Source organism: Phyllostomus hastatus, unplaced genomic scaffold, assembly GCF_019186645.2.
Source record: "Phyllostomus hastatus isolate PE091 unplaced genomic scaffold, TTU_PhHast_1.1 phas_scaffold_129, whole genome shotgun sequence".
NCBI classification, from domain to species: Eukaryota; Metazoa; Chordata; class Mammalia; order Chiroptera; family Phyllostomidae; genus Phyllostomus; species Phyllostomus hastatus.
This window is the reverse complement of record NW_025334009.1, coordinates 12,241,136-12,385,314: the sequence shown is the minus strand read 5'-3', so window position 1 is coordinate 12,385,314 and position 144,179 is coordinate 12,241,136. Positions and strand designations below refer to the sequence as shown.

Here is a 144,179-nt window from a genome sequence, read left to right as displayed (position 1 = left end):
TACATATGTTTTATGAAAGATCCTCAAACCTTATTTAATCAGACCCTTAACGTAACTAAAAGATCCCATAGGCCTCAGCTTCCCTCTCTAAGTGTTCCTGCACTCTGCAAATTTTCCCTGTCAAGCCTGGCCTTGACAACCTTAACTCATATTTCAGGTCTCAATGCAAGTGTTACCCCCACCAAGCTTCCTCTGACCTTAAACTAAATAATTCCCTGCATTAGTCTGGGAGAAGCCAGCTGCTGTAACAAGTAGGTGGCTCATACAAAAATGGCTCAGACAGAATAGAAGTGTGTGTCTCACTCGTGTAGCAGCCCAAGGCAGGATAATTCAAGGACAAAGACTGATGTGGCCTCCAGCACCTTCAGCACATTGCTTTTAAGATGACCCTGATTGTTTCCTTCTCGATCAGTATGATAAGGGAACAGCACCTATGGGAGATTTTATGGCCAAACCTGAAACTGGCACATATCACATCTCGTATTCCATTGTCTAGATATCAGTCATATGGCCCTGCCCACCTACCTGCAAGGGAGACACTGGGAAATATACCCCAGCTGCATTCCCAGGAGAAAGAGAATTTGGGTTTTGGCAAAAAAGTAGCAGATTCTGCCACAAGGCTTCCTTCTGTGCCACTCCATTATATATTTCCATAGCACCTGACATTTCTCCATCACAAAGCCCAATGCACATGTGATATGTGAGACATATAAAGTCTATAAAGGCAGGGGCAGAGTCTGTCTATGCCCCACTATATGCATTGCAAGCCTGGCATATAATAGATTCTCCATAAATATTATATTGAACTCTGAGGAACAGCTGTTTTATTTGTCATAAAATGTCTGATATCAGCAATGTAATAACGGCTTGTAAGGCACACCTTTGACGAATGAGTTGTTTTGCAGAGCATCTTTCACAGGTTGGTGACAAGCTATTACACAGAACTCAATGGTTTTGCGGCTTGCTTCTTTCCACTTGTTTTAAGCCTTGATATGTAATTAAACTCCTTGCCAGGGAAATATTTGCAGAACAAAGTGTTTTATGAACTAACTGCAAAGTCATACAGCCTGTGGAAATTGGGGGGGATGAGGAGGGTACTCACACACAGAGTTCCACTTACTCCTAAGAGAAAGCTTTGTCATGCAGTTTAATGAATGACAGACCTTAGGTTCTAGCCCAATTAAGCACACATTTGTTCAGCATCTACTGTGTGCCAGGCACTAGGTCCAGAGCCAAGGTCGCAAAGATGATTGCTTCCTTCGAGGAGCCTATAAACTTGCAAGGGACTCATGATCAGTTTGTTTTGGAAATATCCCCTGAGCAGTTTGGAGAAGAATAGAAAGAAAAACCATCTGGGAGTTGATTTTAATAGTCCAAGCAAGAGGTGGTGCCCTACATTATTTTCTTTTTCTTCCTTTCTTTCCTTTTGCGGGGAGAGAAGGTGGGAAGAGAGGTAGTAATTGGAAGGGTTAGCGGGTGGAGAAGCTCAGCAACTGAAAGAGGAAAGCAATTGTCCTTCACCTGCTGGAGAGGAAAGCAGGTAAGGCACAGGAGGGGGCAGCTGCTGTGCGGATAAATGCCAGGGGATGGAGGCACTGTGCTTAGAAGGCACATCTGCTAACAAGGTCCCCGCTCCTTTCCAATCCCTTAGACTAAAGGAGTCTGCCAGCAACACGAAGAAAAATGGGGATCACAAGCATGAAAGACATGAGGTTGTACAGTCTTTTCCTGGTGTCCTTTAGTCCTTAGGCTCCACCTTGCGAGCACAGCACTGGAGAAGAGGGAAGAGAAGCCCACTCCAGGGCGCGTGCATGCATGCATTCCATCATTTGTCAAGCAGGAGCAGTCTTTTTGCTGGGTCTTTGTTGCTCTCACGCTCTAAGCTAAAAATAGACTTTCCAAAGAAAGCTCCCTTTAGGTGGTCCCACCAAGGCAATTTATATTATCAGCTCCGAGCTTCAAGACTAATTTGGAACACTCCTGCATTTGATGTGCTCCAGTTTTGTTTTCAGGGGTGGCTGCTTTTTCGCAACAGATTGCAAGGAAGTGCTCACCACAGCCATCTCAAATCTTGGGCCAAGAATTAGGACAGAAGGTGGGGGGTGGGGCTCACATAGTTTAGGTACCATGTAAACTCCAGTTGGAATCTCTGCACCGGCCTATCAAATTCTTCTGTCCATTTTCCTCCTATTTGAAGGTTAAAAATATGTGCCCACATAATCATACTCCCCTAAGTCTTCTGTTAAACACCTTTTAATACGTATGGGGTAACAAGTCAGCTGGAGAGCATGCTGCAGTTGGCACTGTAGAGGCTGAAAGAGCATTTCCATCAGAGCACAAAGATCCGGGAGGCAGGTCTCCAATTGAGTGGCCCGCCTTATTCAGGTCATTCTGAGCAATGTCACAGAGCCCGGGCCTAACACCTGGCATCATGATTATCTCCTCAGCCATGGAACCTCAATACCATGCCCAAGAAGTGCCTGAGTCCCCATCGTTAAATAATAAGCTGTGAGTGTTGACTCTGCGCAAGCGATCCCTTTCAATAGCGTGACTCTGCTGACAGGTCTGACTGCTATTACCAAAGGGCTTGTGTATAACCTGTCCCATTATGAACACACCTTTCAAAGGCGATTTATTATTTAGCCATGTTGACTTGCATTCTAAAGAGGAAGAAGTGACAAATTCTAAAGGGGAGGAAATGAACACTCAGGAGAGTTAATTGACTCGTCCGAGTTCACACTGGCCCAAATCTTGAGCGAATGGAAATAAAATTGATAATTATCTTAGTGACACTCAACATCTATTTGGTAATGTGTCTTCCCATCCAGGAATAAGACACCTCTCACCATCTAATAAAATCTCAAGGGTGGCCCTCCACTCACTGGTTCAACAATTACAGACTAAGAGCCCAGTGTGTGCAACAGGCATGTTGTAGCCTTTGTTGTTATTATTTTTGTTTTAGTTCATTTATTGTATATATGTTCTGCATAATTTTAAAGATTTTATTTATTTATTTTTAGAGAGAGGAGAAGGGGAGGAGAAAGAGAGGGAGAGAAACATCAATGCACGAGAGATACATTGATCGGCTGCCTTGCCTCGTGCACATCCCCAACCAGGTACCTGACCCACAAGCCAGGCCTGTGTCCTGACCTGGAATCAAACAGCAACCTTTCGGTTTGCAGGCTGGCACTCAATCCACTGAGCCACACCAGCCGAGGCAGTTCTGCATAATTTTATAAAGCCTATTTCTTAAGATTTTTAAAAAGTATTCCTGTTGTTTGAATGAGGTCTTGTTTGCATTTTATTTCTCATTTATTATGAATGGAAAGGAAAGCTATTGCCATTTCCACTTTAATTTCCTAACCAACCACCCAATTGTACTCTCTAATGAGTTTTAATAGTCTTTAAGTTAGTTCCCTTGTGCTTTTTGGGTAGACAACTACACCATCTGAAAATAACGATACTATTAATTTTAAAATTTTCCTGTATCCCTGTCTCTTACACCCATCTCTTTTTCTCTGCTGTAACCACCTTCCTTAAATGAACTGACCCATATTGCTGGAAAGAAAATGTTCTCTTTATGTTGGAATGAGGGTAGTTGAGGTTAAGAGGAAAATCCAACATTTCCATATCTCAGTGGCTTTCCGGGGTGGAGGGAAGGCACAAAATCAGCTCTACCCATAATCTGAAAGATAAACTTAGAGGGTAAGTTCTTTCTGGCAGAGCTGGAGGCAGTGGCCTATTCTGTGCAAGGTTCTGATGGAAAGTGGGGACCTGGGCAGTCGCTGCTCCCTCCGGAACCAGAGAACATCCATCCCCTGTGCGGACAAACTCTCGGAACGCCCGTATGCCGGCTTGCCCAGCACCACACAGACCACTCCAGATGGCCACATCAGTTGGCTCATCTCATCTGGGTTGACACACAAGATCAAGAGCAGCACTCACCTGGGGCAAGACATGACCCTGTGGCATGATGGGCAGGCATGGGGGCTCTGGACTTCATCTGAATGGACTTGAACCCTAGCCCTACCACTTCCTATGAGGCCACTTGGGAAAATTACTCTTCTCTGTGCCTAATTTCAGTAGCTATAAAAGGATATTATGTGTACCTACCTCAGGGCTTTAGGGAGGAATAAATTAGTAAATATATGTAAAGTTCTGAGAACAATGCCTGGCTTATACGATAGTATGCGCTCAATAAATCTTGACTAGACTACTGCCCAGCAAGTGAGCCTCGTTAGGGTTAGGGTTCTGGTGTCCTCTGGTGGTGAGACTTTGGAGAAGATGCTTAGAATTTCCAGTTAACCTTTCTGAGCCTCACTTCCTTGTTCTGTGGCCATTAGAACACCTTCTTCATTGCATCACTAGGAGAATTATTTGAGTAAATGTATATAAAATGGCTAAAATAGTGATGAAATAAAGTCCGTTTCCTTTCCATTCAATGTCTATCTTAGATCATCAGTTCCATAAGTTCCTATGCCTAAACCCATCAGGGACTCAAATAGGTCCAAAGAGAAAGAAAGATATTGGACTAAATAAGAAATTGTGAGATTAAATTTCAATCCTCTTTGCCTTGGCACAGAGTCAATGTTTTGGAAGTACTTTGACTTTGGTCCTGTCAATGGTCCTTCAGCGGGATAATTTAAGGAGAGTTAATTTACAAAGAGACTATTTACAAAGCTGTAATGAGATTGGAGGTGATCACCAGGTAGTACCGTAACACAGAGCTGGTAACAACAGTAGAGCTGTTGTCACCCCTCAGCCTCTACACGGTCAAAGTCAAGGGGAAGGACTGGTACCAGGAACTTGGAAAGAGAGATTCATAAAAAAAAGTTTCTTTGCAAGGATTTGGTCAAGCAAAAAAGCCAGCCAGCCCGAGGTGCCCTCGCACAAAGGGAGGCAGGAAAGTAAATATTTTGAACTCCCTCCCCTATCTCCCATCAGATTCCCACTGGAGTTCCTGGTGGTAGATCTCAGCCAGAATCCAGATGGGACGAAAGTAGGTTGCCAGAGTAAGCAAATTAAAAATGTGAGACACATAGGTAAGTTCTAATTTCAGATAGTAAATGTTCAGTGTAAGTAAATCCCAAATATTTCATAGGACATATTTACACCATAAATGTATTCATTATTTTTTTGACATTCAAATTCTAACTCTGCACCCTGCATTTTGTCAGACAATCCTAGATGAGAGATCATTGGTGGATTCTATGCAGGTCAGCCTTTATAAGCAGATGGGGGCCCAAAAGAGAGGTGGGCAGTAGAGTTTGAGAGGCAAATGCAAAATAGTCTGACACAAACATTAGCTCTCCTCTTTTGCCCCAACACATACAGTGTTTTCTCTTATCTAGAAAAGTTTGAAATCCCAACACGGGGACTGCATGAGGTCACAAGAGCTATCACATCATCACTGAGTAATGTCGGTTAGGTCAGGGTCCTCCCTAAAACCACCTCCAGAACCATGCGAAGTGCATTTCTGTTGTTTTAAAGTGACTCAGTCTGAGGTATTTTTACAGCATCACAAATGGAGTAAGACACCATCATTTTTCTTCTCTGTTAATTGGTCCTGGGAAACTCCTGGTGAAGCCATTACTGTGCATTAAGGGGAAGACAGTGCATGTGTGGATGGTGTTCTATTTTTAACTGAAACATTTGTACAAGTGTGTAAAAAATGTTTATTTATGATATCAATTTGTTATATGTTTTATTTGTATTTATGCAAACAAGAAGGACAGAAGGAAGGAGGGAAGCAAGGAGACAGGGAGGGAGGGAGAGAGGAAGGGAGAGAGGAAAACATGAAAAATATACCCCCCAAAATAAAATACGACCAGTTAATTAAGCAAGTGGCTGTTTTCTGTGTACTAATTAGTAATGGAAAACAATTACTCTTTGATATCGACTCTGAGAACGATGTTTCAGTCACTCACTAAATCTCAACTTTCTAAACTCTAGGATGGAATTCCTAGTACCTGGATTGCAGAATTTGGGGTGAGTTTAGAGACCAGGAATATATAAAAACTAACACAATTTTGAAACATAAAAGAATTGCTTATTAGCAATATTAAGAGCATTCTTACCTAGAAATGTGCCATACCACATGTATTTTTTCAAATTCATAAGCTTAAAAAGTCTGATGAATTAAATCGTGCAATCATTCTTGATCTCCTGACCATACAAACAAAAGATAAATTCTAAAATTGCCAGTCTCCAAGGATCATAAATTAGGAATTACAAGGCCAATACTTGTCAGCATTTTGGTTTTTCAGTTTTAGAAGCTTTGTCTACTTTTTGCACTTATGCTATTTTATATATCTTCCTCTAGGCATTAGTCACTGTGTTTATAATTTTAGCAATGCTAATATTTATGTGTTCAGAGAATAACACAATTCAGGCACCCACACAGAAAAAGTTTTAAAAACTCCAATAGTACTTTAAGGTAGTTACATTAATTAGAAAATGGATCCATAGCATGTTCACATGGAAATACCTTGGTGATGATACTTACGGAATGTTTAAAATTGCAACTACACGATTAACAAAGTAGGTAGGTGTAGGTGGGTGAATTCATCAGGAAACAGGAAAAGAATCAGAGCAGAGAAAGGATGTAGGTAGAATAGTACAGAACATCTCAGCTGAAGTTCCTGATTTGACCAAAAAGGAAACAGACCTAACTAAGGCAGTGGAAAGATGCGCCCCATCCATCACATTGGCCATGCCATGCCAATTATCTTGAGCTTTATGGGAATAGCCAGCTCAACTCTACTCCCTATCTAGAACCTTTTCATCAAGAGTGACAAAATGCTCTGATTTGTGAGGTTTTAATCATGCCAGAGGAAACGACTGCCTGTGAAAACAAACATGTAACCTCGCAGTACTTGGACTTTGTATGCGCTAGGAAAAAGAAATATGTACTTAAAGAAATGGCACCCATAGATAAAGCATTCATCTGTAAAGTCAAGGGTAGAAGATTCCTCTTGGATTTCCTGCTGACATGCTTATTTTTCCTGGTGATTAAACCTCGAGGTTTAATCACCTGAGTCAAGCTTATATGGAAGATTCGAGACACTAAATGCCTACGATAAATGCCGATGGGTTATACCAGCTGATCCTGCCAACATGAAAGGTTGTGCCCAAGACATGTGGCCAAAGCAAGCTTTAAAGCATGCACGTGAGTCAATGAGTCAGAAAATTACATGGCAGCACACACGTGCCCAGTGAAAATGTACGCCACGAAGAGACCAGAACCCAATTGCGGTTTTCTGGAAGTGGGTAATAAAGTAGAAAATAGATGTGCAACAGCTGGAAGATCTGGATTTTTAGACTTCTTTCAGCATTTTACTGGATTTCTGAGATTGAGTAAGACACTTGGTTTCCATGAGAGTCAAATAGAGAAAATAATGGGGAGAACAAGTTTGACAACATAGTAAGAACTCAGAAGTATCACCTATAATAACTGGTATTTCATCATTATAATCTTCCAAGATTACTGTGTTAAACAAAAATTAATGTATGAAAAAATGTAAACCATTATGTAAACACAAGGAACTATGTAACTCACTGCAGATGATAACACTGGTATCCTACCTTCCTCTTGTTACTTGAAACTTTAAAATTTAGGATGACAGCCATTGGCGGTGTGGGGAGGGCAGGGGGTGGAGGGATCAAGCCAAAAGGAAAAAGGACTCACAGACATGGGCAACAGTGTGGTGATTGCAGGGGGGCAGGAGGGTATAAGGGAGTTAAATGGTAATGGAAAAAAAACAATAAAAAATTTTTAATAAATAAAATTCAGATAACTGAAATATTTTTCAAGGCGTAACACTAAGTAAAAACTTTCAAAATACGCACACAATGAGTTTTCTTGACAATGATTGCAACTAGGGAAGAAACTACTTATGTATATGGATAAGGACTGGAAGGGAACATGGAAAAACGAACATAATTGTATTTGCTGACAGTAGTAGAAATATGGGTTATTCTTTTTATTCCTCTGCATTTTAATCTGTTTTCCATATTAAAATAGCTTTAATTTAAAAATAATAAGGTACAGCATGTTAAGCTAAGCATTGGGATTCCCATCGGGGAAAATCAGTGTCCTGTAGAAGACTAATGATGGTAGTAACAGCAGTTCATTTCACTGAGCACTTGCCGCAGGCTAGGCACTGTGCTGAGTACTTTACATTCCTAGAGCTGGCTGATCTTCCCCACAATTCCGTGAGCCACAAGGTACAAATGAGGAAACCAGGTCTTCTAGCTGGTAAGTACAGAATTACACAAGTGCTTTGCACATAACAATTCAGCGTAAGTGTCATTTCATTTAATCTGGGAAAAATAGTTGGGTGAGCATCGCACCAGCTTTTTGGGTGGTATGGGAACATTAAAGAAAAAGTGAAGTCTATGATCTACAAATATTTTTACTTAGGTTTCACTCACTCTTGCACCTGTGTGAATGGCACCAACTTCCCATCCCTTCGTGCTTGCCGGTATCCTCAGCCAGTTGCCTGTACATGCATGTAGCGTGTGCAAGGACAATTCAAACAGTAACCCACCGATAAGGAGTAAAGCCTGGAGAGATGTGGAGGAGTTCACCACATTTGGGGTGGGGGAGAAAAGAACCAAAATGACCATGGAGGCATCCAGGAGCCTGCATCAGCTACCAAAGGAGGAGAACTCAGGTAAAGCAATGGTTCCAAATTCAGACATAGGGCCCCCCAGACAGGATTCACAGCAGCACTGCTGCGTGTCCAGGGAGGAAGGAGGAGGCTGCTGCTCCCCACAACCTGTTTCTCTGGGGGGTGCAGGAAGTTCCCTCCTTCCAAAGTATAGACAGTCTGGGGAACCCAGCTGCACCCCATCCTTGATGTTGTGAAACTGGATGCAAAGTTGGTTCTAAAGTCCTTACTTGTTCTGTGTGTCTATTTTAAATTTCTAAGCCCTGGCTGGCGTAACTCAGTGGATTGAGCGCGGGCTCCAAACCAAAGTGTCGCGGGCTCGATTCCCAGCCCGGGCACATGCCAGGGTTGCAGGCCACGGCCCCCAGCAACCACACATTCATGTTTCTCTCTCTCTTTTTCTCCCTCCCTTCCCTCTCTAAAAAAAATTAAATAAATAAATCTTTTTTAAAAAATAAAAAAAAAATTTCTTATTAATGCTGCTGATATTACAGGACCTACCTAAAATAACAAAAAAAATAGAGTACTTTTCTAGAATTTGGGAATCAAAAATAAAAGGCTTATTGTTGCTTTTTGCAAAGGATTTGATGATGTTTCAATGAAGGTGATGGTAAACATCCCTAACTATTCAATGGCATTGTCTGTATGACTGGAACAGTTTATTGCAAGTGGGTAAATTATCATGACTTTCTTCAGCAAGTCATTTTTGAGTGCAAACACTACACCAAAAACTGGGCCAATCATCAGGGCTATAGATAATAATTAGCCATAATCCTTGCCTAGTCTAGAGAGTGAACACTGTATTATGATAAATGCTTCACTATTAGGGGATAAATGTTTTGGCAGATGAATGCACACAACAGGAATGCACAGAGAGAACTAATTTTCATTGGGAGCTGGAGGACAGCAGGAGCTTAGAAAATAACAAGAAGCCAAGGATCCCTCCAAAAAAAATGGGACAGTAGTCTTGAAAACTCTAGGGATCCATTTTTGAGACTCACTGTAAAGTCAGGACTGGGGACACGGGCTTTGAAATCAGTGTTCCAAGCCTGGCTCTGGCCGTTACTCTCTGTGGCCTTCCAAAAGCAGCCCAGATCTTTCTAGCACCCTTCACTATGTGAATTGTAGCTTCTCCAATCAAGCTTATTTATTGCACCTGGCTTTACCACGTGACTTGCTTTGTGACACAAGCAGGAGCTTGTCAAGCACTTGAGCATTGTGCCTTGTCCTCTCTTTGGGTGCTGGGAACACGGTGACCACCATGCACACAGCCCAATATCCTGCTGTTGGGTAAGAGTCTACAAGAGCTGGCAGGTGACCTCGGTCATGTGAGTGAGGCGACCAAACACTCTCTGGCCCAGCTCACCCCAACTGCATACCTACCGACTTCAAAGAGGAAGAGCGATCACTGTCCTGAGCGCTGGGTGGGCGTGGTTTGTTACAGAACAAAATCTAACTGGTCCACTCGGCGGCTCTGGATAATTGACTTCACCTCTTTAAACTTGGGTCTCCTCGTCTATTACGTGGAAATATTGAGAGTAATTGCCTCCTGGGTTGCTGAGAGTATCAAATAAGATGATGCATGGAAGATACTTATAGTGCATAGCACTAGATAGAGACTAACAGCATAATTGCAGGCTTATGAGCAGAATTTAATTTTTCCAGAGATTCAGGAGTGGCCCTATGGGATGCTGTCTATTCTATAACTGTATGAGCCATTAAGTTCCTGGGACATGTTATAAAAGTAAACAATGGGGATTTTTGGGATGTTTCATATATTAGTTACTGGGTATTAAAATGCTATTTGGTGAAGTGCTACATTTTTGTGGGTTTTCTTTTTCCTAAATTCAACATGCTCTCTTTTTTTAACCATTGCCTCTGCACAGCAAAGTCAGAGCAGCTGAATTTTCTGTTTTCTGTGATTTCAGTGGAACATAATGTCTTCCTGATTCATCTCCCCCGGGGAAGCATGGGGAGGAAAATAATACTTGACTACATCACAGGAAGGATATGTGGGTTTGCTAATGGTCTTCTGAAAAAATTAAATGCTAAGTGTTTCGATTCTTTCCACTTCTCTGTCTTAACCATCAAAGCTAACAGAATTAATTTGCTAAAAATTAAAATTCTGTCCTAATGGAACACAATTAGGAAACTATGTGAACGCTCCCTTTTCAATAATGTAGATTTAGTTTCTTTTAAGTAACTTCAAGTAATATCGAATAGACAGGAATGTTGATGTTCCAACTGAAGTTAAACATTCGTGTCCATTTAAAGTAGATGCAAATTATTAATACTTACATTTTGAAATTTTTTTAAAAAATTAGTTACATACTAATATTTCATACCTTTGAACTGAGCTCCACCTGACCCTCAATTGTAGTAATCCCGACATGCAAAACCTTGCCCAAGATAACACATGTATCCTTCAAATAGAATTATTCAAGGAAACTTCAGTAATGCATTTACAAATAACAGTTTTCTGGTAGGCAATGGCACTACTACATCCTTAGTTTAAGTTCCACCTGAACTTAAACATGCACGTTTGTAAGAACACACATAAAGGCTATACAACCAGATGTCCGGTCACAAGACAAGGAGAGAGCTTTCAGTAAGAGTGTTGTTTATGTTCAGAGCATCTGCTCCTCCATTTGCTTAAACTGATTTATACCATAGGTTCTAATTAGATGTGCCTGTAAATAAAAGATATGGCACTTAAGTCACAAGAATACTTCTGAGTTGCCCACTTGCATTTTGAATCCTAGTAGGGTGCTCAATTTGGTGACAGTATAATATACAAAAGTATGATTCTCAAATCAAAATGCCTTCACTTAATAGCTCTATGCTCTTGGGCAAGAGGTGTCACCACTCTGGGCCACAGGTTCTCCTCTGCAAAGTATAGTATTACCTCCCAGACTTGAGAGAGGTAATGCACATAAAACTACTTAAAACAGTGTCTGGCACATAATCAGCACTCTATACATGCTTGTTGAAGTTGGGTAGTGCATTTGAACCTGGATGACTGTGTCCTGTGATTGAGATGGTATGGCTCAGACCACTGTTCATGGACAGGCAACGATAGTCAGGGTAGTAGGACCCTCACCTAAGACAGAGGTTGACATTACTGAGGGATCTCATGTCAACTTGCATGGAACCAAACACTATTATATGATATTACATATAGTCTGAGACTATGTGATGTAGAATCAGGGAAAATAAAAAAAAAAACAGTCCCAAAAAGAAAAGAGGAGCTAAGTGGAGATGCATCCTGGATTTGAGTACAATTACCAGGGAAATGTGATTGATTCATGTGCCTGGACACATCTGCAGAATGCAACAGGCAAGTATCATCTACCTAGAGTGATGTTCTTTGCATGGGTCAACCCCAGATCTGATGGCCAATGGAAAGTAAGAGTGACAGATGATGGAAGGAACATTGCAAATGTGGGAATTCAAGTGTGGCAGTGCCTACAGTGGGAACGACATGAGCTTATGAGTAGGGAAACCAGTGAGTCACAGACTGTCTAAATCACTGGATGTTTCTCTTCCCACCTAGCAGTCTGGACTGTTTGTAATGATCCTAATCAGAGTTTACTCATTACAGTCCAGAGCACATTGAATTGAAATGGAAATAAGACAATAAGCCATTCAACCCCTAAATAGGTTAAGAATCAATAAAATTTTTAATTAGAAGAAATGGCATAGCACTTTTAAACCATATTAGGAAGTTGTGGGGAAGTTACAATAACACTTAGAAGACTGGAACGAAGGAATTGGGTAAAAATATAGTGCATCCATTTTCTGCAATTAGGTCTGGTGTAGAGATAGTCACCTATAGAAAATAAGGCATGGCTAATCCATATTTTGTGTGGTTTAGGATGGGGAATTGTAATATGAGATATTGTTACTCTATCAGTGTTTTGTTGAAAGGGTTAAGTATTATTAGACATGTGTTTCTAATAGGCGAAAACCAATACTTTTGGAGGAAAAATAATTTAGAAAAATGCCTATAAAAGGTGGGAGAATATTGAATGGAAGCCATTCATCAGACAGAGTAGTATAAAAAAGGAAAGAAAGGCATTAAGGAGTTACATTAGAACATTCTGGAAAAACTATAGCAAGTCGCTGCCATTGTTGTTAATGGTCACGTGGATGTTTAAACAATGGAGGCATCTCTTAGTGTGTGTTAGTTTCATGTTACTAACCTATTATCATTTCCAATGAGTGAGGTTTATAAATCATCCCTCTTTTCTGAGGCACCTGCTTTTTCTTTACATAATCACATCTGTGGCTTTAGCCAAACATTCCTCATATATAAAATGCTTTTTTCACATTGCCCATCATTTTCCACAACTGTAATGTTCTTTGTATGAGAGTGCTTTTCTCTCATTGATTTTTCACAATGATCCTCTTCCTAAGGGTTTTCTTTCTAGAAAAGAGGAGTGGCCACTTGACTCTCCTTGTCACAATACCCCCAGGCAGCCTTCCTGGCAGTCCAGGTGCTGAGGAAGTGCAGGAGGTTTTAGTGTCCTTCCCTTAGATGCTGTGATAAAAATCAACTTTGATTTTCAAGGTTTGTCATTGTCCACGGTCAGTGATCCTATTATAATTAGCCCGATTTCCCAAATTTGGGAATTGTGACTTGGTCCACGTTAAAAGGATGCTCAACAAAAATAACTTTAACTTTAAATTTTCCTTTAAAAGTTTGTTTCTGTATCCTAATTTCTCTTTTAATTCCTTTGTTACATATCATAACAGTCATTTACATCTCCCCGCAAATGTAATGTGAGTGGCTGAGCACCCCCAGGAGGACATGCCACAAAGAATGTGTATGGACAACATGTAAGGAAATAACAATGTAGCCTCTAAGTGGAAATTTTATGAAGCAAGAAGCATATGTAGTTTTTTAAAAAAAAGTTCCCCCAAACCCCAAAAAAGCAGTCTTCCTTAATTCTTAATTTTCCATTTCTCAACAGGTGCTTGGTTCATGGTCCTTCTTTCCTTTATTTCCTGTGATAGAAGCCTAGGTGGGCCCTGGCTGGTGTGGCTCAGTGGACTGAGTGCCGGCCTGCAAACCGAAGAGTTGCTGGTTCGATTCCCAGTCAGGACACATGCCTGTGTTGTGGGCGAGGTCCCCAGTAGGGGGCGTGAGAGAGGCAACCACACATTGATGTTTCTCTCCCTCTCTTTCACCCTCCTTTACCGTCCATAAAATAAATAAACAAATAAAATCTTTAAGACAAAAAAAAGCAATGTTAAAAAAAGAAGAAGAAGCCGATGTGGTTGAGGAGTTCAAGGCTGGCTACTAAGAAGAGAATGTCTTTTAAAAAAGGCAGGACTGTCACTTAGTGAACAACTAGGGTTAGAGGGTTGGATGACCTTGGAGACAGATGAATCACCCACCTGGTCTTCTCATGGACTGACTACCTTTCTGAGATCACTTCTAACCCCAAACTTTTCGGACTATGTGATATGGAATCAGGGCAAAGTAAGTCCCAAGAAAAAAGAAGAAACCGTGGAAAATAGAAAAAAAAAAGTTTTTGCAAACAGAATAATGGCTTCTCCAGGTTCCTAATGATTTTTAGGAAAATACAGGAATCTCTGGAAGTTTTCAGTATCACAAAAAAAGCACATGTAGTGGAAATTGTTCATGTACTTAGAAATAGGTGACCCAATCAGATTATCTAAAAAATTAGATTTCTTTTTTTTTTTCTAGTAGGAGTGAAATCGCCTGGAGGTGCTCAACTTTGTTAGTCATCAGGGAAATGCAAATAAAGCCGGAGAGATAAAATTAGAAATAACGCCGTATCCACGATGGAGAAAACACGCGGCAGCCATAGCTCATGCTTAGGCATTAGCCTAACCCACCGTCACACTCGAGAACAGTCCAAGCAGCACTGGTCGTTATAAGCAAAAAATGGGAATGACCTCACAGTCCATCAACGCACAACGGATTCAGGAATCTCTGGCAGATTCATACAGTCCAACTCTGTTCAGCAAGGAAAGATAATACATTCAACAGCATGGGTCTTCATCCACTTTCAATGATCTTTGCATATTTTACTTTTAATGTAGCTTTAAAAACTCACACTGTTTTCCTAAAATAAGTTAGAAAGAGGAAATATGCTACAGCATAATGTTTTATGCAATGTAAAACATTTACACACACAAATGCACTCCACATATTTTCCATATATCCATACAAATATCCATACATATCTAAGAGACATATATATTTAAAACATTATAGTGGGTGTCATTGAGGAAAGGAAATTTTGAGGGAGAATTGGGTTACATTTGGGGCAATTAGTAAAATGAATTAAAATGATAAAAGGGGAATTGAAAGAAATAATGATGACATATTTAGGTCCCTTTACTACCCCAAAGTAACAATAATAAAATAAATAAACACAGATAATAAAAGCAGAGACATATATTTATCTTAAGATGCCCAGAATGACCTTTTTCTTTTCCTTCTGGAAAACCGCTACTTACCTGCTCATATGAAATCTCTTCCTTTGGTGAATCTTCCCCTAGCTCCTCGGTAAAATGAGCTCTTTCCTCCCCTGGTTACTACGGCCCTCTCTTCAAACTTATGGTCATTATTTTGTCCTCAGTTCTGCCTTCCTTGCTAACTTGAATTTGCCATTGGTTCAGAGAATCTGCAGGGAATCAGGTCTCTACTGCCTAGAACCAATGAAGTGTCTGCTACAGAGCAGGTGTCAGCAACTGTTGATGATCAGCAAATAAAATAAGGACTTTGTTCAGTTAGACATATCTACCTTATTTTACAATGTCCTTATGCTGAATAACAACTCCTCCCTCCCACCACCACACAAGGGGTAGAAGCAACGAGCCACGGCGACTCGGTAAATGGCTTCCTTAAAGCATTAGACCGTTGCTTGGTAGATTTGGGCATCGTGGCAGCTTGCATTTCGGGGGGCAAACGGGATGGAGATGCAGCCCACAACCACCTCTGGTCTGTCTGAACCACAACCCCGTGGATACTGTCGCCCACTGTACCCTGCATCTGATACCTTATCACTGTTAAGGGAAGAGGCAAAATCCCTATTTTCTGGCCAACTCTGCAATGATAAAGACAGATGAAGCAGGTAGGTCTCCTAAGTCCATGATTGATGGGTGAGTTTTTCTCAGCTATGGAGGGAAGACAATGGCATCTGAGGCTTAAGGCCTGAGTCATCTTTTCCAGGCCACTTGTCAAGGGCCTGACGGATGGCTCCGCGCTGCCAAGTAAGTTATTGGAGCAACACAGAGGGCCACAGAAGGCAGAAGGAGAAAGCAATGACATAACCCCTCCCTGGGAAACACCGTACAGAGAAGATTTGAGATGCGTTTGCCCCCAGCATAAATCTGCAAGGTTCTGGAACACATTTATTTCAAAGTAAGTGCAGAGATTTACAGACAGAGAGCGGAAACTCTTACCCATTTTGGCTCGAGTTCCTGTTCTCTGTTTTGAGAGTCAGTCCTACTACTCACTTCTAGGGATGCCACTTAAGATACATAACAATTAACAAGCGGAATGTTCATAATCCTTTAGAGACTGTAAATGTGCAAGTGACATGCGTGTTTGAATTTTAGGACCCTCTAAGCAGAAAGGGGTCCTGCGTCTTAGGAAACGGGAGTGCCCTGTATCTGCCTACCAGGTGTGACAATCCTGTGTGTCTGTCAGAACTCTCTGCACGCTGGCCCGTTCTTAACCTGTGACCCATTTAAACCTCCAGAAATCTGAATGACGCTTTTTATCCTTCCCTCTGTTACTAACTAAAACTGTCCCTCCCAGGCTGACAGAGATCCAGCTCTTCTGAATGATCACTTGTAGAAGTACTTAACACTACTACTCAAAGAATTTCTCTGGCTCCAGCCTTTCCCTTTTTTTTTGTAAGCATTGTCTGTGCATCAGTAAAAGTCACAAAGAAAAGAGACCGTGGTGCTGTAAGAATCAACCCTGAACATCTCCTGCACAACAAGCACACGTCTATGTCTGTGTTGACGCTGTATATTCTGCTCAAGACTCCTTCCACAGAAAATTGTAGTCGCCTTTCCAAGGCCACTGGAACCTCCTCCAACAACTTCTCTACTCAGTGGACCTCATCCTTCCCCTGCTCTCTGAGTTTTACTGTCTGCTTCCATTGTGAGGAGCCTGAGGCGTAGAGTCTGAGGGTGTGGGCTGCACCTTCCACTCTGCACTTACCATATCCCACTGGGGAAGTCATAACGCTTCTCGAGTTTCCGGTGACCTCATCTACAAAATGGGTCTAACAGGATGGTACCTTGCCAAGTTGATGTTTAGGAATAAAAGAGGTAATGAGTTCTTAATTGTTCTCTAACAGTTCCTAGCAAAAAGCATAAATAATAATACATAAATAAATTATGAAGCATCTATACAGTGGAAAACACACTCAAAGAAAGATCATGTATATTTTATTTATTTATTTATTTATTTATTTAATCCTCACCTGAGGATATGTTTATTGATGTCAAAGAGAGGAAGAGAGAGACAGAAACATCAATGTGAGAGAGAAATATCGATCAAGTTGTCCCTACCAGGGATCGAACTGGCAACTAGGTAAGTGTTTGACCGGGAATTGAACCCACTACCATTTGGTGTATGGGACGACACTCAACCAACTCAGCCACCTGGCCAGAGCAACACTTACATTTACTGATACAGAACTACCTCTATACATACTATTGAAGAAAAAGAAAGTTACAAAACACCTAGAGTCCTGAGATTATTTTTATGTAAATATATATCATTTAAAATATACTCATACACGCATGCACTTCTAAAAGAAGGCTCACCAAAAAGCTAATTGCTATTGCCTACAGGTCATGGAATTTGGGGAGGTTTTTAATTTCTTAGCATTCTCTTTGAATACTGCTTGCATAATGAGGAAGCACTTGTTTTTGGAAAAGAGTATCTAGAAATACTATGCATAATATCATAATAAATTTGAAAGCTCAGAAAAGAAACTTGGGCAGCTGGTAAGTTGGCCATGTATTCCAAAGCTGAATAAAGCAATGACCAATGGGATTGCTGAGCAGGTAAATCAACACGGTCCATTGGGCCATTTATCAATTGTCTTTGTGCAATTAGTTAAGCTGTGTGGGTTTCAATTTTACCTTCTACAAAATAGTTTTCTATTAGACCTGTAAGTTCCTCTCTGGTACTGACATCTTAACTTTCATTCATTTAATAAATAGCCACTGAGGACACCAGTTGTATGAGCACCTAAGCATCCAAGGTAGATGACGAAGAGGAAAGAGAAGGCCCTCAGCCTCATGGAGCTTGTAGTTGGAGAGACACCAAAGAAAAAGAGAAAGAAACTGGATGTTTTCAGATGGTAGGCACTGAGATCCCAAACCGAAGGAGAGCTGGCCACGGGGGATAACGGTGGGATTCTCAGATGCAGACACCAGCCGTGAGTGCCAAAGCCGGGAGAGGGGACAGACCAGGCATTTTTGAGGAGCCAGAGTGCCAGAGTGGGCTGCTCTTGCCCCTCTTGGACCGTTACCCTGAGCTCATAGAGGAGGGTGTGTAAAGTTAAATGCTAATTACTAGTCAAAGGTCCAAACTTTGTAAGAAATTTGGCATTTGCTGCTTCTGAACTCTCCAGAGTTAATAGGAGCTATTAACAGTTTTGGAAATGTAGATATTATATAGACATTTAGCTATAGTGAACAGGAAATCCAATTTAAACCAAATATGTTTGACCAAAATCATATGATTAATGACGATAACAATAATAATATCAGGCCTGGGCATTTCATTCTCTAATCCTTATAGAAGTTCTATGAAGTAGGAATTATTATCCCATTTTGGACTTGAAACTGAGGCTGAGAGAAAGCAGATCAATTGTCTAGCCCTGGCTGGTGTGGCTCAGTGGATTGAGTGCCAGCCTGCGAACCAAAGGGATGCCACTTCGATTCCCATTCAGGGTACATGCCTGGGTTGTAGGCCAGGTCCCCAGTGTGGGCCATGTGAGAGGCAACCACACATTGAGGTTTCTCTCCCTCTCTTTCTTCTTCCCTTCCTCTCTCTCTAAAAATAAATAAAAATAAAGCCTATAAAAAAAACTAAAAATAAATCAACTGTCTAATATCTTGTTACTTTTAAATGAACAGCTGGGATGTTTAGGGTTTAGGTTCACAGCCTTTTTACTAAATGCAGAATAAAGATTCAAGTCCCCTCTGTCTTGCAGCTAGAGCAAGTCCATGAATTTTCTCTTTAGAGGAGAGAGCCAGATCTTACCCAGAAAGCAGCTACTTGAGATTTGGGTCCTGCTCCCTTTTTCTAGGCATTTTCAGTGGGAGGTAATTGCATGCAGTGAAACAGGGCTGCTCAAATACGCTTTTCTATTATTCTTGACGTTATTACTATTGATTGGTACTTAGAAAAACAAGTTAAGGATGCTTACTCGGGATCTCACATCCTGACAATATCAGTCCCCAAATTAAAGTTAGCTTTGGGGCTGAGAAGAGGCCAGCCCTGAGTTGCTGTGAGGACTGTGGTCTGGCGCTAAGGGTTGCTGAAAGTAGAGCCTTTTGTTTTGTTGTCATTACTGCGTTATAGTTGTTGCTAGCTTAAGATTGTGGGCAGAGCACTTAGTTTGTCAGAGTCTGAAAGCAGGTCCACGAGGCAAGGTTGCCAGAGGGTGACGCTAATGCTGGAATGCACCCCCCGCCACCCTACTTCCCCTGTTTTTTACAGGCTGGATGGCATTGGCTGGTGCCTCCTGCTTAGTTTGTCTTGACTTCTTGGCAATCACCTTCAAAGTTGTATCTGGTTATTATTTACTCTTAAGATGAAAGAATGGAGCAGCTACTCCTTCATTCTTTGAGGACTGTCTCTGTGTCTTCTATGAGGACTCTAGCTCTTTCCTTTCAGGCCTGCCACCTCCTTGCCAGCTCTGGGTTCTGCCACTCTGCTCTACCATTCAGCAGAGCAGAGTGCCCAAAACTTGATCCCAAAACAGAACACATCTGGGTTCGAATCCCTGTTTCCGTGTTCATTGTGAAGGTTCTGATTATTTTCTTTACCTTGTTAAGATTTTGGAGAGATTCAATTAAATAGTATATAGAAAATATACTACAGCACAGCAGAAGCCCAATACATGTAAGCTATCATTATTATCAACAATGTCATTGCCAAACCCTATGCCCTTCTCATGTCCCATTACGAGGACGACTTTGACACATCTGACTTTGAGGACCACTCCTCTGCTGAGACCCTCTCTGTGTTAGCCTTGCCGATTCTCCATCCCCTGGATGTTCTCATGATTTTTTGCCTTCCCTTCCCTTGCTGGTCTTTTTGTACCCTTCATCAGTGAAGCAATCTTGATAATAATCTTTTTTACCAAATGGCTCTAGAAGAAGCCAAAGTCCATAGGATAAAAGTCTGGTCTCCTATCCAGATTTGGAACAAAATGATAAGAGGAGGGTGAAAGCATTATACACTGTTGTGCTGAGCAGTGTCACGGCAAAGGGCAGTTGTATGTGATCAGGAGAAGGGCTTTGCCCTTTTTACAAATAATTGAATGAGTAAATGAACCAGGAGCGGGAGCTTCCAGTTCAAGATTATAAAGATAAAATTTCACACTCCTCACACTTCTGCTGCCTTGATATTTAGCCAGCCACCAGAGTGGCATGGACCACAAAAGGAAGCTACAAAAATCACAGGGTCCTGATACCAACTCGAGACTTAGGATACTTATTTGCAACTTGAACTTTCCCCGGGTTTCACCAGCCTACAGTAGAAATGAAGTCACCGTGACCGCCACAGCTAAAATGTTACCGCAGCTGCTCATGCAGGACCTCCGGTCTTCTGTGAGGCCTCGCCCCCAGTTCAACTGGGGTCCCTGAGAGGATACCCCACATGGGGCCATGAAAAAGGGCACTTCTGCTCAGTGACATCCGTGCTTTATCACGAGCCCTCTGGGAATCACTTTGCTGTGCTACCATCCACTGACCTCTGATGTGAAAAACATCAGACCTCTTCACTGTTCTCTGGGCATCACTATCGATGCTTCAGTGGCCCTTTAGTACCAGGTCAGGGCTGGCTTTCAGGACGATGTGAGAGGACTCTCATCCCTCCAGGGCTTAGAATCAGCACGGTCACCTAGTCCCAAAGCAGCAGTGTGTGTGACCCAAGCCATACGACTCTAACGTAGTGCCATCCACCTCTGCCAGCAGCCCTCCCCGCACAGGCTCAGACAAAGCAGCATCCTGTCCACTTCCACTCCTATGACTCCCAGAGACGAGCTGTGAACCTTGTGCCCTCATCACAGACCTGTCGCCTTCATGCAAACCAATGAAGCCCACGTGCACACACCGCCATGACTCTCAGTTTAAGATCCTCTCAATTCAACAAAGACAAAATCCTTGTGTGATTGGAAATCCCACTGCTTTCTAGAAACATCCAGCGTCTTTCTCTAGTCAGTGGATGGAGGGCACCTGGAGTAACTAATATGCCGAGGCTACTTGAAGGCTCAGGGGGCTGCAGGGGCAGTCTCCTTTCCCCACCTGGGGAACAAGCATTGTGCCAGGGGCCAAGGGAACAAGGCGAACACAGCAGGGTCCCTGCCTCAGTGCAGCTCGTAGCCCAGCAGGAGGTCATGCAGCTGCATCATTGATCACTTAGGAGAGGTTGCCGTGAGAACAGGATTTGGGAATTTAAATCAGACTAATGGGATTAAGGAAGGAGACTTCAAGAGTAATAGATGTTTGGAGATCTGTCGTGAAGAATAAGACATGTTAGCTAGACAATAAAAAAGAAATGGGATGGAAAGGGATTTATGAGACAGAAACACAAGAGCAAAGTCTGGGTCAGTTTGGGAAACTACAGGAAATCCACAATTTCCTAAGAAAGGTAGCTATTCCTTATGAGACCAAGGATTTCTGTTATAAGGGCAGGGGATGTGAGGGGAAAAGACATACTAGCTTCTTTAAAATTTCCTTCAGGGAAATTTTGTCCAACATTTAAATTTATTGGCTACTGTTTATCAGAGCTAAGCATTTACTAAAACTAAGGGTGGCATCTTACAGATACTCTTGAGTTCTTGAAGAAAAGCAAATCCAAGGATGACACCTATCTTGTCGTCACGATGAGCTTGCCCACCAAGACTGGACTTGCCCGTAGTCCCTGGGGGCTTCACTTCCTCGGAAAACCCTTCTCTGGCCTCACATTGGATTGGGTCTCATATCTGTACACACCCATTAGAGGCCTGCACCTCTCCCGGTCACAGTTCATGAGACGTCTCTGTGGGTGTGCCTGCGCATGTGTGATTTAATTAGTCATTGTCTCCCTCACGAGCCTCTAAGTTCCAGGAGAACAGATTTAATCCACGTTTTCTCTCTGCTGTATCGTTAGTTCCTAGCACAATGCCTCGTCCAGGAGAGAGGCTTGGTAACGATGGGCTGAGACTGCTGCTCCTGCCGTCGTGCGTTCTGTTCGCTACCGTTGTGACGCTGGGTGTTAGTTAGAATGTGGTCTCTGTTGAACAATAAGGAATTGGGCTCTAAGGAGGAACACGCCATGGCCATTGGGTGAGCCATTCCAGCCTGGTCGGATGAGAGGCTCCAGGTCACCGTGGGCTTCAGAGCACGCTGAGAGCCAAGTGACCAGAAAGAAAGAGGCTGCCCATCCGAAGAGGAGCTTTCGGTTGATGTGCAGGGTGGGAAAAGTAATAGGCTCTGTCCAAAGGACAGGAGCTACAGCAAACACACGGGACCAGACACATAACTCACAGGGTCCAGCGCAAAATAAAAATGCAGGGCCCCTCGTGGAAAAACTCATTTAAAATTTCAAGATGGCGAAAGAAGAGCATGGAGCCAAGTGCCTCATGTCACAGGTGCCATACCCGTGAGGCTGGTCTTGCAAACATTTGCTGTCAATAAGGAACATATGAACTTAAGTTTACAATGATCTGTGAGAAAATTAAGGAGGGAGTTTTTGCATTAATTGTTTTAAGTCTTTTAAATATCCGGGTGCATTTCCTTTCCCTAGGTAGAGGGTGTATTTTCAAAGAATACTGGATCCTTCTGCCCCGGATGCGACGGGGTCCTGTCTGTGTTCCCAAAAGACCTACTGAGGCAGAATGGCTTGTCTCCCTGTGAACAGTCCTGGCTCCACCGCTATGAAGGTCTGGCCTCCATCTGAAGCTCCACACTCCGAAAAGCATGGATTTGAAAGCCAAAATAGGTTCCAATTCCAGCCCCACCATTTGCAGTTCAGTGACTTGCAGCACATTACTTAGCCTCCCCAAAACCTCAGTTGTCTCTTTTATAAAATGGAAGTGGCAGTACCTGGCCCAATAGTGTGGGCTTGAGGGTTCAGCAGGATGAGAAGCGTTAAGGGGGTTAGCACGGAAATGCACAACCAAGTGAGGACACAAGCGCATTGCATTGTCTCTCTGATTTAGTCCAAAGCTGAATAGGGGGAACCCCAGCTCTGCTTCCCGATCTTCGTCACTGAACCCTATAAATAACTTAGCTAAGTCACTGCCTCCCGTGGAGCCGCTGTTGCTTAGGGTGAGGCAGGGGGGAGTTGTTGCAGGTGGTCCCCTCCGGGCTGAATCATGCACGGGTTTTCTGTTCACTTGGGGCTTGGTCTGAATTTTCACTACTCCTTCTAAAGATTCACCCCGACCTGGCGCGGCGCAGTGAGAGCCCAGCCCCCAGCGCTGGCTCTCTCCCGTGGCGGCCTCTGCCTGCCCTCGCCACCCTGGCATTGGCCGCGCAGCCCCGCCCGGAGCCGCCTCCCCGCCTCCCGCTCCTCCAGGGCAAGCAAGCCGGAGCCCGAGCCCGCTCACCCGCTGCCGGTGGCAGTCACGACTGTTGGATTGCCAGCGAGGTGGCGGCGTGCGCGGCGGGGCGGGGCGCGCTCTCCCTTACCCGCCGGAGTTCGGGCGGTGGGCAGGGCCCGGGCGGGGGTGAGGGCGGCGGAGGGCTGTGGGTTCCTCTGCGAGGATGGGAGTCCCCGGAACCCGCAGCTGAGCGACCCAGCGCACGGCGGAGAGGACGCACGGGAGAGGAAGGCGAGCCTGGCTGTTCCCCCGAGAGCCCAACACCGTTCCCGCGCCGCCACGATGATCCCTCCGAGCGGCGCCCGCGAGGACGGCGTGGACGGGCTGCCCAAGGAGGCAGCGAGCGCCGAGCAGCCACCCTCTCCTGCATCCACCAGCAGCCAGGAATCCAAGGTACCGCGCACACTTGCCCCAGGAGAACACAAAACTCTCCTTTTCTCTCTCTCTCTCTCTCTGTCCACCTTTGTTCCCCCTAAACTGGCGCTGGTGCGGGAGGCTGAGACGTGCCCCTCAGTCGACCAGGGTTCAAGAACCGTGCCGCCCTTGGGACTTGAATGTCCGGCTGGACTCTCTGCTAACGGTGCTGGACCACGTCCTTGTGAGTGGACCCAGCCTTCTCGCCCCCATACACGCAAGGCTTAGCCGGGCTTCCACCCCACGAGCACACGCAGTTCCCCTGGACTCTGGGTTCAGAGATCGATCAATTTCTTGGGTGGTGGTAGCTTGGTTGTTCTTTGCCTGTTTGTGCCCAGACGCGTACCGCGTACAGGGCATCTGCGGGCGGGAAAAGAGTGGCCTGTGTCCCAAGGGTCTCATAGACCCTTGGCTTAGCAGGGCTCATCCCTAACTTCAGATACCGCTTAGTTTAGAAGAACTAGGTGATGCGGGGGAATGCCGCGATCGCAGGAAAGCCGATGCCCCTCTGGTGGAAGTTAATACTCCAAGAACTTTCATTTGCTTCCATGAGAGTTACACTAGCACACATACACAAAACCGATCCCGCTGCACCTCGCCTGTCGCTGTTACTCTGAAACTCTTGTGGCTGCCAGGCACATGCTTGGAAAGCCTGGAAGAGGATCAAGTAAAATGCCGCTGCTGGCAGTGGGATGCCATTTGGAGTGAAAACTGTAAGGTGGAGTTGGTAGTTTTATGGCTTTTTAAAAAGTGCTAGGTTCCTGGCTGTGGATGCAGATCTCCCAGTGAGTTCCCCCAGCACCTTTTGGGTGGAGGGAGGGGGAGTCCCTGCCTAAGAGTGAAGGAAAGAGGGGTACTGGTTTGGACAGCAGGCCAGATGGGGTAAAGAAAAGTCCCCTCCCTCCCCACACACCCCTGGAAGCCACAGACACATCAGCGGGAGCAAAATCAAAGATCGGGGCCTCTCGGTTTCAGTGACACTAGGCATTGTGTATATCCCAGCCTCCAGAAGTTAGACGGTTATCCAAGGCAGAGAGCTTTGCATTATTTTAACTTTAATTGCTGCTGATAAATGTTTGACCTAGGGCATGTGTGTCAATTACAACTCAGTTGGAAACAGGGGCCAAAGCCTCCCTTTCCAGTTCCTGTGAGGCATGGGTGAGGTGACCTAGAGCCCACCCTGGTATAGTCTCAGGAATCAATGTTTCTCCTTTTCCTACCTGCGAAAAGGAGCTGGCATCTGTCTCGCCACCAATGGGCCGCTCCAAAGCAGCCTCACAGCCTGCATACACCCACCACCTTTCCTCCTACCCTAACTTTCGGGGCGTCTCGCTGTCCACCCTTCACCAGCAGTCACCTAAGTGATATGAGTTAGCGGCCCTTTCAAAGGTCATCTCGAGTGCTATTATAGAAACGAATGTAGCCAAACTCAAGAGGGAGGCTGGCATTCAACTTTTTGAACAGTGGCCTGTTGCTCCGCAGTAGGTGTGTTCTGGAAAGGGCTTAGCATTTGGCCATACAGCGGCATGATTCAAGCACACCGCATGAGCTTGCTATTTATAGATCCCCTCATGTAAATTATGTGGCAAAGCAAAAACTACCTGTGTAATACCCGTAATTACCCACCAATTTATCTGGCTTATGGTTTCAGATTTGTACGCGTCGCTTTTTCTCAAACATGCCTGAAGTGTGTTTATACATTCCTAAATGTGCTGTCATGCCTTAGGTGCTCTTAATTGGTCGTGATGGGCTATGCATGAGGTAGGGGGTGGGGGTGGGATGGGAATGACATGAACCCCAGGAAACTGAATACAAAATAGTGTGCCTGAATGAATTTTTCTTGGCATAGCATTTGTGATGTTCTCCAAGGGGTCCATGCTCCTCCCACAGGCTAACTTCTGGTATGGAGGAGTGTGTCATAAGGAGGCAGGGTGGCGAGAAAGCGGGGCAGAGGAAGGCTCATTGGCATTGACAAGAATCCTTCTACAGAGGAGAGCCTGGTGAGGAGAGTGTGAGCAAGACACTACTGACCATCCCACCTCACTCCTCTAAAGTGGCCCATTTGTCCAAATACCGAGTGTGACAAGCACAGGCACTAAACTTTCTCAAGAAACACTTCAAAAATACCTTTTTAATAACACTTTTTCCCTCTGATTATAAGAGTAGCAAATTTGAGAAGTCCAAACACAAATAAAGGAGAGAAGAAAATTGCCCATTGGCCACAATCCATAGGCAACTACTGACAATCCTTGACTTATGTCTTTTTTCTGTCTGTTTTCTATTTATACAACTGAGAGGACAATGATGAGCATCTTCTACTGAACGCTGGCTATGTATCAGGCACACCTTGACTCTTCACGATTACCTTCTGAGGGCACTGGTGCTGGTATTTTCCATTTTCTGGGTAGGAAGTGGAGCTCAGAAAGGTCAGGTGACTTACCCAAGCGCACAGAGTTAGTTGAGCGACACCACGAAGACAGGGACCCAGGTGGCGCTGCTCTGGAGTCTGAGTTCTCAACCACAGCACAACTGTCCCTCCTGCTTTGGTAATTGTTTTACACGCCCTGTTTCATCCAACGTCCTAACCAAGTATTTTATGCATCACCAGAAGTTATTCACAACAGTTAGTTTGGTCTTCTTAAGAAATACTTGAAAGTGAACTGAGCCACGTTATCACACAAAATAATTGAAGGCCAATTCTTGTCCAGCTTCTTTGCTTTTGGCTTTGCTGCCCTTTCTCCAAAAGTATATTTATGGAAGTAATTGAATGGAACATCACAGAAACATCTGGAAAATGGGGTCACACAAACCCTTTAGTCTAGAGGGTTTGTTAGAAGAGGAATGACACTGTTTTAATGCCCTGAGCACATCAAATGTTTCCAGAAGTACCTTTCCATGCAAATTCTTTGGAATGCTAAATCATGGACTATCAGAATTGGAAATACTAATGATCATCTATTCTGGGTATTTTTAAATTATAGATCATTTTTACAGTGTAAAATTATTTTATGGTGGAGAATTCCAACATACACGAAAATAGAGAAAACGGTATGAAGAAACATCATGTACCTAATCACCTGGCCTCATCAATGATCAATTCATGGACCATCATGTGTCATCTATTACCCCTCTCCACATGCACTGGACCATTTTAAAGCAAATTCCAGACATCAAATTATTTCATCCATAACTATTTCAGGTCGCATCTCTAAGAGGTAAGGGATCATTTTGTAAACAAGAGTTCAATCCCATTACCACATATTCCAGGTGTTTAAATCAAGGGTTAGTACCATATTTTTAGGACCATAGGACACACCTACATTTTAGAGAAGGAAAATAAGGGAAAAAATTTTGAAGCAAAAACTGTAGCAAAATATTTAATAACCTGTGACCCCGCTCCTCCGCCACCCCTCCCCAACAGTGAGCCAGGTAAGCTACATTGGGACTATAAGAACCACCCCCCCATTTCCTCCCAAATTTGAGGGGGGATTGCGTCTTGCAGTCAGAAAAATACGGTATATTCTTTGGGGGTTCATGAATGGCCTTTGGAAGGTCCGTGAACAACCAAAGCATTCTAAATTGTGCAGGTACATGCCTATGTGCGTCATCTGGGGACGGAGCATTAGCTTATATCAGATCAATAAAGTGTCTCCAGCCTCCAAAGTTTATTTAAACATTCCCCATTATTCTCTTTCTTGCATAAATCCAGGCCCAGAGGGAGACAGTGGCTTGCCTAGGATTACACAACTAGTTTCTGGCCATACCCTGCCTAAGAACCCTGTCTTGAACTTTGGATACCCCAGTACAATTTCCTCCGAGCAAATTCCTGTAAACACAAGTGGGAATGTAGTTTATATGATTGTCTTTGCCATAAAATCAGTTGAGTTGAAAGAGTTTGAGAGCTATTGATGAGCCTCAGCCCCCTGTCTTCCCACTGACTATTCCAGAAAAACCACAACCTCATTTATTTTCTAAGGGCTTCATGGAGAATATTGAACACTAGGGAAAAAAATTCACATTTCAGCATCCCTTAATTCAATAAATGTCTTTCCTCCTACTGACTTATCGACAACATAGAAATCTCACTAGTGTCTAATATAAAGTTTTGCTATTGATACCTTTTGCCAGTGCTTGTATGACCCAGCGTCACATTATGGTTATATGAAGGGATTCTAGGTTTTGAGGTCAAATAGATGAGAATTCAAATCTCTGCTCATCAGTCGGCACCTTTGTGGCCGTGGGCAAGTTGCCTAACCTCTCTGAGCCTCAGCTTCCTAATCTCTAGAATGAGGGTGCTAATGCTAAACTGGTATGATTTTTTTTTTGCAAGGCCTGAGCATATGCAAGGCGGCTAATGTGTTACCAGCATGTGTAAACTTAAAACATTGTTTACATTCTCTTCCTGCTTCCAGTTAAATGACTTCTGTCACTAGCCAACCCCAAATGCCATCATTGGAAGAATTTCGGTCAGTCATCAAAACTGGTATTTCAATAATATAACTGAGTTTACCTCTCTTTGGAATTTTAATTATGCTGTTGATTGCAGTGAGATTTCACCTTAGCTATTTTGCATGCCCAAGAAGTTAAGCCATAGATAGACTCACCAACATGTGACTTTGATTTTGAAAGGGCGATAGTAGCCATCCAATGCCCTATTGGAACCATGGACAAGGGGCCCCCTCATTCCAGAATGGTCTTCTCTGAACCTGGACCACTGTTCAAGCTAGGGAGAAGAAATCCCTAACCGTGAAGGCATCCCCTGCATCTCTGGAAAGGTTTCTGTGACATCAAACTATTTGCCTATTTTGTGTCCAGTGCAATATATATATATATATATTACTATTATATTAGTACTATATATATTACATATATATATATAACTATTTTTAAGAAAGTTAACTTGTACTCAGGAGAGAAGGTTAAATAAAATGTAACCTTGGCTTTTTATTCACAACACCTGAGGAGTCCAGGCTGTAGGCCTGACCTGTTAAATTGAAATGGCTGAGTGAGGCTCTCAGGCATCAGTATTTTTTTAAAATATTTCCTTAGTTATTTCATTGTGCAGCCAAGTTTCAGAAACACTAGTCTAGATGCAAAGATTGTAGAATGTCAAAGCAAGCAAGATCCTTTCCCCTCCAACCCAGGTACTTGAAGGAATCGTTTGTATTGACTGTCTCTTCTTTATTTTCCATTTATACTTCCATCCGAAAAATGGCTCTGGCAAACGTGACCTGCTGTTGCCATGCACATTGCCCAAGAATCTTAGGTGTTATTCAGATGCAGCTGCATTTACAAGGATGACTGTGTCTTACTAAATCGTCTTCATGATTATAAAACTAATAAGTGCTCAGTGTAGAAAACGAAAGCACATTAAAATGTAAAGAAAAAAATTAGTTATCACATAACCACCAAACATAACGGTGGTTAAAATTTTTGCCGGATTTCCTTTGTACACATTTGTACTTTTACATACATGCACGCTTGTAAAAGAATTAGAATAGTGTATACACAAATGCACAGTGTGCTTTTTTTCACCTAATATTATACATAAACAGTTTTCCTGCACTGTTAATACTCAGTAACATGAATATTAACGATGGCATAATAGGCTATTTCATTGTTACACGACATCTATTTCATCAGTCTCTTTTGATTACATATTTAGGTTCTTTCTCAGCTTTCATGCATCAAAAAATATTAACATGTACCTTCAATATTTTTATGTATTTATGCTTATTTTCATGGGAAGTAGAATTACTAGGTTTAGATATAAACACCTCTAAGGTCTTTCATTCTCACTGACACAGTGCCCTCAAGAAGAATTCAACCATAGCTTTTTTTTTCTTAATAAACCTTTTATGGAAGTATGACATCATTCTAGAAATTCCATACTTGATAGACTAGAGCTTAATGAGCTTAAAAACAACAAACTCCTGCTGTGTATAACCACCACATAAATCAAGAAATACCATAGGATCTCACCTATAAGAGGAATCTAATGAACAAAATAAACTAATGAACAAAATAGAACCAGAGTCATGGAAACATGGGACAGACTGAAAGTGACCAGAGGGGAGAGGGGAGGGACACAATGGTGGGAAGAAGGGAGAGGGACTAGACAAAGAACATGAATGAATGACCCATGGACATGGACAGCAGTGTGGGAATTGACTGTGGTAGTGAGGGGGTGGGATGGGCGGAGGAGGGCAAAGGGGGAAAAAATCGAGACAACTTCCAGAAGTGCTAGACAAGCACTTCTTTTGAGTGTAAACCTTGGAGCAGCATTGCTGGGTATAAGGCATACATAGTCTCAGCCTTGGTAGACACTGTCCACTTTCTGAAATAGCTCTACCAACTCATAGTCCCACCAGCAATGTATACGAGTTCCTCCTTCTCTTCGTCCTACCAACACTTGGCATTGTCTCTTTCTCATTTTAGCCAGTCTCATGGGTGATTAGTGGTCGCACACTGTGGTTTTAATTTGTAGTTCACCAACGACTACTGAGTTTAGCAGTTTTTGTGTTTCTTATGACTGTAATGTCTTCTTTTGTGAAGTAGTTGTTCAAGTCGTTTGTCTGTTTTTCTATTGTGTGATCTGTTTTTCTTTTTCATTTGTAAGAATTCTTTACATGTTCTGAATACAGCTACTGTGAGAGGTAAATGTACTGCAAATATCTTCTACTGTGTGGCTTACCTCTCTCTTCTCAACCTAAACTTTAATTTAATGTCGTCAGTTTCATAATGCCCTCCCTTTAGGGTTGTCAGTGCTTTTGTGTTCTACTTATGAAATATTTGCCTACGCCAAAGACATGAAGGTGTTCTCCTCTATTATTCCTTAGAAATGTTTTCTGTTTTGCCTTTCACACATCGTTCTATAATCCACCAGGAATTAGTTTCTTGGCATGGTGTTAGGTAGGGGTCAAGAATCATTATTGCACTGCACCACCAGCTTTGCCATGAATCAGAGACTAGATATCTGACTTAATGTGGCCATTTCTATAATGCCCCACTGGTCTGTTCGTCTGTCCTTGTACCAGTACTGCACAGTCTTAAATGCAAAGGCTTTGTGAAAAAGTCTTGATATCTGGCAGATTAAGTCTTCCAGTTTTGCTCTGCTTTCTCAAAACTGTCGTGGTTATATTGTACCCTTGGCATTCCTATGTGCAGTTTAGAATCAGCTAGTCCATTTCCACAAAAATACCTGCTAGGATTTTGATTGGTGTTGCAATAAATTGATAAAGCCACTTGGAGTGAACGGACATGTTTATACTCTAAGTTCTTCCAATAATATATTCCACTCCAGAGTGTTTTCTTCTGCCAAGTGTCTCACTGACTGAGAACCTCATTTTCTTACTTTTGCATTTGGGGGGGGGGCTTCCAATATCAAAGTTTAAGCCCCAAATCTATGAGAAGGCAGGTCTGTGATTGTGAATTCCCAGGGAATTAATTAGTTAATTAATTTACTAACGTATTTATTTATTTTCTGCCTATGCTAAGATTTCTTTTATTATCTACCTGAGTTGGTAGACAATACCTGAGAAATACCTTATGTCCTTGTTTCTAGTTCATTCTCTCCTTCTTTTTCAGATCTCCAGTCTATGCAGGCAACCAGTTTCAATCCCCCTACATTTATTTTTACTTGTGGTAAAATAGACATGACATAAAACATGCCACCTTAACCATTTTGAAGTGTACAGCTCTGCGGCATGAAGTACGTTCACACTGTGTGCAGTCATCACCACCAGCCATCTCCTGAACTTCTCCCGGGACTGGAACTCTGTCCCCATTAAACAGTTGCCCTCCACCCTCCTCTTGCTCCTCCCCACCCCCCCGGTCCCCACCTTTCCATTTTCTGTCTCTATGAACTTGACCACTCTAGATACCTCACGCGAGAGGAATCATGTCACATTTGTCCCTTTGCCACTGACTTCTTTCACTTAGCGCAAATCTTCCAGGTCCATCCCTGCGGTGTTATGTGTTCAAATTTCCTCCTCTTTTCAGGCTGAATAATATTTGACTGTATGTACTGATACATGCCACCTTTTGTTTATCCGTTCATCTGTCCGTGGACACTTGGGTCGCTCCGACCTTTTGGCTATGGTGAATAATACTGCTATGAACTTGGGTGTACAAGTATCTGTTCAAGTCTCTGCTTTCATTTTTGGGGGGAGGTAGATAGCAGGAAGTGGGATTGCTGGATTATATGGTAATTCTACGCTGAATTTTTTCAGGAGTCATCCTTCTGGTTTTCACAGTGGCAGCCCCATTTTAGATTCCCATCAGCATTTCAAAAGCCTTCCAGTTTCCCTGCATGCTCACCAACACTTACAGTTGTCTAATTTTTAGATCCTAATGAGTGTGAAATGTTATCTCACTTAGAGTTTGATTTGCATTTCCCTAGTGATTAGTGATGTTGAGCATCCTTTCGTATGTTTATCAGCCACTTGTATATCTTCTTTGCAGAAATGTCCATTCAAGGCCTTTGTCCACTCTTAATTGTTTTTTGTTTTGTTTTGTTTTGTTTTGTTTTTTATTGAGTTGAAGTATGATAGCCATTTCAGTCAGCAAATTTGAAGGACAAAGATGTATTGAATTTTCTTACTGTTTTAATTACATTTATTCACTGAAGAGAATTGTTTTTCATATTTTTCAAATTATTTGCCCTTTTTCTTTTGTGAATTACCTATTCATGTCCTTGTACATTTTAATAGAGCATTCATCCGTTTCCTATTGATTTTTTAGAACTCTTTATAAATATTAAAACCATGATCTTTCACATCTGTTGCTAACATTTCCCCAAATTAAAATTTGTTTTCAATTTTATTACATTTTCAACATAGAAAATTTCTTTCTTATGTTGCTAAATGTCACAAATGTGTTCAGCTATGAACACAGAAGCTATGGCTTCTTCTTTTGATTTATATTTAGAAAGGTCTTCCCCACCAGAGGAGCAGATTAAATATTAACCAATATTTTTTTAGATCTGTAATATGTATTTTCACTTTTATCACTTTAACCCATCTAGAATTTATGTTGATATGTGGTATGAAAAAAATCTAATTTTTGAAATAATATTTCTAAAATCATTTGTTGAATAATTTATTCTTTCACTTACTTGAAATGTTACGTTTATTATGTAATAAATGATAATATGTACTAGGTTCTCCTTTAGAATCATCTGTTACTTTCTAATGAGTTTCCCTTTATTCATGCTTTGTACTTTTGCATTACTATTATAATGTTTTAATTACTGTAACTTTATAATAGTATCCTCCTGAGAGTTTTAATATTGATTTATCTAGCCAAACTCATCTTTTTGTTTTTCCATCAAGTTATAAAAATAATATTTTGAAAGTAATTGCATCAAACTTCTAAGGTAATTTTAGTGAGCTCTTTACAAAAAATGAGATTTCCCATCCAAGAACATAGTATATATTTTTAGATAGTTACTGAAATGTCTTCTGTGCCATTCATAAATGCTTGAGAATTTTCTTCAAATAACTCCTGCCCAATTCTCTGTTAGCTCCTTCCTGGGTATTTTATATTCTGGGCTACCTCTAAGAACGATCTCTTAAATTTTCTAACAGGTTATAGCTGACGTAGGGAATTTGCTTTATATTAATTTTGTAATCCGAGATACTTTAGATGACATTTCTTATTCATTAGTAAAGAAATATAGTGTGGCTTTCTGGTTCAGAGCGCAGCTCTGGGGTCAGACACAGCCATATCTAAATCCCACTTTGGGGTGCCACCAAACAAGTCCTCTGTCCTTTACTTGCCTGAGCACCACTGTTTGTTCAGTCAAGTGAGCATAAGAATGCCTTCTGAAGCACTGTCATTAGGGTTAAGTTTAGTACGTGCTAAGTGCTTACCATAGCGCCTGGTGCATAATAAGTAGATGTTAGCTATTAGACTAAATTATCATACAATCCGCAATCATAATTTTGCTTCTCTCATTCTCTCCCTTTCGGGGGGAGCGGAGGAGGAACAAAGTAGGTAGGGACAAAGCTATATTATATTAGAATTTCCAAAATATGGTTAAGTATTAGCGGAGGCATTGAACTGGTGCCTGACTCAAGTTCAATGCCACGGATGCTTTGCTGCAAGTGCACACGGTCTGTCAGTGCGCATTGTGCGGTGCTGGTGCTAAGGAGTGGTCTCGGCTCCACTATATTCCAAGCCAGTCTGGAAGCCACTGCAGATTTAGACATTCAGCCCAAGAAACCTAACGTGGTGCTTTAAAAATTTAACTTCAAGACAAATCCATTTCCGATGAAATCATTCATTGCGTCCCCCTTTTACACAAAATCCAGACTTCCCGCTCATGCTACAATTACATTGAGACAGTCCTTCTTGTGTAAAAGAAGGGTAATGTTCTTCGCTTACTAAGACTTTCCATCAGGAATGGATGTGAAATTGTTTAAAATGACTTTTTGGCAAGTATTAAGGTAATCATGTGATGGGGGTGGTGTTTTGGCCTCTTTGCGTGATGGATTATATTAATAGATAGCCTAATATTAAACTCTTCTTACATTCCTGGAACAGGTCCTACTTGGCCATGGGGATTTTCTTTTAATAAACTGCCAGGTTTTGATTGCCAATACTGTATTATTTTTACATCTATATACATAAGGAGATTGTTCTATGACTGTAACTTTGTGTCCTTGGTCAGATTTTATTTTGAAGGATATGCCAGTTTAAAAAATCGATTTGGGAATATTCCATGGATGTTTTTGTTTGTTTCTGCTTTTTCCATGGAACGGTTTATAGAACCCATATCTCTTCTTTGAATGTTTAAAAAATGTCAATAGTAACTAATCCTAGCACTTATTTTTAAATGAACTTTGAAAATTTCCCATTTTTTAATTTTATTTTTTCTAAGTTTGCTCAAGTCAGGTTGGTTAACTTGTGTTTCACCAGAAAATGACCCATTTCATTTGCATCTTTGCAACCTCCCTGGATGAGCCATCGGAGGACAGCCCTGGGACCTCCCTCCTTACCTCCTCACCTCCTCTCACCATCACTCTCGCTGGCAGGAGTCCCAGGTGCTTCTGCCCCGTGAACACCTTTCATGTAGTTCTCTACACTTATATAACATTGGTCCCTTAGATTTGGATTCACAATCAGGAGAGTTAAACAGCAGTGCTTATCATTTCCACTTTGGAGGGCGAGGATAAGAGGAGCCGTTAACATTGTAATAGTGAAGTGAAGGACGAATTGTTACAGAGAGAGCCTCAGAGGGGGTGGGGGGAATAAATCAGTCATAAGAAAACGACAGAGGGCAAATGGGAAGGAAGAGAAGAAACGTGTGCACGAGAGGACTTTCAAAGACACATAGGAGTGCCCGGTTCTTCCTCAGGGAGCCTGCTTCACAGAGATTGCACAGGGGTGGATGCTGGGTTCAGCTACGAGGGCCCTTACCCGGCCAGAGACTGTGCAGTTAGAGTCAATGGCCAGAATAGTTGAATAGGAAGGTGAGAGAAACAAGGAGACAAGGAAATCTCAAAGGGCGGGGTGAGAAGGCAAGTGAGTGTAAGAGCCAGTGCTAGCAGCGAAGAAAACAAGAAGCAGGATGGAGTGAGGTAGAAACAAAGTCATCAAGAATTCAGACGGTGACCACCAGGCTTCACTGAAGCTGTTCTCTGCTGTGCTGTTTGGTCCATTCCGGTTGTCAGACAGCCAACCCGTAGTTAGAAGGATTGGTCGTGAGTCACAGTAATGTCCATTCCTGTCTCCTTATGTGGCATGGAGATGGCAACAAGGACCAGACGCATCCATCAAGAAGATACTTTGATGTTTGGCTTTCATTAGCATAAGCCTCTCTCCCTCAAATTTAAAACCAGGTGAGGGTCAAGGAAAAAAACCTTGGATTGAACTGATTTCCTTCAGTTAGAGAGTCTTTCTGGTAAATGATAGTTATTATTTCTATAATAGAGAAAGTTCCTTGCTCATAGTTTTGGCAGAGATCTATTTCCTCCTCTAATTAATTAACTTTTCCTGATTAATTTTTTTTCTAAAAGTACAATGAAAGTCCCCACCCTGGAGTTTAATCAACTTAATGAGATTTTTAAACTGATTAACTATATCTTTTCAGCAGGCAGTGAACCAAAGTTTCATTTAGTGGGGTATATGTGACTTGGATGTACATACAAAATAGTCAGTTACAACTTGGATCCCTGTTCATTGAACAATATTTTCCTACTGAGTTTCATTCAGAAATTTGAAATGAAGTTCCTTGGAAAAATGGCAAAAATCACATGGTACAAATGCAATGCATCTTTTCAATGAGGTTCATGATTAAAAAGTGATAAAAATAATTTTTTGATAACACATTATTATTACTATGCAAAGTTAGTCACTACTTTTCTTCCAGAAACATTTTCTTGGAGTTCCTTATTTTCAGGGAAATGAGTTCTTTTCATCACACACACACAAAAAAAAGTCCAGGGAAACCTTGTCAGGCAAGGATGCCCAAGAAAGGAGTCATCCCAGGGAGTCAAGCCTTTCTGGTAACAGAGAACAATGTCTTTTTATGTTCCAAGCATTTATTTCCCTGTTGGGAATTTTACTTGCAAACTTTCCTATAATCTGGTTTATATTTTCCTGCTTTCAAATGCAGAATATGCCACATGGAATTTCATTCATATATAACAACTGCAAATGCTTTGTAAATTTCAAAGCAATTACACTGTTTTGTAATTTCCTTTTTCTGATTACCCAGGATCACCATTTTAAACACCAGTTATTGAACTTTTTGCATGTTGTAGTTTTTTTTTTCCCCTTGTACTGATGACTTCATACTGCTGGATGATTTTTAAATTTTTCTAACTCACCCTACACAAAGACCCTCCCTCTCTGTAGGTACTTTGAAACTTCTAATTTACTACTTGTAATTTGCTTTCGTATTAGAAGAAATATCATCAAACTAGTTGGAGTTTCATGTTCCTTAAAATGAAATAGAAATGGAATCTAATATCAGGGAAATAAATAGAAGATATTTGTTTTTTTAGTGTTTTTTGTTTGTTTTGGTTTGGGTTTTTACATAGTGATTTGTCTGCTAGTGATTGATCAGACTTTTTATTTACATTTCCTAGCTCTTGGCTGAATTTTTTATAAGTCAGTTGCTGAGTTTTCCTGATAGGTTTGCTATTCCTTAATTCTTATTTAAAAGGCAAATTGAGTAAGCTGAAGTTGCTGATTTCATTTGTTTCATTAATACATTTTTACTGGATGCTTGATATGTTGATCAATTTACTGGTGATTATCCCCAATGGGGCTGACTTTCTGAATAACATTTTATGGAGTGAATTTTTTTCGATCTCTTCTAGGTAGTGTATCGCCTGTAAGTGACATGTCCACAAATAAATTGGACAATGCAATAAGGGCGGCGGGGAGGTGTGTGCAAAAAGAAACAAACATCCTGCTTACAAAATTACTGTATTTTGCCGTGTATAAGGCACACTTTTTTGTCCAAATTGTTGAGGGAAAAATAAGGGTGCGTGTTACACATAGGTACAATGATTGCATACCATGGGAATAATAATCCCATGTATAAAACACACAAAAATGTGGGTGCACATTATATACAGCAAAATATGGTAACACACACAGTTTATGGTTCTTCTGATGAATACAAGAAAGAATATGATATAAGGGAAAGAGGCTTCGCGTCAAACCACAGCTCAGCCCACTGCCACCTCTCAAACATGCAGATCCTTAATCCCTGTTGATGGCCTTTCTTGCAAAAGGAATATCCTCAACCTCCTCCTGCTAATCCCAGTGTCCTAGAATTTTAGCAATTTTATGAACTGGTCTCAGAAAGCAATACACATTGTTGCATCTGTGCTTGTGGGTAGAATTATTTTGGCCAAGTTCCTATCATAGACTATCCATAAGGTGACTTTCACAGGCAGCAGGAAGTCAAAAACCTGATACTTTTAATTTGTAACACATCATGGGATTGAAGATGGGAGACATTTTACACTTGTATTTCAGGAGCCAAGAGCAAAATGCCAAGCCATCTAGTTTTGTGGCAGGACGCTTTCCGGTTCTTAATTGGAAATTGACTTGCAAGTTTGTCCATAGCCTGGTTGGACAGCTGCATAGAGACCCTGCACCCAGCACTCAGAGCCCAGGTACCTGGTTTCCAGGCTTCTGGACAGCAGCTGGGAGACAGGCAAAGGCTGGTGAAGGGAGCATCAGTGTAGATCTCACCCAGTGCTCAGATTAAAACGATACCTGCCAGTTTAAGCTTTGTAGTAAGACTATTCTAGTAACATCTATGACAATATGTCAGGAAGGAAGGGAGAAAGGAAGGAAGGAAGGGAGGGAGGGAGGAAGGAAGGAAGGAAAGGGGGAAGGAAAGTTAGGAAGGAGGGAAGGAGGGAAAGAAGAGAGGAGAAAAAGAGAGAAAAGAAAGTAGGAGGAGAAACAGAGTCATGCTCATCAAGACATAGAGGTCCAACTTTGAGAAATTCTTCTTCCCGAGTACAAAGTCGCTGTAGCTACAGAAGGTACTGAGTTCATTTTTTCTTTTATCATTCCTTTATCCTTCACCATAAGTTGAAGTCTCTAGAAGCAGAGCCTGAGGTTCAGAGCATGTAATTCATTGAGGCTGTGCTCTCAGGAGAAACCTACAAGGAAGAAGGAAGGATGGTAGGACAGGAGATGGGGCAAAACAAGATGTGGCCTCAGGTAAAGTCTGGCCCCATCCACAGACTGCACCTGGCTCTCCCTGCCTCAGGGCAATATGGTAGGACTGTGTCACTCTGTAGCAATCTTTGGACCACAGTCATTTGTTTGATTTGTGGTGGCAGATTGCATAATTTCCCAGGGGGGATTGTTCCCATTAGCTGAGGGCAATTCTTAGAAGAAAGAGTGATCTGCAGACCAAAGCAGTTGGGCAATGGGTGCTGGGGGCCCCACACAGCACCCACCACCTCGGTTTCTACCTGCCCGGCTTCAGCCACAGCAGTTGCCTCCCTCTTCCATGCTCTACAGTGAGGAAGTTTGCTAAAAACTTTTAGTCAACAAAAGACACTTACATTTGCAAAATGTCTGATAGACATCCAATGAAAACATGAGTTGCTGGCCACAGGGACTGGTTGTGGGCCCCTAACGCACCACTGCATCGTGCGACAGAAGGAGACTTGGCCAGGGGTCCTGGTGAAGGGAGTGGTCTCTTCTACCCACTCTCCCACCCCCACAAAAAAAAAAGAAAAAAAGCAACACTTATGGAGAAGGACAGCACTTGGTAGGTAGGGTTTTGGTTGGCCAATTTAACATGCAGAAATGGCTGGAGGACGAGTGGTCCACCTGCCCTGCTCCTTCAAGACAATGTTACTGACCTTGTCCTCGAATGCAGCCATTCTTTAACCTTAGAATGAAGACCCCTGAGAAACCTGCGGCTGTGGGGTGACTAACTCAGGACCCTTAGGCAGATTTTAGCTGAACTGATTCACATGCAGTCACGGGTTTTTAGAAAAGTTCCTCCAACAGACTTTGAGGTTATGTGTAGCATGGGAGCCCCAAACCAGGGAGCTGCTTAAGTGTTCATGATATTCCATTAAAAAAAAAAACACCCACCCAGAAGACTAGCAGATGTGGACATGCCATTTGTGATTGGCATTACAAAGGAGTGCACCGTTGGTGGCGGGTCAGTGCAAGAGAAGAGAGACCACACCTCTTCCAGTCGCAGGCTGGGTTTATGGGGTCCCAGAAAAAGGCAGCACGGGTCCAGGTTGCACAAACCTACATGTGACCCAGAGCTACATTACATCAGCATGCACGTGCAGAAGGAAAAGGTCAAGAAGCAGTCACAGGACAGGAAGCCAATTCCAAAAGAAGATAAGGAGAGAGTTACAAGCCATTCCCAAAACAATACACATTCCTTCTGGCCAGGAGGCCCCTAGCCGGCCCTTGTCACAGGTGGTGGAAAAGCCATGTATTGACCCCGCATCATGGACAGACCAAAGCCCAGACCTGGAATTGGCGCCTGGATCAATCAGCCTGGATTACACCTCTAGGTGTCGTGGGCTTTGACCAGCCACTGACAATTCTGTGCCTTACACAGCCCCACGCAAAATGTGGGCACTCATGCTCAAGTGCTTTGATAAATATTGGGGAGAATGGGTAAGGGAAGGGGTTAATGCAGTTAAAAAGAGGGTGAGGATAATGTTCCAGTCCAAGGGAGGAAAGCAACAAGTAGTGACTGCCCTTTCGGAGCTTTTATGTTCCAGACTCGGCACTGAACACTTGACTTTCGTTGTACCACCTCCTGCAAAGGAGGTGTTTTCCCAATTGGACAGATGTGAAGTAGCAGATAAGTGTCGTATTCAGCTCATCTCACTGCACAACCTGAGCTACCATATTGCAGGTTCAGATAGATGATACATAGCTTAACAGACAAAGAGGTATATAAGTAGATACATTGTACTAGCTTTTTACCTACTGTCCAATGATCATTTGTTCCTGTGTTATCTGTGTTAATTATTTGAGAGTGTATGTAAAATATATTTTTCCCCTGACTGGTGTAGCTCAGTGGGTTGAGTGTCCTCCTGCAAACTGAAACATCACAGGTTTGATTCCCAGTCAGGGCACGGGCCTAGGTTACAGGCCAGGTCCCTGTTTGGGGGCGTGCGAGAGGCAGCTGATCAATGTTTCTCTTGCACATCAATGTTGCTTTCCCTCTCTTTCTCTGTCCCTTCCCCTCTCTCCAAAAAATAAATTCATAAAACATATCCCAGTGCATACAAAATATAGTGGGGAAGCAACATTTGGCATCATCACAGACAATCTAGTGATATAAGGGTTGAAGAAACTGAGGACCAGAGTGTTTAAGTTCTTCTCTCAATGACACAATGAGCACTACAACTCTAAGCCACAGGATGGCCCATTTAGGCATTTATGTTGGGTTAGGAAGCCTCACGATGACCTTCAGAGACTGCCATAGAGCAAATGGTTGAAAACTTGAGTGTGCATCAGAATCATCCAGGGGGCCTGTTAGCACAGATTACTGGGCCCGCCCCCCTGAGTTTCTGACCTCGCAGATTTTGTGAGGTCAGCCTGATTTTGCAGTTCCAAAAAGGTTCAGATGATGCGGATACTGTGGGCACCAAGAACACGGTGAGAACCACTGCTGTGGAGGTAGCTCCCTACTCTGCGTGCATGTGGTACCCACCTTCTTAATTTATGGCATTAACTAGAATTGCAGGTGTTCTCTTGACTCAGGATGGTCTGCGTGTATGTTAGGGCTCTGGCCGTAGCCTCCATCGCCCCACAGATGGCCAGAAGGAGTTCAGCCAGCAAGGAGGAATGTGCCAGGACCACGCTGGGTTGTCCCAGACTGTCTCCCCTTCCCCACATCCCCTGTCTCCTGTGGATTTGGATAAAGAAGGCAAAGGAGATTGGCATCACATGGCTGAGATGACCTTGCTCAAACCGCCAAACAGTCTTTTGTGTTCCCTTTGAAACAGCTAGAAATCAAGCCTCTGGAAAGGTTGCTGTGCCTGCCCTTTAGAGCCACACTGGCTTGTGAAAGCCAGGCTCTGTCTCCTCTGGAAAGAAAGGGGCAGATGGCCATGGGGGGGACAAGGGATGCTCCCATCTATGCATTTCCTTGGGAATTTCATATTCAGGGACACATGCTGGTTCGTGCATAGCATGAGCCTACCTTTTCCAGCACATTCCTAGAGGTTTTCTTATGTTCAAAAAAGGCTCATGCCTTTAAAAGCCACTAACGAAAAGGCAGTCAGTGGCATCCCTTTCAGAACTCTGCAGAGAGCTACCTGGAAGGACCTGGAGGGAAAAACAGTAAGTGTGTCACATTAGAGCTATAGTTATACCAGCTGCAGGAGACCCAAGGAAGCCTGCACTGGCTGCGTCAAGAACTTGGGTAGAGATGACTCAGGACAGCTGCAGCCACGGGCAGCGGATGAGTCCAGGTGCTGCCTTCAGGCACCTGGGAACCTCCTTCCCCTCTGTCTCCTGCCCTTCAGCCTTCTGACGCAGTTGGATTCAAGGAGTGCTGGACTCAGAGCTGTGCCTGCAGAGAAAACTCACCCCAGCACCTGTAGGACCAGGCTAATTCTACACACGTTAATAAGAATGGACAACTAGAGCATAAATAGAAAGGACCAGTGTTCACAAACCAAATAAACAAATCCAGAGAAATGAGAGATTACACAAGGATTATGAATAAGTTTTAGAACTTTCTAATTGATATCTTCAGAAAGATCCAATAAGTATACTGATCATATCAAAAACTGGTTACTATTGGTCAATGCCTAGGAATGAATTTTTGAAACACTAAGAAGCCTCAAGTTCCTCATCAATAAAGCAAGATACATATTACTTTTGTTGACATAAGAATGTCAAAACCTGCAGGGAATTTTTACGAGTTTATTTGAGCCAAACTGATGACGTGTTGAGAAGCAAGGTCTCAAACTCTCTGCAGAAGGACAGTTTTGCAGTTTCTTTTCATACATTTGGAATTTAGGAGGGAACCCTGGAAACTGGGAGGAAGCAAGGTGGGCAAATCCCTCTGGTTGAGTTACAGCGTAGTTAAGACGATCATATGCTCCCTGGAGGGTGGTTACGCCTCCAAGGGGTCTGGGAGAGGATTACTTCTGGCCGTTTCTGAGGTTTGTGTTCACCTAGATGAACAAGAAGGGACAGGGCTTGCTTAAGGTAAAAACCGTTTACAGACCTGGGACCTGACTGCCCACCGCAGACCTGCCCAGCCAGGATTTCATAATCAGATCACCCTGTGAGGTCGCTTCGGGTCACTGAACTTATACATAGTCCCCTTTTAGTTCACACCTTCTTTTCAGGGTATAGGAAACATCCAAAGAGAAAGCATATACATTCCCAGTACCTGGAATTATCTATATGTTCGCGTATGTGAGAGCCACTGGCTTTCTTCAAAAAGTGATATGACATTTTAAGGCTGAAAAAGACTAGAATCCCACTTCCCTATTTGAGTAGAGTAGATGTTGGTGTTCGTTTTGGTAAAAAAAAAAAAAAAAGAAGAAAGAGAGGGGGAGACTGAGAGAGAGAGAGGGAGGGGAGGGGGAGAGGGAGAGAGAGAGAAAGAAGGAAAGAGAGAAAGAAAGAAAGAAAGAAAGAAAGAAAGAAAGAAAGAAAGAAAGAAAGAAAGAAAGAAAGAAAGAAAGAAAGAGAGAGAGAGAGAGAGGGAAGGAAGGAAGGAAGGAAGGAAGGAAGGAAGGAAGGAAGGAAGGAAGGAAGGAAGGAAGGAAGGAAATGAAAAGAAAATTCTTAGGTCCTGCCAGGAATAGATGGCCTTTTGTACTGCGTAAATGTGCCAGACAGCCTTGATGGTCTCTGAGGTATCGTGCTTTATGTATCTGGTCCAGATTCTAATGAATTGGAGCAAGCCAGATCCCGTAAATGAAAAGGGTTGTAATTTGGAGGTGACAACTAATATGTCATGGCTGTTCAGAATGCCATTTCATTAGCAGGTATCACTGTGCTGTGGGCCAGTGCCAGAGCATCTCTAGGACAGGATTTCCAGAGGCGACAGTCCCTGCACATTTGACGGGGCATTTATTGCCTTTAGATGAGCCACCTCATTAATGCCATTGTATTTAGTTAAGGTAATGCTAGCTGCTGTGAACCACTGAAGCTAAACATCTTGACAGGAAGAATAAGTTTATTTCCCACATCCAATAGTCCACACTGGATGTATTAGTTTCTATGGCTGCATGACAAAATGCCACAAATTTACCACCTTAACACAACATGTATTTATTATCCCACAGTGTCTGTGGGTCAGAAGTCTAGGTACAAGCCAGAGGGCCCCTTTGCTTAGAATCTTACCAGAAGGAAATTAAGGTATCAGCCAACACTGCAATCTCATCTGAGGCTCGGGGTCCTCCTCCAAGCTCACTGGTTGCTGGAAAAATTCAGTTCTTTGCCGCAGTATAGTTGAGGTCCCCACTTTCTCACTAACTGCCAGGGATGCTCTCGGTAACTCGAGGCCATCTCAAGTCCTTGCCACATGGCCAGCCTCCGCTCATAACACGGAAGCTTACATCTTGAAGGCCAATAGGACAATCTCACTCCAGTCTGCTAAGACGGAGTTTTATATAACATGGTAATCCCCAGAGTGATTTCCCCTCACCTTCTTATGTAATAAAACCTAACCGGGGGAGTGACCATCCCACCATAGTCACAGGCTCTGCCCCCACTCCAGGGGAGGGAATTACGTACTCTTGCTTCCTAAATCTTTCCTGTCTTCTTCTTTCACATCGTCTCCCCTTGTTCCTCTTTCAATGCCTCTTTGCCTACCACTTGTCCAGTTGTTCCCCACCAAGGTCTCTACATGTTTAGGAGACACTGTTGGTTGCCAATCCCAGAGCCAATTCCTCCTTTCTTCTTTCTTATAAAATGCTGATACTGCTCTGGGGTCTCTACCCTTCTCTTTATAGCCATGCTCTTCAGGAAACATTTTTCTCAACCTATGTCCCAAAGAGGTAAATCCTGATTGGTCTAAGCTAAATATGCTGGCTTCATTTTTCTCACCAGTGATTGGCTGAGAAAGAACGTGTCACAATTTTGGCCAATGAGAGAAAGGAAATCTGATGAGAAGTCTGAGAAAGGTGTTCAGGCTGATAAGAACAGACACACTGGAAGGTGCCATGACCCTTCTGCTGCTGGATATTTGCAAACAGGTGGCCATTGTAGAGCACGAGGGAAGCCAGCTGTAAGGCCGAGATGAGGAAGACAAAGTAAATTGATGGAAAGAACTTGACTCTTTCGTGATGTCATTCTGCTGCTGAATTATCCATCTCCAGTGTCTCTGCATTACACCTCTTGTTATGTCAGGCAATATCCTGATTGTTTCAACCAGGTTGACTCTGGGATTTCCAATACTTGCCATTGTAGGTACCTAAATGAGTGTGTGTGTGTGTGTGTGTGTGTGTGTGTGTGTGTATCAGTGCAAAATATCATGGTTTCCTTACTTCACATACTATGGTTGGAAATATTAATAGTAATGATGATGACGATTATGATAAAGACAATAATGACACTAATGTAGATAGGAACTACCTCTGTCTAGGGAATGATATCAAAGTCACCTGCATGAGATTTGCAAAATTCATTGCCCTCAATTTGACTGAATGGCATCTAGGATATAAATATAGATCTGACATGTTTCCTGCACTCTTCCAGATGCAGTGCTCTCCCGTGGGGAGATCCGGAGTGAGTGTGCCAAGACAGACTTTAGAGGAGCTGTTAACAATTTGGACTTAAGATCTTTATCGGCTGCCTCTTTCCAATCCAAATCATGGAAGCAGAGTGATCCAAATCAGAATTTAGTTGGTTTATGTGTTAAGGTTGTAAGAAGATAAATCCAATTCATGTTCAGGCTCCATTAGCCTTGGACCAAGAGAGTTAATTTTTCCAGTATACAGTGCATTCCAAGTGTTGTTGTGTTGTTATTTTTTATTTTACTTAGTATGTATTTATTGCCATAAACTTGCATTGCAGCAGTATAGATGATGTGAACTGAGGGGACCTTGACCCAGAAAGCCAAGTGAACTCTTGGGAAATAGTGTCCATCAAAACTTTAGTTGGCTTGTAGCCCTGGCTGAGCAGCTGAGTTGGTCAGAGCATCATCCCATACACCAAAGGATCATGGGTTCCATCCTTGGTCAGTGCACATTAAAGTTGAGGGTTCCATACCCAGTCTGGGTGCTTATAGGAGGCAACTGATCAACGTTTCTCTTTCACATCAATGTCTCTCTCTCTCTCCCATAAAAAAAATCAATAAATATATCCTCAGGTGAGAATTTTAAAAAGTTTAGTTGGCTTGTAGTATGGAGAGCAATTCACCTGCTTTTACACAGTGACTATGACTTGGGAGGTATCTTGTACCCACTCAATTCATTCACGTGCATCTGGAGGAAGAAATCAAGAAGGCAAGTCACATGCTAAATCATCAAGGTAAAGTACTCTGTGTAAAAGGCTCCCTAAAGCCAAACAGAATGAACATTCAGCTGGCAGAATCAGGAGAAATCTGTCAGCCTTACATTTCTATTTTATACAAATCCAACAAACAGATGAGGCAAAACTAGGGCATTTTGCAAAATGGGAGAGATTTGTGCATTCTACCGAGCCACATTGCTTGGGATAGATTAGCAGGAAGTCTCTAAAAAGAATGGAATTTTTATTTTCTTTTAAGGTGTATGGAAATGAGAATGAAAGATCCTTGGGGTGGTCTATTTTTAGAGAAAGTGATTTACTGAGAGTATTTGTCACTCACTCAGGAGGACAGCCAGCTGTGAACCATGGCAGGCATCCGTAGTAACAGCCAGCTCTTGGAAGAAAAAGAAACTAATCTTTCCATTCCTGAAAAGCATTGAAAAGGAATGTTATGAAGTCAAAGGTAGGCAGGACAGGCAGTGAGGGAATGAGAAAATTTAAGGCATTTGCTATAGCATATGTGTGCAAGGACCATAGATGGAGACCTACTATAATGTGTTTATCAGTCCATGGGTGTAAAGATACAGGGTCAGCGGGCTTTGTGTGTCTGCATTGCATGCTTTTGTGAATTGAAGAAATAACAGCTAATATGTATTGGATTGGAACTATGTCCTGACTATGAGACTGTGTGCTAAGAGCTTTACAGAGATTGGCTGCTTCAATTATCTCAACAGCCAATGTTTTCCATTCATGAAGAGGCTAAAAGAGCTATCGGGAACCAAAACCAGGATTCAGACCCAGGCAGCTTGACCATCTTGGGCGGTGAGCTCCCCAGAGCCCTTTGCCATTGGTTACATTACCGTGCTGCATAACAACATTGTTGATGTGCATTTCTGTAGTTTTTGTTTGTTTTGGAGAAAATCTTGAAGGGGAGCAGTGCCGTCTATTGTCTGCATTAAAATAGAATCAGTACATGTTTCAGGCTAAGACAATTAACCAAACAAACAAACATACTCATCTTCTCGGTAACATATTGAGGAGCAACAGCAATATGCTACCAAGAATTCACATCAGTAAATTCGTCGGGAACACCATGAGATTGAGATTGAAGAGCTGGAATTTCAGGGTGTTTTCCATTCCTGATTAATCTTTGTTTTCATCTTCAACCCTATCTCATCATTCATACAGTTCACTCTGGTACCTTGCCATCTGGCCTCTGGCTTACAGTTTGATGTGGTGCTTAGGGCTGTAGGTTTAGGAGACTTCAAGTCTCCCTACATCTCCACATGGATATCTAAAGTCAACACAATAGTAACCCATCAAAACCAGTCGCCCGATATTCATCCCCTCCTTCCATCAAACACACTTCTTCCCCCTGTCCACCATCCCAGTAAATGGCCATTTCTCCAATGGCCACTGGACTCAAAAGCCTTGGATTCATCCTTGATTCCTCTCTTCTCACACCCAACATCCAGCCCACTGAGAAATCTTGTTGACTCTACTTCACAACATGTTCCAAACACGCCTCTTCTTACCATTTGCATTGCCATGGCCTGGCTCAAGCCATCATCCAGCTACAGAGTGCTCACCCTTCCTCCACACATAAACCAGCACAATCCTCCATTAACATACAGCTCACTCAACATTGGGCAATGACTTTACAACACACTGAGAATGAATCTGATGTCCTTACCAAGGCCTCTGAGGTCCTGCAGGATCCAGCCTCTGCAGGTGTAACCTTGTCTTTATCCTTGGCTTCCCCTTCTCTCAGTCTGTCCCAAGCATTGAGCAGCCACGCTCCTCAAACATACAGAACACAGTCCCATCTCTGGTTGGGAGAATGACTAGTACTGAAGAGTGCTGATAGGGGATATTACAAAGCGGCTCTTACAGAAGTATCCAAGTAAGACAGGCAATGTGTTGCCAACAAAGTTGATGGGCGTGCAACTTTGACAGGAAGTGAGACCATGGCCGCTAAGCCCAGGAGAGAGTATTATTCCTCTAGGGTGTGGTCTCTGAGGGGCGGTGGTGAGGGATCCCCCGATCTCCATTAGACCAAGGGATGTGACAGCAGTCAGCAGGCGCACCCTGTGACGCAGCACCGTGAACAGGGCATGAGCATAAATCATGGAATCTTGAAAGACCTGGATTTGACTCCTGACTTCGCCACTTACTGTCAGCATGACTGTGGACAGGCAGCCTCTCTGAGTCTCAGTCTCTTCAGGTTTCAACATTTTACAGCAATCTACTTTCCTGAAATAATATTTTGGTTTTGTCGAAAATCTGCATACACCCATGGGAGTGTAGCATATATGTGCCATCCCAGTTAAAGATATCAGCTATATGAGTTAAAAGATCATTTTGACTAAAAGTAACCGAAAAGCCAACTTGCAGTCATTTAAACCAATACAGGTTTGTTGTTCTCAGGTAGCAGGAGGTCTGGAGGTAGGACGTCCTTGGCCTTGGCTCGAGAATGAGCAAAGCCATCTGAATCTTCCTTTCCTCTCCTTGGGCACCTTGGCCTGCTGGCTTATGTCCTCCTGTTTATTGTCTTGAGTTGGCAAGAGCACTGCTGGAGCTTTAGACACCATGTGTATGCTCAAGAACAGAAGGACGAAGAGAAAGGCAGGACTAACCAAGTCTTCTCTCTTAGATCAAGAAATCCACTCCCTGGAGATATCTACATTGCATGTCTATTTCGCTGGCCAGAACTGTGGCATGCAGTCACTGGCATATAAGGAAAGTTGGACACAGGGCTATTCCAAACAAAATGGAGGTTTTGTAAGAAGAAGAGAAGCGAAAGCTGGAAGTTGGGTACACAGCCTAACAGTCTGCCATGGGGAGGGAAAGAAAGAAAGAGAGAAAGAGGGAGGGAAGGAAGGAAGGGAAGGAAGGAAGGAAGGAAGGAAGGAAGGAAGGAAGGAAGGAAGGAAGGAAGGAAAGAAGGAAAGGAAGGAGAGAGAGAGGAAAGAAGGAAAGAGAAAGAAAGAAAGAAAAAGAAAGAGAAAGAGAGAGAGAGAAAGAAAGAAAGAAAGAAAGAAAGAAAGAAAGAAAGAAAGAAAGAAAGAAAGAAAGAAAGAAAGAAAGAAAGAAAGAAAGAAAGAAAGAAAGAACCATGTAAATAATGGTCTTTGTTCCTAGAATAAACCCTTTTGGCCAAGGAACATAATTATTTCAATACATAGATTTATTTGATTTTTTAGTATTGTGTTTAGAATGTTTTTCTCCTTGTTCAAAAATGAAATTGGTTTGTAGAACGTGGGTGTTTCTATATTTTGGGGCACATTCTCTTCATTGAGCTCTAGCATTGGTGTCTATTTTAGACTGGGCAAGAGCATGAATTTGGAACATCACACATTTATACCTATGTGATGGAACATCTCATGAAGCATAGAATGTATGTGTTCCTTAAATTTGGAGGGGAACTTGCCTCTTAAACATTGGGCCCAGCCACCTTTTTGCAGATAATTATTTAAAAATAATTTCTCACCTTTATAGTAATTGACCTAATCAACTATCCTACTATTTCTAAATTAATCTGAACAATTTAATTGTCTTAGAAAGTTATCCTTTTAAGCCAAATTTTCAAATGGCCTCAAATCACTTGCATGTGTGGTTATACCTCCTCTCTCATTCAAAACTTTGTGTATTTAGTGGAGATATTTTTCATCTTCTCAATTAGACTGTTTTTTCATTTAAATATTTTTTCAATAAACAAGTTCTTAGATTTATGTATTCTTAGATCTTCTTTAATTTCTGCTTTTATTTACTAAGTGCTATCTCCTGATTTGCTTGTACTTGCTTAGTTGTTCGTTTTATAATCTTTTTAAGTTACATTCTTAGTTCACCAACTTTCACTCTGTTATTTGTAACAATGAAAGCTTTTATGGCTCTGTAATCTTGGACACAACTGTGACTATATATCTCTTAAATGTTGTGATTATTATTCCCATCATTTTTCCTGAGTATTACAAAACAGAAGCAGGTGTGTGTGTGTGTGTGTGTGTGTGTGTGTGTGTGTGTAGCTAATGAGAAAGCAGGGGTTAATTTCTGATTGGTTCATTGTTTTTATGTTATTTGCTTTTTGGTTATTAAATTCTTGTTTTCTAATTCTGTGCTCACCATATACAGCCTGTCTAATCATCTGTTTTGTGGAACTCACTGCGGATTCCTTCATGGTTGCTTATAAAGTAGTTTGGGGTGGGTGTCTCATAGGCCCTTGAAAAGAATATGCATTTCCTGACATCTTAAGACCTTGATACTCAACAATTAAAAATAAATTGTAAATTCAACTGTTCAGATCTTTTATACTTTCTTTTACAGTGTTAGATTTGTCACGGATGGAAGGAAACCAGTTCAAGATATTTCATTACTGATTCATTTCTTTCTGTTTCATTTGTACAGTCTGAAAGTTTTATCTCATATATTATTCACGTCCCGTTATTTGGTGCATAACAGCTCACCACTGTTTAAATTTCATTATCATTGCGCCTTTCACCATTGACTAACTTCCCACTCTGCCCCACTCGCTTCTTTGAACTTGAATTTTCTTCTGTGTAAGTGTAATATACTGCAAAGCCTTCTCCATTGCCAGCATTTGTCAATCTTTGCTCGTTCTCTTATTTAATCTCTATGAGCTATTTTGGTTTTAGTGCAGATCTTCTAAACTCTGTTTTAAATTTATTCAATGAGGAACATAATCATTAACATTTATTGTCGTATGTTTGATTTTCTCTGTTTTATTTCTGTTTCTGGAGGTTTTCATACTCCTTCCTCTTTTCTTTTCTTTTTTTTTTTAACTGTTCTTTGATATCTGAATTTCTTCTTTCCATCAAGTTGAAGACAAACCAATTTTGTTAATATACTAGTGGCTACTTATAAAATTTTACTAACACTTACTGCAACTCTGCTTCTAATTATTAATATTGAGAACGGAATAGCACCTCTGTCCCCTCTTGTATCTTAAAATGGGGGTAGTAATAACAGGACCTACCTGATAGGGTGGGTTGGAGGGTTAAAAGAGATGATAATGCATTTAAAGTTCTAAACCGTATGCCATATATCTAAAGGACTCAAATGTCAGTTATAACTAATGTTGTTACTGTCCTTGTTACTTGGCCTCCATATAAAATGTGGAAATTAGCGCATCCTGACCTCCTCCTCCAGCCCCCCACCCCCATTCCTCCTACCTCCCACCCCCCACCCTGTCTCACCCCCCCTCCCTACTCCACTGCTTGTGTCTTGTTACTACAAGTCATGGCATTTTTATTACTGTTAAAACACTTCTAAATTATGTGTCATCTGTTTCATTAAGTATTTATAACAGGTGAATTTTCCTCGTGAACTGTTTATAGCAGTCGTTTTTAACTCGGCCATGTTTAAATTATTTCAAGCACAAGCCCTTTTATGCTTCGTGTTTTCCATAGTTTCCAATCTTTTGTTTTCTCTGCTCACGAATGGTCATTTATCTGGGTGGAGAACACTTGCGCGGTAACACGGCCTCACATTGTTTCAGTCTCTTTTGGAAGAGACCTCTAAAATGCGTCTCAGGTTGCCTGCTCTGTGGGTGACCCACTTTCCCGCCCCTGTGCCTGGATGTCCTTCTGCACGTGTGACACTGGAAGTTTCTGCGCGGAGCCGGGAGCGCGCTGGCAGGAAAAGAGATGTTTCTTTTCACCAGACTGAGCTGACACATGGTGATTCCCTCCTTGACAGATGGATCTTCTTTCCTCATTTAGCCAAAGGACTCTCTTATCTTTGAAAGTCTCTTCGGGATCCAATCCTCTTTTTAAATCTTCTCGAGTGGTTTCCAGCTTCCTGTATTGCTGGCATTCTGCCAGCGCTTCTCCAACAGACCCTCCACCTCGCCGAGTAACCACCTTTCCGCAGAGCAGGTTTTCCTGGCTTTTACCTTTCCCTATTGTGTTTTTTTTTTAACTTTGTAGACACTTTATTAGTTTTAAAAGTTTATTTTTTATTGCATTTTCTTCCATTACCATTTATCCCCCTTATTATGTGCTCCTCCACCTCCACCCACCGTAAATCTTCCTGGGCTGTGGCTGTCGCTACCAAGTCTTCCCTTCCAACCCCTCCCTTTCTAACCTACTCCAATCATCTCAGCTTTCATAGCTTACTTTATATTTTTTATACTAAAATCATATTTCTTCAGATTTATCGAGAGCCCAAAGTAGTGAGTATGTAAAATTTACTTTTTGTTCCAATAGGCAATATTTTTATAGCCATGTTCTTCCTTTACTACCAAAGTGCTGTAATCTTTCCTCATTTTATGTTGTAGAAGTTTTTACAGGGCCCCGTGTTATTGGTGTGTGTTTGATGTTCCCTCACTTCTAAATGGAAAGAGGGTTTCCAGAGCTGGAATTTGTGCCTAAATATAGTGAGGAAAGTCTCCTATGATCATTTTAGTATTCATGTGGATGTCGTCTGAGTCCTTGTATTCTATCTAAAGCTGGACGGCAGGTCGGCGCAAGTTTATAAGAGCTGAGTGATGCAGTGACCTCAGGGATCACATGAAATAAGCAAATACTAAATCCTCAATAAATGTTGGCCATCATTAGCAGCAGCAGCAGCGCTGATAAATTTGACTCAATAAAAATTTAAAACCACCCACTGTTTACAGAGTCAGTGAATAAAGTCAAAGATGAATACAAACCGAGAAGAATATTTTGTCACACAAACGGCAGGACTTTTATAAATCTATAAACATTTCCATATCAATAAAAAGATCTATAACTTACTAGATAAACTGATGAAATAATAGAGCACTTCGTTTCTGCCCATCAGCCACATAAATTTGACCCTATTGATAAATAAGAAATTGAAAGTTTTGAAAGTTTATACACCATTTTTTTTACCTATTGTTTAAAATGAATTACAGGGCAGAGCAAAAGTAGATTTACAGTTGTTCAGATGGAAAATAATACAACAATTCATAAATAAGAGTACAAAAATAAACTCTGTATTTCACATACTCACAGCTGTAGACCTGCTTTTGCTCACTCTGTATAACAGATATTGCCCAAGGTGAAGGGAAAAGGACATTCCGTTATACAAACCAGTGGGACTGAATTTAAAAATACTTATCTGGCCAAGAAAATTCACATCTGGCACTATAGTTCTTCAATATCTTTGCATGTGTACACCAAGATGTATGTACAAAATGTTTGTGCTAGTATTGTTTGTAAAACAATACACATTCCTAAAGAAAAGGATTTGCTGCTATAAAAAAAGAAACCCAACAAATACTCAAGTGGATCAAAAATACGGACATTTTCTTTTCTCTCACATGGGTTTCCGGGTAAACCGTTTAGGTAAGCGGGAAAGCTGTATTCTCTGTGGACCCATTTTCCTCTAAGATATCACTCCGCCATCCCCAAGGGCATTGTCATAATCGCCGTGGTCAAAGGGGATCCACCCCACATCCATAGCAGCTGGTGTGGAAGGGGAAGGGAGAGTGGAGCAAGCAGCGCACAGCCTTTGGCCTGGTTTCAGAAGTGGTACATTTCATCTCATTATAGTCCATTAGCAACTATACAGCATCATTCCTGCACTTATGCACCAAAAGCTCTGGGAAATGTAATCTAACCATATGCCCAGGAAGAAAATGATCATGAAATCCATGATCATTTGGGTGTACACCTGCAAGGCTCTGTCTCAAGAAACACTAGAAGCAATCAAATGCCCATCAAAAGAGGAACAATTAGTTAATCTCTTACCTACATTCGGTGGAATATTAGGCTGCAATTAAAGAATGAGTTAAATCTTCCATTCTGTTAGATCCAGATAATAGAAAGATCCTAATGGATTATAAAATTAAAAGGAAAGATACAGAAAAATATGCATAACATACATTTGTATTTTTATAAAGAAGATATTCTATACACTTAGATGCACTTATATGCCCAGAGCATTTCTGGAAGAAGCTACTAATGAAGTTTAAGTCTGAGTTGAACTAGGGGTCTGAAGTGAGAAGAAAACTTAATTGTCCATAAGTTCTCTTTTTGTATTATATTAAATATATATATATATAGACTAATATTGCAAAATGTGAATATATAAATATGAATAAGTCCTTCCTTGCTTAATGCTCTTCAGCAATAACCTGTTTTTGTACATAGTGTCCAGGCTTATTCACACATTTTCCAAGCACCCTTCCTTTTAGGATCCGGTCTACCCTCTTGTGCCTTGAACTTGAAGCTCCCTACCTGTGCTGTTCCTCATTTTCTTTTCTTTGCTTGTAAATAGTCTATCCACTTCAAATACTCTTCCAAAAACCTTGCCACCCAGTTTCTCTCTCTCTCTCTCTCTCTTTGGAGTGGCGGGATGGAGCTTGCAGAGTGAGTTCAGTACCATAAGATTAACCTCATGGGTCTATCCATATTTTTCCCCAGGTGAGATGAAAACCTAAGGACAAGGGGCATGTTGTCGCCCCTCCTCATCCCTAGCAGAGTGGGTGACACATGGCAGGTAGTCAGTAACTATCTGTTGAAGCGCAAAGGTCCTTCCACCTACATAATTTAAACATTTATTAAGTGACTGTATCCTGCCTCTCTTAAGTAGCTTCTTCACTCCTTACATTTTTTCCAGTTTCTCTGTTTCATCCTGTGTACTTGCTCCCAACTAATTTCTGTCCCCTCCTCCTCCGGTGTCATTTAAATGATATGAGCTTTAGAGTCTAGCTATGCACATGTTGACTACCAAACAATGAAACATGTTTTAACAAACAAGGGAGTATGTTGGTATGAACTCATGGTTTTTAATGTTATGCATATAGATGGACGCAAAAATAAACATAGGCATGTCGTAGGAGTGTGTGAGTACACATTCATAGGTCTTCTACTGCTGTCTACTGAGAGAGCTTACAGTCGATGGCACCTCAGTGGCCATGAGCACTTCTAGGACCCAGACCTCAGTTTGCAGATACCGTTCCCCAGGGAAACTGATGAGGCCTTTTTGGAGAAATGGCTGGCAGCAAGGTGGGGACAGGGAAAATCCAAGATAAGCCTGGAGAATCCTGTTCTGTTAGGAGGTAAGGAAGTGTTCAAAAGTAACTGCAACACCTCCAAAAGGACACGTATACTAACCTAAAGGAGATGCTAGTGACCAAACCGGATAATTTGAACAACATAAATAATGATGCTAGTAAATTGTAACTTATAGAATAAAGCCAATAGCCGTCAGGACATGCTAATAGAAATGAATAACTGAATGATTGAATAAACAGATGGAAAATTCTGCAATAGAATGCTAATTAATAAATATAGAAGAATACCTCTGGCTTTGTTCTTTTTTTTCTCAGGATTACTTTGGCTATTCAGGGTCTTTTATGATTCCATATAAATTTTAGAATTTTTGTCCTATTTCTGTGAAAAAGACCATTGGACTTTTGATAGAGTTTTGCACCGAATCCACAGAATTTTTAGGTGATGTAGGCATTTTAACAATATTAATTTTTTTCAATCTATGAGCACAGTGTATCTTTCCATTTTTTTGTATCTTCTTTAACTGATGTCAACAATGTCTTGTAGTTTTCAGTGTACAGGTCTTTCACTTCCTTTGTTAGATTTAATCCCGTGTATTTTATTCTTTTGGTCACTAAAGGTGTAATACTCCCTAACTTCAAACTATACTATAAAGCTATAGTCTTCAAAATAGTATTGTGCTGGCAAAAAAAAAACACAGACCAACGGAACAGAATTAAAAGCACATCTATACATATGGAAAACTAATTTATGACAAAGGAGCCAAAGAGAAAGGAAAGTTTCTTCAATGAATGGGGTTGGGAAAGTTGGACAGACACATGCAAAAGAATGAAACTAGGCCACTTTCTTACACCATACACAACAATTAACTCAAAACGGATTAAAGACTTGAATATAAGACTGAAACCATACAACGCCCAGAAGAAAACATAGTGCCAAGCTTCTGGATACCAGCCTTAGAGATGTTTTTGTGGATTTGACTCCAATGCCAAGGGGAATGAAAGGAAAAATAAACAAATAAGCATAGAAAGACTATTGGGAATAGAACATCACCATTAAGCAAACACCAGGTAATAAGATTTTCAGGCAAGAATAGTTCATTTATGTTGAAATTAGAGGACAAATGTTTGATGACAAACAGGATATTTACATAGTCTCAAAGTATTTCCCCTACATAAAACTTGTTCATTACAAAGAGAAAACTATTAATTTTATAGTGGAACAACCTGGCAAATATCACCTAAAGCCAGTGACCATAGTTTAGATTACCTATAATACGACATATTGGCATCAGGTAACTCCCAGTAGGCTGCACTGAGAAGAATGCATCACTTTTGTCCCATTCTTATCAAAAATATTTAATTTCAATCTAACAGTGGGAAAACACTGGACCAACTCAAATTTTAAAACATTCTGCAAAATACTGCCTAGTAGAGCTTCCGGTCAAGATGGCAGCACAGGTAAATGCAGTACTCAGAACCTCCCAAAACCATATCAGAATTACAACTGTGTTACAGAACTATCATTTAGAACCACCTGCAGCCTAGTTGAACAGAAATCCTACAACTAAGGATATAAAGAAGCCGCACATACACTGGTAGGAGAGACAAAGAAGCAGAACAGACTGGCCCCACACCCACGTGTGGCAGATAAAAATTGGGAGAGAGAGTTCTCAGCTGTGGAGGTTCCCCCTTGAAGAGCCAGGGGTCCCAGCCCGAGATTCTAGGGCCGGGAAGAAAAGTCCACATAATTTATCATGGTGAAAACCTTCAGGATTGTGGCTGAGTTAGACAGAGGGCTTCTGGAGTCCCAGGCATTTCTCTTACAGAGCCCACGCATGGACTTACCTGAACTCACTCCCTCTGACCTCTAGTGCTTGGGCAGCTGCTCAGAAGGCACCAGGGATGTCCTGGAAGGAACTGAGTCATCTGGCATCAGGATGAGGGGTGAAGGGGCGGCTTTTTCCAGGCAGAAGTGCTAGCAGAGGCCATTGTCTCTTTGCTAAGCCCTCCCCCCACAGAGCCAGCAGGCGGGCAATATACCTGAGTCTCCTTCAGCCAGGCTAACAGTTTGCCCTGCCCTAGTGATTCCCTGAGGCCCTGCCCCACCCAACTTGTGGGCCAAACCCTTGCCCTTTCTAGTGGCTTTTCCCTACAAATGGTCCGTCTTGGTTCATGCTTCAGAATTTCCATAATCGCTCAAAGGTTCACAAATGTTAACTAAGCTGCCTCTGGCCTCCACATTCCCCATGCATATTGTTAAGTGGTCCCAGCCCAGATTAAATGCTCCAATTAAAAGACATCTAGTGGCTGAATAAGTAACAAAACAAGACCCTTACACATGCTATCTACAAGACACTCACTTCAGATGGAAAGACACATGCAGAATGAAAGTGAAGGCATGAAACAAAATATTTTATTAAAATGGAAACAAAAAAACCCAACAAAACTGGGGTAGTTATACCAGACAAAATAAACTTCAAAATAAAGGCTATAACAACTAAGAAAGATCCAGCAATTCCTCCTCTGAGTACTTATCTGAAGAAACTCAAAACACTAAATCTAAAAGACATATACATCTATATACTCACTGAAGCATTATTTACAATAGCCAAGATATGGAAGCAACCTAAGTGTCCATCAGTAGATGAAAAGATAAAGAAGTAGTGAATATATACAATGCAATATGACTCAGCCATAAAAAGAACAAAATCTTGCCATCCGCAACAACCTAGAAGGTATTTTGCCAAGTGCAATAAGTCAGACAGAGAAAGGCAAATGTCAGGTGATTTCACTTAAATGTGGAATCTAAAAAGAAAGAATGAATGAGCAAGCAGAATAGAAACAGACTCACAGATACAGGGAACATTTTGACAGTTGCCAGACAGGAGAGGGTTGAGGGGGAAGGGTGAAAAGGTAAAGGGATTGACAAGTACAAATTGGTAGTTGTAGAATATCCATGGAGATGTAAAGCACAGGATAGGGAGTACAGTCAATAATATTGTGACAGCTATATATGGTGTCAGATTGGGTACTAATTTGTCAGGGTGATCAGTTTTTAAGTTACATAAATTGGGTGTCAGATTGGGTACTACTAAATTTGTCAGGGTGATCAGTTTTTAAGTTACAACCCAATCACTGGGTTGTCCACCTGGAGCTAGTAAAATATTGTATACATCAACTGTAATTTTAAAAAAAAAATTTAAATTAAAAATAAAAACCTATGCAATCAAAAGAAAAAATACTTGCTAGTAGTCTTCCAAAGGGTCAAGGTTATGAAAGACATAGAAAGACTGAGGACCTGATATAGACTGAAACATAACTAAATGCAATGTGGAATCCTGGACCAGAAAACAAGACATTATGGGACAACTGGCGAAATTCTGATCAAGTCTAGAGATTAGTGAATAGTTTCATATCCATGTTCATTTCCTGGCTGCAACTAATTTACTCTGGTTGGGTAAGATGTTGGCATTAGGGAAAAGTAGGTAGAAGGCATTTTACAACTTTTCTGTGAGTGTGTGTGTGTGTGTGTGTGTGTGTGTAACTTTATATTAAAATGAAAATTTGGAAAAAAAAAGAAAGAAATCCTGCATTTTACCACTGGGTTGTTCTTTCATAGATAAATAATCCAGAGCCTACTAAATTGAAAGTTCAGAATTAAAAAAAAAAAAAAGCCTGGCTGGTGTAGCTCAGTGGATTGAGTGCAGGCTGTGAACCAAAGCATCGCAGGTTCGATTCCCAGTCAGGGCACATGCCTGGGTTGCAGGCCACCGTCCCCAGAAACTGCACATTGATGTTTCTCTCTCTCTCTTTAAAAAAAAAAGGAATAATTCTCCAACACCTAATAGCTGATGTTTAAAATCTGTAGTTTCCCACCCCCCCTCCCTCATTTCATATCATCTGACCCTGGGCTTGTTTTGTTGACTATCTAGAAGAAGCAGAGTTTTTGTCATTCTTTTGGCAAAGAAAACTGCCCTTATCTTATCTTTAGCTAGATAGATTGTTAAAACCAGAGCAAGGCCTGATGAGGCTCTAAACTGAGCTGGAATTCTACTTGCTGCCCTGATTCTCCCAGCAGCCTTTAAAGCTGCAAGCTGTTTAATGGAAAGCCATTTACTAGGTTCCCGTACATCTGAAATGTAGAGAGGTTCTGCGGCACAGTGACAACGAAAAGTCAAGGACCATACACAGGGTAGGAGATACACAAAGGATTCAGCGTATGAATTTAGCCACTTTTATTAGCCACTTTTTTTTAAGACATAATTATTATGAGTTACTGCAATACAAAATCTCAGAACCAAGCTATGGGAAAGGTCTCCAGATGTGAACCCAGAAGATGGGGTCCAAGTTCTGCTCCTGCCACTAATTATCTAACCTCCGTGAAAGTAACCCTTACATAGAGATAAGGAAACCAGTGTATTAGGGGCCTGAACTCGGTGTGGTGCCCTCAGCTATTGGCCTGATTTTTCTCCTCTTCTGCTGTTCTAACCCGCTTGGTTCGCGTTTTGTTCATTGCTTCTTAACAATTTGGGCGTATGTCATAGCTTTCCTTATCGATCATAAGAATCTCATTTTCTGGTATTAAAAGTTTAGTTCATCTGAAGCAAACTGTTAGCCTGACAGTAAATGCACTGCCATTCCCCTCTCCCCACCATCAACTTCCTCCTTGCCTCAATCCACAAACACCCCAGGTCAGGCCTAACTAACCCTTGGGCTGAGAACCTGCATGGGAATCAAGCATTTTCCAGGTAGGTTGCCTCCCAGACAGAACAGAGGCACTGAAGGCCTTTGAAAATAATTGAAAATCCAGGGGCTGCTCTTAGTGTGTCTGTGTGCCTGGGGTGAAGGAGGGGTGACTAGACACAGTGGTGGGTAGGTGGATTCCCCACTCATCAGGAAGGGGTTTGTATCCCCCACAGTAAGGAGCCTGGACGTAACCCAGAAGAGAGGGGGCTATCAAAGCACTTAAAGAGTTGAATTATATGTTTCCAAGTTGAGTCTTCCTTCAGGGTTTGAAAGACGGTCTCTGACTATTCCAGCCTGCATTGGTAGCTCTCTTTTCTGACATCTTGGATTGGACAGCAATCCAAACACACCACCTACCACTTGATAATACAAATGTAGGGTCTTTCGTCACCTGTGGATAGTTTTCAGCATCGTTTCTTGTCTCCTGAATTAGATCTTTGACGTCCTGTAAGCAGAGACTGTTGAAAAGTCTTTTGTATTCCCTCATTGTGCTGAACTGCCAGAGCTGGAAGGGAACTTAGCAGCCCCTGAGCTCATCCTTTCTATTAATTGATGAAATCCAAGCCAAGGAGCTTGAGAGACCTATCTCAGCTACACGGCTGGTGGGTGGCAGAGCAGGCGATTGGCCGTATTCACCAACTCTTGCTTTACTGATACATTCATTAACAGCTGGTTTTTGCAGCTGGTTAGGACAGAGCCAGGTGGATGCAAGAAGACAATTTCCGACTTGAAGTCTCCATCCAAACTGAATCAAGTCAGGACCTGGAAGAGACTGCGCTTGCCTTAAAGGAAATGAGGCTGTGGATGGGTTAAAATGTTGGTAAGGAAATTAGTCTTCATCACAGGCATTCCGTTTCTAAAGATGCCTGTACCCACCCTTTGCCTATAGAGCCAGGGGTAACATATTGGGGGAGAGTGTGGGGAGAGCCCCGACCAACCAGAGCCTGACCCGGAAGGGAACAAGGGACCCTGCATGGCTGACAGGGTGTGAAAGGGGTTGGGTTTCAGACGCAAGTCACAGGGACTGTTCTGCTTGCTGCAGCATGACAAATAACCTATTTCCTTGTCATCGATGGATGCAATAATAACTTTTCGGGAAAACCAAAGAAAAGGGTGAGCATTTCCATAGAAGGCATCACCCTACTTTAGAAAATCTTAAATGTGAAAAAGAAAAAAAAATTGTTCACGCTAAAAGCAAAGATGTAGCTCACATACGGACATCCAGAGTGAGACATTTGGACATTTGCGCACCGAATGTTCTCTGATGACCTCATTTCAATTCAGAAGCAAGCCAGCGCATTGCTGGTGTGGTCTTTCAATAGCCAAGGAAACGTGCTTAGAGGTGACTTCATGCTTAACTGTCAACAGGCAGGAGACTGAAGTGACGTGGTGGCTGTGCCTCCTGACATATTATGCCTGTGTGGGTGGGCAGAGGCTCATCTGCTCCCAGACTTCCCCCCGCCCCCACATAGTGCAGGCTTTAGATCCGGCTGCAATGATCTAATGCATACTGGTTAATTAACTTTATGGGCCACTGCAGAACAGACTTGATAAATCAATAGGCGTGCCGCTGCGGTCACCTGCAGGCAGTATTCTGAGTTCCATTGCTCTGATGACGCCTGATTTCTGTTCTTCCCCAATGAATTGCCATAGAAGTGCTTCTCAACACTGGTCACCACATGGATTATCGCTAAAATCCCAGCTGGCTTTGAAGCACACCAAGTGGAGGAATGTTACAAAGAAGAGGTCAGGGTGCAAAACCTCCTGATAGTCAATTCGGCTTAAGGAGCTTGAGAACCCTCCAGAGACCTGTATGTGGGTCTCATTCTGCAGCTTACTAGCCATTTAACCGGGTTTCAGTTGTCTCATCTGTCAAACCAGGTGGTAACCTGAAATGGACCCTCTGTGCCCCGCCCCCCTGCCCACCCTCAGCCTTCTACTGGTCAATGCTCTAGTCTGTTCCCTCCCTGCTCTCTGAAACAGTTCTGTATCTTCTCCCCCAACTTGTAACATCTCCTCCCTCCACTTACCCCCTTGTGCTCACTCAGGAAATACACTTCTCTCTGTTTTCATTGATAGAAACAGATGCAATCAGAAGAGAAGATCCAGCCAACACCCATTGCCTGCTTATGCATTTCTCTCCTGACGGATGCACGGCCGCAAACCACAAAGTCGACCCTTCCTCCCTCGTAGCCACCCATCTACTCAAGGACATGACTCCAGCATGCCCCCCCTCCTGCTCTCCTGAGTCCTTAAAAACACGCTGACATAATCTTCTTTCTTTACACAGTACAAAACTGAAAATGTCCCCTGATGCTACACACCCCCCTCCATGACTGCTTTTTTACTAACCCCCTTTAGAGCAAAACTGCCCTTGCCCTACCCCCACGCACTTCCCCTCCAGCCATTCTTTCTTGGAGTCTTGCCAGTTAGGTTGTCATCCCCCTCACCACCAGCCCCCACCACCACCGCTTCACTGGGTGCATTAAGGTCCTGTTAAGGCTACAACCAGTGTCTCCCAGGGACTCTCCCTTTGCCAAGTGTGACTGCCAACCCTCACACCTCATACAACTTGACATCTGAGTTCCATTTGATGCTGCCGGGTGCTCTCTCCTCCTGGAATCATTTTCTTCCCTTAGAGTCTAAAACATCCCTCTCTTTCATCCTTCTCTTTCCCCTCCAGCCCCCCCTTCTCAGATTTCTTTCTTTGTGCTTAATCCTCTTGACGTCAAAATTGTTGGTTGTTAATCCTCTCGGAGTCCTGGGCTCTGTCCTCAGATCACTTCTCCTCAGCGTCTGCACGCCCCAGGTAGTGACCTCACCCAGCCTCGTGGCTGCAAACGCCATCTCTAGGCTCGTGACTGCCGCGTGTTTTACTGCAGTTGGGCCCTGTCCTCTGAACCCCAGAATGGTATACTTAACAGCCTACTTGGCAGCAACACGTGAGTCCAAAGCAAGCATTTCAAACTTAGCTCTCCCCAGACTCGACTCTGATCCCAACCCCACTCCCTGCATAAACCTACTTCTTCTCCGGGGTCCTTCCTCAGTGGTCCCCCATTCACCCAGTTGCTCAAGCTAAACCTCTTGAAATCATTATTGACTCCTCTCTTTTCCTCATATTCCACAGCCAGTTTCTCAACAAACCTCATTGGTTCTGCCTTCAAGTTGTACCCCGAATTCAACCACGTCTTACTAGAACTGTGTAAGGACAAACCTAAAATAAGGGGCAGGCCCTGTCACTTCTCTGCTCCAAGCCATCACCCTTAGGATAGACTCCAAAGCCCTTGCCATGACCTGCAAATGCCCAGCATGAAACTGGCCCTTGACTTCTCTGCACTTTCTCTCCCTCATTGCTGTGTTCTAGACACCTCTTAGAGTTCCTCAGACACACCCATCTTGCTCTCTTGTAGGGGCTTTTGCCTTCGGTTTCCCCACTACCCAGAATGCTCTTCTCCAAAGAAGTTCCTACATTCGCTTCATGTCTCTGCTCCAACGTCACCTGTCCAGTTTCGAGAGGACCCGCTTGTCACCTTCTAAAGCCTGGCTCTGGCCTTCATACCTACCCAAATTTATATTATTATATATCTTTGAATATTTGCTTATTTTCTGTCTTTACCCACTAGACTATATCCCCAAAGCCAAGGGCAATGTCTGACTCATAGTAGTAGCCCAATAAGTATTTATTGAATGAATTATTTTAATAAATGAATGAATGAATGATCCTCTGAGTCACAGGGTTGCTGGGATGATTACATGAAATCAAGTATATTTAGAGCAGTTTCTAGCACATGGTAAAGTACTCAAGACTATCTGTTCCTTTTACCATGATTATTATAAATAGAATGGATGGGCTGCCGCAATGGTGTACAGAAGCTAATCATTCTGTGACATCTGCTATTATCAGAGTTTGCTTCTATTTCTGCATCTCATATGTTCCCATCTGGCCCCTGCTCCTGTAGGGATAATTGGAGAAGGCATGTTCCTTTGAGCTTACTGCTCAGACTTCGTTTAGCTCGTAGGCATTTCCCTTAAGCTGTCCACTTGAATAAAGGATGTCACATGGGCTCCCAACGCAAGTTCTCCGGCTTCAGAGGCAGGCAGGCTCCGAAGGTCTGACAGAGTTTTCAGCCGCGTCTCTCAGGGCAAGGAAAATGCTACAGGTTTCTTGGCATCATCCTAAACTTCCGGGGGACACAGGATGCCGCAGGGATGGAAGGGTTTGGAGGGAGAAAAGAGGCACGTGAGCACAGGAGGCAGACCAGACGGCAGGTAGGTAGGTGTTACCCCACCGCTGTCCTTGTATCGGCAGCAGAAGACCGTACAGGGGTGTCTGATGCTCTGCTTTGGTCAACAATGTATGTCCCTTTATGATTTTTAAGAAACTTGAAATATATAAAATAGAGGAAGTAGCTCCCAAAAAGAATAGATTTGCCTTCCCACTCCACATCCCTTCCCACGCTCACGGACCACCAGTACTTCCAGCCCCCTGGTGATGAGAGGTGTTCCTCCTCCACACCCCCATCTACCCTGGGTTAAGTCACCAGCATGGGATTTAGAGGAAGGCAGATTTAGGTCTTTACTCACCTAAAATGTGTGACCTTGGACAAGTGTCTTAACCTCTCTCAGCCTCCATTTCTGTAGGGGAAAGTAAGAAAGTCTTCGCTGAATGGTTGAGAAGATGAAGAGGCATTCCCTGAGATGCTTAGGCTAGTCCCACACTCCCAGCTCCATCCTCCCCTGCTCTGCCCACCCCCCTCCTTCCATTGGTATCATGTAGAACTCTCAGCTCTCCTAAAGACAAATACCATGTGATTTCACTTATATGTGGAACCTAAGAGCAACATAAGCAAACAAAGCAGAAACAGACTCACAGACACAGAGAATAGATTGATGGTGGCCAGAGGGGAGGTGGGTCAGGGGGCTGGGTGTGAAAGGTGAAGGGACTGAGATTGGGAGTTATGAACAGTCACGGGGACGTAAAGCACAGTGTAGGGAAGAGAGTCAAGAATACTGTAACGACTACATCTGGTAACAAGTGGGTACCAGAAAAATAGGGGGAAGTACTTTGTGAAATATATGATGTCTAACCACCTGATGGACACCTGAAGCTAATACACAATAGTATTTAATGTAAACTGTCATTGAAAAAATGAAATTAAAATAAGCACTAAAAAAAAAAAGAATTTCCAGCTTTCTCGTAGGCTCTGCCCTGCTTCCTTCACAACAGTGCGCTGATAAAATTGGGACAGGTGTTATGCTCTATTTCTGAGACAAGGGTAGCCAATTCATTGAACCATTTGAACTGCATGGGGGGAAAAATAGAAAATGACTTTATTTTGCTATGACATTTGCTTTGATAAGCCACCCTCTCCTTGGTTTTCATAGTCCATGACAAAATCTTGGCAGATTCCTTTAACTTCCTGGTTACTTTAATGTATTCAAATCTCTCTAAAATAAAACTCCAATCGCACCTCCTATTTAAGTCCCCCTTCCTCCAGCACCAGGACAGCGTGTAGCCAGAAGGACCTGAAGCGTAGAAGGTTCTGTTCTGTGACTTTGCTGCTTCCAGGTCCTCGCCTCCGCGTGGCTCAGTCTCAGAGAGTGAGGGTCTTGTACCTCCCTGTCACTTACCTTTGCTGTGGATGGAGGGTCCGCTTCCCAATAAATGCGGAGCTCCCTGGGGCCCACGACTCCATTCTCCCCTATCTGTCAGGATATGCTAGTTTACGGCCCAGTCACAAACTGCAGAATAACTCAGCAGCACCTCCTTCTTCCTGCTTCTGCCACAGCCCCACCTCCTCCGGCAGGTTTGGGCTATAGGGCAGAAGGAAAGGGACAAGAGAAAAGTCTTAGCTGGCCCACTGTTTCTGACCTTTCTATGTGTGATGTTGCTGCTTGTCTGGCTGGTGATGCCCTTTCCAGTTGAGGATGCCCCATTGCTGGACCCAGTGGGGCTTCTCCAGAGGGTCCTGCAGGGCCTCCCTTCCATGTGGCTACCTGAAGGAGAGAGTTGGCCACAGTCAGCTTCAAATGAACAACAAAGCACAGTCCCACCACATGCCAGGAAACTGGGGAGAACAGCGCTGTGCTGTGTACACACAATAGATTCCCAACTTACTGGTTTAAAAGACTAGCCATCTCTTTAGTTGGTGGTTCTGCATGTCGACCGTTTGAATAGGACCCAGCTGGTCTCATCTAGACGCCTGTACTCCTTGCAGGGAAGCAGCTGGCTCTGCTTCCGGGGTCTCACTTGAGTGATGAAAAGTGACTGGACCATGTGTCTCCCAACATCCTTCAGGCTAAGTCGGGTTTGCTCATATGGGAGTTTGGCACATTTCCAGGAGGGAGGCCAGAAGCAAGTGAGGCATCTTGAGGTCTGGGCTTGGAACTGGCTTAAAGTCACTTCTGTCACTTTCTATTAATCAAATCCCCCAAACCAGTAAGATTCTAGGAGTGGGGAAATACGCTCCACTTTTGATGGGGGGAGCTGTAAAGGCACATTGGAAAGGGGAGTGAGAAAGGGGAAAGAGAATCATGGCGTTATTGGAGTCTATGCCTCAGCTCTAATGAATAGCACACCTTTCTGATCTTCGCAGGGAGGTGCTGGTGGGGGTGATGCAGAGGTGGCTGAGCTTGGCAGGGCCAGATCAACCACCTTGTGTGTCCTGTTGGAGGTCTGATCGCACTTGACACAGGCCTTCATTAGAATAATGTGCTTAGCTTCTTTTTCTCTGCCAGTGTAGGCCAGGGACATTTATTCCAGGCAATAGGCCAAGTCCCCATGGGTATTCAATTACAAAAGGAACCACCTTAAAGGCAAAGTGACTTACTGCAGGTCAGGCAGCTACTACGTGGTTTATTTCTTTTATCCAGGCAGAGGGAAAGCTGTGTAGTAAGGGCTGTTGATAAAAGTGCATCGTAAAAACCAGAGACCTGTAAAAGGCCACTGTGGCTGGGATGGACAGAGCAAGATGAGTAGGGTGTAAGCTGTCATTGGGATCCAGAGTTTGCCAGTCGCTGGAGCCCATGACGATCTGCTTTTCTTTAAATTTAAGAACAAAGGAAACTTCATGAAGGATTTGAAGCACATGCTGATGTCTGTGTTTCCAAAAGACTCTTCTAGCTCCAATGCGAGGCCTGGACTGGAGGTTCAAACGGGCCCCAACTGACACTTTTGAAAGTTAGAACGTTTCCAAGCTTCTTCATGAATCCCAAAGGCAAAGGAGAGATGGCCCAGTTTGCCAAAGGGACAAAAACCAGCAGCAGGACAAGGGGAAGAGCAGAGAATGTCAAGTAGGCGATTCCACACTGTGTCGCCCTCAGACACACACACGCACGCACGCACAGAGGTTACTTTTCCATATGCGTCAGACCCAGGCTGGCTTGAGAGCTCGTGTTCTCCCGACACTTTAGCCAGATTAATTCTGAGTTTGGCCTCTCCTGCTTTGCTGTGTAAAGAGACAAACAGCTGCTAAGTGACCATGAGCGAGAAAGGCCAGCAGAGGCCTCAACATTACAGAGCCAGCTTTTGAGCCCAAGAGTTTGTACATGTAATATTTCCGCAATTCAAATTCAAAACACAAGTGGTGTCCAAACCCAGTGTCATGGGATATTTTGACAGCACCTTGGTGGGACCTCAAGGAGGCAGGGAGGTGGAGAAGGGGCAGAAGCTAAGGCAACATGGAACCTCTTTCTGCCATCTGGGTTGGCAGGGGGGTGGGCTGCCCAGCTCCCTCTAGGCACCACCCCAACCACAGAGGGGCATCTAAGAGCCTCCTGGGGACTGAGGGTGTCTGTGGGAACAGTGCAGTGCATGGAGTACACGCCACCCCCACCGCATGCATCTGCACAATTGATCGTAAGAGAGTCTGTTCTGTCATTGCATTGCAGCTCCAGAAACTAAAACGATCACTTTCTTTCAAGACCAAGAGTCTACGGAGCAAAAGTGCTGACAACTTCTTCCAGCAAACCAACAGCGACGTGAAGCTGCAAGGGGACATGCCGGCTGAGGTCAGCCCCAGCTCCAGCCCACTCCCTGCCCCAGCCAGCCTGACGTCCACACCCACCAGGGGTGGCCTGCACCCAGGCAGCGGCAAGGCCCATGCCTTTCAGGAACACATCTTCAAGAAGCCCACTTTCTGTGACGTCTGCAACCACATGATCGTGGGTAAGGCCCTCACCGCCCCTTCCTCCTGGTCCCCACTGCAAAGCCCAGGGAGAGTGGTATAGCATGGGTCCGGGTCCTCGCAGACTCTGCACCTCAGAGGTGTGCACACATGAGGGTTGTTTGGGAGCATTTGGGGGGACAGTATTTGTGGAAAGGCATGGGAAGCAGGACCAGGCTGTGGAGAAGTCGGGTTGTGATATAGTTGTAACAACACCTTCAGCTGATCCTCCGGGGACCTCTAGCCCTTTATAGTCCAATTTGCATTGAGGCTGGAGGCCTGGGACTTTGTACCCCTTCGGGGGACATACCTTTGAACAAAGTAGCTCTTCTTAGCCGAGGGCAATTAGCAGCAGGGGAATTAGTAGGAGCCAACCAAAGTAACATTTGACGATGGTGCAGTTTGGCAGGAGCATCTGAGTGAGCATCCCAGCATCTACTATAGTGTGCGTGGGCTGTGCATCTGGGGCAGCCGGCAGAGGGGGCTATTTCTTGGTGACTTACCGGTGAATGACCCAGACAGAGAAGTGTGTGAGGGATCATTCTGGGGACAGGAGACTTTGGGGAGGTACTGTACTGGCCAGAAAATATGGTTCCGCCCCCATCCCATTACAACTCTGGACCCAGAGAGAACTCACTCATGGTCCCTCAGAGAAGTGGTGGTGGCCTGAGGGTCTTAGGGGTTGCACGCAGATGAAGAGAATGACCTCTGCGATGCCCCAGCTGGAAGAAAAGCATGTGCCATTCAGGGCCACGGGTGCAGAGACTCCGCACTTCTGCCTCCCCCGTGTCGGAGACCCGGAGACCACGCAGATGGAGGTAAACAAAGAGAAGGTGGGTGGGACTCAGGGAATTTAAACCAGTGGTTTCAAGAACAGCAGTGTATCCTGGAAGCTGAACAAGAGAAAAGAGGGAAGAAGACAAATGCATGTATGCTCTGGGGGGTGTGGGGATTCACACCCCCGCCCCCAGTAACTCCCTATTAGGAGAAGTTCAAGGGCAGAGGCAGGAGAGGAAAATGAGGCTGAAAATCAAAAGATGCCAGGCAGATCCAGCTGCAGACTGTCTTCCTGAGACAGCGCTGATATTCCAGACATGGAACCCTTCAAAAGCCCAGAGCGCCCGAGAGAACACCGTGAGGAAGGCGGGTGTGGGAGACAGGCCTTGCCCGCCATGGTGGTCCCCATGCCAAGCCTGTACTGTGGCTCCTGCTCACTTACAGCCCGGTCGCTGCAGCCGGAGGCGTGGCAAGGATGCTTTAGAGGAGAACACTTATATCAAGAGCCTCAGATGGTCCAGCTGGGGGCGAGGGCCTGGCGTGGCCCTGGGGAAAAAGCTACCATATGTATCACTCCCCCTCACCATCTGGCTCCTCCACACTGACACAGAGCCCGCCTCCCAACCCCACATTTCCCCTCGTGCTCTTCCCCTGTGGCCCTGGCATCTCTTCCAAGGACGACAGTTGTCTCAGGCCTGATTCCCTAGAAGCAGAGCCTGAGATGGGATTCAAATGCACCTAAGTTATGGAGGGGGTGCTGTCAGGAGAAGGGGGGGGGAAGGGGGGGTGGGGGAGGAGCTACACAAGGAAGTGGTCTCAGCGGGAGTCTCACTTTTGATCTGCGGGGAGCTGTGGTCCGGGAATGGCACCAGGTGTCAGTGGGTTTTGGAGGCAGCTCACGTTCTGCCGAAGGGAATTTTCCAAAGAAAGGGGTAGCGACCAGCATATCCATTTCCCGCCAGTGTATTAGTGCTTTTTCAAATCACCATAGACTTAGTGGCTTAAAACAGCACAGATGTATTACCTTACAGTTCTGGAGGCCAGACGTCCTCACTGGGTCGGTCTCCCTGGGCTACAATCAAGGTGTCGGTAGGTAGGGCTGACTTCCTTTCTGGAGGCTGTATAGGAGAATCCCTGTTCTTGCCTTTTCCAGCTTCTAGAGGCAGCCACACCTCAGCCTGCGGCCCCTTGCCACATTCAAAGTCAGCAATGGCAGGTCACCTCTTTCTCACACCACCCTCTCTCACGAGGACCCTTGTGATTGCAGTAGAACCACCTGGATAAACCAGGATAAGGTCACCTTACTTCCATCTGCAACCATGATTTTCCCTTGCCATGCAGCATAGCATGTTCACCAGTTCTGGGGGTTAGGATGTGGACATCTGTGGGAAGACATTCTCTGCCTGTGCCCACCCGGGAAAGGGCGTCTGGGCAGGGCATGGGCAGTATCTGCCACAACAACAGGAGAAAACCTTGGCTGACCAGGGGACTGGCCTCTGTGGATTCCTCTCCTTCCTGGCTCTAATGCCAGTCATGAGACTGTCGTATTCCAGCTGATGGCTTTGCAACGTCACATAATAAGGGGCCATTTTCATTCAAAGTGGGCATAGAAGCACCTTTCTGTTTGGTGCACAGAATGGGAGAACAGTGACTCATGTGTTGCTCCTGGCTGTTCCAATGACATGATGAGCCCTTTCCCTTCCCAGGCAAAGTGAGATGGGGGCAGGGGGGTGGTAGAAAGACCACCCCTCTGGTCGTGGAATCAGATGGCTTGGATTTCTTCATCTCTCCTTGGAGCAAAGAAAGATATTTGGGGGATAAAACAAATTAGCTTAACAGAAATTTTTTAACTTAATAGGCATAAATAATTGAGAATATCACGTCCAGATAACAAGTCATTAGTCTCTCATCTGCATAGCAATATTTCACATACACTTGAAGGATTATCTCTAATTCTGCATTTCATATTTTATGAGGGTAGGGACAAGCAAGTGGGTGTCCGCATGAGAGTGATCAGATTGGTGAGTGGCGTGTCCACATAAAATTGTAAGGAAACCCTGGGAGTCTGGTGTGGAAAAAACTTAACATGTACAGCTGTGTTTTAAAATAACATATGTGAAGAGTGAAGAGACTCATTCTATGTGGCTTTAGAGGAAAGGGTTGGGAACAAAGGGTCAAGTTAAAAAGGCAAGTTTCAGTGAGTGAGAATATAACCTTTTCACTGATGCACTTGACCTGTCACTGAATGGCTTGTCTTGTGAGTGGCATGTGGTTTAACTTCTGTCAGGCATAGGGTCATCTCAAAGGTCTTTTCTTATTTAAATATCTTGATTTCCTTTAAAATGAGACTTAAAAAGTCTGTTGCTTCCCAAAGAGGCCAATATCTGTCATCATTGAACTTGAACTTATGGTGTCCAATATGACCAAGAAGGCAGAGTTCCGCAACTCCCTTCAGCCTTGACCAAGACGTAGTTAAGAGGTGAGATGTTCAAAATGGGAGCAGTGTCAGCCCTTCTTGTGACCATGCACGCAGGGCTTATCCTCATCTTCAGAAAACCATTATTTACCCACATTCTTATTTTCTCATCACTGTTATCCATGTGCTTCCTTCAAACAGGCCACACTTTTGATTGGTGTTTGTGTCGGTCAAGGATTTCCACAGTAAGGCTGCATAACAAATACTGTCCAACCCCAATGCTTTTTAAGTAGCTTTCTTCTGCGCCCACTCAGGCATCTTCAGATCAACTGGGACTTGACCAATCCAGACTGAGCTGAGTTACTTATCTACTCTCTGTTCCTTATTTTTCACTCTTTCCATGGGCCAGCGGGCTAGTCCTGTCATGTTCTTCTCGTGGCAAGGATGTGTGGAAGCATCCAAAGCTTCTTAAGGCTTTGGTTTAGAGATGACACTGTCCCTTCCACTGACCTCTCACCAGAACGGGAGCCACGCCAAAGTCAAGGGATGGAAAAGTGCACTCTGTCTCAAGTGGCAGGGACTTCAAAGCCACCTGGCAAAGTGCGCAGGTATGAAGGATGGGGTTGATAATTCAACCTACCATGGTGCTGAGGATGGCCTCTGGATTACTCATTTTGTTTGGTGGATTCTGCAAAGTCTTGGAGCCACACCACCCTTCAAATTCATTTCTCCATCTGGACGTGATGCCTGGCACCTGACTGTGAGCATGTCAGGGAGGGGGTCTCACATGGTCCATGCTCAGAATGCTTAGGCCATTTGGCCTCCAACTTAGTTTTTGTGTCTGCCTCCCTAGCTTCCGACTCCGATGCATCCCTTTCAATTTCCGCACAAATTTCCACCAGGCCTTTTCAAAGCAGTGGTATTCATAACCCTTATGTGACTATGCGTCACTATTTTAAATCTCATTGCAACCAGTGCGAAAAGACAAGAAGAATACATGTTTCTAAAATGCATAAGGGAAATGAGTTCACCTCTGGGGAATGTCACAATCGTTATCCTACAGAGGATTCCAGGTACACCTCAACTACTGCGACAATTCTGCAAGACTTTATTTTGAAAAAATCACAAAAGAAACATGCCCTGTGCCAAAGAGAATTGCACTGTACTTTCCTCTTATCAGAATTGAATTTATATTGTAGCTGGCTTTTTAGCCTAAGAAAGACAGAGGAGGAGAATAGTCCACAAGGCATGCTGCTCTTTTCAAAGATGAAAACAAAAGTAAACCAAATAGTAGGCTCTTTGTAGGAAAGAAGAAAGGGGATGAGAGAGGCAGGAGGGAAGGGGGAGTGAGAAAAGGCAGGAGGAAGGAGGTAAAGAGGAGACAAGAAGTGAGATGAAGTAGCGGCTAATAAATGTTTTACCTCCCTGAGACTGTGCCTAGGCCTTTGTAATCCGGGACAATGGAGCCCAGGGGTTCTGCGCCTTTTCTCTTCCTTTACTTCCCAAACATGGCCTCCTGTCTCCACATGAATCCCCTGAAGATTTGTTTTTTTCAAGCCACAGGTTCATTTTCATAGTCTACGTTCTAAGGAAAGATCACCTGCTGTCATCTTCTTAGAATGACATTTTGGAAAATGTATTAAAGCAGATGCTCTTTTCCCTTCCATTGAGAACCAAAGGCTATATCATCATGGCCAAGAACAGTCAAATCTCATTTCTGCAGTTTCTAGATGATGGGTATTTGTTTAAACAGAAAAGGGATCTGGCCCTGGCCAGTGTGGCTCAGTTGGTTGGAATGTCATCCCGTGGCTGAAAGGTTGGGGGTTTGATTCCCAGTCAGGGCACATACCTAAGTGGCGGGTTGCATCCCCAGTCCAGGCATGGGTGGGAGGCAACCAACTGATGTTTCTCTCTCACATCGATGTTTTTCTCTCTCCCTTCCTCTCTCTAAAAGCAATGAAAAAAAAATCCTTGGGTGAGAAATAAATAGATAAGTAAATAAATAAATATGTCATTCTCACTGTCTAGGACTTCTAAGTTGGAAAGGACACTCAACATTGGGTCTACAAAGCCTCCCATTGGGCCTTGCCTGACGGCCTGTGCCTCAAAGCTGGGAGTGCTACACATTTGCCACAAGCAAGTGGCCAATAAAAGTAGACCTGGACCCCAGCCTCAGGCCCTGCCCATCTATTTAGAATGTCCTTAGCTCCTTCACCCTGTAACTCATTCCCTATGACCAGCTTTGCCCTTGTCCTCGGACTTGATACCTGAGACTGTTCCTCCCCGACTCACCTGGCTCCCACGCCTTTTGGACTAAGCAGACACTGTGGCCTTCATACCTGCTCATCGAATCTTGCTTCTAGGACGTCGCTGCCCTTTATGATCCTGCTTAAACTATCCCTTACCAGAAAAGTCGGTCACCTATGCAAGCCAAAGGTGATCAACCTGAGCTTTCTGGGAGACCTGAGAGAAATAGGCAGTCAAGTGTACCTGTCTACCCCGGTGCCGGATGTCCGAGTCTTTGAGTCCACAGGACTCAAGACTCACTCTTAGACTAGGCAAATCCTCTTGTACTTGGTTAGATGAACATACTTTCTCCACCAAACACATTCACTCTTGCCATCTTCAGGCCATGGCAGTGGGAATGGGGGGTGGTGGGGCTCATCTTCTCTGTGCATCAACTAAATGTATTCCATCTATGGCACTCTGTCTTTACATTGAATTAACTACCTAGGATTCCTCATTTCAAGAGAGTATAGGGATATCCTTGTGATAATCTGTATCTCATTGAAATTTCAAGACTTGGACGAGTCAATGTGCACTATTAACAAAACGAACTCAATGCATGAGTCTACTCCAAAAATTAAGGTCTTTCCAAGGAGCTCCATTCTTCTATTTACCAACAGATACCTGGCTTCCAAAACTATTTTTAAATTAACTAAGTATTTTTTTTTGCTGGGGCTCAATTAAAAGTCACAGCATGTTAAAGGAGGTCATGTTTTCTATACAAATATTTAGCAAAATGACTAGATTTCATTGCCTAACATTTTAAGTTTTCTTATGCAGTCAATGCAGAGTCCAAGAATCATTCACTTTCAAACTGTCCACGTAGCCAGCACAGGGGAAAATAATAATAATGGCTTTGTGTTAAGTAAAAATCCCTAAAGCAGTGCCTCAGATAGAGGTTCTCGTGAACATGGTTTGTTGTGGGGCGTGCCCTCAGGAAAAGGGGAATCAGGGCAGCTGGAGGGTCTGGCAAAGGAGCTAAGCAAGGATGTGGTCTCAGAGGGACTTGGCCTCAGTCTGGTCCCACCCATGGAGAGCTCTGGAACACATATACTCTATCACCTAATGGTGCCAAAGGGGTTGGCCTCTGTATATTTCCATCACTCAGTCACTGGCCATGGCTACCCCCAGGGGGCAGTGGCGACATGACATCCCAGGCAAGGAAGACCTCATTTGGAAGAGAGCAATCCTCTAAGAAAAAGGCACCCGTGAGCCATTAGCAGCCAACACTCACAGCATCAGCATGATAAATCAGGTCTGGACAAGACACCAACAGCGTCGCCACTGTAAACATCCTCTAATGTCACAAGATGCAACATAAAAACATCCTCTACTAGAAATGAATTTTAAATGCAGATGGGCCCTTGGCATTGTGTACCTATAACACTGGGTTATCATTACAATAAATAATATAACATGAGGAAATGTTACATCACACTGAGTCCAGAACCTTTCTGCTCTGCCCTTGTTTGACCATTAGTTTCATTATTTCCTGACCTATTCTGACCTTGCCCAATTGCTCAAAAAAGCCAGATCAACCAAACCTTGAATGGAAAAACATATACACACACAACTACAAAGACAAAGCAGTGTTCACACACCAATTAAGTTATCTCTTAGCAGGAAAGGCCAAACAGAAATCAAGGGGAATATTAAAAAGCAAAGGTCAAGTCCATGTATTCTCAGAATGGAATTGAATCTCCGAGGTGCCATCAGTCATTGAACGGGACAGTTGTTTTAGGAGCTGTACGGCTTAAATAAGAAAATACCAACACTCTGTAGGATCATTTCCTTTAATTTGAAATAGATACTTTCCTTTGAGCATGGTATGTGTCCATCTTAAAACACCGTGGCCAGACCTCAGGGGTTTGGCTGACCGAATTGTTAACCTCTGGTGTTTTTATGCTCCTTTTTTATACTAAGGGGCGAAAATGCCATGTGATGCCCAGTCCAACCAAAGTCATCTCTTTGTATCCCTTGCTCATCAGGTCCCCTTGACAGAATCATGCCGACTCTGGGGCCCGAATTCTAAGTGAGAGTAGAGAAAACAGGAGCCCGGTCAGGCCAAAGAGATGGTGACCCAGCCAGATGGATGTTAGCAGGAGCTGGCACTGTCTGGCCGAGAGAAACGTGGAGAAACATGATCACTGTCTCGAAACAGCTGAAGAGATCTCGTCTGGAAGAGAGATGAGACTCACCCAGGGTCCCAGGCACGCACGGATAGATGATACCATGAGGCAGAGGTCCAGACAAAAAGGAGGAGCTTCTAAAAGTAATTTCAGAAATAGACACCGTAGATTTGGGGAGAGGAGACCTTCCACGGTAAAATATACAGTATGTTTAGAAATACTGTACACTCTCCTCCCATTAGCTTTGCATAGCACTCTTTAGCATTGACGAGTCCTTCTGTCCTGAGAATGGCCTAGTGTTATCGGTGGAGGACAGAGGGAGTGGAGCAAATGAATTATAACTGAAGAGTTCTCCCTCCTAACATCCACTTTTCCCTAATTCTTCTTGACTGCTGTTGAACGCCCCTTGGCATCTATCTCTTTAATGTGCACAGTTCAGAGAGCCTTTCCAATGCCCATAAAAGCAAACTCATTAACGAGTTATTGAGACTTCAATTCCGGCCCAGTGTTCTCAGAAAACATCGTACCCAGCCCCGTTCAACTAAAGGGGCACAAAATACTTTTAAGCCAGCCTCTTCTATTAGTTTCCTGAAATTTTATGCCTGCTGCCAGGTACTGTTTATTTTAAGAAATCTCTCACTGCAAATTACCTAAATGAAAAAGTAAACCACATTCCTTCCAGCAAAGAGGGAGCAGAAATGGATGTTAGCTGGCCAGGAGGAGGGAGGCATCTTCGAGTCTCACACAGACATGGAAGCCACAGCTGTTAGGGGCTAGCGTTATCCTCTGGGGTGTCAATGGGACACGCAGGTCATCCTTTTGAAAGTGTAAAAATCCTTGGCCTGCCACCAAAAGCGAAGACAGGACAAGGGGAGGTAGAGAGGACTTCCTGTGGTCCCGTATTTCTCATCACTCCTTCCTGCTCCCTCCCTCCCTCTAGCCTCATTTCAAATCAGTCAAGACCCAATTAAAATGTGCTAGACACCAGGTCTTGACTAACCACTTATTTTCTCTGAATTTGCACATCATCTTCCAGACAAACTTGACTTTGGTAAGCTCCTTGAAGTCGTGACCCCGTCCAATGTGTGTGCCTATTCCCACAGCGACACACGCCTGGCATGCCCAGCACAGCACATACCTAGCACTCAGTATTTTAAAAAAGAGTAATTAGTGATGGGGAAAAAATAGTCTTCCTTCAAATACTAACCCACACAACCAAAGCGAATTTAAAACAATACAGAAGAAAAACACGGGAAAATCTCTCATCCTTCTGAAACTCACGCCCAGGCACATCAAGACTCCAGCCTGCCCAAAAGGAAGCTGGACGCGGAAGCCCTGTCTTCTCATCTGTCATCTTTCTCTTTTATTTCTCCTTCGTGTTGCATATTTTCATGCCAACTTCCTCAGCCCACAGAGGGCCATTGCAGAAACATCTCCATTGTGAATTATATACCCAAATAAAACGACATCCTATCTTATTGAATACTTTTGTCATGAATTCCACTGTTACAATAAACCTTGCACTGTCCTTTTTTCCTTCCTAATCACTTGTTTTGCCTTTATCTACCCTTTAACTGTAAACCTTTTCATCATGCTACCTAATAGCTTCTTTTGAAAATGTACTTCATTGGATTTTAGATTACGTTTCCCCTCAACCTGAATTTTTATTCTGAAACAGAAGAGGTTTATAGATTTGCTTTCATTGTCACGAGTGAAATATTTGGCTTTTCTTCTGTCGGTTACTCTTTTTTTTCTGTGTCCTGTTTCCTTCCAGTGTGTGTGTGTGAGAGAGCTGTTTGTGGTTTATAGGTTCTTTCTTTTCATGATCTTTTGTGTTTTGAAAGACATATATTTTTCTCCTAATGATTACCTCTAAGATTTTCAAAACACAATCTTCATTCTACATTTCTCAAGTTATTAAAAATAAAGGTAAATATGGTATTTTGATTCCTCAGTTGAACTATGCTCATCAAACTTTTAATCCCAACTTCCATTCTGCCAGTAATAGTATTTCTACGTCTTGCTTTTGCAGATTAAATGGAACACTCTTATCAACCCAGATTTTTATTGTTATTCCAATGTTCTGCAAGTCAGTCATTTGAGAATAAATCTCAAGATACACGTACATTTTATAACAAGACTTATACGTCTACTTAAACATTTCTAGTTTTAACGGATTTCGACATTTACCACCAGTTCTCCAATTACGTAATATCTCCAGTCTTAAGCTCTTCACTTCGTTTTGTTTCTTGGTTGCTCCTGAGCACCGAAGGCATAAGCGAGGAAATTACCATGCCCCCCCACCCTTGTCTGGCTCATGACTCTCCTGCAGATTGGGGCTGATTGGTGATGACTTCAACCTGGATCTTCTTGCGGTCTCTACTCAATGTCCCTTGGCCATATTCTGTGGCTTTGTGTCCCTGCCCACTCTGCCTTTACTGAAGCTAGCAGCACATTCTCCTCTTCAAAACCAGTCCGTGAAATCCAAAGGTCTGGCAACTGTGGCTTTATGACAGTATTTACATCACCTGTAGCGTCCTTTCCTTCCTTCATGCCTCTAATAAGGATTTTGATTCTAAAATTTTATCATTTGCTTCCTTACAGTCCCCATACATTATTTCAGGTCTTTTCTTTTTAATTTCTTCCTTCGACTCCTTTATTGTAATATCTGGTTCTCTTGTGCTTTTTTTGTCAACAAAAAACAGATGCTGTATATAAGTTTCTTTTGTTTCACATAATGAAATAAGATATGTCTTCTCTTATGGCATTGCTGACAGGAGCAAAGGAGGCGGGTTATGTCACGCAGTCACACAGGCTACGCAAGTGGTGAGTGTGACAGCACCAACTCCAGAGGGCGGAGGCGGTGATGTGTCGTGCTGTGATCTCTGTAGTAGCCTTAGCGCTAAGCCTGGCACCCTTCTGTAACTGTGGTTCAGTGTGAATTTGTTAAGTAAGTGAATGAATAGACAAATTAGCACTCGGCCCATGAGAACTATTGTCAGAATTATGATAATGATTACTTTTGTTCAACACAAAGCAACATACTCAGAATTAAGAAGGCAGAACTCTAGATAACCTCGATAACCAATTGTCCACCAGCTCTGTGCCCAGCCCAGTGCTGATATCTGCCATCTTCATAAACTCAAGTGAGGAGGCTGAGAGCTCGCAAAGGAAAGGGAAATAGAAGTTATCTAGAAAGGAAGAAGGGAGAGGGGGCCGTGGTCACTTTAAGCTGAGACCTGTTGGGCCTCCCCTCATAACACTCTGCAGTGCTCAGAGGACAAGGTGGGTTGAACCAGCCTCACGCTGCTCTTACTCGTCTTCTTCCAGAGCCATCTGATCCCCACCCCCACCCAGGTAGGGGATCAGACGAGGATGTCCTGAAGCCAGGTTATGGATGGGAGGATCTCTGAACCGCATTTGGGGACCAGTTTGGGGGACGTCAGGAAGCCAAAGGAACTGTCAGAGTCTAGTTAATCTCAACGACGTTGGTCATACTTCTACATATGTTCCTAATTCTGTTTTCTGCAGTGTACACATACGCTAATATTAGGAAGACAGGGACACCGCCTCTCTCCTCCACCCCATCATTAACACCTCGTGACTATTGAGAATAAGAAAGGGACCAAGTGGTGAAAAGAGAATCTTTGCATGTGTCCAACTTCCCAGAAAATAAAAATTTCCCAAGCTGCCAGATACTGCCGTTATCTTATCAATGTAAGAAAGAAAATGCGGAACTTCATTCCTGTGAATTATTTATTTTACTAGTAATTGAAGAAAGACTTAAATGGTCAAGCTTGGGGGAAAACATCATTTTTAAAAAGTCAGCCAAAGGAAAGAGATGGGCCCTCTTAAGTGGGAGATGATGGCGTTTGCGAGCACTTCGCTGATTTCCCGAACCACCGCCTGGAGGCGACCTTTCAGAAAAACAATGGGGTCTTTTGTTTTTTGTTTAAAATACAAAGGCCCCAAAGCTTTGTATTTTAGGGCCTTTTAACATCAGACCTTAGCAGAAAGAAACGACAATACTGGAAAGTATTTTCACTGCGTATATAACCAACCAGAGTGGAGAGAATGAAAATGTAAGGTGATCTTTTCTTAAATTTTTAGTCATTCCCTATCAGTCACCAGCTAGATGCTATTTAGTAATAGCATAGCAAATATATACTAATTATATATATTTCCATGTTCTTCTGACCTACTGTGCTTCATATATGTTCCCCTTGTCTTGTCCACCAAGAAATACAAACGGTGCCAGGGCAGAAGGAAAGGAGGAGGAATCACTCAAAGTCGGGCTTCGGTGGACAGAAATAGACACTGCTGTGAATGCTGGACATGCTTTGAGAGTTTTCAAAACTTGAAGCCGCAAAGCCTTTTTGTGACTGCGCTATTGCTGGCTCCCATCCTCCTGCTGGGGGTCAGACCAAACCATGACAGACGCATGTGGACAGGCTTCCTGCCCTTGGACCCACGAGCAGCTCCGTGCTTGAAAGCGAGGGATCCAGGAGAACAGGCCACCTCCTGTTGTAAACACAGAGAGATGAGGACCTGTGGGAAAATGGGCACCCTGCACTCCCGTTCAGCTGCCGTAACAAGGAAAGCTCCGCTGACCTACTTTAGAATAGTCATTGGGTTGTGCAGCCACAGTGGGTACCACATCATAAAATGACAGAACTGGGCCCGTAGTAAAAAGCGGGGCATCCTCCCTGAGTATCTGAGGCTCAAAAGCATCAGACAGGTGTGTATGTCTGTGTGTGTGTGTGTGTCTATGGGCAATACCTGGACACTGTGACTCAGCCATTAAACAAAGAGGACGGGGGCAAGAGAAATACATGGTTATTTCCTATTAAAGCACTTTTTTTATAGCTTATCAACACTGGCTGGTTGTACAACCAGAAAAACAAAGCATAGATTATGCTTTTCACATGCTAAGCTTACCTGAGAGGAAAATCTAAACGTCTATAGCTACTCTGCACTCCCCACCCCAACAACAACACAACAAACAAGTTCATGAGTGCACACACTTACACATGTGTGCACATGTACACACCATGCATACACTCTCACACCCCCACCGTCCCCTACACAGAAGGAGAACTGACACAGGAAATGTGTGTTTCCATGGGCACAGCAGGGTCATGGTTTAAAGAATTCACACCCACTTCAGCCTGTGCCTGAGCCCTCACCATCTAAAATCCAGGCACCATCTTCATCCTGTTCATAATGTCATAAAGAGAAGTAACAAGAATCACCTATCGTTAAAACCGAAGACGGACAATGAACCAGCCTGACTCGGTTTGGCCCAGAAGGACTCTGTCACTTTGCATGAGACCGGCCTGATATCCCTGTTGATAAAAGGAGATTTCGGGGACCATTTTCAGAGCATGTGTTTTCTGATTTTAGAAAGAGAAATGAAAAAACCATCTGATAGAGGTGGTGCGAAGATTACACGAGACCGTAGCCAAAAGTGGTGGTGTTCAGGTCACTGTAACAGGGCCCTTGGCTTCTCCCTGTCTTGCTGTGCTGCCGCCGGCCTGCCCTACTTTCCAACTGCCAGAAGCTTGCCGCCCAGATGTCTGGTCGATGCCAAAATACTTCCATGTGTCCACAGCGGAACAAAGCATCTTCTCTCATACGACCTGCCCCTTCACTGATGTCCTCTCCTGTTGGAGGCAGATGGCACCTGTGCTCTCAGCTACCTGGCCAGAGCCTCAAGGCCACCTTGGACCCCTCCCTTCCCCCTCCATTCAGAAAGCCCCCCCATGAACACACTGTCAGTTCTCCATCTGTGGGTTCCCTGCAGCCAGGCCAGTCCTCCCTTCCCCACTGCTCCCAACCCAGTCCAGGCTTCAACACCTCTCACATGAGCTGTTTTAAGAACTTCTGAAATAATGTCCTTTCTGTCCATCTCTACTTCCTCGTCCACTTGACACACGCTGCCAAACCTCCTCTGAAAGCAAACAGACACCGGATTACTGCTCTCCTCAGGAATGGCTACACTACCTCACTGCCTAGAGATTTGCTCGATGCTTATTCCAAAACCTCTAGTCACTGACAAAGGTGAAGAAGGGCTTTGTCCCATCTGACTTGTAGAAGGTGAAGCTTTGTTCACTCCCCTGGACATCCATCATCAATAGCACTCACTAGTGAGCATCTATGAGTGGATCATGGTCACGAACTCAAAATACAGAGCTGCAGGGGGGAGCTGAGGGAGAGGCAGAGCAGTGTGGGGGCTCCTAGGTGGGTACTTGCATCCTGGCTCTGCACTCGGTAGATCAACTGACCTCGGCCAACTTCATTTACCTTCTCTCAATCCCAGGATCTTTCAAATGTCATTGACAATAATACCTAATTCATGGACTTTCTGACAAAGCGCCATAAATGATGTTCTTTGTGAACTGTACAACTTAAAAATGGTTCACTGCTAGTCAAGCTACCTTTATGCATGAAAGGTTGTTGTTAGTAGGCTGCCAGTTTCCTAGGAAAGCGCTTTGGGGATGGCGAGAAGGGCTAGTGCTTGGATCGGCCAATCCATTCTCGGGAGGCCTGAGGATAAATACGAATGCTTGAGCCTGAAGCTAGAGGAATAATTGTGTAGAAAGCAAATGAGACTGTGAACACTGCAGACCTTGGAGAAGAGGAGAAAGAACAGCAGAGATTATTAATACCAGGGTCGGGGGTATCAAGCCCAGATATTTCCCAGATGGTCATGAGAAAGCGATAATCCTGGAGGATGTCTCCTATCAGAATTTTAAGCCAAACACACATAACAGAAGGAAAGCTCGGTGGCCACGATATTACGATATGAACTGGTGACCCAGGGGGTAAAGGCTATGGACTCCAAGCTGAAAGCTCTGAGCCAACCCAACTCCTGTTGCTATTTTTAAAGTTCAGTGCGGGTGAGGGGCGGGGGAAGTAGGGAGAGTTTTTCCACTAGTAGTCAGGAACCTAAATAGGAAAGATCAACAGAGGCATTTATAAACAATGAATGCCATTAATTTTTTTCAGCTAAGAAGGGGGTTGGAAAAGTTGTAGTGCAGCAAGGAGTGGGGAATGTATGCAGAGAGAGGTGGCCCGGGGGGTCTTCACAAGTTTTAATGGTCCTTTCTGCTTGCTTGATGGCATTTCAAGTCACCGGTGAATGACTAAGTCACTGGCTTTCTTGGGAAACTTAGAAACCATCTTGTTCCATTGAACTTGTAGTGGGAAAGACATAGGCTGGGTTATTTTTAATCAAAGTCTCATGACTAGAGTTCAAGTGTGATATAAAACATGTTCCCCCTTTTTCCCCTTTAGAAGGAAGCTTTCTAACTATTGAGTGATATCTAAAGTTTGGGAGCAGTTTAAGGGGTATTGCTCTAATTCCGAAGCTCCAGCTCTTTGTAGTACTCCACTGTGAGGACAGTGACAAGTAACCTAGGACTCCTTTTAGGGTTGTGAGACACAGGTCGTTGGAAGCCCTGGTCTGAGCTATGTCTGCTTAACTTCCCAGCATGGGGCAACGAGAAGACCATCATCACAAAAGGCTGGATATAGCATTCTAACACCAGCTCTGCCGTGAAGGAGCAGTATAGCATTTGCCAAAGCACTTTGCTTCTTTGAGCCTTAGTTTCTTCATCTGCAAAGTGAGAGGGTTGCCTACTTATGGTTCTCTTTTTATTATTTTTCATCTTTGCACATTTGAAAGAAAAAATGCATATCTTGCTGTTTTTATTTCCAGTTCTTTGATTACTAATTAAACCTGCCATTCATTAAATGCTTAACTTTCAATTCCGTTTCTTTTAATAAGCTGTCAGTTTATGTCTTGGGCAATATAGTTTTGGCTTATTCATCTTTTCCTTTTAGTTTGTAAGACATGCTCATAAATCTTTTATAATACAGTAGCATACCCTTAATTTTATAAGCCAAACATTTGCCTCAACTTATCTGCCCATCAGTTTTGTACTAGTGGGTATATTTTTATGTAATCAAATTTACCAACTTTTTTGTATATTGTTTTCTCTCATTAAAATCTTACTTAGAAAGATCTTCTTAAATCAAGAATAAATAAGCTAGTATTTATATTTTCTTCAATTAATATAATGATTTCAACTTTTACTTAATTTCTTAATCCATCCAAAATTTTGTTCAGAATATCCTGTGAATTAAGTATCTAGTGTTTCCCCAAAATAATTTACCAGGTGACACAACAGTGTCTGTTAAATAATTCCTCTTTTCACGGCTGATTTGAAAGTCACTTTTATTGAACATTAAATTCTTAAAGATGCTTAAGTATATTTTGTGTTAGCACCAGTAGCACTCTGGTTTAATTATTATTGTGGTTTATAATAGCTCTTTTTCAAAAATATTTTGCTGTTCTCAAGCATTTATTCTTCAACATTAATTTTAGAATCATTTTGTGAGGTCCTCCACCCAAATCCCATTGAGATTTGAGCTCGAATTCTGGTATATTTGCAGAACTATTTGGAGAAAATTGGCATCCCTTCAATGCATTTCTTATTTAATAATAGCATGCTGAGTATTAGTAACATCAGGCATCCTTGTCTTCTTTCCAACTTAAATAGGAATTCATTCAAAAAATGTTTGTGGGGCCCCTCCTCTGTGCCAGGTTTTGCTCCGAGCACTTAGGTTGCATCAGTGACCAAACCAGGCAAATATCTTTGCCTTTGCAGAGCTGACATTGTAGCTGAGCAGACGATGGATGGGTGGAGTTTTCTAAGGTGACGGGTAATGTGGCAAGAACAATGTTAAAGCAGGGGGGAGGACGATCTGAAATCCCAGGGCAAGGGGCAGGTTGCTGTGCCACATGAGATGGTCAGGGTCCATCAGATCGGAGCAAGACTTGAAGGTGAGAAGACTCTGAGGAAGGAAACAACAAGAGCCAAGCAGAAGCATGCTGTGTGTAAGCACCAGCCGGGTAGCCAGCATGGGGTGCGGCAGAATTCATGAAGAGCAGAGAGAAAAGGTGGGCGGGGATCTCGTGCAACTCTGCTAGCCATTGTCAGGACTATCGCTTTCACTGTGTAAAGTAATGACAGCACTTGAATCTAATTATATTTTGCAAGTGTCCCTCTGGCTGCTATGTGAGGAACAGAATTTGCTGGGATGGAGGCAAGGATTGAAGCAGAGAAGGCAGGAGGCTATTACTACAGCAATTCAGGTAATAGGTCAAGGTGAGAGCAGGAAGGATTGAGAATGGTCCAGCTTCATGATATGTTTTGGAGGAAGTACCCAGCAGGAGTTTCCCCCAGCATGAGGGCTGCCCGGGGGAAATAGGAAACAGGGATGCTTCCGAGGTTTTTGGCCCTAGTAACTGGAAGAATCATTTGCCATCAACCGAGATGGGGAAATTGTCGGCTGAGTAAGTTCAATCCTATGAAATCTTTTGTTAAGCTGCAATGGCACGAAGTGAAGAGTATCTCAAGCTTTCCAAAAGCTTGCTTTGTGCCAGAAAGACCTCCATTAGTCTGGCAACCGACTTTTTCATGAAAATCCTCTTTTGATTCCCGTATTCAGGTCTGTTTTCATGCTACACCGGCAGAGTTAAATAGACGCGGCAGAAACCATGTGGCCTGCAAAATCTAAAATACTTACTTTCTTGCCCTTTACAGGGAAATTTTTCTGGCTTCTAATCTAACTCTTCAGAAGGGAAAAACAAACAGACAAACAAACAAAAACACCTCCTACATTTGTGTCCACACTTGGCATTGTTGAAAGGTTTTCTCCTGGAGAGACCCTTCATTCTGCTGCCCGAGTCTCTCCGTGCTTGGAATGTGGGTGTTTTTTCAAAGAAAGACTCAGGAGATATCTGTTTTTCTCCTGGTAACTCTGTCTTCACTTGATGATCCCGCAAACCACATTCTGAAAAGACCATACTAGACCATGAGAAAGGGTTTCTCATGCTGTGGGGAATGTCACGCTGGTGGTATGCTCCGTGTGGGAGAGGTGAGTGCCAGAGAGAAGGACAGGAGGGTCGTTCTGTCCCCTCTCCCTCTGGGCATGGGAGGAACTGCAGAGACCACTAACCTCCATGGTCCCCTCTGGCCCTCAGCCTCTTTTTTTCTCCCCCATTTTCTTAACATCAAAGCTGTACATGAGGACTAGGGTGCGAGGACCCTCCGATGTCAGCAGACGTGACATTCTCAGTTCTGACAGCTTCTCCACAACCCTTGCCCAAGCTGCCCAAGTCCTAGTCTGACCTGAAACCTGAAGTTTGATGTTTCAGTCACATTGTTCTATAGCATGAATAAGAGTTTGCACTCATTCATTTTTGTCTTGCTTTTGTTAAAAAAAAAAAAAATCTTCTCTTCTTGCTCTCCAACCTGTCCCAGTGTAGCTTTTTGATACAGCACACTGGGGGATCTCTCCAGACAAAGGCCAAACCGTGTGCTGTGGACATACATGCTCCCAGAGAGCTGAGGGGCCAGTGCTGGGCGCACGGACGGCTCACTCCGGCTGGAACGTAGCGCCCGTGCTCCGTAGTTCTAACTCTCTCTGTGTAGCCACGGCTCTGAAACCTTAGCACTTTGCTCTACCTCAGGTTGTTAGAGGCCCTTCAATCGTCAACTTATCCCATCAGTACATAAATAAAACATAATTATTCTATATGATTATGCTTAAATACTATTTAAACGAAAAAATAATAGAGTTGATATAGATCTTATTTATGAAAGAACGATGGAGTGAATTATTTCATGATATAAATGAAATATTTCTTTAATATTTTATGCCATATTTGAGTTCCAAAGGTATTTGAAGGAATCTTTTGCAAAACGAAGAACAACTTACTTGTTTGTACACACACTGCATTACAAGGAGGGGTTTGGAGGCGGTACACACAGGAGAATAGGATGCAGCCTGACCTGGGTCATGCCTGATCCAGTCCTGGGTTGCAAACGTCCAGGTAAGCCTTAAGGAATTTGGAAGTCGTGCCCTCAGGGAAAGTCACCGTGCAGAAATGCCGATGACACGCCTTCCAGCCATAATACAGCTGACTTGTGCACGGTGAGTTATGCTCACCCAGGACAGGGCCCTTGATTTTCCCATTCTGTGCTCGTGACCCCTATCTCAGATGGGAAGACGGAGGCTCAGAGATTGAGTACCTTGTCCAGCGTCTCAGGGCTCAGAACTAATATCTAAGCCTTTTGATGCCTGAGGCCTGACTGCTCCCACCCCACCATGATGTCTTTATATATCTTATGTGCAAGTACAAACACACATATGTAGTATGAACATACTAATGTAATACAGTTTGGGCATGGAAGCTTTAATAAGCTGTAAAACAGCTTTTGGACTTTTATATTCTTCCATTTGTACTTCTCCGGCTGCACTCCTTTTAAGAGAATCAACCAAAATGAGAACATTGATTTTATTAAAAGCATCTATGACATGGATGCCATTTTCAAAACAAACAATACGTCCCTGAACTAGTGCATATCAAAACTAGAAACAAGCAGTGTACCCTTTTACCGGCGCGTGCATTTGTGGCCTTGACTCCTAATGCATTATTGAGCGTGTGAGTGAGTAATCACCAGCTTAGAGGGTATGGCGGGGAACTCTGCCGTGGGAAGAACTCTCTATTTCCTGCACTCTCCTCCTGCACGTTCCCAAGGGCCTGCCCTGGGCTCCAGGGCAGTGGAGCCCATAGTCCTCTATCTTCATATACCGAGGACTACATTATCCCAAGGCGGTGACTTAACACAGTCCCCAGCAACTTTATTTATTCACTTTTTGTCACAGTAGTACATGAGATGAGTTTAAACATGGTACTGATGGTACTGCAAATTCTACAGTGAAAACTGTCTCACTCTATCACCCAGACTAACTTCCAAAACAGCAACCACTTTCAACCTCTTTGTATTTTCTGGCATTTATTTCAATATTTCTCAATGCTGTGCTTCTACTGCTATTTATTGATTAATCAAACATTTATTGGCTTTCTGCAATAGGAGATGACAATTCAGCTCCTGGGCCTTCATCACTTTCTTGCTGGTTTCCTTCTTCTCACTTTCGCTGTCCCAAAAGAGTTACAGTACAATTTGTGCTCCCTTGCTCTCGTCTTCCCAAGTAGTTTTATCACAACTTTGTGTGAACTAGATAGCCCATTTATACACTATTGTGACTATTGCACACTTCTGATTCAAGCATTTTCCTGTGATCATATCTCTTTCCTTATGCAGGTTTTATATTTCCTCAAATTAGAAATTACCCTTTTCATTTTCTTGACTTTCATGCACCTAAAATTGTTTTTTTCAAATGCTCCATATATCTGGTAAATGTCATATCTATTACAATATCCAAACTCCAAAAGTATCAGTAAACTTTCAAGTTCCATTTTCATCTTGCAGCACCTGTCCAGCTAGAGCTATTGCAGAGTTTTCGTATGGGCATACTGTTTACTTCTCTGTATCAGTTCTTCTGTTATGCACTGGACCTGATAATCTCCTCTTCCTTGGTTTATTCCCTCGTCTTTCCAAGGCACATCCTTCATTAGTTTTCTAAGAAAGGGTATGTAGAAAGTTAGTATTTTGAATCCCTGAAGATCTGAATGGGTGTTTATTCTGTCTTCATACTTCTTGGTAATTTGGCTGAATATAAGATTCTAGGTCAAAAATTATTGTCTCCCAGAATTTTGAAGTTCCACACATTTTGGAGGTCCATGGTCTTCTAGTTTCCAAGTTGCTCCTGGGAAATTCAGCTTTCTTCTTTTCAGCTAAATTTATTACCATTCCTCCAGTTGCTCTCTGTCTTCCAAATACATGTTGAACTCTCTTCTACTCTCACTGCTCTTCCCAGGAACCTTGTCATTTGAGACTTGTACACTTTTTAAATTCTTGGACTGTAATTTCATTGGGGTTTTCATATGAATAAGTGAAATCATGTAGCCAGTCTATTACGTTTACTCAAAGTCCAGTGACATCTCTATGTTTCCAAGTATTTCAACCCATACAATCTCCTTTGCATACATTTTGACTGACACTGTAACTATTAGAAACCCTGGGAGTAGTTAGTACTATTCCCATTTGATACAGAGACAACTGAGGCTCTTGGAATGTTAATAGTTTTCTTAAGTTTAAAGAGCCAGAGTGAGACAGATGTGAATTTAAATTCCTGTTTTTCTCACTCTCCTGGAGGCATCACGGTCACATGCAGTGATGTCTTTGTGATGGAGGTCGCTTTATTAATAGCACGTGTCAAACCGCCGCTCTCTCCTATCTTGCTGCAGCAAACTAATGCCACTGCTTGATATGAGTTATTTCTTTGAACTGTTCTCTGAACCACAGCGTATGAGTTTTCCTCTTCAATCATTCTTGTTATTCCAGAGCAGAAATTGGAACACCTAAAACCAAATAATCACTGATGGTCTGACTCATACAAAATAGTAGATTGTATTAGAACAGACAAAGAAAACTAAAATTATGGTGTTCGGGTCTGAAGGAAGGAAAACAGCCTTTAATATATAATGGTGCTCTTTCAGAGTCCAGCACACAATGAAATAACTTTGTTCTTTGAAGCTTTTACTTACATTTTCACAAAGGGCACAAATAGCCTTCTCTAATCAAAAAAAAATAAATAAATAAGTGGTTCCTTTCGAAGTCCTGTCTTTTGAAGGCATTGCAGTCTTTCAGCTAAGCTGTTCCTCTCAAAAATGAAAACAGACTTCCCAGCTAGTACTGGTGAACATGCACACATACGCAGTAATTTACGGAGTGTTTATAGATCTCTTTGATTTTCTGTGGTTATAACAGCAGACATGCTTTGTGTTAAACGAATCCTTCCTGAAGAGGTTGTTCAGGTATTACCTCCCTGAAGGGTTTTCTAGGCCCTTGCCAAGTCAAAAGTTTTCCTGTTGTTTTGTTGTTTTTGTTTTGTTTTGTTTTGTTTTTCAGCTGAATGCCAGGTTTTTGTATCCATTCTTTTACCATCTCATTACACCCAAGTACATTTTTCATGTAGGTGAAGCAACCCCAAGGAACGGGAGGAAACGTTTGGGTCGAGCAGTGACAGTGAGAGTGATACCAGGCAGGCCCTTCTCTGACCTGGGGCAAATCACTCCACGGCTTAGACCCTCAGGCTACTTCTCTGCAGAATAAGATCCTACACACAAATGAGCTTCAAGTCCTCTTTCAGCTCTTGAAGGTCATTTCTAAACCTTCAATGAATCGTGGTTTCAATGTATTATCTAAGCCAGGCACCACTGTTTCAATACATGTGTGATTGTGAAAGATTTTGCTTATTCATTTATTGAATACATTGGCCGTCCTACTCAGAGCCGGTTATACAATGACAGATGAATTGAACCTCACTGCATTCATAGTCCCGAGGAGAAGGCAGACACAAACAAAGGCTCAAATAAATCATTAGGATTTTTAAAAATGCCTTGACAGAGTATTATGAGAAGGAATAATAGGAAAAAGACAATTTAGACAGTAGAAGGGGAAGGTTTCCAAGAAAGCTTCATGGAAGAAATGACAAGTGAGCCAAAGGATGAAGAACAGGAAGACAATTGAAGAATGACAGAAGCAGCATCCTAGGCATACGGGGCAGCGTGTGCAAAGATCCCGAGGCATCAGAGAGCTTATGCATTCAAGGAGCTTGAAGCAGATCATGTGGTCAGAGCATAGTGAACAAGACGGGTTGGCCTGCGATAAAAGTCGGAAGTGGGTTCCCACCAAACCATACAAAGCCTCGCCACTATGGTGAGCATTTTATATTAACACCAGAAAGGTGGGGAGAACCTACTGAAAGACGGTTCAGTGAGAGGAGGAGTTGATTCAAGTATCTTTTTATAAGATTACCCTGGTCACTCTACACAGATTGGAGGAAGGCAAAAACAGATTAAGCCAGTTCATTGGAGAATACGTTCAGATAAGGGATAAGGGTAGTTTGGGTGAGAAGGAGGCTATGGTGGAGAAGACGGTGAATTGTGCATATCTTGGTATATCTTCATTTTGCAATTGTCGTCGGCTGTGATACGCAGCGGGATATCTGTTCCACCTGTATTGGGCATTTTTCTGAGAGTTACATAACTCATAGTCAGTGGTAGGAATTCAGGTAAAAATGCACAAAATTTCTGGACTCGCACTACTCAGCAGTACACGCAGAAGAGCAGAAACAGGTGACCTATATAAAGAGCAAAGAACGTGGAATTTGCTAGCTGGAGTTGAGAGAACAATGAAAGGGAAGGCAGCTAAGATTTTCTGGGGTAATGGATAGAAACAGAGTGGGAAGAACCAAACCCAACAGCTCAGGTAGGAAGTGTGGGAGAAGCTAAAAGCCTCGACCATAATATCTTGCCCCTTTTGAAAGGTTCAGGCACAAGTCACAGAAGAGAAGAATTTCCTGGGTGGTGGAAGTGATCGCTTCTCCAGTGAGTTCACACTAGCCACCAGCAAAGGGTAGGTTGTATCCTAACCAAAGCTCACCGTGTGTCCGACAGGAACAAATGCGAAGCATGGACTACGCTGCAAAGCCTGCAAGATGAGCATCCACCACAAGTGCTTGGATGGCCTGGCACCCCAGCGGTGCATGGGCAAGCTGGTAAGCACTCGTGCCAGGAGGGAGCCCCGAGAACGCCTTGCACAGGCACTTGCCTGCCCCTGTGAGATCACTCTGTTCAAACTCCTTCCCTGCAGCACCCCTGAGAACTGACACCCAGAAGGCAGCCCCAGAATCCCTGGCCTGCTGACTTGGCATCCTAGTTGGCAAAGTGACAGGGCAGAGGAGTAGCTTTGTCAGCATAAAGGATGAATGCTCCACATGGAAAATGGACTCGGTATCCTTAATAGGATGACCGACTTGTCCCAGATTGGGACTTTCTCGGTTTTAGCACTGGAAGTCCCGCATCCTGGGACTGTCTAGGTCATAAAAGTGAAACTTCAGCACCCCAGGAACATTGCCTCAGCCCCAGGCAAACTAGGGTGGTTTGTCATTTTAGTGCTCGGTTGGCTGACAGCTCAGTGGGTGTCATGAATGGGGCAGAGAGTAGCCACCCTCCCAAAAGTGGGGAGAGTAATAAAAATCCGCAGCACTGTCATAGAATCATGGTGGCCAAACCCAGGGAGGCTGGGTAACCCTGGCCCTTTCTGGACTGATCATACCGTCTCAGGAGTGTGGCCTTCATTCATTACTGGAGCCACACATAGTTAGAAAGCAACTCAGAGGACATTTGGAAAACAAGGATGGCCAAAGAATTGTAGAAGGAACCAACAAGTTCTACCCTAGAGATACTTACAGCATGACAGCTATCTTCAATAATTAATGATAATAATAATAATAATAATACCTGTCACATAAAAGAAGTATTGTCCTCTGTGGCTCCAGGAAAAAGAACCTAGGGTCAGTAGGTACCAAGTCTTAATAATCAGAGATAAAGTCAAAAAGACCTGCTTCCAGGGTTAGTGCAAGCTCCCCCACCCCCCACCCTCCATCACTGGCGATGTGCAAACGATGGAGAATACCAATGCCAGGACTATCGGAGAAGATCGTGGAATTCCAACAGAGGCTGGGCCACTAAGTTTTCTTCCAATCCTGGGATATAGTAAGTCAAGGCTCTTAAAGAGTTCATCATCTTAACTCTGATTGACAACGTCCTCTTCTCTAAGACCCTACCTACCTGTTCCCCTCCTCTTCCTCCAATGGCAATTCCCACATGCCAAGGCAAAGACAATGAATGACAGGTCAGAAAAACAGAATATAATCTAGAACACAAAGCAAATGGTTCTGGGTGGAGCTCATCAGACAAAGGCAAAGACCTTTAGGCTGACCTCTGAGGTCTGCTTTCCCATTCCCAGGCCTTTTATGATTTTAACAAACCACAATAATAAGCTGCGGTGAAATAAGGCATCATGATCCATTTGTATTCTGGGAGATAATGAGGACCCCGGACACAAGGGAGGCTGTCGTGGGCTGCAGAGAGGAGAGTAAAAGGACAGGGCAGGGCAGGGCTGGGGCTTGCTTTCTGGATGGAGTGTGGCTGAGGACAAGTCAGCATCTTAAAGGAAGAAAAGGAGGTGCCCCTAGAAAAGCCAACTGTTTAATTTTTAGAGCTCTTATGTGATTTTCTCTATCTCGTCAGTGGCATTAAGCCCTTCTCTTTTCTCTTTCTCATTATCTCTCCAGCCCAAGGGGTTTCGGCGTTACTACAGCTCCCCCTTGCTCATTCACGAGCAGTTTGGATGCATTAAAGAAGTTATGCCCATTGGTGAGTTGGGACATTGGTGGGCTGAGCTGGGTTTGGAGCAGCAATATCAGAGTTGATGGCCGCTGTTCCCCTAGGCCTGTGAAAACCATGGGGTGTGCTTGCGCATTTGTTTTGGTGACTGATGGGATTATGATTGCCTGTGTGTTTTGCTGAAAGGGAAACATAAGGTGGACCAAATTCTGCAGGAATATACATCTTCTCCCTGATGAATCTCAAACCACACGCAAGTCCCAAAGGCTACCCCGCTCAGCAGCAGCGTGGTGGAGTGGAGAGAGCATGGCATGTGGCATTTCCCAGGCCTGGTTCAAAGCCCAGCCTCCCCACTGACCAGTGTGCGTCTGAACAAGCTACCCAACCTGTCAACCCTATCAAATGAGAACAGTAATGGCTGCTTTTTGTGACTGTTGTAAAAAATACATTTAAATTATAGACCAGTGCTAGGAAGGAACTTAGTGAATATCGGTTATTCTTTAATGAGGACAAAAAAATGCCTTACACGTAGAGATGTTTGGGGTTTGAATTTATTCTTGAACAATATCGCTCAGTGTACTTCTATTTCTTTCTCTCTCAAAATCTCCACATCGATGTTTGCCCTTTGGTGGGGCAAGGGGGCAAGTTTTAAACTAAAAATGTATAAACTAAAAATGTTTGCATTCGAATTCATGAAGCCTGGGAGTGTCAAATTCTTTCAAAAACACTTGCTTCCTACTGCAAACTTTGTGTCTCAAGGCTTCGTATCCGGGAGAGCCAAGCTGAGCCTTGCACTAGAGGAAGTAAAGCTGATCTCTGGGAAGAAACTGGAGATTGGAGTCCTGGGGACAGATAACAAAAGAGGAAAAACCAATCCATCAGGAAGTGTTTGGGAGCAGAGGGTGCTGGGTGCAGTGGAGGGACCTGGCCAATGGGTCTATGTTGTGGGGGTCACATATGTGAGGAAAGTTGGACCACAAAAGGCCCATTTTCCCAGGGCTTAGTGGGTCTACTGCTCAGACCCTGCTTTTTGGTGCATTTGAGAGGTGTTGCATGATATGCAACCCAGGCTATGTGATAGGTGATTGGATGCCTTCCTGACAGTGAGGGGAGGAAACCTTTCTCTCAGATGAGCTTTCTCTTCCATTGCAGCCTGTGGCAATAAGGTGGACCCCGTCTACGAGACCCTCCGCTTCGGCACCTCGCTGGCTCAGAGGACAAAGAAGAGCAGCTCTGGCAGTGGCTCTGATTCACCTCCCAGAACCTCTGTAATTGTCCTCTTCCTCCCTCAGTCCATCGCGGTCCTCTTGGGCAGGGTGGGGCTCAGGCACTGCAGCATGAAGGGTTCCACCTAATGGATCATGAGGGCGGGTCTGCTGGGAGTCGGGCAACCTCCAAAAGGAAACACTCTCTATCACCCTCCCACCAATGTTAGATGACATGTCAGTCAGCACAGAAAGGTTCCTCAAACAATGGCAGAAGCAGGGAGTCCCAGCTGTGCCCAGTTCTCCCTCCAGCTATATCCCAGTGCAGCAATGCAGCCATGTCTCACATCTGCTCAGTCCTTTCTCTTTAAGGCAAGGGATACCCTTGGTCTCCCACAAGAACTGCCCACCCCAGAGGCACTTGACCTGTGACTTGGTGAGGCTTCTCTCCCTGAGACGCTCATCCCTCCCAAGCACCTGTCCAGTGTTTTACCTGACCGAATGCCCCATGCACCTCTGTGACCTGCTATCATTATCCCGCCTCTGGACCACCCCCCACCCCAACCAGAATTTCTAAAAATGCTCCAAGTGCCATACAACTCTACAGCTGAAGGCCACCCTCTCCTCTGCAAAGAGACATGGAACTTCCGATTCACATTCCCAATTAGGATAGCCTGCACACAATGACCAGTTCCATTGTTGCAGCCACTGCTGAACTGGGGAATTCCAGGGAAGACAGAGAGAGGCCGTCAAACGGTCTGCCCCACAGGGTCCTCTCAACTGCAGTGACTGGGGTAGGTTGTGGGAGGAAGGCAGGCTGGCCCCTGAGAGGGGTTCTCAGGGGCTGAGCTGAAGCATCTCCCTCCCTGGGTGTGAGTCAGTCAGCAAGATAACAGATTGTTGTCTGTGGCAGGTATGTAGGTCAAGTGGGTAAGTAGGTAGGTTTGTAGGTCTTCCGCCCTATGCCACATGGGTATTCTAGAAGCCATCTTTAAACTGACAGAAAGCCCTGTTCTTTGCATATCCCACTGACTTCAAAGAGGAAACAAAAAGGATTCTTACTCTTTTTCCTTGCTGAACATATAATTGATACTAATTAGTTCTTTCTTTTACTACTCAGTTAGGAAAGACGAATTAAGTGCTTACAATTACTGGCAATGTAGGGGGCAAAAAAGAAGTGGAGGACAAATGGAAGGTTCCAGTCAAGTTGGCAGTGTGGGTAAATGCGGTACTGGAACCTCCCACAACCATATTAAAATTACATCTGAACTGCAGAATAACCAGCATTCAGGACCACCTGAAATATAGCTGAACAGAAGTCCTATAACTATGGATACAAAGAAGAAGGAGCATTAAAACTGGTAGGGGGGCAAAGACGCGGAAAGAGCTGGTTCCACACCCACCCAGGACTGTTAAAAATAAGGAGGGATACGTCAGATGCAGAGAGCCCACCTGAGAAGCCAGGGGTCCTGCCTCACATCAGGCCCCCCAGCCCAGGGTTCCAGGGCTGGGAAGAGAAGTCCTCATAAACGTATGGTTATGAAAACCAGCAGGATTGTGGCTGAGTGAGACAGAGGGCTGCGGAAGTCCCAGGCATTCCTCTTAAAGGGCCCACACATGGACTTACCTGAACTCATTTGCTCTGAGCTCCAGCACTGGGTCAGCAGCTCAAAAGGTACCAGGGACATCCAAGGAGGAACTGACTTGTCCGGCATCAGGACAAGGGATGGATGGGGCAGCTTTCTCCAAGACTGAAGTACTGCCAGTGCCACTACTCCTTTGCTGAGCCCTCCCCCACCAGAGCTGGCAGGTAGGTGTCATATCTGAGTGTCCATCAACCTGGCTAACACAGTTTGTCCCACCCTAGTGATTGCCTGAGACCCCACACCACTCAACTATGGGCCAACTCAAGTCATTTGCAATAGTTTTTCTACACAAATGGCCTGTCTTGGCTCAGGCTTTAAACCATTCTACAGTCTCTCAGACAAGCAGCATCTGGTCTTGGTATGCCCTGTACCTCTCCCTAAATGGCCCATGGCCCAGCATTAGTGGCAGCTGGAGTTGGTTCACTGCTTTGCATCTCCTAGGCACCTATAAGCCAAACACAAGTACCAGCCATCTGCAGATCACCTTGTAGCTCATGCAGGATGGGCAGGACACAAGTGGTAACTGACCTTGGCCTGTACCTCCTAGGAAGCCCCAGAGCCAGCACACCCAGTGGACAGCTTCAGGCCATACTGAAGCACCATCCTCAAAAGTCTACAAGCAACACGAGGGTCAGACTCAGCAGGCACCAGAGACACACAAAAGTTAAGTCCTGCTCTATGGGGTGGGCCCCTGCATAGCTGATTCTTCACAGTAATGGAAGCCAGTCCTCACAGTTGATCAGCCTGGGGGTAAATCCCTCCCACTGATGTGCCAGCAGCAATCAAAGCTCAACTACAACAAGAGGGTACACACAGTGGGGAGGGCAGGGTGCATCTGCAGTGCCCAGCTTGGGTGATTAGGGAGGCTGTGCCACTGAGCCTTACGGGACACCTATTACATAAGACCACTCTACCAAGATCAAGAAATGTAGAAACAAACACAGAGAGCCTGCCAAAATGAGGAGGAAAAAAAAAAACATGTCCCAAATATAAGAATAGAACAAAAGTCCAGAAAAAGGACTAAATGGAGATAAGCAATCAACCAAATGCAGAGTTCAAAACACTGGTTATAAGGATGCTCAATGAATTCAGGGGGGAAATAGGTGAACTAAGTGAGAACTTCAACAAAGAAATAGAAAACATAAAAAAGAACCAGTCAGAAATGAAGAATACGTGAACTGAAATGAAGAATACATGACAGGGAGTCAGCAGTAGAGTAGATTAAACAGAGGATCAAACCAGAGATTCGGAAGATAAGGAAGCAGAAAACATCCAATCAGAACAGCAAAAAGAAAAAAGAATTTTAAAAAATGATGATAGTATAAGTCTGTGGAACAACTTCAAGCATACCAACATTTGCACCATGGGTTTACTAGAAGGAGGAGAAAGGGCAAGGAATTGAAAACCTATGTGAAAAAAATAATGGAAAATTTTCCTACTTTGGTGAAGGAAATAGGCGTATAAGTTCAGGAAGTACAGAGTACGAAACAAGATGAACCCAAAGAGGCCCACTCCAAGACACATCATAATTAAAATACCAATGGTTAAAGACAGAGAATCTTAAAAACAGCAAGAATAAAGCAGTTAATTACTTACAAGGGAGCTCCCATAAGACTGTCCACTGATTTCCAAATGGAAACATTTCTGGCCAGAAGGGACTGGCAAGAAGAAAGAAGAATAAGGAGAATAAGGAGAATAAGAAGAATAAGAAGAAGAATAAGAAGAAGAAGGAGAAGGAGAAGGAGAAGAAGAAGAAGAAGAAGAAGAAGAAGAAGAAGAGAGGATCAAAACTATGAATATTAAAATTGCAGTAAATATATACCTACCAACAATTACTTTAAATGCAAATGGTTAAAATGCTCCAATCAAAAGACATATGGAGGCTGAATGGATAACAAAACACGACCCTTACATATGCTATCGACAAGAGACCCATTTCAGACTGAGGGACACATGCAGACTGGAAAGTAAAGGGATGAAATAAGTATTTCATTAAAATGGAAACAAGCAAACAAACAAAAAAACCTGGGGTAGCAACACTTATACCCACCAAAGTAGACTTTTAAAACAAAGGTTTTGTAACAAGAGACAAAGAAGGACCCAGCAATTCTACTTCTGGGTATTTACCCTAAAAAATCCAAAACACTAGGTCAGAAACATTTATGCATCCATATGCTCATTGCAGCATTGTTTACAATAACCAAGATATGGCAACAACTTAAGTGTTCATCAACAGATGAAATAATAAAGAAGAAATGATGCATGTATACAATGGAATATGACTTGACCATTAAAAAAAAATGAAATCTTGCCATCTGCAACAACATGATGGGCCTAGAGGGTACTGCGCTGAGTGAAATAAGACAGACAGAGGAAGACAAATGCCGTAAGGTTCCACTTATGTGCAGAATCCAAAACAACAAAAACAAAAATGAACAAGCGGAGAAGAAAGACACTCATAGATACAGAGAACATTTTGACACTTGCCAGATGGGAAGGGGGTGGGGAGATGGGTGGAAAAGATGAAGGGATCAAAAAGTACACATAGGCAGTTACAGAATAGTCATAGGGATGTAAAATACAACATGGGGAATACAGTCAATAATACTGTAATAACTGCGTATGGTGTCAGATGGGTGAGAGGTTTATTGAAATGATCACTCAGTAAGTTATATCAATTTCTAATCACTGGTTGTACCTCTGAAACTAAAATAATATATGTCAACTGTAATCAAGAAAAAAATAAATAAAAGGAGATAATCGACAAAAAAGAGGTACAGGGCATGGCTCTTTACCTTTAGAAATCGCAACTTATTTCTGAAGAACAAACCGAGAGAAGAAAGCTGATAATTGTAGTTTATTTAGCATTTTTATATGTCTTATCCTATCTTTATGTGGAATAAGAACATATCATTATAATAACTATGTCCTGTAAGTGCTAAATGATTTCATAGTAAAGGTGGAAAATGTTAAGCTTCAGTAGGCACTGCCTCAAAACAGTGAGGGGGTAATTTGTAACATTTTAAGAGGCCTGATCCTGAGGAACCCCCTAGGGGGCTATAAATCAAATCAGTAGTCCCAATGATAATGTTAATTCAGTGACTGAAAGGAGGATGGAAATGGTGTTCAGTGCAGTGGAAACATACAAAGTGCATATGGATAGGATATATATCATATACAAATACATGGTAGCTGAGTGGGTTGGATAGTAATAATAGTGTAAGGAGAGTTCCTAGCACAGGGCCTGGCATAATTGCTCTCAGTAAGTAAGTAGCAGTTGCTGTTTTTTTTTCATCAAGCATCTAGACCAGCTGGGTTTTCTCCAAACTAGACTTATTAAGTGAAACAAGGTTGTAATCTATTCAAAAGGTCAGTATGTTCTCTGAGAAGAGCATTTCCCAGGGCTACCTTTAACAAGGTCTATTCTTAGCTCTGCAGGGAACCCCTGCGTCACTCCAGGGTTCCGCTCTGTCTGCTCAGCCGGTCCCCTCTGACATGTCCTCCAGCCACGCCTGTGTTGGAGTGTCCCCAGGGGTCCACTTTGGCTTGGCCTTTGCATTCTATGTGCTCTTCCTGATTACCTTTTCCACATTCCTTTTGTCCAGCCGTCATCTATCTCTAAGCTGATGCCTCCCTTAGATATTTCCTGTCCTACCATCTTTTCCAAGGGCCAGACCAGTCCTACAGATCTCTCAAAATCAGCATGTCCACACAAAACACATGCTCCGCTGATGAGGAGCTCCTATAATTCAGAACTCAGGATCCCTTCTCTCTGTGCCCAAGGTTTGAAACCCATCACCTCTCGCGCAGGTTATTGCAAAGGTACTCTTCCTTTTGAGGCTACTCTTAGCAGTACCTCCAGATTTATCACCTTTCAAAGAAAGGCTTGGTGCAATTAAAACACTCTATGGACTCTCTTACGCCCCAAGTCTTTAGCAAGACAAATGAGGCCTGTCACTGCCCTAAAGATCCTCCTTCACCTGAACTCACCAAGCTCTTTAGCATCTGTGTACCTTAGAGCACGCTGTTCCCCCCACTTGAAATTCTTTAAAACCCAGGTTGGTTTTTGTACAAACTGCGAAGAGCTCTCAGACTCACCAAGCATGGCAAATTGTCCCTCCCACAAGCCTCCAAAACTTTCTTTCTTACAGCATCTAGAGCATTGATTGCACTGTAATTCTCTGCGTTTGCACCTTTTCTGAACTGAACGCTGAGCCTCTGTACATCAGGGCCCCATTCCTTATCCATTCCATTACACCAGCGCCTGGCACTTAGTGGGCATGAGAGAAATGCTTGATGAACAAGGAAGAATTGACAAGAAATCCTTGAAGACTGACCGCAGGGCCCTCAGGGATTCACACTACACCTCCTTCTCCTGCCCTCAGCGCCAGGCACGGTTTGCCACTCTCTGGGTAGCAGGCCCTCTCCAGTCGCTGAGCCTTGCCCACACCCCGTCTCTGCCTCTGTGCAGACAGCAGGTCTCTTCCCGGGCTGGGCTGGGCACCCCTTCCCTGGGTTCCCATAGCGGCCAATTTATTCATCATAATGTTTTGCATTGCTTGGAAATTTTCTCGTGCTGGTTTCATCTTTCTCTTTCTTCTGCAGTGCCTTCCTCAACTAACTAGACTAAGCTGCTTCAATATAAGGACTCTCGTTCACCTGCTTCCATTACTTTATGCCAGGGATATTCAAACTTCGGTGGGTATTGGAGTTCACGGAAGAGCTTTGTGAAAATATGAAGGCCAAGTCCATGTCCTACCTCAAAGAGCCTGGACCTCTGTGTGCATTATTAGCTCTCCAGGTCATAGGTGATTCTGATACCCTCCAAAGTTTGACAACCTCCGACCTCTCCGGTTCCAGTCTTTGTATAGTTTCACTAAGTAGGTGGTGAATGAACGAATGAGTTCATGAATGAATGAACACCCTCCTAAGTCAAACTCTCTAAAATTCTAAGACAAACCTAAAACCACCAGTAAGTGCAATCAGTGGTTCTCAATGTGCGGTATCTGGGTCAGCAGCAGCATTGCCTGGGCACTTACTAGAAAGGCAAACAGGCGTTTTCCTCTCAGACCTACAGAACCAGAAAATCTGAGGGTGGAGCCCAATCACCTGTGTTTTAACAAACACTCCAGGTGACTCTGATGCACATTAACATTTAAAAACCATTGAGTTCAATACAGGACTTAAGTTTATCTCCAAGAAACCAGCCCTGCCGGCCCCTCCTCTTTCTTCTTCACATTCTCTTGTTCTTGCTCCCACTTGTTCTTGCTCCCTCTCCGTGTGAACAGCTCTTGAATCACATATTCATGCTGGATCTGAGGTCTGGAGGTTCAAAAATGCCAACCGTGTCCCTAACACGGCAGACCATGTTACATCTCCTTCCTCGGGAGAGGGAGGAGGACCCGCGAGTCATTTCCCCCGAAGCCACACGGAGCTGGCCGTTGGCCTACAGCCACTCCTTCTTTGCAAGTGAAGACTTTCTGTAGATACTACTCAACAATCTAAAAGATAAGCACAGACAGCACTGGCCAGAGCGGGGAGACCTCTGTGCACTCTGGCCTGCATCCCAAACGCCCGTCTCTGGCGTGCGCCGGTATGTCCTCATCCCTCTTGCAGCCCACGCATGCGCCAGGCTCCCCTGAGGCCGGCGCTGGTGGAAGGCAGATGCGAAGGCGGGCAGGGAGGCAAGAGCAGAAAGGAGGCTTCTCCAGGGATGCCTTGACCTGTCCACATCAGCCTCGGGTGGCCACTCCTGTAAAAGGACTGCTGAGGGGGAGACAGCCTCAGAAACACTCACAGCAGCCAATGACCCTTTTAGCCTCTGTGTTTTGGGCTCCTGCTAAGAAGCAGCAAGACTGTCAGAGAGACCATTTGTCCAGTTTGCTTTCATGTCTAAAATAACTTTGCTTCTAGCACTGAGTCTGGACCCTACAGGCCGATTTTATGGGCAAAAAGCATAGTTTTCTGAATGTCAAGAAGGTGTGCATTTGTCACAGTCCACTTAGGCTCCCTGGCACCGGTTCCTTCAGTAAAGGTTTCCTGGAATTTTGCTCTGTGACAACCTCGTTCTGAGACCTGCAGGGAGACGAGGACAAATCAAATTGGGCTGAAATATCTGTCACTTCCCTCCTTCCCCGGAGCCCAACTTGCCTCGATGGAGGAAAACAGAAACAATTGATTGGTACTTTAAAATGATTTCGCTTCCTTCCCGCAGGGGCGAATGATAATGAAAACCGGTCTCTTGCCATTCGTGCAGTGCTGTGTCCTAAAGCTAACATATTCCCACATAGCGGTGCTCGGTCCCACGGGTTGATTTTCTTCCAGGGCTGGAAAGGCGTTTGCTTTACATGGTCGGGAAATCACTGCCTGGCTGTTTCTAAATTGTTATGTCTCCTTTAATGATCTTCCAAACGCTCTATAATGTAAAAAGGCTTTATGGCTTTGAGAAGGCCTGCCGAAACCAAATTCAAAAAAAACTTTCTGGGAGCTGGTCGGCTAGTTTATGAATAATCTTCAGTTTCATAAGATCAAATTAATATAATGGCAACTTCTGTTCAGCGATAGGGAACTTCGAAGGAGCAGGATGCAAGTGACTCAGAGGCCCGGTGACATTTCTTGTTGCCCTTATTCCTGATGTATCGTGAAAATAAGAATGGCTGCAAAAATCTTCATGTTAAATCTTTTTGCAATAAAAATTAGTCTCTGAAGGGTTCTGCTAAAGTGCTCTAGAGCTAATTAGGAGCGGTAAGAAGGGAAGTGTGTTCTTCTCTGATAAGAAAATAGAAATAAAATGTTTTAAAAATGGGACTCTCCTTTGAGGTCCCCTAAACTCCTCTTTTACGGAGCCTGGCAGATCGAAAGCGGGGCGTCTGGCCCTTTGAAGGAGACGATCTGAGATCAGAGATGTGCTGGTCCATGTTTAACCACCAGCTGGGGCTGGACCCCAACGTGTAGCACCTGCCAGTTTCCATGGTGTAAACACTCCTCCCGCGATCAGGTTTAAGCTGCCAGCAGTGAGGACTCTGACGGCTCTCCCCAGCCCACGTGCGTTGCTCCAGCACACCCCTGGATGGAGCACCGTGCTTGTGAGAGTGAGCTCTGGAGACAATCCCTGGGGCTTGAACCCCAGATCCACATGATCATCTGTGGGACATCAAGCAGAGTTAACTAGTTCTTGCTGGGCTTCAGGTACCTATCTGAAAAATAGGTCTACCTAGGATTATTGTGAAGAAAAAATTAAGTGATGTATATAGAGAACTTACATGATAAATGATCAAAAACCATTACTACTGCTATTATTGAAACCATTACTGAGTGCTATTATTGTTGCTCTTGTTGTTGTCCTGTATCCTAAATGGAAGAATTACTATGGCTTCTCTCATTCTAAAAAAAAAGGCAAAATAAGTATTACCAAAACAACTGATTTTTGCAGCAGTGGAGTTGTTAACTCGTACCCAAGTAAGGCATCCCTCAGTAGTGCATCTCATTCTCTGTAATTAATACTTAAAACTCACCTATAGAGAGAGCTATAGTTCTATGGAAAATTTTAATGGACAGGGTATGGGCAGGAATTCTGATTTCTCTCTGTTGTCTCTTCCTGGGGAGAAACCTAACTGTAACCTATCAGCCATCTCATCCAACATGCGTTGAAAACCTACCAGGGGCCAAGCCCTGAGCCTGCCACAAATACCTGAAAAATGGGAGTGTCAACAGGGAAAACACAGCCTCTCTGAAGTTAGCCACATGGACAAGAAAGCAGTAATTGGATTCTTTAAGACAGTGTCATGCAAATTCTACCTCAGTTGTTCTACTGACATGGAAATCTCTGTTCAGTTGACCCACTGATAGAACATTGCTCATTCCGTGCTGTCCCCTCTTTTCTCCAAGACGTCAGATCTCGTGGAGGTTCCTGAAGAAGCTGACGGGCCGGGAGACGGGTACGACCTCCGGAAACGCAGCAACAGCGGTAAGTGAGGGGATGGGCAACCGGGCCCCAGCACGAATGCGAATCACATTAGTCCGAGTCAGCAGGCAGGAAAGTAGATAATCAGTCCCCTCGCTTCCTCTGCTAGCTCAGGAATTCAGTCTGGGCAAGTGCTCAACAACATTCTGGAGAGCAACTGGCCGTAATTCTTGGTGGATTTCAGTGATTTGAGAATGATCCCTGAGTTCTGCAGCCTGAGTTCTCATGCCTCATGGACTTGGCTATAATGGGGTTTAGGAATCACTTCCAGACCTTTTTGATAATGTGTCATTTCTCCCACTAACGTCCATAAGATCAGCAAAGCCACACAGAAGCTACTCCATGCGACTCTGGAAGGACCTCGGGCCCGGGGAGGTGACGAGCTAGGGAGGGCAGTAGCATCCTCACAAGTGGCTCCCTCCCAGCAGGGATAACTAAGTCTCTGGTATGTGCCATCTAGCCCAACATTCCTTATTAACATCCTTTAACTTTCTAATCGCTTAAGCCCTGCTACAATAATTTCTAAAATAGTTGTGAAATGATAGCTACATACAATTGCTTGCTAACATTAAGAAAGAACCACCTCTTAAACCAGAGCTTAAGGAAACATAACCAGCCTTTTATGAATGCATCCTGCTGAGCCTCTATAACATGGACAACTACTTCATCTCCATGCATTTATTTGGAAAACATTTATGAAGCATTTACTATCCCCAGCAAAGGGACACAGGTCACTGACGCTGTCCGCAGGCCGCTCATAACCTAGCAAGGCCGCATGTCCTGACTTGTGTCATCTACTGGGCTGAGTGCGTCCTCAGGGCAGAGTTGCCCCTCCCGACTCTCAGGCCTGCATGGGAAGCATGGGAACATACCCCTTGGGTAGGTTTGCCACTTGGCAGTTTGCCCTGCCTTTTCCAGACTGGAAGCAATATCCCATAGCTGCTCAGTCAGCAGCTATCTTACAAAGCATCACGTTCGCTTCCTCAGTTCCAGGAACCCGTGTTCATCTCTCCTCTAGCAAAGACTGTGCCACTGTGAGTCCCACAAGGCAGCACGCGCTTAGCTTCTCCCTTGACTCTCCTTGCTAAACAAGCACCAGCATTTGCACAGCCCCCCTCGCCAAGCCTGCACACATCTGCTAAAGCGTGCTGCGAGGGGAAGGACTCTTTGCATCACATGGGGAGACTGCACTTTAAGTCAGTGCAAACGCGCACTGAGCACTTCTCAGTGCCATCAGAGAGACACACTAAAGAATATCGATGGTCAGGGGATGCTCACAACAAGCAATAACGTGGCGGGACCATCCCAACCCACATCTTTCCAGCATTGCAGGTCCAGCAGCTGCATTTTGTCAGCACCCTTGGGGTTCCTTAGCATCTGAGGAACAAACTCACAAGAGATTGGTATACAAATCAAACGTGCCTATGTTTTAATGCTTCTGGGTCTGGTTAGCTGTTCTGTCCCTGAGTCTGACTTCTGCTTGCACTCCTCACCTGACCCTTCTCACCAGTATGAGGGCCTCCTCATCACCGACCACGCTGGACATCTCTGGTCCTTGGCCCCTCCTGGCCCTGGAGGCAGGCTGCTGCACTGCACTTGGTGGTCATGTGGCTATGAAGCAGTGACCTAGCCTCTCTCTGCCTCTGCTGACTCGCCTGTAAAACGAGGATAATCGTATCACCAAATCTATAGGATGTTGTGATCTTTAAATGAGATAATGGATGTAAGTGCCATGTATACACTGATCACTGCAGCCCCATTCCCAGGACCAGGCTTCTTTGTTGCCTCCAGACACCTACAGCCTCCTGGATGTGGCCACCCGAATGTGGAACAGGCCTCTTTAAGCTAACACTGGATTCCTGATTACTTCTCCCACCGATCCACCCATACCAGCTCTTCCCGGCTTGCCCTGCTCTGTAAATAGGCACTCCATTCTACTAGTTGAGCAGGCCAAAACTTGTGGCATCAGCCTGGACTCTCCCTTCTTCTCACACCTCACATCTAATCTGTCAACAGATCTCATCTGCCGCTCTTCAAAACCTCGCCCAGCCTGTGCCTTCCACTGGCCTCAGCCATCCTGCTCCAGCTCTGCTGATGCCGTTATTCACCCAGTCCCTTAAGGTCTTTATTGGTCCTGGGGGTTTCTTTACTCAATGAGGGGTCTTCATAGGATTTTATGATGTGAAGGAATCATCATCCCTATAGGAATCATCAATATGAAGCACCGTTGCTGTTAATTAAGTCGTCATAAGGTCATAAAGTGTCAGAGATATCGCTGAGAGCCTCACTACTCCAAGTGTGGCCCATCGACCGCAGCCTGGGCACCACGTGAGAGCCTGCTGGAAATGCAGAATCTCAGGCTGTGCTAGAACAGCTGCAGAATCAGAATTCATATCTGAATCTGTGTCAGGAGTCCTGTGAAAGTTGGAGAAGCAGGATTAGAAGTCATGGAGCCAAACTCCTCCCCTCCGATACTTACACACACAGACATACACACACACCACGTACTGTTAGATAAGGAAACTAAGGCACTGAGTAATACACTCAAAGACTCAAAGTTGATTATTCACCATCTTTTTTACGTCAAGGGACATTTTTACACACTTATTCAAAGAAATCTGTTAAAAGCACCTAGCAAGCAATAAACCTCCAACAAGCTTCGCAGATATATTAGCTATTCCTTTGACCAGCAGTTGCTTTCTTTATAATGCACCCTTGGAAGCAAGAGAGATTAATCATGCAGCAGTTTGTTGCAAAACATTTTCTCTGACTAGATTCAACCCCCTGTCCATGCAGTCTAAGAAACAGCACAGGGAGGACACCCCGCTCTGGGGCCCCGGTTCCCACTCGTCTTCTCAGCATCACGGAGAGGAGGGTGCTGGCTTTTCAGGAAGCAGCACCTGGTTTCCAGGCTCAAACAGTTCTGCACTACCTGTTTCCTTTATGTTCTGACACAGGCACAATGCACCCAGGTATTATCTCTGCCCGCAGGTGGTATGTTGTCCTGGAGGAATAGTTCCAAAGCCACCTTAGAAGAGGGTACAATTCGTGCTCGTGTCTTTACTGTTAAGAGTGCAGTCTCTGCTTTCTCTTCCTAGAGGTTCTTGGGCAGGTCTGAGTGTTTCTGGTGGTTGTTTTCAACACCATTCCTGGATGCATCAGAAATATAGAAGGGGAGAGTCACTAGTCTTCACCTTTCCTCTAACTGCCAGACACTCCACAGGTAGCAAGGTGGTGAGCAAAGGGAGAAGAAAAATCTAGGCTGCCTATTTAGGCTCAAAATGCCAAATAATGATGTTACTGGCTGCCTTCAATAATTGCATTTCAGTCTAATTGTATGTGATCATAACTTTCCTGGAAGAAAAGTAGAGGGAAAAGAACATAAGCAAGACAGATTCCTAGAAATAGTCTTCTAAAAGGACTGGGTTAATCACATTCACTTGAGGATATTACACAGCTCAATAGAATCTTAGGTCGCACTAAAGCCAAGGAATGTTGCCCAGAAAGAAAAGTAGCAAGCACATATTTGTAAAATTTATTCTTGCCTTTAGTATGCACTGGTTCTATATCTTAAATTTTGAGTTGTCACCAAAAAAAAAAAAAAAGAGGAGCAAATATTTTAATGGCTCTCTTGGCAGATGCTCCTGGTTCTGGTCCCCCTCCAGTGGACAATTCCCAAATTACAGATTCAAATATTATGGTTTGTTTTTATAATACACAGTTAGAATCTAGACCATTTGACACAGCATGGACAGACCCAGAGGATAGTATGCTCAGTGAAATAAGTCAGACAGAGAAAGACAAACACCATCTGATTTCACTTATATGAGGAATCCAAAACAAACAAAATGGGAACAAACTCATAGATACAGAGAACAAATTGATGGTTGCCAAGGTGAAAGTATTGAGATGTACAAATTGGCAGTTATAAAGACAGCCACAGGACTATAAAGTACAGCAGAGGGGATATAGCCAATAATATTGTAATAACTATGTACAGTGTCAGATGGGTGCTAGACCTACTGGGTGACCACTTCACAAGTTATGTAAATGTCTAATCGCTGTGTTTTACACCTGAAACTAACATAATATTGCATTTCAACTGTAATTGAAAAGTAATTTTTAAAAGTTTTAGGTTACTATCAGCAAATGTTAAGCAAAAGAAAGATTATATAGCTATATGAATGTGTGGGGGGAAACGGACTTGAAGACCAAACAAAAAAGAACATTACTAGAGAAGAGCATCCTTACATGGCCACGTTCATTTCACCAGAAGATACAAATTCTAAATTCTAAACTTCCATCCACTTAATATGTAGCCTTTAAATAACAGAAACTCAAAGAGAAATCGATAGAACTATTAGGAAAATGGGCATCCCCGTTCACAGTGAGGGATTTTAACACGGCTTTCAGTCACAGGCAAGTTGGACAGACAAAAAGATTCAATGCAAACATAGAAGAACTAAGGACCCATTTGACAATTCTAATGGACTCAAAAAGGACACTCCATCTAACAAATGCACAATTCGCATTCTCTTTAAGACCACTTGGAACAATTATAAAAATTGATCACCTGCTAGGCCACAAGCAAGCTTCATAAATTAATATTATATAGAACACGTCTTTCTGACTATGACAGAAATCAATAGTCAAAGGATAAGGAGGAAAACCCATAATTTGGAAAATTAGAATACACTTTTAAAAAGCTTCTGTGTTAAAAAAAAAGAATTCATAATGAAAATTGGAATATATTTAAGACTAATAGGGAAAACCCTATACATCAAAATTTGTGGAATGCAGCTAAAGTTGTGACTAGAGTATTTAGGTTTAAAACTATTTTATTAAAAAAGTAAGAAATGCTGAAAAGTAATCATCTAAGCATCATATTTAAGAAGTCAGAAAAAATAAATAGAATAAAGGCAGGTCAAGCAGTAGGATGGCGAATAAAGAGCACAAATGATTAAATTGCAAAGACAGGTCATAAACCCTAAGAGTGGGTCTTTAAAAATTAAATTTATAACATTTGGCAATTTTAAGAATAAAATGGAGATCCAAAACGGAAAGCAATAATAAAAAGAATGAATATAACAGAGATCAATACATCTTAAAACTGTCTTTAAAAGGGTAGATACCAAGAAAAATACCAATGACCAAAGTGACTCAAGAAGTAACAGAAATAGAAAACTGGACGTGGCCTCTGATGGTGATAGAAATGGAATCGATACTTTCACTTTTTGTTGCAATGAAAATACAAGGTACAGTCAACTGTGTAAGGAAATGCTTCCAAACGTTTAAGGAATAGACAGTTTCAATCTTACATAAGCTCTTTGTTGAAATACAACAAAAAGTAGCAAGGAGGAAGAACAGTAGCATCATCTAACTTAGTTTATGAGGCTAGTATGATGCTGACCTCAAAACCAAACAAAGACAGTGTGAGAATGGGAAGTCACAGGCCAGTTTCCCCCTTGAACATGGAAACAGAAATCTGAAACAGGATCTTAGTAAACTGAATCCAATAATGTATTCCTAAAAGGCAATGCATAATTACCAAGTCAGACGTTTCAGGGATGCAAGTTTGGGTCAATGTCAGGTAAGCCAATTATGGAACTGGCTGCCCTATCAAGATCAGATAAAAAAGTAATAATAATCATCTCGTTATTATTCCATGTCCACAGTGGTGGACATGGGCCTCATAGGACTACAAAGCAAAAAAGAAAGAACACGGAAAAGGAATAGACTACAGTCCTTTGGGGATGTGGTAAAAACTAAAGATTTATTTTGTGTCTATAACAGAAAATATTGCTAACTGAAATAAATCATACGGAAAAAGATAAGAGCCATATGATTTCACCCATATGTGGGATATAAACAAAAAGCAACAAATGAACAAACTCACAGACACAGACAACAGTACAGTGGTTACTGCGGGGGTGGGGGGGATAAAGACGTTTCAGAGGGTGAAATACACACTGGCGGAAGGAGCGCAGGCTTTGGGTGGTGGGTACACAATGCAATATACAGATGATATATTGTAGAATTGTACATTTGAAACTTATATAATGTTTTTAACCAAGGCTACCTCAATAAATTTAATTTTTTAAGATTTTATTTATTTATTTTTATAGAGGAAAGGGAGGAAGAAAGAGAGAGAGAGAGAGAAACATCAATGTGCAGTTGCTGGGGGCTGTGGCCTGCAACCCAGGCATGTGCCCTGACTGGGAATCGAACCTGCGACACTTTGGTTCACAGCCTGTGCTCAATCCACTGAGCTATGCCAGCCAGGGCCTCAAAAAATTTAATTTTAAAAAGAAAATATGCGTGAATAAGGGACATAGTCTTTGGATACTTGTCATGGATGAAATGAACAATCAAATTATTTTTTATTAAGATTCTGAAAACCCTGTCACCTGCTTTATTTCTGAAGAATGAGAAAGGGAGAAAATATTCACTTGGACTTGAAGGGCAGCTAAACTGGAACGACAGTAGCACATTCTATGCCTCTGAGTTTCTTCTGATCCATAGGGAATGCTTCAACTTCCTTGACTAGAGATTCAAGCCTAACTTCTCCCCTGAGCAAGACCATTGGGATAAAAGAACAAAGAACAACAAACTCAATAGCACCATATGGGGTTTAATGCATAAAATGAGGCCTGGTTTCTCCTTTCAAGTGAAATTCTTACACTAAAATGTGTTTAGAAGTCATAGTTGCTTTTCCTTTTTATGTTCAGAGAACACAGGGTTCAAGCCTTCCCCTTCCCCCAACCAGAGCGCGCGCCTCGCTAACCAGATAAACCATCCAGCCGTCGGCACCACACGGGGCTCTGATGACCAGTGGGGCTGGCCTGGCGCAGCCTGCCCGCAAGGACAGGACGCAGTGACTATGCTTCCAGGGAGAATGGGTACTGAGAATGCCACCGGTTGAAGAGTCAAATGCTGCGCACCCTGCTCACTGCACAGTTTCCGAAACACCACCACAGACGGCAGAGTCTTGGAACACCAGGGTCATCGATGATGCCGCATTTCCACGCTCACATTGATCGTAAACAGAGTGACTGTCATTCCCACATGGGGATGAAGATGAAATTGAGGTGGTGACCTGCAGGAGGTAGCTGTCCTGGTCGGCGCTGGTGTGAACATGTTTGTACTGAACAGGAGGCTGCAGCACCCCAATGCACTTGCTCTTTAATCTAGGGAAGTGGTTTTGAACTTGAGGTCGAAGTTCCACATTGGTTCCTGTCTGTTCCCAACAATCTGTTCTGGAATTCTTTAATGAGCTGGGCGTACTCTGGAATGGCTGGCTTTTTGGAGACTGGAGCAGCAAAGGGCTCTAAGACACAGGATCACGCATACCTAGAGGCAGTGCAGCTTTTCCAGGGACTCTGATCGCAGGCACAAAGGCAGAGAGGCATCCAGCGTGTAGTGCCTTCCGTACAACCTGGTCCAAAAGGCAGCAGTGCAAGTGGCAGTCCAGCCACTCTTACAAATCAGGGAGGAGTTCCCAATGTCCTCAGGACGGATTGTAGGAGGTCTGCAGCAGCCAAATATCCATGGGGTACGCTCCTCCTCCAGCCCCGTGCAGGTCTCTGTGCCTCCTGGTTTTCCTTTTTCTGGGGATGGTTCTGGAGATGGTTCTCTCCCGCCTGGGCACCCATCTCATCACTGCTGTCGAGGACAGCACAGGGCTCCCACAGCCCCAGAAAGACCTCCCACTGCAGGAACCGAAGAGCCTTCCAAGCCACAAAGAGATTTTACTTCTTGATGAATGGCGCTGGTGACAGCTTTCTTGACGCAGCCAGACCTCACAACAGCCAGGTCTGACTTAGCATAGTCCGCCACAGTCACTCGTCCAGAGCAGACGTCGTGGGCTCGGAACTGGAGTCACTTCCCTTGCTTGAGCGTGGTGGCAGTGTCAGGGTGAGGCTGGCCTAGAGTGCCAGGACCCCGGACCACGTCTCGGGCCCCAGAGCCAACTCCGGGAGCCACAGGCCAGCTCCGGCGGCCCCATGGTCATCACGCTCCTCAAATTATTTTTAATAAAATAAGTGTAAAGAACCAAATATAAAAAGTGTATGACATATGTCTTGGTAAAAGAGTTACCTTTCTTAATACTTTTCCCTCAAATCAAAGTCTTAGACTTGACTCTGGAGGAAACGCGCTTTCAAAAGCATTTTGGCACTGTTCAGTTCTGCTTGCAACCGCATAGTTGAAAACACATTTGGGGTCGCTTCAAATGATGTTTCATGTAGTGCACCAAAATGATACCAGATGTTTCAAGGATATTCAATATAAAGCTAAAACGAGGTGAAATGACCAAACTGTAAACGCAGTCCAAGCCACTCATTGCGTTTGCACCTTACGCAGGTCCCGTTTGAGTGCCCATCAGCAGTTTTCTAGGAAGGTTCTCTTTGCGGGTTTTCCTTCAAACACTTAATATTCTTTCAGAAGTATCCAGTTTTCTGCTGGTGGAATCAAGTGTTTCCACCGGGATTTTAGGTAATCACATTATACCAGCGAAAAGTATTCCTGCTTCTACTGATTTTAAACAAAGTTGAGTGGTCAAATATCGAGGCAGATGAGGGCCATAGGATTGGACCTTCGTTTTCCACTCACCTACAAACCCAAGCTTCTCCAGTGACAGCCTATGGGCCTCCTGGGGGTAATGGGATTGCGTCCACAGACCCTGGAAGTGCAAACTAGAGGACAGCTGTTTACCACGCATGCGCACATTTACAGGGGCCCTTGTTCTGAAGCGTGTTTTCTACCTACAGTCATTGAGCCCATTGTAAGGACAGTGGAGGCTGTCAATGCACTGACTGAAACGGGTGATAGAGCTTCTTGTGGTGGATAGAGCTTTCTCTTCCTCTGCTGAGGTTTCCTCGATAACCAGAAGGGTAACCAAAGGGCAGAATAAAGCAGCCAAGTGTGATTTTTAAATGTCGAGTCATCTAAATGGTAGGTCCATTTAGACACTGTAACTGTATTATATAAGCTTGGAAACATTTGCCACATTTGTGTTTAAAGAGGAGACACACAGTGGGAATAAGGCCATGACTTTGGTCACCAGGGTGCACTTGGCTGGTAGAACAGGCCAAGGCAGAGCCTTCATACCCATCAGAGACCCCCCATAGCTGTGTAATGGACAGGAAGCCTCCTGCCCATTTTGAGGAGACTTGCTTGTTATCAAAGGCCACAAAGTGGCTGCTTAAATGCAAAAGCGAGAAAAATGTACAACCCAAAAACAAACTAAATGAGAAACCATGATTTTATTTTTTAATCCAAATAATCGCCTCAATGCATTGACAATAGGAGATCAAGGAACTATTATGAAATTTAAAGCTAAAGCTTTATTCTGCAACATAGAATACAGACATCATTAAGAAACTAGAATCAAGATACTGATATAGATAAGAGAATCGAGTATTTAGAAAGGTTAATTTAAATATCATCGAATAGGGCCCTACATCACCCTCCACCCCACAACAAATGATTTGATACATTTTACAAAGATGAATGGCACGCTCTCTGTTCATGAGAATAGCTGTGTCAAATGAGGCCAAGTTGTAACCACACAACCGCCAGGCAATCAAGAGGACGTGTGCCAGCCGGAGGCGTGTACAGGGTGTGAGTGTGCAGAGAAGGCAGTGACGCACGTTGCATGGGGAGTCAGGGAAGCGTCCCATGGACGACGGCATAAAAGCTGGGTCACTAAAGAGCAAGGAAACGGCAGTGGATCACAGTGAAGTGCCATCTACGGTACAGGGAATAATAAAGCCGCAATTTTCAAGCATGTTTCCAAAGCATGGTGACTGGATTCATAACGCTCCTGCTTTCTCTGCCCCCTTCAGTGTTTACGTATCCAGAAAATGGCACTGACGATGTCCAAGACCAAGCAAAGGACATAAACCACCAGGTATGTATGGATGTCACGGAAGGCAGTTTTCGTCTCCATGTGTATGTTCCATGCAAGTAGATCTATTCTCCATAGTGTGGAAATTATATAGTGGCATAATATATTGGTGATATATTATAGTACATAAGTATACATTCTTACTTTTATGTTCATTTCTATATAATTAGAATAGAGTCCATAGGACAGAATAAATTGATAGAATCAAGAGAATAAAATAAAACATACTTAAGCTTTGGATAGCAGAGTAAATCAAATAAAAAGGATACAGTTGTGTATCCTTTTTATACAGCTGTGTATAGTTGTGTACAGTTGTGTACAATTGTGTATACAGTTGCATATAGTTGTGTATCCTCCTATAGTTCTTTTCGTTTTATATACAGCACATATTCATTATAGTGTTATACATTTAAATATAACATATATATTATTACATATTATATAATATATGCATGCATGTAGTGTTGTGCATGCTGCATACATGCATAAGAGATTATATCTTATACATACTACATGCATGTAGCAGTATATATAATATACTATTATAATACATGTGTGTTATTATTATAATACACGTGTATTATTATCTATTATATAATTTTTAATTTATTATATATTTTAAAGTGTAAACATTATATATAGCATTTACATTTAATTGGTTAATAATAGTAACTAATATTTATATAACACTTATAGTTCTCTTTATAGTCTACAAATTGGGGATAACAATAAAATCTCCCTCCCGGGACTGCTGTGAGGTCCCAGTATGCTAATAAATGAAACACACTGCCTGCCACACAATCAGCTATCAAAATAGTAGTTTTTGTTATCATTATTGCAAGGTTTCATAGCTGGTAAATGGTGATTCCATGACATAAACCAAATTTGTCTGATGTCAAAATCTGTGCTTTTTTCAACTGATAAATAGTCCATTTTATGGATCACTTCGTAAATTATATAAATGTCTAACCACTGTGCTGCACACCTGAAACTAACATATCATTGAATGTCAACTGTAATTGAAAAATAAAATTTTTTTTAAAAAGTCCATCCGAGGAACTGTTTATTCCTAGTCACATGCCCCTCTTTCTATAGGGAGGGTATTCTTGTTCCTGGGACCAAGCCTTATCACCTTTCATGAATGACTAGGTACAAAATATTATTTGAAGGAAATTGTAGTATTTCTGACAAAGCCCTCCACATAACTGTTTTCAAATGGTGTGTAATAAAATCGATCTCAGCTAAGAAATTAAAAATAAAAAATAAACCAATGGTTGAAACAGTCTTCAGTTATGGTTAGATATTTTAAACTTAAGCACCACGTCCTTAATTACATTTCATTAACTTCACCGTTTTTTTTCTTCTCTCCATTTCTTCTTCCTTCTCTAATTCTTCTCTTATTTTCCCTTTCAGGGACCTCTTTCCAAAGACCCATTACAGATGAACACCTATGTTGCCTTGTACAAATTTGTACCACAGGAGAATGAAGATTTGGAAATGAGGTAAAAACATGTTTTAAAGGGGGAAAAAAAGCAAGAGTGAAAAAGAAAAAAATAATAATTCTATGTGAAAAAACAACCATTCAGATTGTGCCACCTCCGGGAAATTTAGAGCAATTCTCAAACTTTAGTGTGCACGCCACAAGCTGACTGGCTGGTCCCCACGCGGGTGGCCGGGCCACTCCCTGCAGTCTCTGACTATGAGGGTCTGGGGCTGGGCCTGAGAAGCTGTGTTTCTAACCGGTCCGCAGGCAGTGCCCATGCTGCTGACGCGGGACCGCCCTTCCAGAAGCTCGGTTTCAGCACGTTGGCAACAGAGCGGCTGATGGGAGCTTTCATGAACGCTGACCTTCGGATGCCCTTGGTGTCCTGCGGGGGCTAGTAGGGAATCGCAAAAAAAAATGTATTTAACCCCCAAATTAACACTGATTGAAGAATTAAGCTAAAACAACCTGTTTTTCCTGCTGGCGTCCAGCATCTTCCCCTGCCTTTCATCCTGCGATAGGCTCTTGTTTCAGGATACATCCCACTTATGGTGACAGACCCACGGGGACAGTGAGGTGAGGTTTGGGGACCCTTGGGAAATCTGAACCTTTCTCCTGACCTGTGTGGGGTCCTTGTGTTTCAGGGGTAGCTAAGCTGGAGTCAATCCTGTGTTCATGTCCTCCTTATGGTGTGACCTTAAGCAACTTATAAACCTCTCATTGCTCTGGCTTCCTCCTGTATAAAAGAATAAGAAGGACCTCTTCCCCGAAGGTATTTGTGAGGATGAAATATGGAATGTTTGTAAAGCGTATAGCCCAGTGCCTAGTCACCGCAAACACTCAGTAACTGGTAGTTACGACAATTTTTATAATGAGGCTTGTTCACTGGCCTGTCTCTAAGAAAAGGTTGTACTCCCCCTCCTCCATCCCTGACACTAAAATGTAAGTCGTTGGGGGAGAAGGCGCTGGTGTTTCCCAGGCCTGGAGCAGGATAAAAGGGCTGCTTCTCTAGTCGAATGGGCCCTTGGAGATTGGTTCTTTCCAAGTCTGAAAGAGTGGACAGAGAAATTAACACTGAACACTACTGGAATGTCCGAGCATCAGTGCAATGGCCTCCATTTTGGGGTGGACCTCTCCTGTGTGAATGCCACACAGCCCAAGTTAGGGCCACCAGTCACCCCCTCCGATGGCTCCCAGAGGGGCCTGTCTCCCCACATGAGGGCCGTGCGGGCTTCTCCACCTCCTGGGACTTGTGCCATTTCCCAGGCAGAGGGCCTCTGGCACTTGCCTGAACACCGTTTCCCACCTCAGTGACATCTGCCTCTTTTTTTCCACTTTCCCCAAAGCCCCTTAAAAGGGGCGAGCTGCCCAAAAGACTCCGGTTGCACCTGCTTGCTGGCTCCATGTGCCATTGGGTCAACCTCCGCCAGCCCTCAGAGCAGGGCATTCAGCGCAGCTCCACAGCAGATGTGTGTATCCGCTGAGTCTGCGGACTCCTCCCGGCTCACAGCCCAGGTCAGCCTCGTTTCAGTATCCCTGTGGTCTGCTTCCCAGCCATTCTTGGGCCTTTGCAGAGCAGAGCGCAGGGCCTGGATCCCTGCTCCTCAGATTGCTGCAGACCTTTAGGCTGTCGTACATCTGCGTTTTCTCCGTCACTGAGTAAGAGGGGCCAGGCTGAAGTCCCTGGCTGGCGGTGTCAACACTGCCCGAACAGTCTGGCATTGGTGCAGGAGAAGGGATGGCATTTGTCAAGGGAAGCCCTGTTCTGTCAGGGATAGACCAAGCCCTGAAGGTTAGACGTTTCATCACTGGGCTGGTGCCTGCCCTTCAGTCCCCAGTCCACAGTGACCTTTTTGCTGATGAAGACAAGGATGACACCTCTTTACTTTTCAATAAGCACAGTGTATTTTGTTCTTCTTGAGATTGTCACTGGGGTACCTAAAATTTAAAATTTACCAACTTCCTATTGTGTGGGTTCTACCATTTTATATTGGAAAATTATCTGAAATTATCAGATTAAAAAAATCCCTGATAAATATAGAATGTTACTGAGGAATTATGTCCAGCTGCCTGGTGGTGGTCGTAACGTTTGGTGCTCATTTTGGTCGGCCGCAGGCCATTAGAACTCAAATGGTCTGCTCACAAATCCGCCGTTTACAGTCTGCTTCGAGGCATACAGTTCGTTCCCCGGAGTGAAATGTCTGCATTACACAGGCTGCAAGATTGGAGCGATACATCATACTTACATTTTTTTTTCTTTTGCCCAGAGATTCTAGGTTCGCATTTTAAAAGCCAGCTGCTTGATTTAGAATGTGTAAGGCAATGCTTGGGGAGTTGGTATAATTCCGTGAATGAACTGGGGCTTAGTGAATTATCGTTTGCTCCTTAAACCATAAAGTACGGGGGGGAGATCCCTTTTAACAAAAGACCCCTCTTATCCACCTGCGTTCTGACAGAGAGGAGCATGCTGGGTATTATCCTCAGGCAAGAGAACAAAAGAGGTGAGAGTCTGGGGAATGTTAGGAGTGTGAGCTCAGAGGCAAAGAAGGCCCAACTGGCAAAGCCCACGCTCATAGATCAGAGCAGATGAATCTTCACTTCAGCGGACATTTATTATATATGTGCACAAGAATAAGGAATCTTTGTCTGCCAACATCCAACAAATAGTCCAGATCTCCCTGCTGACTCCAGTGGCACATCTAGGCCCGTCTCTCCTGGGAATGGGCAGCACAGAGCAGCTCCCTCCCTCCCTCCTCCCTCCCTCCCACACACCTGCGCCTTAGGGAGCACGGTGTCACCATCGCCCCGACTTCGAGCCTGCCACCAGAGACGTCCCTTTACCTCGTGCCCAAAATGTATTTAATATTCAGGTTCTACTGGCTCTCTTTGCCTAAAGTGTTCTATCTCCATCCCCACCTTCACCTCTCTCCTGGATTGGTGGAGCAGGCCCTACCTGGTCTCTGCGTTTCTAGGCCTGCCTCCCACTCCTACCTCCCCATCCATCTTGGGAAGCGAGTACCCAAAGGGGACAGTGCTGTGTTTTGGATGGAGGTTGTCTAAATTTGGAGTCAGAGAGAACAGGTTCGAATCCCAGCTGCTCTTACAATAGATCATATTACCTAGCTTTCTGGACCTCTGTTTTCTCATCTTGAAAATGGGGACACAAAGCTGCCCTTAGAGGATGGCTGTGATTGGATAAGACGACAATATCTGGTACAGAGGGGGAGCTTAGTAATGTTCGCTCCAGTCAGTTCTATTCATACTCCAAAAGTAGGTGCTTCTTTTCAGACTTAAGACATGAGAGAAGGAGAATGAGTATCGCAACATGGATCTCCTGGATGTTTAAGTATGAAACGTGTGGGCATGTGCTTGACTCGGGTTAAGTCCCCGTGAAGCCACTCACTAGCTGTGTGACCCCAGATGCCTGCCTCAGGTCTGCTCACGACACCTGTATCTTTGCTTAAAACTCTCCAGTGTCCTCCTACTTCCCTTATGTAAAAAACAGAATATTTAAAGGGACATCCAGGACCTGTGCAGTCTCACCCCTGGTGACATCTCTGCTTTGTGTCCCCCTCACCTCTCTGCTCCATCCACAATGGCCTTTTCCCTTCCCTAGAAGGTCCGTGCAACCACCTGCCAAGGGATTCATCTTCCTGCCATCTGCTCCTCCCCCCTTCCCTTTCCCCCCTCCCATCCACCCACCACCACCATCACACCACACACACATGCACACACACACATATATGCACACACACATACATACTATTCCAGCTGACAATCATGCACCCACGAGATCTCAGTTCAGATAGTGCTTTTTTGGTGCAACTTTTCCTGATACCCCCCACCTGGGTGAGTTCCCTCTTTCATATATTTTCATGACGCCATACTTCTTCCCTCTAAAACACTTATCTCGACTTGGATTTAAATGTCTCCAGTACTATTTGGTTAACCTCTATTGCCCTTGTAAACGCAATGAGAACAAATCTGTAATTGCGGTCTTTTCTATCCCTGTAGCATAGTACAGTCCTTGAAATATAGTAGATGCTTAGTAAATATTTGATGAGCAAATGAATGAGTACTGTGGAAATTAAATGAGCTGATGTTGTACCTGGCATCTATAATTAGTGGGCACATCAAGTACATGGTAATATAATGGAAAATATGAAGGAGGAAGCAAACCAAGCTCAGAGGGGCTATCCAGAACCTGTTTCTTAGAGGAAATTGGCCTTGACCCCATGATGATTACTACTTGTCAAGGAGAAACTATAGAAAGCAAAACCAAAAGGAGCCCATGGTCATATTCACAAGGAGCAAAGGACTAAAGACGATTTGGAAGAAGCCCTTTACTGAGCACTCACAGAGAAGAGAAGCCAGGTGCTGTCCCCTTATTCTCAGGGCAGTGAGGGCTCCTCTTAGAAATGTTGTGGTCCCATCACTAGTCACTAAATGCTGTCTAAAGACAGGCTGCACACAATCTGCTTTGCTACAGTTTCAGTGCAGCATAAACTTCCTAAATTCATCTACCATTATCTTCCCAAATACCCGGAGCTCACATACCCTGATGATGCTCTACCTTCCCACCATCATGGGCAGAGAGAGTCAGAGAGGGCAGCAAAGAGCAATACCTGGGAGTCACATAGACCTCACCCACCATCCAGCTCTGACCCTCACTAGCTGCATCCGTTTGAGCACACTGATCTCTGTGAGCCTCAATTCTCCCCTTCTGGATACTCCACCACTGGATACTTAACAACCTACTGAAAATAAAAGCTAGGATTTCATTCCAAATACAAAGCAAGGTGCATAACATATTTTAGATACCTACTGTTCATAATTTGCATCTTTCCACAATATGTTTTATTTCCTAGTCTTCTAAACAAGCTCATTAACACAACCCTAAGGATATAGAGAACCAAAAAAAAACCTGGCCCACAGTCAATGACTGTCTCTGGCCATTGAGCACATCCGATGAGACTTTGTCTAATTGGTCCAGCGACAAGGAGACTGTGACATCCTACCCCTCGTATTCTGAGTAGGTTTCCTAGTTGCTGAAATGACATGCCTCATGCGTGGCATTTCGCCGCTGACATGAGAGATGTGATGCCCTCACGTGTGAGATCTCTAGTTCACTGCTGATGATCTGTGGTCTCAGAATATTATGGAGCCACCCGGGCTCCTCTGAGTGGAATGAGCTCGTACAGATAACCTTCCATAATGAAGGGTCTTAACAATTTCCACCAACAACCCTTATTATCAAGTTTTTTTAAAGAGCTCAGAAAATTACACTTTATGGGCTGCCAGCTTAATTCATGAGCAAAATTCTTTAAACTGCTACTTGGAATACAAACTGGAGAATCGCATTATAATCAGTATTGATGTACTGTCTCCTGCAGTCCCATCAGCCATGCGTCAAATCACCCACTTGGCTAAGTGGGTGAGCGTGTGTGTGTGATATACTTACATATGCATAACGTGTACACACATTCCCACACACACATAGTCATATCTGCACAAACACAGTCACGCATGTTCATGCGCACACATTCACACACCCTTGCAAACTCAAGTATACATTCATTCGCACACACTCATATACACGTATCATTAGCATCAGCTTAATACTACAAGCCTAGACTTTATTTTTTTATTTTTTAAGTATGTCTTATTGATTATGCTATTACAGTTGTCCCATTTTTCCCTCCCCTTTACCCTCCTCTGCCCTGCACCACCCTTCCCACCAGCATTACCTCCCCTTAGTTTGTATGTCCATGGGTTGTACATATAAATTCTTTGGCTTCTCCATTTCCTATACTATTGCTAACCTCCCCCTGTCTATTTTGTATCCACCAATTATGCTTCTTATTCCCTGTACTTTCCCCAACATTTTCCTCCATCTCCCTCCCTATTGATAACCCTCCCTGTGATGTCCATTTCTGTGATTCCGTTCCTATTCTACTTGTTTGCTTAGTTTGTTTTTGTTTTTTAGGCTCAGTTGCTGATAGTTAGCTTTCCAAAGAAAGTAAATCCGGCCCTCCATATGTACAATGGAAGCAGCCCCGTTATCCTCACTGCTTTTGGATTCGGAGGTCTGCCAACAGAGTCTTAGAGCCGTCGCTTATTATTCACACCAACACATCTTTTCAGATTCAACAAGAATTACTATTTTGGCTTTGCCAAGTTGATATTATCACATAAGTAACCGGCAGATGTAAATAACTCCGAGTAAACACAAACCCTTAAACATCTTAAGAACTCTGAAATAAAAGATCCAGAATAAATAAAAGACTTAACGGCTCAAATGCACCATATCATGCCTATTCCAAAGATTCCATTTTGGCTTCCCACATCTAACTCATTTTCATTTTTATTAGTTCTCCCAAGAAAGATTTATATGATAATGGCCGTGTTTCATAAAGGGGGGGAGGAATGTTTATGAACCAAGAGAGTGAAAGCAGGAACTGCTTTGTCAATATTATTAAATTCTAGGAAAGACACAAATTCATTGCCACTTCTGTGTGTGTCACCTAAATTTGGGGGGCTTCGAAGAAATACCTATCCTATTTTGTAACTCCGAATGAGGATTTCAATTCTTGAATCACAAGACTCTTCCCTAGAAACAGGGAGCCTCAGTTTTTTCCCTGGGTGAGTCTGAATGAAACCAGGCAACTCTTTGCCTCATTAGCTAATGTTTGTTAAGAACCTCTCATTTCATTCCAATCTCTTTCAAAGCACCATTTGATTGAGTTAAAACTGATTGATTTTAACTCTTGCGTGGCTGTTCCCAGGATTTGTTTCATCTGTCCATCACGTAGTGAGTGTACACCCACTCCCTAACCATTCACAGGCCCCGTCCTCAAAAAGCTCACGTGGACATAGGGCTGGGGGTGTGGAGGTGGGGGGGTCAGAAGCAAAGACAAGACAGTACACTTCAGTGTGAGGTCTCAGGGGTGGGGAGGCAGTCCCGGATGCTGCCACAGCACCTCAAGGGGGCAGCATCCCAGCAGCCTTGGCAATTCAAGGAAGGCTTTGCAAGGATGGGGGGCATTATAGCCACACCAGGTTTTCAGGAAAGGGGACATGGGACCTGGGCAGCCTGTTAGTGAGCAGCAAGGGAAGGATGAGAGAAAAACTGGTCAAATAGCAGAACAAGAGGATTACATTAAGAGGTCCCAAATGGGAGGGGTGGGTGGGAAAAGCAAATGCCGTTACCAAAAGAGGTGGTGCATAATCATTGCAGGAGCAGGGGCACATTTAGATCATTACATTCATTCCAGTCTTCATTCTGAAAAGACTGCCTTAAAATCCAGTAAAGCGTAGTGAATGGATAGTTAGCTGTTTCGTTCATATTCAAATGAGACAATTTATGCTTCTTTACATTTTGGGGAATAAGGTGGGAGTTCTACCTGGGTTCTACCAGGACCCAGAACTCACAGGTCAAAAGAAGAGTTCGGGGCTACAACCAGGGAGACAGAGTCTGAGTCCACTTGTCTTTCTCTTATCCCAAGCTTTCCATCCTACATTGACCGTGGTAGTTATCCTCTCTGATAATCTTGACAATTACATTGAAATCAGAAGATTCAGACAGTGTATTAATTTACCCCATGTTAGAACCATTCACATTGATTCTTACAAGTCTATTAGGATTGCAAAGCTCGTGTATAAGACCAGGAGGCTTATGAGCTATAGAATGTGTTCATGAAAAGTCACTCTTCTTCAGGGATAATTTTTTTTAACTGACATAAAATCATGACTCCCATACACATATAAAATGAACACATCATGTCGAAATTTTTATTAGGCTCATTAATTAATGAGAGAACCAGTAATGTGTCACATCTGGTTCAAAGGAGAATTCAAGCATCGCACATATGTAGGCAATCAGGGGTGTTGATGTGAATTGACAAATGCATGCAAAACTGGTCAGTATTCACAAGGTAATAATTGATGGTATTCCACCAGACATGATTCACTTGCATTTCTGTGGATGAGAATCGTGTGTGTTATCAGCAGCTTTCTACAACTTGCGGATATGAAAAATAATAGTTCAAAGGCATTGAAAGGGGCCTGTCCTGGGAGGGTGGGCTAGATAGGTACCCAGATCAGTAATCTTTTTTTTTTGCCCATTTCAAAGTCTTTCCCAACTTTTCCTGACATCCTTTTGTGTCCTTTTAGCAAATCCGCTGGGCTACCCAAGCAACTAGTATTTTACAGAGGAGAAAACTGTGGCTAGGAGGGTCGCGCTTGTTAACAAGCCAAAGAATCTCCTGGAGAAAATTAAAAGAGAGATTTCTGGGCTCCACCCGAGCCTAGAGAGTCAAATCCCATCTGGAAATATGTATGTTGGATGTTTCCCTAGATTCTGATCATCTTCCAGAGTTGAGAACAGCTGTGACTTATCAAAAAACACATCGTGGGCCAGGGGCAGACTCAAACCCAGGAGGCAGGTCTCCTGACTCTCAGGCCTGAGGCCCAGTACACTCGTCTTCATTGGATTTTCGGCCTGTAACTTTGTGATGAGGTCCTTCACTCTGTAATGAATGCTTCATACACCTGCCATAATGTAAGGAGAGCCCTTGAGACGGAATAAGACAATAAGACTCCCTTGGTGTCTCATTTCCATTCTCTAAGTACATTACTGCTTGGCAAATGCATCAAGTTAATTAAAACTAAATGTAATTCTAATGCACCGATTTGATTTAAAAATAATCTTCACAGTCACCAGGACATCAAAATGCAATTAAGGCTATTCGAGGCAAGTCTCTGATGCATATTATGTTGGGATGCTGCTCTGTGTCAAGAAAGCCAGATCTTCCCAAATGTCACTAATGTGTTTAGCAGCCTCTGTCTCACTCAAATGCCTCTTTCAATTAGGTTCTGGAGAGCGTGATCCATGACAGTTCAGGAACACTCTCACCCAATCCCATCCAACTGGCCCTTTAGCCAGATGCCTTTTCTCTGAGCTGGTCTCTGAACTCGGGAAAGTGCGGGCAGTCTCCTGGATGCCAGGCTTAAGGCAGAATCAAACTGCACCATTCCGGAGTCCCTTGTTACCTACCTGAGTTCTCAGATTGTAACAGGCTCTGGACCAGGATTATGGAAATCGAGAAATGGGTCTCGGGGGGAAAAAGTAAGATATAGATCTAAGATTAATGAAGCGGTTTGGCAGTCCCCTTTTTTCTGTTCCCCTGAGGCTGGTTTTCCTGGACATCTGTTTTGGCTGAGTGATTATGGTTGCTGTGAGCTTCATTTGGAATTCTTTTTGCATAATGAATGGGAAAGGGTGAGAAATATTAAAGATATCTCAACGCACTTGCAGAGAAAAGTGGGTAGTTCTGATGGGTTCTCACAAAGCTTGGGTGGTACAGGAGGCAGCTTGATCTAGCGGTGTTAGTAATGGATTCAAACCCTGCCTACTAGTGGTGAAGTCTCTCTGAACCTTCTTTCTCGTATGAAAATACAACATGTCATTGCCACTTAACTCAGTGAACATGGCTGTCCCCTCCACCACTTGGCTGCCCTCCTCAAAATCTTTAGCTTCTTTATCGCAATCAGCCCCTGGGTGGCGGAATACTAGCTCCAGCTCCCCAGCCTTGCCATACTTCTGTGGTCACTACCTGACATACAGAGAATGTAAGGGGAGGAAAAACCTTTTCCAAAGCTTCTGAATCACACCAAACATTAGTGTCTGAAGCTGCTAAAGCCAAGAGTTCAAGGCTATTTTATTTAACCAAAGATCTCTGCCAAAAACCTAAGAGAACACTCCATTAAAAAGTAATAATCATTAGATCTTCTGATTTCCAAGTGAAAAATCATGAGGAAATTAGAATTTGTAAATCCTTACTGTATATCAGTCACAGTGTTAAAGACCTCCACTTATACATTCTTATTTAATCCGCACAGCAACTTTGCAAAGTAAAAATAGTCATTATCTATGTGTCGCGCATAGTCTGTAACTATATGGATATAATGGAGGTAGCTGAGTCGTAAAAAGGCACTTATGTTTGGGGGTTTGTATGGGGTCAGTTCCACATTTGTCTGTGCCTCCCAGCATATTTCTCATTCAGCAATCATACTGACTATAAGTTACCGGTTTCCAGGTCTTTCCCCTTTAAGATCATGAACATCTTAAGGGCAATGGCTATGTCTTAATAACAGTAATAGCCACCATCTACTGTGGGCTTGTCTAAATGTGCTTTACAAGTATTATCTCACTTAGTCCTCAAAAATACTGATGAGATAGGTACTATTATTGTCTTCACCGGACAGATTAAAATAAGAAACACTGATGCTAACTAAGAAAGAGTCTTTCATCTCTGTGCACTCAGTGCATTGCCCAGAATCTAACCTGTTGTAAGCATTCAAGAAATACGTGTCGCATAATTTCCTCCAGCTCAATAGGCAGAGGTGGCAGGATAAAGAAAGACAAATGTCCTTTGTATCCACAATATTCAGTATATCCAAAACATTACGAAAGCAGAGAAGGCCCAGAGCAGCCTGCCTTGCCCACATGCTTCCAAAGGAGGGCAGATGTGAGAGGGCTTAGGCTGTCCCAGCCAGCGGAGATGGTGGCTCTCAGAAGCAGCGACCTCAACACAGGGGTGTCAGGGTCTCCACTCCTAGGAATCTGTGCTCTACATCAGGGATAGAGAGAGGCTGCACAGGAGGGCCGTGGGACAACTTACACTCCACCCTCCAGGAACTCCCACCCATAGAAGACCACAGAGTCTTCCTAACACCCTGCAGGAGACTCCTTTCTAGCTGGCTGGCTAGGCTCAGCAAGGATTGCGAGAATGAACCCAGAGAGGCAACCATCAAGCTCACAGGCAAATACACATGAACACACAGATACACTCCCAAAGAAACGCAGTCCTTTTCGCCATTAAACCACAATGCTAGAGTTAGAGTTTGTTCTCCCATTCCTGCTCTTGTTGCCAGTTCACAGTTCCCTCGTCATTTTCAGGCTTTCCGTAAATCATGATATAACCAACCTGAATCTCTTCCTCTGGGCCCAAGAAAAATTTCCCTGAGCAAACGAAAAGAAGAGGCCAGCTATGGTGCTCTGATCTATCTGCACGAAGTAGTAAACTGATGCTTTTGTTGTTTATGAATTTTGTTATACTTTGCATCATGCCATATACACTCACACAAACACACACACAAACACAAACACACACACATACTTCTGGCTTATAGTACAAGCAGAATTTGTACCTAAATGTATGATATTCTGATGAAATCAAGCAAAAGTGACCTCTTTAAGTGTTTGGGGGCCTGACAAGTTTGTCCACAAGAATTTGGAAATGAAGACAGAGTTACAATCTACCCATAAGAATAGATCAGGAACATCAAGTCACCTGAAAGAAAGAGAATGGTTGTGAGACCCGAGCTGGATTTTCCTCGAACACCCTTGGAGTATGATAACCTGAAATAAGGAAGAATTGTTCCGTGCAATAGGACCTGGTCCACCACAGAAGTATGAAACAATTTGGGGCAGAGAGTCATGTGCTGGCCAGTGTCCCTCCTAAGACCGACCAGGGCAGGGGGAATTGTAGGCATGAGACTTCCACTCTTCTGGGAATGACAGCAAGGCTCTCCTTACGTAGAGCAGGTGGACAGAGTGTTTGGACTGAGTTCTTTGATGTCAGGACAGAGAACCCCAACACCGCAGGAAGGAGAAGAGAACGAAGTTGAGACCTGGTCTGAGAAGAGAACTCCCAGCTGGGAGTACAGGGCTGCCACCAGGGCCACATGGGCCTGCACCTAAGATTGCAGGTAAACAGCAAGCTGGAGCTGTCGTCGGGGCAGTTTAGGTGTGGCCAGCTGCTGGGGTTAGCTAGGTTTACCAGGCTTTCTGTGAATTTGCTAATTTGAATAATTTCACAGGCTCCAAGACAGAGGGCTGTCCCTACTGGTCTAGTGTTTGCCCTCCCCCACCCCCCCACCCCCCCCGCCCCGCCACACCCTGGGCAGATAGGGCTGGGGGCAGTGCACCAGTGGCTGGAATTTGAGAGCCCAAAGAAAGGTGGTTGGAGTGTTGACTTAATGAACTCCTTAAAGGAAACTCTCCAGTCCCTACCCAGAGTTTAAACACTGAGTCGAGACACATTAACAATAAAAACTAAAAACACTATATTGCACAGAGTGGTTTTATTTGCATGCCTACTCATGTCCACCACCTGGAGCCTAGTGTTGAAAGGGATTCTGATGCAGGCTCAGCAGGGAGCATGCTGAGACAGGTGAGTAATACCAGGCAGGCATATATGGGGCAGCACAATTCCCACAGCTGCCGCCCCCCCCAATGTTAGAGAGCTGCGTCTTGGATTCAAGGGCTTCCCTAGAGCAAGATCCTCCCTACAAAAGAGGCATTGGCCATCTCCACTGTTTGGCTGGAGCACGGACTAATATCAGGAGTCTACTCTCGTTCCTTATGACAGCATCCTCTTTATTTCCTTCACTGCCCTTAAGGTAATTTGCAATTATATATACACATTATATACGTGTTATGTATATGTTTCTGAAGTGTGTTACTATCTGTTTGCTTATTATCTATCTTCTCATTAGAATATTAGCTCCAGTAGGGACTTGATTCACCAGGGTATAACCAGAGTCTACTAAACTGGCTCTTTCAGAGTCAGCATTCTAGAATATTTGTTAACTGAGTGGGTGGATTAAAAAAAAAAAAGCATAGCCCTGGCTGGTGTGGCTCAGTTGGTTGAGCATCGTCCAACAACCAAAAGATTGCAGGCTCACTTCTCGGTCAGAGCACATACCCAGGTTACGGGTTCTGTCCTTGGTCGGGGTGCATACGGGAGGCAACCAATCAATGTTTCTCTCTCATATCAATGTTTCTCTCCATCTCTTTCTCCCTCCCTTCCCCTCTCTCTAATATCAATAAGCATGTCCTCGGGTGAGTATAAAAAACGCACCCAAAGAATAACCGGATGAATGTAACTCTCCTCACTCACCAAGGCATTCTTCTGATTCTGGTGGAGCTCTATTTTTAGGAAAAGACAGAATCCCCATCACAACATCAGGACTATGCCTGGTATTTCCCATAAAATCATGTCTTGCACTCCAGGGAGTGCCTTATTCTAATATGTGGCTTAGTTAACAGGGGTCATGCAGGGGTCTAGTCCCCATCTAGACTAGAAAAATGGGGGCTGGATTTAGGCAGCATCTTCTTGCACCCTTAGGAAAAGGTGCCTCCCTCAATCTCCAGTTTTATATTCTGTGTAAAATTTCTACCAAGCCATCAGCAGAGTCTTTGTAGTTGATATTAATACATGGTTTCTCAGGTTATTAGGTTAAATAAAATCTGCTAGAGCTAGAAAGATTTTTCTATGTCAGCTTTCATCCTTGCTGCTTAATTAAATCCCTCACCTGGGAAAAGAGTAATTTTCAGCCCCCTTGCTTTCCTTTGTGGCATCGGCATGAAACTGTGACTGCTGAAATACCAAAATGCCAGTTGTGTTTAATGTTTCAGGTGCAACAAGCCTGTTATGTTTGGAATCCCCTGCGAAGATAGATATTAACTGAGAATTGAAAATGACAGCAGAGGAGATTGAATCAGAAGAGCAAAATGAGCACACAAATCTACTTCCCCTCTTTCTACAATCCCCTAAGATGTCAGAAAATATGTATTTTTTTAAAGAATACATCCATAACAGTACTAGAAAATGAGAAATAATTCTATCAGAGACCCAACAATCTTGAGAGTTTCCTGGCAGCCTAGGAAGTAGAATTGAGTCGAGAACAGTGAAGATGACCAGAGACTAAAGGATGCTCAGGAAAAAAACAACTGTACTGTAGATGTAGCAGCACAAAGACGCACTGAACTCACTGCAGATTCACTGAAGGGTGGGAGGTGTCTCTGGTGGTTTGATTGTGTTAATGACCCAGTTCTTCACCCCAACCTGTATCCATGCCCTTGGCCACAAAACTACAATTCTCCTTACCACAGAGGTGGTGCCTACCGCCCCATCCCTGAGTCTGTACTGGCTTCATGACCTGCATTGCCCAATGAAATGAGGCAGAAATGACAATGTGGAGAAGGTATTAAAACACACGCCCACACACTCAAACACACATGCAGATGTGCAAATCAAACAAGAAGTGGCAGATCACCAGCACGTCAACAAACACATGTACATCTTCAGTTAAACTCAAGTAATTCCTGATGAATGATGTCACACACACACAGAAGGCCAGAACAAAATTCCAAATTATACCAACATAAAAGGCCAGGAAAGTAGAGCTAAGCAAAAAAGGATAACAGGTTTTAAGAAGGTACTGAGAAAATATAGATAATGTAAGAGATAATGACTAGTTTTAGATGCAAGAGGAAACTAAAGAAAAATCAAAACACATAAACATATCTGCGCATAAACATAAGTGTACGGAGGAAACACAGGAGACCACTGACAGTGGCCCCCTCTGGGCCATGAGAGGAGGATTGTGGGGCAGAACATGAAGGGCAACCTGTCCTTGAAACTTATCAACATCCAAATTTTGGAGTTTGTTAATAATGTAAATATGATGATCTATGTACGGGGTCCTACAGAAGCAGTGTCTGCTTGAGTGTAGTTGGTAGGGTAATAATACGGGTGTAATAACTTATAGTTTTAATTTGAACATTTCACCTAAAATGACACATGGTGTGCTTCAGTGTGATATTGTTATGTTAGAGAATGACATGCTTATGATTTTTAATAAAAGATTTTGTAATAAAAAGGAGCGTTATTTGTGCCAGACCCTGTATAAAAATAAGGCTAAGGATTATTTTTTAATATAGCATAGATATTACACTTGCTTTCAGCATTTAACAAAACTATTTTGTGGGTGGGTAGAACTGGTAAAAATCATGTTTATTTTCTTTCTATTTATTTTAGGAATCTCTGTATGAATGAATAACTGTTACTTCATACTTTTAAGTGTCCATTGTTTTGTTGTTTCATCCCCCTCCGCTTCCTCACTCAACTCATTCACTCTCCATTTTAGACCAGGAGACATGATTACTCTTCTAGAAGACTCCAATGAAGACTGGTGGAAAGTGAGTCTTTCTCTTTCTCTAAAAACAATCATTTGATTACTATAATTATAATGAATGCTATAATTACAATGAATTGTGGGTGCATGTCTTCTTTTTCCTTTCAGGGGAAAATTCAAGACAGGATTGGCTTCTTTCCAGCCAACTTTGTTCAGAGAGTACAACAAAATGAGAAGATTTTTCGGTGCGTTAGAACCTTCATCGGGTGTAAGGAACGGGGGCAGATAACACTGAAAGAGAATCAGGTGAGTAAAGCACTCAAACAAACATACATCAAGTGTCACCAAAACGGAGTAACCATCATTTTAACAAACATAGCAATATCTATAAATCTGAGTGAGTGGGGTCACACTGCAAGCATCCACTCTGAGAAAACATATACCTACCCCGATAATATTAGTGTAGTAGGATCTAAACACGCAGAACCAAAATGTTTGGGAGCTCACTTGGTGGTATCTGTCCACAAGAGGAAGTGTCCATGATGCCATAGCAGCAAGGTGGGGATATCTGGTCCCCATGCTTTCCTCTGAGGGTCACCGGAGTCTGATGTGGGTAGATGTTCCGCTTTGGGCTCCATGCTGGTTTCCACTAATGTGTGGTTCATTTTTCTTGGTCTCTTGGGAATATTTCATTGTTTCCTGCTGCTGTTGTGTTCTGAAGTTCATGGCATTTGCTTTCAGCCACCAAGGCCCTTCTTCCACCTCCCTGTTCAGGCTTCAAGCTTCTGCCTGCTCGCTGGAAACCATGACACTCCCCAACCAGGGGCTACCCAAGGCCCAGGCCCTGGATATCTCCCCACATCTAATCCAGAGGTGTCTGGCGCCATCTTGCTCCAGCACCATATTGAATGTGACGTTCACTATGGTGACATCGATTACCTGAGACACGAGGCCTGAATCCCCTGTACCTATGTGTCTTCATCCTCCTTGTTTCATCCTCCCTCACCTCACTCCTGGAATGTTGACAGAGACAAAGAGACAAGACACATGTGCACAGCTTAGCTCTTTGTCCAGCAGAGACAGGTTTTCCTCCTGCCTTCTTTTTTTTGACCACAGCTCCCTTCATGTCATGTCTTGTGTCCTCGCTAGAGGCTGAAATAGGATTCTCAGACCTCCAAGTTTGCCCTTGATGTATGTGGGGATCCTTTTGGAAGTCAGACGTTAGAAATCTGTTTCCTCTCTGAATAAAGTGTCCTTGGAATCCAGCCCCAGGTCCTGCTCACCACTCTCCCAAGGTGAACACAAAGGGAGAGGAGAAAATGGGGCCTGATGCCGTGTTTTTGCTACTGGAAACAGAGTGAACCAGATGGGGCCTCGGGGCCGAAGGTCCTCCTCGCCTCTGCCCCAGCACACTGCCACACAGGCCTGTCTGAGTCTCAGGACCCTACAGCTCCAGGTGGCCCGTGGGAGAACACCGGGTCAAGAAGACATGGGATAGAACTGGCACAGGAGATAAGGTGGCCTGGTGACCTCCCAGGTGGAGCCAGAAAGGAAAAGCCTTAACAGATGATGACAAACCCCTGGGACATTTCCGATCAGACCTCCTCCCTTTGCAGAAGCGAGGACAGGCTTAAGAGAGAAGATAGAAGTCTTCAAATATTATGTCACCATCTTAAATAATGGTTTTATAAACAGTGAAGGGATAAGTTAAGTATGAATGATACAATGGCAGTGGAAAAAATATACAAACATCAGGGAAAAGAGAAAAATAGGAAAATTTGTTTAAGGGCTTTTTTCTTTCCCTTTATATTACTTCCATGGTACAAATTATTTTTTAAATATTCTTTATTCACTTTGAGAGAGAGGGAAAGGGTGTGAGATCGAGAAGGAAAGAAACATTGGTGTGTGAGAGATACATGGATCAGTTGCCTCTCCCTCACCCCCAGCTGTGGGCCTGGCCTGCAACCCAGGCATGTGCCCTGATTGGGGATCAAACTGGTGACGTCTCAGTTCTCAGGCTGGTGCTCAGTCCACTGAGCCACACCAGCCAGGGATCATGGTGTAAATTTTTTAAAACTAAAATTTTAAAAAATTCAAAGTTAAAAATACTCAATCTTATCATTTGGATCTACTAATACAAAATACAAAGGGTTGCTGTGATTTCTCTGGGCCTCCCACACACACTCACACTCACATAACACACCATCATGTCCCAATGCTACTGCATCTAACTGCAGTAGCCATCGTTTGCAGAAATGCAAGTACCTCCATCAAGTGATTTTTGATTATTAAGATTTCTAATGTCCTTAGGAAATTGGATCACAGGGCTGTATGGTTTTACTTAAAATTGGCATTCTTCCCACTTATAAAAATTGCCTGTACGGTATGCCCACTTTGGGACAGACTGCATTTGGTTAAGTTATACAACCCCTCTCTTACCTGGCCCCTTGTGAACATAATATATGGTTAAAGAGATCAAAAGCCATCAATGTGCCAGCATGAAATGCACCTTGCTTAAAATCTCCTACTTCTTCATTTCCTGCCCAAAGTTTCCCATTCTCCCTGAAGCTGGCATCTGCCCAACTCATCGCTTGCCCAGGTGCTCCCCAGAAGTAGCAGAAGTCATCATCCGCCTATACGAGCAGTGGCATCTGATGGGTTCCCCTTTACAACAGAACCCCTGGGCAGCCCCACCAACTCCCCCACTCCTGGCCGATTGCATTAACCACTCTGCCTCCCGTAAAATATATGGACAACTCTCGTGGCTATTCCCTTTTGGATAACGATAACCTGTCCTGGGGTCTGTGTCACGAGAGAAAGCCTTTCATCTCCAGTCTCTGGCTCACAGAGAAGGCAAGGACAGAGTAATGCTCTCCTAGACATAGTCACAATGACAATTGTTGTAAGTGTCAAATATCTGTCATTATTTTAAATGCCATATATATACAGTATTTGTAAAGCATTTTATTTGACGTTCCACACATGCCCTGTGAATTTTACAGAGTAATTTTTCATGATTTATATTTTATAAATGAAGAAACAAAGGCTCAGAGAGGTACTTATCTTGCTCCAGGGCACAAAAACCTGGTAAGTGGCCAGGCTGGAACGTAAACCTCGTCTCCAAGCTCCAAGTCGGTGCTTCCCACTGAGCCATGCCCCTTGGACAATGTAGAATAAACTGAACAGTGAGGCACACTACTCACTTGGTTTCATTCTCAGGGAAGGCAAGTGTCATAAAGACTCCTTGAAAACAAAGTCTTGCTCATTCAAACACCCTACCGAGTCATTCTTGGTTCCGGGCAATGAAATCATCCTCAGCAGCCTGGAACCTTCATGCCACACCACCACCACCCCCACCACGAACCAAAGAAGCACATTCCCCCGCTGGGTTCCATGCCTGCACTTCAAACTTCTCCAAGTTTACCCAGCGGTAGCCTTCCTGTTCCAAAAATTGGAAAAGTCTTTTGAATGCAATACATTTAGGAAGGATGTTCTCCTTGGTCGGCAAAGTGTTAGGAAATCATTTTGCCAGCGTGTTTGATTTTTCCCTCAGAATAATCTTATGCTTCCCCATTTGAAATTAAACATTGTTTTTGTGTTATTAATATACAAATTGGTAACACCAGAAGACAAACTAAAATTTGCTCAGATTGATCAGTTTCTAGAAGCAGAACATCTGCTCAATGACTTGGACGAATTCCTTGGTCATACCCCCCCACGTGCACCCCATGCCTGAGAATATTTTCTGGGAGTGGGCTCACACCTGCATTCTCCACTCTCGTGGCTGAACCCACAGTCACGTCTCTTCCCTTAGACATGATTAAGGCACAACATAGGATTTCAGCCTGAACCTGGAACTCATAGATCTGCCTGTCATTGTTTAGGAAAGTGACATAACCCCTGATATTTGTTAGGGAGCCTGGTGCTCCCTAACTGTGTGGTCTTTGGACGACCTGAATCAGAACCACCTGGGAGCTTGCTGACTGTGCAGATTCCTGACTCCACTCTAGACCTGATGAAGCAGAACCTTCCAGGGTAAAAGGCAGAGAATCTGTCTCTTTTGCAGTCTCCCCAGGCTGCAACCATCAACCATAACTCAACCATCAACGTTAAGGGTTGAGAAGGACCTTCATCTTCACAACCTCACTCGAGTCCTCTAGCTGTTCTGTGAGAACCAAAGGCATTTTTATTTGCAATTACATATTAGTCAGCAGAAGCTGCTGAGGTCTCTTGACCGCTACACACAAACTTGCTGTTTTCCATCTTTGTCAATGTGGCAACCACTTTCAGTGTCAGCCACTTGAAAGAAAATGTACATTTTAACAATCTGTTACTGAGAAAAAAATTAATTTCTCTCCAATTCAGTACGCTGAATTATTTTAGGCATAAAATTTCAAAACATGCTTGCTGAGGGGAGTAAAATGTGGTAACAAGAACACGGGTTCCAGTGTCACTGGAAATGGGACCATATCCTGTGTGGTTTTGGCAGAGTCACCTGGGAATGTCAACGTTCTCATCTGTAAAATCGGTATATAGTAGTATCTTCATCCTGGCTCAGAGGGGAGGGCTAACTGTTATGCCCCATGAGAAACTCCAGCACAGTGTCCAGCCATGACGGGAGGTTATGTCCCTTGCCACCATCCTATTCAGAGTTAAGCCTAAATGGGGAATTCATCTGCAGCGGCCAGTGCCATCTAAAATTACCTACTACACATCAGAAAATAGCCAGCATGATATTTATAACCCTAAAAAATATAAAGAGACAAATGGTCATTAGCAGGGAAAAAGAAGAAATCTGATTCTGAAAATAAATCCAGTGTATCTCTAATTAAATCACATTTCTGCCTCTGGGGTTATTATATTATTTTTTCAGAGAGCCCTTGTTTCCAAATAGAATTAAGTTACCCTTTTGTTGTGAGCACAACTAGAGTCTTCACTGACACGAGTACGTTTTCTTTATCTCGGAAATTTTTTAAATACCCTTATTAAATCAACTTTAAACACCATGAAAGGATTGTTTCCATATCCATTCCAAAGCTCTGTCATCCCTATAGAACTGTTTCCACTGACTCTTTGTATTCAATCAAATTTTAAAGAAAAAAAATTATTCTGGATGATAAAACTAGCCTGCATTTATTATAGACAAAATTTGGAAAAGACCCCTCAAAAAAAGGATAAAGAAGAAGATCACAGGTAATTCAACCATCAACCTGTTATTAACATAAACACTTTGGTATATATTCTACCAAACATTTCTTCTAATTCATATTTTGATATCATATTCTATTTACTTTCCCAATTTCTTTTTTTAACATACTCACTAAATGCTTATGAAAACACAGTTTTAATAGCTATATAACAAACATGTCATATAAATCAGAGGTTGGCAAACTGTGGCCCATGAATCAAATCTGACCTGATTTTTAAATAAAGCTCATTAGAACAAAGTTTATGAGAACACAGAACACAGACCCATACATACATAGAGTCTGGGCTGTTTTCACACTACCATGGCTGAGTTGTGTTATTGCCACAGAGACAATGTGATGGGAAAGCCTAAAATATTTACTATTTGGTCTTTTACAGAAAAAGTTTGCCAAGCTCTCATCTAGAAGAATGAGAATGTATTTAAGTATTCCCCTAGTGTTGGCTATTCAGAGTTTTTATTTGTTTACCTATTACTGATAACTGCAATGACTGTTTTTAAACCTAAAACTCTTTTCCAGAACTCTGATTGCTTCCTTAGGCTATCCTTTAGAATTTATAGGAAAACAGGTAAAAGATTTTTACAATTCTTGATACATATGACAAAATTGCCTCTAAAACGATCAGGCTGATTTATTCCCACATCAACTGTCTATGAGACTATTCGGGCCACCGCATTGTCTGTATGTCATTGGGTAGATGGATAATATTTCATGTTAATCTGCATTGCCAGGATGGTTAGAGAGGTTGAAATCTTATCACGTGTATATTAGGCATTATATTTCTTTTATATAATAATCCATTTGAGTATTTTGCCTATGTCCTTACACCGTTGAATTGGTTTTCTATCTCTGAAAAATATTTACAACTGGTCTACCACCTGTGGCCAGCATTTTCCCAATTCTCTTTGGCTTTCAAACTTAATGATTCTCCCTTCAGAAACTTAGTAGGTCTTTGATTGAACCTTCTCCATTTTATCTTATTTTCCTCAGCGTGTTACTCTCTTTATCGCCTTCCACTTTATTGCTCTCCACTTCTTCCTAAGAGGACTTTTCAAGATACCCACTCCACTTTAATTTTCTGAAGTTTCCATTCAGTCCTTCATGGCTTCTCATAAGGATTTTAATTTAGTGGCCGTTTCCTTGCAGTGTTTTCTTCCCTGTTAGCCCCCTCCCCTCTGCATGCTCTCCTTACATCTCACTACATCATTCTCAACCTGAAGAGATTCTCTGCTTAACACAGAAAGGCTGAGTCTTCCTTCAACCTGCTACATGCAACATATCTGAAAGCACTGAATGAAAGAATATATTCTTTCAGGCATATGTGCCTATTTTCTGCAATGCTTCTTAATGTTGTATAGTAACAACCTTGACCCCTTTATCTTGTGGTAAGCAGAATAACAGCCTCACATCTGCTGAGGTTGTAGACAAAGATGAACGCCTAGTCAGTGCAGTGGATTGCTGCTTTGTTCAAGACGACGGGAGCAGATTTAGGGTGGCGTCACCCTACACGCCATAATTCTACATTGCAACCAGAAAGGGTTGTGAGTGAGACGTTTCAGCTTTTCTCTCCAAGGAGTTTCAGGGTAAAATTGCTAAGGTAGAGACTGTGCCCATAGAGGATCTGGACTTGCCAAATCGCTTGGTGGACTTGAAGCAGAATGACATTAAGCTGTCCTTCCACACCGTGGAGGACCTCATCAGAGTGAGGAGGGAGATCGCGCCTGCCATGGGAAAGAACTGGGAGCAGGGCCACGCCAGCGCTGCCTGCACAGCTGTGCTCTCCAGGTAGGCTGCGCTCTCACAGGCAGAGCAGCCTGTCAGTCATCGGGACTTCCCCATTTTCTCTACATTGACAAGAAGGATAGGAGGTGGGAAAACTTGGCAATCAAGTGACCTTAATGATTGGCTCTGTTCAATGTGGAAAAACTTTTCAGCAATTAAGTAGAATTTTTTATATGCTCCATTTGTGTGAAATAAATGATGATTTCCATATTTTATTTTAAAAACTCAAAAACTTTTAATATTACCTGAGCACAGCAAGAAGGACTCTGCAGATGTGGTTAACTTTAGCACTTTAAGATGGAGATTATCCTGGATTATCCAGGTGAGCCCAGTGTAATCACAGGGATCCTCATGAGAGTCAGAGTCAGATAGGTAGGTGTGACAATGGAAGCAGAGGTCAGAGAGAGAAATCTCAGAAGATTATGCTGCTGGCCTTGAAGATGGAGGAAGGGGCCAGGAGCCAAGGAAGATGGACCTCTAAAAGCTGAAGACAAGGAAACAGATTCTTTCTTACAGCCTCCAGAAAAAATGCAGCCCTATCGACAGCTTGATTTTAGGACTTCTGATCTCCAGAACTGCAAGAAAATGAATTTGTGTTGTCTCAATCCACCAAATTTGTGGTGATTTTCTACAGCAGCCATAGGAAATTAATGCAAAGGGTGCCTGAGATAAAATAAGATCATGAACCCCATGACAGGAGACATCTTTGATTGTTTTGGTTGGCCAAATCTAATGTGTACCTAACAGCAGTGACTATATCTGGCTGGAGTCAGAGAGATTCAGAGAAGAGGGCAGAAGACACAGGAGATCAGAGATTAAGTGTGAAAAGGACTCAACCCACCCTTGCTGGATTTGAAGATGTGGGAAGGAGCCACAAGTCAGGAAATGCAGGTGGCATTTGAAGTAGAGAATGACCCGTGGCTGATAGCCAGCAAGGAAACAGGCACCTCAGTCCTACAACCACAAAGAACTGAATTAGGCAACAACCCAAACAAGCCTGGAATCAGTTGCTCTCCCAGAGAAACAGAAAGAAAAGAAAAGAATGGAGGCCCATTGACTTCTTGATTTTGGCCTTGTGAAACCCAGAGCAGAGAAAACCAGCCAAGACGACCAGACATCAGACCTACAACACTGATGTAATCACTTGTGTTGATTAAAGTCGCTAAATTTGTGGTAATTGTTACAACATTAGCAGACTAATACACATCTCAAGTTATAAAACTCAAGTTAAGTCAACCTCGAAAGTAGTTTTTCATGTACTCCGGGAGTTTAGAATGTTGGGGAGACAAAACACTGAGGTTTCCCAGCTGAAAAGATGAGTGGATCAGTGTGGGTCCAGCTCAGGGTGTATTCAGGTCTACTCGGTCAGAGGAGCAGGTGATTATGCGTGAGTCATGCTAACTTCTGGTACCTAAGAGGCATTTATCTGATGTGGGCCTGCTGGGTTGAGTTAGGATTTGCTTCTGTCACCATTGCTTTCCCCATCCCCTAACATTCTAAACTTTTGGAGTACATGAAAAACCACTTCCGACTTTTTGTCAGACCCCGTAGTCTTTCTGTGTCCATTCCCACCCACTGGGTCTTACTAGTTGGGACCTCCATTCCCAGGAGACACTTGTGCCACCTCTCATTTTCCATGCTGCCTGTCAGCTCCTTTTCTAGGAAGACCACAGATTCTAATGAATGCAGAAAGAAAGGCATTGATTGGCATTGAGGGTCATGTGGGAAGGATAAAGTATATTTCAGCTACATCAGAAGGCAAAGCCCATAGTAACAGAGAAGTGGCTGCCCAATTTTCAGCTCTGGGCAGCTGCTGCATCTCTGAGGCTGGGACAGACCTTGGAGAAGATCTCTTTTAAGCTGGTAGATTTATCCTTGATACAGCAGCACAACTTGCTTCAGTCATCAACTGAGTTCAGTACCAAAGGTCTTAAAGAAATTCCATGCAGCTTCTAAAATGGCCAATAGCCTTGCCATTTAGTGTTATGGCAGTTCTTCTCCATTCATGTCCAACCCTGTATTTTTCACAGATATTTTTAGGGGAAGACTCAGTCCAAGAGTGCTAGACAAAAAAAAAGCACTTTTTAAATAAAATGATTGCTCATCTAATATCAGTGGCAGCACATTTAAATATTAATGAGTATATAGGTCATTCAGGGGACAACTTAGATGATATTAGTATGTGTTCTCCCAGAAGTGGGTTATTAGAACTTTAGTCAGGTAGGACTAAATGGGACTGAACCAATAAGGGCATTTGACTGTCGGGAAGCAGAATTTGGGGCAACATAGGAGAAAAGGCAGAGGGCCATAGTGTGGGCCAACAAGCTGATATTAAATAGAGACAGAGTGTGTAAGATCCAGTCCACTCCCATAGACTGGATATTCCAGTCCATTAAAACTAGGGGAGTGAGAGCAGGAGGGTGGTAGAGCTACAAATGCAGAAACTGGAGCGGAAACATGGATGAGTGGTGTTAAAGTAGTAGTAGTAATAACAATAATATGACAGACTAAGAGACCAAAGGTTGAATGCTATTTTCAAGTGTAACTACCAAGCTGAACTTGCAACCCAGAAAAGAGCCCAGACTTTGGGCATGAGATTGGGAAGACATAGGGTAACTCTTTTAAGATAGAAAACTATAAATTGTATGCATGTCATATTAAGAATGCAAAGTCTCTGAGTGGTGCTAAGAGGCTGGCTGTAACTGGGCTTGATAGTTAGGTAAGCACTGGGCCGGTTGGGGAGGGTGTGCTGAACCTGTAGAGTAGCTCTGCTCTGGATATGCTGCACCCACCTTGGTACTGAAATGCCCTTCTCACGCCACTACACACATGATGTGTCAAAGTCAGGGTCACACCATTGTCAGCAAGTTGGGTGGACAGGTCAGTATTGGTCAGCAATGGGAAGGAAGTTGGTTCAGCCTTTGGAGGTCTTTTGGTGGTAAAGAGAGAGGAAGGGAGATAGAAAATAATGGAGATAAGGAATAAGGAGAGAGGGAAGGATGACAGCAGGTAGCAAAAGAAAGAGAGGGAAGAGAGAAGAGGAGAGGAGGGGAAAGAACTGCTTTAAAAACATCTGACCCTCCCACTTAAACACCCTTAAACACCCAACTGTTGATTGATGCCAACATACATGTTTGCCCTTTTCCCATACTGCAGAGCCCTGATTTTTGTCCTCTTGTCCAGCTGTATCTTCCATGACTCAGGTAAATGCTAACTGAATTGATAGAAGGGGTCCTATTCTCCTTCCTGGTGATACTTTAGTGGTTGGCTTATGACCCACTTCCAGTGAAGAGATAGGTCAGAAGGTCAGCCAAGGGACTCAGCAGGGCTTGCCTGTCCCCACATTCTTGTCCCTGGAAGCCTTTCTTCTCACTGTTCACCACCTCCATCTCTAGTCACATTGTTCTAGTTAGTCGTTCCAAAGTGCCACCAAGTTACCGGCAAGGCTAGATCAGATTGCCATATATTTTCACTTCGGAACATTTTTCTTTACTCAATTCATCAAAAAATATTAATTATTTAAAATTTTAAATGTCCACATTGCCAGTCAGTCTACTAAGTGTGGTTCCCTGGATGATCAGTGATTAAAACAGGAGAGGCCCTTGCCCTCAACACACATGAAATTACTCAATGAAATGCCTTTCTTCCCAGTTCTGCTCAATAAGCAATATGAGAGCAGGAATCTGTCTGTTCTCACTAGTTTCCAAGCTTCTGGAATGCTATCTAGTGCATAGTAGACTCCGAATAAAAACATGTTGAAGGAATGAATGAATGAGTGAATGCAAAAAACAGGGACCTAAGGGTCCTTAGACAACGGAGGTATCTCGACCTTGGCCTGATGAGTTAAATACTTGCTAGGATAATAAACCAGCCCGTTTGTCTGAAACTGAGGAGTTTTCTACGACTTGGAACTTCCAGTGCTAACATCGAGAGAGTCCCAGGCAAACCTAAACAAGTTGGTCACCCTACTCGTGACCCTTTGACCCAAAGAACTTCCTCTGGTTCTTCCTCAGCTCCCACCCTCTTCTACTTGTAATCCATCTTCTAAGCCGGGCTTTCCATCCCACCTCTAAAAGAAAGGAATTGTTTCCAGCTCTGCCACTGCTTCCTAAAATGGTAGGTTCTCAAGCTGTTCTTGATCCTCCCTCATCAAGCTGAAGCTCAGAAAACACTCAATGCCGGGACCCAGCTCTAAACCCAGGGCTCTGCCTACATTTTTACCAAACTTTTTCTCACAGAGCCACAACTTCGCACCCTGACACTGCTCTCCCTTTTCTAATTTGATGCCCTGCTGATCTCAATCAGCAGCAATTCGAGCTGCAGATTCTAGCTTCTTTCTTGCTGACACTGGTTTTTTTATTTCTTGCCATTCAGATCTGCCTGACTTCCGAAGAAGAGCAAGACGGCTTTATCAGAGTCCTCAGTGGAAAGAAGAGAGGCCTAGTCCCCCTGGATGTCCTAGAAAATGTCTGAGTGCCGGCCCCTCCTCCTTTCGCAGTAGGCAAGTCCTGCTGTGATGCCTCATCTCACACTGTGTCAACCCCGGGGAGCTGTCCCACTGACCCGGCCACCCAGGAAACAGTGAGACAAGACTCAAGGATCTGAGACTGTGGAGTGACAGCCCCAAGACAGGGGGTCCATCGCACAGTGAATCCAAGCTGCCCGAGGTGGGGATGAGGCTGAGAGCGTCACTGGCAGAGCTGAGGACCCTACCTGGTGACAGTGGCAGGGCAGCAACCACAGCTCTTCCTCAGGACTCAACTCCCTGCCTGTCCCTGTGGTCTGAGTTAACCCACTGGAACGTACTCCAGTCTGCGGTGTGGCCCCAGTGCGAGGTTCAGATCCATGTAGCCAAGTGTGATTCTGGTTTCAGACCTTTGTCCTCAGTACCAACCAATGAGCATCATCACATTTGAGACCCCAGGCAGTCCCTCTGCAGAGCATCAGGAAGTCGTACTTCCCAGCCCCCAGTATTCCGGGGCTCCCCGGGCTGCCCCCTCACTCTGCCACACTTTGTGATTGTGCTGTGTCTTCTGTCCTCCGAGTGAGCCCTAGGGGTGTGCATCACATGTGAGAGCTCAGCTGATGTGGCACCAACTTCAAAGACCTGATCTGCCCAAAGATAGCTGACATGCAGTCCCCTTAGCTGCTTTAGTGACTGACAGGTGACAGAGCTGGACAGGAGGCATAGATACAAAGGACAAAGTGGGGACAAGGTAGGGCAAAGGGCCCTTATTTATTGAAGATTATACAGCCCTTTCAGTAATGAAGTCCTTTCCCCAAGGAGATGGAGCTGGGGAAGAGAATGTGGCAAAAACCCTCCAAGAGGAGCTTCACTTTCATCTTATATCTTCTGTCTTAGGGGAACATTTTCCCATCATGCCATTTGGTAAGGCTCCCTCTTGGAGGCTGAGTCCACCTTACAAAGGGCCAGAGACATGGAGAAGATCCGACAGCATCTTAGGAGAAAAGTAGCCACATTGGAACCCGTTGTTTTTTAGGGCAGTATGGTATACCCTAGCCGATGTAAAATGGAAAAAGAATCCTTAATGATTCAGCCCCAGAGAGCAGAGAAACGTGGGGCCTATTTAGCATCAACTAGAGGAGCCTTGTTACTCTGTACTTGTACTAATGTTTACAAGAATGCAATATACTGTGATGCCTTTCTCCTCCTGCAAACTTGCGTCCTGTTCCTCTTTAATATGGTTAAACTTCAATTCACAGTGACCTTGGAATCAATGTCAGTTTGATTTATCTTGTTGCAGAGCAATAAAGCCATTAGAACAATTGGTTTTTAAGAGACTTAAATGGATGCATCCTGTGCATGTAAGCATCATTGGGAAACCAAAGCGTCATTCATCTCCATTTATCTCTTTGGTTACTGCTCAGCGTGAAGATGGGAGCTGAAATCAGAAGGCTGATGGTTTCGCGATCGTTTGGATGCCTTATTCTCATGTTAAAGCCAGCCTCCAGAATGTCCTCCCTCTCTGATACAACATGCAACACTGAGTGTACAGAGACAGATGGATTCTTTGAGAGCCAGGGTGGGTAATATGGCTGCCGTTCTGTAAGATGGGATGCTGGAGTAGCAATGCTCTTTGCCTCAAATTCAATCGTCTATTTAATAAAACTAACACAGTGGCTGGAAGGAGCATAGAAAATGTGTGTCCTGATCTCTTCTTTCTGGTGGAATAGCCACTGAAACTCTTTGGTACGGTGGTGTCGTATCCTATGCAAACTGAATTTGCATGGAAAAACATCAATTTGCCATTTGAAGCTGAATAGAAGGTTGTGACAGCCAGTTTCCAAAGTGGCCTCCCCATGATCTCTGTCTCTGGATATTCTTGCCTTTGTGGAGCCCACTGCCGCATAGAATCAGGGCTGGGCTTGTGTGACCAATAGGATATAGCAGAAGGGACACTGCATGACATCTGAGGCAAGGTCAAAAAGTCATTGCACTTTCTGCCTTGATTTTGTGGAACACTCACGCTGGGAGCCCTGAGCCACCACGTAAATGTATCTCCTCTGCGGCCACCATGCAGGAGGGGCCCAGTGGACAGACCGCACGTTTCTGCAGCTAACGTCACGGAGCAGCAGTCGGCCCTGCTGAGCCTTGCCCAGGTCACAGGTGGGTGAGCAAGATAAATATGGTTAGGTTTTTTTAGGTCACTGAGTTTCAGAGCGAGTTTTTAAATACAGAAATAGATAACTGGAACAGGGACTTTGTCATTTGAGCCAATGTTGGGAAGGAGGAAACATACACTTTCTGCACGATGAGGCCCAAAAGTTTTTGCCAACGTCAAGTGACCCTCCAAATGCAAGATACCCAGTGTGCCTTAGCGATCTGGCCATCCAGATACCGGAGGAAAAGACAGGTGTTCCTCATAGCACGGATTGCCACTGATGATTACACACACACACACACACACACAGATTCTGGGAGCCAGAGCATGTTTCTCTCCTGCCTGTCTGCAGAAATAGTGAGAACAAAGACAGCTATGACCGACCAAAGTCTTGAAGGTTTCCATGGCCTAAGAAAAGGCTGGGAGAAGGACCACAGCTTCAGAAGGGGGATGAAATGAAGGCCTCGGAAGACAGACGCTGGTGAGGAGACAGAGGAGGAGAGGGAAGTGCTAATACAGAGAAGAACAAAGGGCTGGGAGGGGGGCCTATTTTCCACAATATTAGGGAAGGGGCTCGAACCCCCTCACCTCCTGCCTCTGCCTCCAGCTGAAGGGTGGTGCCCATGTACCCAACCCAGGGCAGCTGTTCCTAGCACTGCACCAATGCTGCAGGATGTGGACTCAGTCACAGTGGATTTGAAAAAAAGAGCTGATTGATCCTTCCTCAGGGCTCTAGAAAGTGAAGAATAGAATTTCTTTCACCACCATCACTAGCAGACACAGTCCCCTTTAGTGTGGGCGGTGGGGCTACAAACAGAATCCACATGTGGGT

General features: G+C 43.6%; 1 protein-coding gene and 1 pseudogene across 1 annotated transcript; one reads left to right on the top strand and one right to left on the bottom strand.

Annotated features, from left to right (window-relative positions):
* The first annotated feature begins 23,599 nt into the window (after nucleotides 1-23,599).
* On the top strand, nucleotides 23,600-142,849 carry STAC (SH3 and cysteine rich domain). Its single transcript, XM_045857056.1, has 11 exons — nucleotides 23,600-23,887; nucleotides 67,491-67,767; nucleotides 90,813-90,913; nucleotides 92,495-92,576; nucleotides 93,699-93,814; nucleotides 103,285-103,363; nucleotides 113,206-113,270; nucleotides 114,681-114,769; nucleotides 129,748-129,799; nucleotides 129,904-130,041; nucleotides 141,099-142,849. Exons 1-11 carry the CDS (start codon nucleotides 23,777-23,779, stop codon nucleotides 141,195-141,197), a joined length of 1,209 nt encoding a protein of 402 aa, XP_045713012.1. The 5' UTR covers nucleotides 23,600-23,776; the 3' UTR covers nucleotides 141,198-142,849.
* On the bottom strand, nucleotides 110,060-112,079 carry LOC123830692 (annotated as a pseudogene).
* Nucleotides 142,850-144,179: the final 1,330 nt, after the last annotated feature.

What these genes read in the sequence shown, in the direction of transcription:
- STAC (XM_045857056.1), top strand. Translation starts at nt 23,777, where the DNA reads ATGATCCCTCCGAGCGGCGCCCGCGAGGACGGCGTGGACGGGCTGCCC. An exon ending in CTGCAACCACATGATCGTGG is followed by an intron (nt 67,768 to 90,812) that starts GTAAGGCCCTCA and finishes TGTGTCCGACAG; the next exon opens with GAACAAATGCGAAGCATGGA. An exon ending in AATGAAGATTTGGAAATGAG is followed by an intron (nt 114,770 to 129,747) that starts GTAAAAACATGT and finishes TCTCCATTTTAG; the next exon opens with ACCAGGAGACATGATTACTC.